Here is a 137,500-nt window from a genome sequence, read left to right as displayed (position 1 = left end):
TGTAAGGTTTCACGGTAAGACCATAAGAAGGATCTTATGTCTGTAGTGTAAACATCCTGACATAATGACATAATAGCAACATAGTTGATGTTCACATTACCAACATAAGGCCTAATTCACACTAGCGACATAACGACATATCGACATAACAACGACGTTACGTCATTATGTTTGCAGTGTGAACATCCTGACATGACGACATGAACATAAAGACACTGGGATTGATGCTTATCCTATATTGTATGACAAAAAAATGAAGGAATCTAAAGACCAAAAGAAAATGCTCCATTGTTCAGCTGGCCTTATGTCGTTATGTCGTTTTGTCGCTAGTGTGAACTAGGCTTAAGCGATTATGCCGTCACATTATTTTGTTTTAGAAAACAGTCCTAACAAAATACGTGCGCTGATTGGTTAAAAATCGTGTTTCTATTTAACAATTAGATTATGAGCTCGAGATTTCTATCGCGTGATAGTTGGTGAGGGCGCATAATATCGCATAGAGATCGAGAGCGAATAATCTAATTGTTTAAGTATAAATCTACTAGTCGTTCAAAACTTTATCTAAATCCTCTTCACAGACTCTTCGAAAACGCCAAGAGGCGGCCGTCATTTCGTTAACAAGCGCACACTGCAACGCTACTCACTATCTATCACAGAGTAGATGGTGAGTAGCGTAGCCAATCAGAGACCGCCATTCGTGATAGAACGCTAGTAGATTTATACTAAAACTCGATAGAAACACAGAACTACCACGAGCTGTCGACGTTATGACGGCGCGAGCAAAGAGAATTTACATTTTGATAATCGAAGTTATCAAGTTGTTTTCCTTTTTCTCGCCGCGGAAAGCGACGTGAAAGAACACGTGAAAGTTTGGGAGAACTCGAAAAAGTTGCGGAAACACTCGCCTGCGGCTTGTGTTCCCACAGCATTTCTCGTTCTCCCAAACTTCCACTCGTGTTTCTATAACTAGATAGAAACACATTACACGTTTTCTATTTCTTAAATATCGTTATGTCGTTAGGTCGTTATGTAACTAGTGTGAACTAGGCCTAACACTAACCCAACGGCTTGTGTGTCACGCTTTTGTTCTTACCGCATTTTGACACCATCTGTAAGCTACATTGCATAACAGACACACGGCAACATGGAATCCATTTGTTTCAAATTTCTTCAATGTAGTGTGGATGGGGGTTACAGAAGACGTCAAAACGTGGTTGTCTGTCTGTCTGTCTGTCTGTCTGCTGTCTGTCTGTCTCTGTCTTAGTTATATTGACAATTAATAAATTATTCAACTTATAAGTGTGATCTGATCTTACCATCTGCATCGCTTTCTCTTCGCACTCTAACTCTTCTCCTCGGACACACAGCAATAGTGTCAAACATGCACTTTCTATGGCATTGATAGCCACACTCTGAACACAGAACCCCTTGACGATGCAGTCCCCAAAGACACTTGCCGCACTTATCACACCAATGCAGAGAGGTAAAAGTCTGCTCTTTAAATAAATGACCTCCTTTGGAACCTGTTAGAACCAATCCAAAAATTACAATAAAAAATACTTAACATTACATTTATTTAACATTCTCCAAATGGATCCACACCTTATCAATTAAATTTACCCTGATTTTGAATCTCTGGAATCCTGATTTTTCGAACTTCCAAGGAAAACGAAAATTAGTTTGGAAAATTGGGTAGTTCAAGAAATCAAGTAAGATAACACTGTTAGATTGTGCAGAGGGAAACAACCTTTGTTTTGAGTTATCAACTGAAGAGGTTTCTTTTTTTCTTTTGTTTGTTTTTATCAATTTGTTGTTTCAGTCCAGGAGAGGAGGAAACTGAATAAACACTACAAAGTAATAAAATAACGACCGCTGTTTCTTCATCCTTACTTTAGGAGATTTATTTAACTAAATGGTCATTAAGCAGTGGCGGATCTAGGGGAAGAAGAAGGACGAGGAAGAAGAAATCACAGAAGGACGAAAAGCCGGCAGGGCAAGCAAAACAACAAATCTCCTTTTTGTCAGGTATAAAATGCCAAACGATTATTTTATACATGGCGTCCTCGCGCTGAAGGAATTGCATGGAAACTACGGCGGAGCTTTGTAAGTTTTGTAAACAGCCGCTGTTCATCCTTAGCAAAAGCAAAAGAAACAAAGAAAAAGGAATAAGATCCTTTGTACCGGCCAGATTTGAACAGTGACCTCAAGACGGTAGAGCAACACTGCACTCCTGTGTCCTACAAAGTGAGCTGCTGTTGAAGCGTCGCCGGAAGACTTGATGCAATTATTAACTGTTTAACAACTATGCGTGGAGACGCTTTACAAAATTGTCAGTTACTAACTAAAAATACTTTAATCCAAAAACAAAATGAACAGTTTTAAAGTCAATGATGCAGAGATGATGTCTGTCAAATTTCAGATCTATAGCTTTAATACTCAAGGTAGAAAAAATAATTTGTTAAATTACAGAGATTGTGTGGGAACGCTATTACAGAGAATGTATGGGCACGTTCACATTATTGCAAATTTCTCGGCTACAAAAAATTCAATCCAAAAATAAAATAGACGATGATGCAGAGATGATGTCTGTTAAATTTCAGACCTATAACTTTAATACTCAAGCTAGACAAAATGATTTGTTGAATTACAGAGCTTGTATGGGAACGCTATTACAGAGAATGTATGGGCACGTTCACATTATCGCAAACTTCTCGGCTATAAAAATTCAATCCAAAAATAAAATAGATAATGATGCAGAGATGATGTCTGTTAATTTCAGATCTATAGCTTTAATACCCAAACTAGAAAAAGTATTTGTTAAATTACAGAGCATGTATGGGAACGCCATTACAGAGAATGTATGGGCACGTTCACATAATTGCAAATTTCTCGGCTATAAATGATTCAATCCCCCAAAAAATGATACTTATAATAACAGTCATATAGGAATACTTTTCATCAAATATCTGAAGAAAAAGTCTAATATTGCAGCTATACAAATTATTTAATTAATTAATTTTATTTATTAATACAATGTATCTTGTTTGTGTAATAAAATTGTAGTCAAAATAAGTCATGCATCATTACCAATAACAGAAAAAAAAATTAATCCATTCATTTAATGGAAATTTGATTTCATTCTCCTTCTATCCTTGAAATGAACTGATACAATGTGACATTCAAAAAGCAATTCAGTTCAAAACTTGAATGTTGATTTTCAATGTTACTGTAAGTAGTTTATTTGGTTCACCTACAGATTGCAAAGATGTCACTGAGAATTGAAACAGGCAGAAATTTCAAGTTACTATTGGTGGGTATGGTCAAGGAAAAGGCTTCAAATTAAAATCTTTCCAATTTTCAACATTCACAAGCAGAAATTAATAAAAATGCATGCAAATGTTAGGTACCAGGCATCTGGCTTAAATGACCAGAATTTACATGGCTAATTAAATTATTACATGCATCACTGTGATAATAATAATGTTATTGCATTGGTAAATAAAGCAATCTGTCTATGGTGAAAGAACACAATAAAAAACATTCATAATCAAGGCTGCCCGGGCAACTGTTTCTACAGAGTAGGAACTAAAACTGAAAATCTTGAGCACACCATTAGATGAATTTCTTCATCAGAGTGAGTTTGGAACACACGAGGCAACAAACATGATTGTGTGCGATAGCAAAGTGGGGTACCATCCCCACAATCACTACTCTTCAAAGTTTTTCCAGAAAAACTGTACTTTTACAATCTATGAGTTAACTGTAATGCAACACATGAGTTACATACACTGTACATTCAAAAGAAACTGACCTCTTTTGGCTGCCTGAAGTCCACTAAATACTTCTGAATTTCTCTGTAAATAAAAGGGAAGGACAGTCACTGACATTTAAAAATATGATACATGGATAAATGTGCAAGTGAAAACTAGGAAATAACTACTTGACATAATACTGTGAGTCACAAAGTTGTAATATTGTAAAATACGACTAAATACTGGTAGTTTGTTAATATTAATAGCAATTTTTTTTGGTTGTTATTTTTCTACTTTCACACAACATCAGTTTCACTTGAATGTCAGAAAATGAGTTTTGAAGCTAAAAATTTCTTGACTGAGTAAAATAAATAACCATTATTTTTATTTATTCTAATAATTATAATAATTCTGAATAATAATTTGTTATCAGAAATGAGATTCTGTATTTGATAGTATTACAGACCTCCACTTGATTTAAGTAAAATAATAATATGTATCAAAAAATTACTCGATTCTGATTGGCTGAGGGCAGTACAGTTCAAGTGTAACACCAGTGCAAACAGTGTAACACCACTGCAAATTACACATCATAATTCTGGATTATGATTGGCTGAAAGACAATAGGAAATTTTTAAAGCCAATGATATCACTTAAAATGATGACAAAAACTTTGTGCACAAACTTTGAAAGTTTTCTTGAATGAGAAAATATGGCTTCAAGAAAGATCTTCCGGCACTTCCTCCACGCAATTTTTTTTTTTTTTCACATTTATGTCATTAATAAGTAATCATACGGTTTTTCTTGTTCAATTCGGAATTAATTTGCACTTGTGAGTTTTTCAAAAAGCTGAAGTTGCATTCGCCGAACCGGCTCGTGAAATTTCAGCTTTTTGAAAAACTCACAAGTGCAAATTAATTCCAAATTGATCTCAAAACCATATGATTACCTATACTTATTGTAGAGCTATTGTGAGTGATGTTGATTGGCTAGGTCTAGCTGTAATTCTACAGTATACTGTGCTCTGTGCATTATTTTGTAGCACAGAGTGGGTCAATCAGTATTTACCATTGGAGAATCTCCATGGAAAAGTTCTTTAACAGCAAACAAAAGGGACTGCTTGTGAAAAGCATCTGTAATATTCATCTCACTAAGTTTTGTGTCTGTCAGTTGACGTAACTCGGGTCCGGTAATCTCATTTTCTCTGAACATCTCAGCATATTGGTAGTTTCTGGTTGCAGCAAGCCACATCAAAACATCATTAACTTCCCACTCGTCAAGATTCTGAAAGCAAATTTTTGAACATGTATTAGAGATTGAAAAGAATCACATTGTTCTAGAAAGGATGAAGGGTGATTATTAGAGTTAATCCTCCATACAGACAAGTACAGTTGTAACACAGATAACTTGTTACATTCCATATAAGTGTCCCAAGGACTTTTGTCCACAATTGTAGTTGCTAAATTTATGCTATGCAAGGTAGACTTCCACTATGAATGTCATGCCCGACAAGATTCACAAACTTAAGTCACCTTTTCTAACCTCAGCCACAAACAGATTCCAGTGCCAGAGCACGCCACAGTGCGCCAGAGAGCGCCATTGTGGGAATCCTGCGTTACAATCAGAGATGGCCCCCAGAAAAATGAAAAAAGGGCCAATTTGGCCCTCTCCTTTTAACAGGACTGCAGGCTTACATTGTAACACAGGCATAACATTTTAAAAGCCATCCCAGGGCTCGAAATTGTGATCGATACGGTCGTCAATACAACTAACATTTTGTCCTTGGCGACCAAAAATTCTGGTTTAGTCGCCATAATACGGCATAATGGCAACTACATTTCTCTGTGTTGACGATCAATAACGGTTCTTTCGTCACACATTATGTCCTTCTAGAAAATCATATTGAAAGATCTTTGCTTCTAAAACATTCAACATAAGGAAAGAAGTCAATCTGTCCTTTTGCTTTGCTGTGTTGATTCTTTCATATCGGAAAACTTCCAAATGGCTGACCGTGTCTGAGATCGCCCTATAATGCATTGCAAACCCTTGATCATTGACTACGTCATGTATACCTAAGGATTGTTCTCTTGTAATGCACGGATCCTTCATACTAGTATCTGATTCAAAAGAAACTTTATTGAGTAGAAACACTTCAAAAAGCACTTAATGAATTTTATCATAGATCCTAATCAACTGCTTTATTTTCCTTGGTACCCTGATGCATTTTTTCCTTCTGTACAGGTAGCTTTCAATTTATTGGCCCCTAAAAGTGGTCTTCAGGGGACACTTTGGCCCTCAAGTAAAATTTCCTGGCTGAAACTGCTAAATTTATGCTATGCAGGGTAGATGTCCACTATGAATGTCGTACCTCACAAGATTCACAAACTTAAGTCACCTTTTCTAACCTCAGCAACATATAGATTCTACACTCTGTGTGTTTTTTGTGCTTCTTTAAATTTAATGTACGGTGCACTTACTGTGACAAGTTTTATATATTCATCTTCCTCCACATCCTGGTCTTTGCTTTTGTGAATCTTGCAAGGAAACTTCACTAATTCCACAACACACTGAGGATGCCATGCCAAATCACACACTGCATAAAAAGTGGTAACAACTAACTAAAAATTTATCACAATCATTATATATACATACATAGTAACACATGCCTATATTATATATACAGTTTACCACCTAGTCCTGAGATTTCCTGGACTTTCTGCTGACTTGACCGTGAACATTCAGAGAAAAAAAATTAATATGTCATACCCAGCATCTTTGTTCCCCTCAACAAGAGGTCAGGAAGCTAGCGACCCTGGAAAGATTTGATTTGAAGTCTGAAAGTATCAGACTTCTGGTTTAATTGCGCATATCTAGCTGACAAACACGTGGCTCAGTCAAGACGCTGGTGTTTTACTTCTGCTCATTTCCATCGTTTTTAAAACCAATTAAACTCTAGCCTGCAACGGAATTTTCGAGAGGTCACTCATTTTGTCAAGCCAGCATGAACAGTAAGGAAACAAGACTTGAGGTAAGAGATTGTGTAAAGAAACAATTTTTTAGTATATTACTCAAGGTTCCACAAAAAGGAAGTTTCTTGCTTGCCCTTTTGGGGTACAAATGTAGCTGTAAACTAAGGTCTACTAGCCCAGAAGTTACTCTCAGTAGCCCTAAAAAAATTCACCTCTTACAGTTCTGTTACTTGAATTTCCTCAAGAAACTCCCAGGACAGAATTCAGCAACCAAACTGGAAAATCAGCTAGCACTGGGCTATAGAACACACCTTTCTTTGACTGCTGTTACTGACCAATCGTAAATGCAGGGGAGGATCCAGGATTTTTCTTAGGAGGGGGTGCACCACTAAGGAATGGCATAACTGACTAATGAGGCAAACAAATTTAAAAGCGAATACAAAGAGAAGACTTCATCTCAGGGGGGAGGGTGCGCAGCCCCTGCACCCTTGCCCTAGATCCATGCCTGAAATGGCCGATTCACTTGAAGTAAAAAAGTACTCAGAACTCCAGGAGTTTCATTAAGGGCCATGCACTGAGCAGATTGACCAGCTGCGATTACAATTTTGCCTGTCTGGTTTGTCCATCTATTGGAAAGTTTTTCTTACCTAACAAAGTTCAGTTCAAATCGTTTTGCCCACCTGTGAGAACCAGTTGCTGAAATCATTTAATTTAATGAAACCCCTTGAACTCTACATAACTACAAGTATCAGTAAACTCTCTCTAAGATTGACACATTTGGACACAGCTCTAGCTGTCCATTTTAGAGAGCTGTCTGCCCAAAAGAATTTGTTTATATCAGAGAAAAATTAAAAGATAATGACACTTAGCCAGGACCAGTGAAACAGTCATGACTTTCAGATCATGGAGGTGTCTAGTATGCTCAGGGCTGTGACCTAGAAGCACCTGTGTACCACAGGCAACTTACTTTTGCCTTTGAGTGACTGGAAAAACCGACTTTTTTCATATCATTAAGCTTATTGTGCTGGGCACCCAGGATTTCATGGTAAGGAACCTAAGGACCCTGACAATGTTATTAGTAGTGGTGTGCATTTTGAGAGAGTTGACTGTGACTTCATTTTTACATAATTATAAAAGGGTTGCTCATAAGGTTTAATTAGCATAGTACAAAAACCTACTTGAACATCTGTAAGCTGGACTTCCAACTCCCCATATGAAATCTTCACCTGAAGATCAAAGCAAACCAAAGACTCAGTAAAACACTGCAGGATAATTTGCCTCTATATGTATGCATAGTAATTAAAGGCAGTTTGGCTGGGAAATCAGGGAAGGTGCTAAAATCTCTGTACTTTTCCTGAGAGACAGTGGCACCTCTAGATAAGACAAACTTAACAACAGAACAAGCTGTCACCATAGCCCTGACTTACCAGTGTTTAGAACACATGAGTAAACATGAAGTGAATGTCTTGAGTGAAAGAGAGAGGGGAGGGGGGGGGATAGAGAAGGAAGTAAGGAGGGAAGGGGAGAGTCAATAGAGAGGGAAATGAAGAAGACAAGGGACGGTGAGAGGGGAAAGAGTTTATGAAACTGGGAAAGTGAAAAAAGAAAGCAAAAACCAGACTACATTACATGTAGCTGCATTTAAATATTTATTTGAACTTACACTGGCAACACCAAACCGGTCTCATTGCCGTGGTCTCAGACAGGGAATGGCCTCCACTCTCATCTGTAAATTAAAGAAATACTGCAAAATTTTCAAACTGCAGAAAGCAGAGTTTAGGGAAAAGGTTAATAAAAGTATTTATTACGTTTCCTGGAAACGTCGGAACTTTGTATCATTAGCTTTTACTTGCAAAGTTATCAAGCAATTACTTTGGTTTTGGTTTCACTTAAGTTTGAGATTGGTTGAGTGTAAATAATTTATGTTTTGTTTTGGTTTTACAACATTCAGTTGAAAACCACTCAACAGTGTATGTATCATAACCTGATTGTAAATAACAGTATTACTATTTTCAATTTTTAAAGATAAACTTAAGACCTGTTTGTAGTTAGCACAGCTAATATTTAAATTTGTACTATTTTTCATTTGCATAGATTAACTTTGGACACACAGCTTCATTGTAAATTGTTAGATTTATGAATTCTGTGCCTAATAAAGTGTTTGATTTGATTTGAAGGCATACGAAAAAGAATCAAATGACAAGGAAACTTATTTGAATGCATTCTCGTGAGCAAATAATACTGTATTATTTAAGCAATCCTTTGAGATCACGGGGTATATATACATCTTTATACTTAAAAGTTGTAATTTCATAAGTCTGAGGATGATGCAGTGTAAGCGTATGGCAGCATATGTAAATGCTATTGTTAGTTTTGGTATTATGTTACCGACATTTCACATTGTATTCATTTGTGCACAACATACAAGGAAATAAACAAGGTTATTTCATACAAACAAACATTGTTGCAATATATATAGTATGCACATTAAATTAAAATTTCCACTGTTTGAATTGCTTATCTCATACTTTCCTTCAAAACCAAGCACTCAAACGCATCCACTCGACATCGAAAAACTGTGCGAAGCAGACGGCTACTGAATTGAGTGTAATCTTATTAAATTCATAAGGAAGCTATGGCCGAGTAATTCCACTGTACTCTTTCTGCAGATCTCGCCACAAAAAGTCGCGGATAGTGTAGAAAAAGCAGCTGAGATTTCTCTCTTAAGGGCCAACTACGAAGAAAAGATGTTATTTCAGCTAGTTCCGGTGAAAACAAAACACAATAAACACGGTTATAGAGACAACAACAAGAATCACACTGACCGTTTGACTCCTGCCTTGCTGGTGCGTTGCTTCCCCCGGTCAACCTTCTCCGTGGAGGTCTCGGAGGCGGAGTGGGAGGTTTCGCTGGTTCAGGAAGCTCTTCTACATCACCAATGTACTCCACATATGTACCAGGAAACTCTCCAACGTCTTTTGTACGAGTGTTTTCTCCAGTTAACCAGCCCGACATATCCATGACTGGTTTCGCCACAATCATAATATCACCTTCTTGAATAGCGATGTCCCGTTCATCCCGCGGTTCAAAGTTATAAAGAACGCGGAACTGAGCCCAGCCCGAATCCATGGTTAGCACAGGAGACAGAGGCCCCGATTAGAGAGAGCAGACTTTGGTTTTCACCCCATATTTCGAGCAGGAAACATGCCTGGAAGGCTCCGTAGACAACTACAAGAGAAGGAATAGCCACCACTCCGTGACGTCACCTACGTTGACAGCCCTAGCCGGCAATAAATTAGTCAGTGGACAGCTTGTAAAATGCATGCACGTAGCTCTCCGAGGAACGCCTGACAGTTTTCCTTCTTGGATTTATGACATAATAAATCGAGAAGTACTTTCTTGTCGACGTGATGCCGTTTGGTTCATTTAACGCGGAAAAAGCAGCTGAGGTTGCTGAAGAGTTTTCCCAGCAGATGGGTGAAATTTACAAACACGAGTGTTACGGTCAAAGGAAGAGGGAATGTATGCTTTTGAAAGTTAATATGAAACTTCTAGAAAAAAGTCGTAAGAAAATAAGCGCGCGGATTGGTTAAAAATGGTGTTTCTATTTAACAATTAGATTATGAGCTCGAGATTTCTATCGCGTGATAGCTGACGAGGGCGCATAATATCGCATAGAAATCGAGAGCGAATGATCCAATTGTTTTAGTATAAATCTACTATTCGTTCAATACTTTATCTAAATCCTCTTCATAGACACCTCGAAAACGCGAATAAGCGGCCGTCATTTTGTTAACAAGGGCGTACTGCTACACTACTCGCTATCTATCACAGAATAGATAGTAGCGTAGCCAATCAGAGGACAGCATTCATGATAGAACACTAGTAGATTTATACTACAACTCGATAGAAACACAGAACTAGCACAAGCTGTTGAAGTAATGATGGCGCGAGCAAAGAGAATTTACATTTTGATAATCAAAGTTAACAAGTTGTTTTCCTTTTTTCATCACGGTGTTTTCTAAAAGAAATAGAAAACATGTTCTCTGTGTTTCTATCGAGTTATAGAAATATTCATGCAAGTTTGGGAGAACTCAAAAAAGCTGTGGAAACACTTGCTTGTGGCTCGTGTTCCCACAGCATTTCTCATTCCCCCAAACTTCCACTTGTGTTTCTATAGATCGTTTTCATGTGATGTCATCAAATTCCAAAATCCAAAACTAAAGAGCCACGAAAATTGTTATCCTCATAAGGCATAAGGGGATCTAAATTTACATCGGTTTACAACTTTTCAGCTCAATAGCGTGCTTGGTTTGGAAACCAGCGCTGTTTGAAGTTCAGAGCTATGGCGGTGTGTGACATACCGCTTCGATCGCGTTCGTGCAAAAATACACACTTATCTACTGATTTTTAGCCTTTTTAGGAGTTAAAGTGTTAGGAAAAGTGCTTGTGTAAATGGTTGTTGTTTCAGTTCAGATAATCAGTCGCCTAGATTTCCAAAGTAAGTTCCAGATGTTTGCACTATTTTCCAGCCGCCATGTTGGTGGAGCACAGAGAGTAAAACCAACATGGCGGCTCCACACTGGGCTCTGTAAATTTGCGCAAAACATTTCAACGAATATTTGAAGTTTGGGAAAACGCAGAGACCCAGAACTTGGAGAAGTGTCTTCTTTACCTGTTTCCTACAATTATGAAAATTTCTTGACTTATCCTCTGAATAGTTTTCGATTTATTTTTTCGTTGCGTGAAAGTGAAAACCATCTATAACTTGACAGAAACATGGTACATGTTTTGTATTTCTTAAAGATGAGTGCTGATGGAGTTCCTGAAGCCCTGAAGTAGTTTGACAGTGGATGCACTGGTCAACGTTATTTGTTTATTCACATAAAATTTGGCTATCTATTCCTCTCACTAAACAATTTAATTGATCAGTTTTCTTCATAATGGCCTGGTTCTATTTTACATCCACTGCCCCAACCCCTATGACTTATGCCAAAATTATACCCCACCTCCAACAAAAAATAAAATCAAAATTTATGTACAGTATTACAGTCAGATTTCAAGATTATTTTGTGATCATGATTGTCCTTTTAACAATTACACTATGAGCCTGGCTGGCTACTAGTATCTTACTAATAGTTTGCATGCAGTGCCCATTTTCAATTGTTGATCCAAAAGAGGCAGTTGGTGCAGCAGGGGGGGAATGGGGTAAGAAAAGCCACGCTCTTGTCTCACCCTAGTCCTTTCTCCTTTTGTAACCATCACCTTACCTAATGAGTAATATTATTCTGTCTGTCGTAGCTTGCCACATCTTAGCAGAGTTTTACATGACAGTGGAGAATGACGTTGCCAAAGCAATGGAACTATATGAGAACAACTGTAAAGAGCTCAATGTTTATGACAGTTGCTTGGCATTGGGAAACATATTTCTCACCAGTAAAAGTAAGGAGCCAGTAAGGGTACCTTATTGTGTGGAGGTGTGGTGGCCTCATGGTAGTGTGCTCAACTACAGTACGAGCAATCCAGGTTTGAGTCCTGGCCGTGGGCATTGTGTTCTGTTCTTGGGCAACACACCTTATTCTCACAGTGTCTCTCTCCACCCCGGTGTATAAAATAACTACTCATAAATTTAATGCTGGGGGCAACCCTGTGATGGACTAGCATCCCATCTAGGGGGAAGTAGAAATATTCCTAGTTGCTGCGTGCCACAGAAACTGTGATAAGCTCCAGCCTCATACACAGACTTTACCAAAGGGTGCCTTATTCCGAGGGGCAGGGATCCACACAAGAAAAGGTCAGGAATGCTTGTCGTCACACTAAGTGGATGGGGTGCAAATCACAAATTTTGGTCTTGCTTAGGGTGTTCAGGGAGAAACTGTAGATGAAACACCACTCTTTTTAGCCATCAAGGTATCTTTTGAGGTGCATTCAAAGACATAATAAAAAAATGCTGTCATATCTCTTTTATGGGTCAAATAAAACGATTTATTAGTCATGCCTAAATTGTTCCCCTTTAAGGGTTTAATTCAACTTTTGCGACTAGCATCCCTTATTATTTTTTCTGGATCAAGATCAGTGATCACTTTGATCACAGTAGATGTGTCAAAGGAACCATTGAATCCACTCTGGGCAACAACTGATTGGTCCTTTGATGTGAAATGATGTGAATGATCTTGGATTGTTGATCTTGTTCAGTATCATCACAAAGAAATTCACACTAAGTGGAAAATAGGCACGAGTTTGTTTAGTGTTTGTGAATTAGTTACAAAGAACATGAGAGTGAGAAGATACAGATCATTTTTGAACCAGGATTAAGAAAATGGGTAATGATTGTACAAAAAAAATGCATGCCCTCTCAGAGGATAAGTGTTAAACTAGCTACTGTTCAAACACGGCCACAGCCAGAAAAAAAGTATGACTGAGGCAATATCCATGAAAGAATTATGACTTACATGTAGGCAATGTCCAGGTTTAAATTCTCTTGAAAATTTGACATGACATTTCTCATGTTGCAAATTACCGCTATCGCACGCCAAAACTGAACAAGAGTGGGGAAGGCAAAAATTAGATTTTCATTTCCATAATCATCATCGACATTGTCAAACCAATTTTCAAATCCATCAAATCTCCACCATGAAAGGTGTTTGGTAAGCTAGCATGTCAAGTATCTACTTGTTTTCCTAGTATTAAAATGCACATTATTTTTATTATTTGTTCTTTTTGAAGACATTGTTGATCATGGCAGTCATACACACAACTTAAGCAGTTGTGAAATTAAAGCTGAAAAAAATTCAAGCTTGAATGGGATTCAAACCCATGACCTCTGTGATACCAGTGCAGTGCTCTACCAACTGAGCTATCAAGCCAACTGGGAGCTGGTCACATTGTGAGTTCATAATATACTTGTAGATGGTGAAGAATACAAGTGAAAATACATGAAAGATCATATATTTGAACTGCAGAGAAAGAAATGAAGACAAAAATTAATTTTAATTATTGATTATCACAGTTATACCCACAACTTATGCAAATGTGAAAATAAAGCCTGAAAAGAAAATCAGGCTTGAACACGATTCCAACCGATGAATTTTTTTCAGGCTTTAATTCCACAACTGCTTAATAAGTTGATGTGTGTATAACTGCACTGATCAATAATGTCTGCACATCTTTCTTTGCAGTTCAAATATTTCTTCTTTCATACATTCACTTGTATTTGTTGTTGTTGTTGTTGTTTTTTCAGAACATAAAGATCCCGAGAAAGCAATGAGTTTGTTTCATGAAGCATGTGAGAAAAATCAAGCTGGAGCTTGCAACAATGCTGGACTTGTCTATCAAAATGGAGTAACTGGATCGACAATAGAAAAAGACATATCCAAGGCTGTTCAACTGTTTCAAAAAGCATGCGACTATGGACATAAAAATGGGTGCTTCAACCTAAGTGCAATATATCTCATGGGGAAAGATGGCATTCCAAAGGATATGAAAAGAGCATATGAACTGTCTTTGAAAAGCTGTGAAATGATGCACCCATGGGGTTGTGCTAATGTCAGTCGAATGTATGCTATAGGTGACGGTGTAGAGAAGAATACACAAGAAGCCGAGAAATATAAAAGACTTGCAAAAAAGTACTCTGGGCAGGTCGGTGACACAAGAATGTGAACAAGGAATTCTTTTCTCATAATGAGCAGTAAAAGAAAGAAGAGAATTTTATTAGTGTTTCATGTTACATGATGGTAATATAGATCATAAATCAGATATTGCTGCACCTCACCTGTTATTGTTTACAATAAAATCCTAGTGTGGTATTTTTGTTTACTTAGAGGTTGTCTTCTATTGCGATCAACCCTTTCTGGTTGAATTAATTGGGTTGGTTGGGTGTTTTTGTGCTCTATTAAGGGAAAACCGTTTTCGGTTGGTTTGGTTGATCAATGTGCGTGATTGTAGCTTGTGTAAGGACTATTCCCAGGAGTTACCACATTTCAACCGAAAATGGTTGGAAAAGTAGTGTTCTATTGAGAAACATCAACGGTATCAACCCAAACTGGTTGTGGTTGAAATCGTTAATCCCAGTGGAACATAAACGCAACCTTATAAATAGTTAGTAACTTTTATAACAGCTTGAGAGATAATAAGGCAAATTTTATTCTGAGCTTGATCTTCTGTTTACAATATGTGCTTACAAAAAATATCCAAACCTGTCCCAACGTAGATCACTGGAAATAAATAAAAAGCAATTCCCACAGTTGAGTGGGTGTGAGTAAAACCAAATTACACCATTCAGTGGGAGTGGTATGAATATTTTCTACAACAACTCAAATACCGTAGAACTTCCACTAACAGACCCCTCCTGTATTTGGACGTGGGTCAAGGCCCCAGCTACATACAAACACTACATTTTTAACCTCCAACAGGACGAGACCTCACCTAAACAGATTTTTTTTTTTTCTGGGGTCAAGGGTGTTCACCCATGGAGGTTTAACTGAATTATCTTGCAAAGCATTACACCTCATTTTATTTGCCATGAATGTCCTTTAAAACCTATCTACGGGTGCTAACTAACTTACAATTTTAATTTAATTCATTAAGTGGTCTATGCCCTAGGGAGGGACTCCTTTGCAAAAAGGACAGGGATGCTCATGAATCGGGAATTTTGAAAAGAACTCCTAAGAGGTACCAAGGCCCTGTTTTGTGGGTGTGACTTAAAATACTTTTCACTCCTAAGAGGTACCAATTCTACAGCAACCCATTAACTAATAAAACACTTTCCTAATTTTTCGTAGCAATAAAGCAATTGCTTGAAAGATCTTCTACTCATAAATACCCTTAAACGTACCACGAAAGTGATAGGCTGAACACCCTAGGAGGTACCTTAAATGCTTTTTGAACCTTTTAATTTAAAGGTACAAGGTGCCCCCCCCCCCCCCCCACCCCAGGGTCTATGCATCTACAGGAAGTAATATTAATATCAATCCATGTGTGAGTGGGCCTACTTTGTTGAGAAAGGTACCAATCTATTTACAAGAGAGGTAGTTATACACACCGGTTAGTACACCAGTCTAAATGTTTTAAAATTCAAAAATCCCAGCGGAGACTCCCAATCTATACTGAGGTACATGCTCAGCTCAACAAAATTTGGATAAAACCTCTGAAAAGTACCAATAAGTAAATCATTCTTGGGGAGGAAGTGGCTTAGTAGGGGAGGAGGGGCACGGCAAGGCTATCCTAAGAGGCATCGGAAATTACAGATTGAATTAGTTACTGCAAGTAAATTATATAATATTACAAAGTGGAAGTACAACACCTATTGGGAATTTCCTACTGAGCATCGGCTTAGAAAATAAACTGGGACAACATCACGCAAAGAAAAACTTCACTGGCCATGGTATGGTAGGGTGAAACCCGTGATCTCTAGATTACATCACTGTTGCCCTACTAACAGCGAAGAGAACAAATGGCAGAAAGTCAGAGGTTACACAACTAACAAAGAGAGCTACACTTTAACCGGTGTATGTGACAACTGTGAAAATGTGATAAAGAATGCAATATTTAGTGGTACCAAAGCACCATTTTCAATACATAAAAATGAATGTGACAACGAGTGTGCCCACATTCACAGTCTCCAAACAAGATGCCTGTGGCAATTGTTTGTGAAAATAATTATGCTATCTTGAATAAAACTTCTCTCAATCATCCAAGGTTCACCAATTTTATAAAAGTCAATGTTTAAAATTCATTTCTCTTTGCAGAGACATGCAATCTTGAGCTAAACTTCATCTATAAGAAAACATTTTAATGTCACTGGCAGTGGAAGCTCCTCTATGTCATTCCAATGGCAGGCAAACTGTTTTCTCAAGTGAACTTTACAAATCCGTGTTAGTGGCTGAGGCATTTCTAGAATAAGACAATAAAATATATTATTAACATACCGGTATTAATCAGCAGACACGTCAGCCCTGAGGAGCTTTGAAGGTAATAATAATAAGATAAAGGCTTGCAGAAAGCATTTCGATATGAAAATACCCAAAATAAAAACAACATACTTTCAACATCTTCCAGATGTCATTATCAGAAGTTTCAAATGCAAATGTCGGGGTTTGTGCTCAAACATTTAAGCACAAACTCTGACCTTTCCATTTTTTAACTTGACAACATTTGACATCTTTTAGATGTTGAAACTTTAATCTTTGGATGATGCTGTGGATCAGCCAAAGCTTAGACTTTGATTTAACAGTAGTTTCAGGCCTCATTTTATTTTGAACTTTTGCAATGTCAAAACATTGCCGCTATTACTTGAAATCACATATTTTCATGAAAATAAATTGACAGAGAACAACTTTTTCACATAACCACTGGTTGCTATTCAAAGCTACATGTAACTGCATGCTGCAGGCCCACCTTTATTTTTGTAGACCCCAAAAAGGTACAGCAAACAACATACCAGAACTGGTATTGTAAGTATTAATTGAAAATAATATAGTGATAGCTTTCCAGTATGCGATGGAGCCCTCAGGGCAAGGGGAAGAGGGGTCACCCGAGGAACTCCTGGAGAAGGGGTGAAGAGTCTGAAATAAGGAAGTGGGGCCACACCTGGAACACACTAGAAAGGCTTGCCCAGGACCGAAGCTGATGGAGAACTGAAGTGATCAATGGCCTATGCTCCAGCCAGAGCTAAGAGACAAATCATCGTCATCCAGTATTGTTTGTAATGTGGTTTGTATATTAACACAGCACACTGTAAACTGAATTCTAAGGATTCTAACAATGGACTCTGGTGGGAAGGTAAGTGAAAGTGATCAAAACAAAACAAAACAGCTGCTTACCCAGTGTGTACAAAATGTTCTGTCTGATAGACTGGGGCCTGGGGAAGATCTAGGGGGTTCAGGGAATTCAGTCGACCCCCCTAAATTAAATAAATGAGGCATGCATTACAACACACTAACTTGGGCCCCTCGGAATGCCGGAAATCCCATTTCTGAGCAGGGCTGTCAATAAGGGCCGTAACCCGTAACACTTGTCATGGCTGACTATGTTTGATGGACCCTTGATGTTACAGGTGAACTTGCCTGTAGTTGATACAATTCACCCATAAAGTAACAAGTTTGTTACAAGTGTGAAGATCAAAGCTACAGGTGAACTAAAACTTAATGACAACCCTGCTGAGGACCTCAATTTTAAAAATTTTCCACGAGAGTTCGGCTCCCAGACCACACCTTCCCCTATCCCAGAGTACCACCTTCCTTGCAACCTGCAACCATAAGGTCTCCTGATCTAACCCCAGGGCACAATAGTGTGTGAGAAAAACATTTTCCCCTTATTTCGTTCCACTCAGCCAATCCATGGCAAATTAGCCTTAGTTGTATTGACAAACCTGTTGGTCCTCAATCGCTAATTAAATCTAACTAGAATAAAAAGGCGCTATTTTTTGAGTAAAAAGAACTATTAAAACTAAACATGTGAAATGAAACTACAGTCGAACTCCTATTAAATGGCAACCTCAGGGAAATGGACTGTGGCCACTTAAAAGGGGTTGGCTGCTTAATAGAGGTAGAAACAATAGAAAAGCCATCATTGGGACTTTGATTGCTGGCCGCCTGATAGGGGTGGCTGCTCAGTAGGTGGCTGCTTAATAGGTGTTCAACTGTATCATTATTATTGTACTCATTGCCGCCATACTCTTCTTACCAAGAGCAATCTCCAGCAACTCTAAGCAGTAACTCTGGCCACTTCGTCTCGCTATGTCAAGCGGCATGTCATCATCACGTCCAAGGAGTGTTGGTGATGCCCCATACTGGAGCAGAATAGTCGTTAACTGGACTGCAATGTCATAGGCATGATCAGCTCTAAGGGTCATATGAAGAGGTGTATCCCGTAATAGATCTGTGCCATTGACTTTACTGCCAACATCCAGAAGCATAGCCACAGCCTTCACATTTCCTGAAGCAAGTGTTACAACAAACTCCATCAGTACAGTTGAACTTCGATTATCCGTACCTCAATTATCCGGATTTCTCAATTATCCAGACTTTTTCTCTAGTCCCATTTTTGTCATGAATATTTATTAGTCATGATCAAGATCCATACCAATATTCTTTTTGAAACTAATAGCATTGAAAAGTGCAGTCAAAAGTGAGTTTGTTTTGCTTTTAAAGAGCAAAAGCAGCGCTCGCACGCATCATAACTAATGAGGAACACTCGAATGAGTTCTGATTGGCTCAGAGTTGAGTGATTCAAGATGTGCAGGAGACCATATTGTTTTCCAAACGATTTGTAAAAGTGTTGTCTCACGATTAAATGTTGCTTCATTTAAACAGTTTTGTCCTTCATTAATATTCATATTTTCAATTATCTGGACTATTTTGTCTAGTCCCAATGAGTACGGATAATCAAGGTTCAACTGTAAGATCAATTTTTTCACTCACAGACATAGATGTAGGGATTTTAGCTCGTAAACATTTAGCAATCTTTCTTGGACAATTCTTACCAAGGCAGAAAACCGCTATGCAGTTAACCCTATGTGAAACACCAAACTGTGAGACAAGACCAGACCACCACACCAGGAACCGCAAGTCCTACTCTTTGCAACAAGTGTGTGGGTTCGTTAATGGAGACAGGGCATACAGTTAACAGTCCTTATCCAAGAAGGCTTGAACTTCCATCCATTTGCAGATGTAATAACAAAGGCAGTATATTCTTTTCTCAGTTATTTTCAGGCCCTGTTAGTGTTGATCCAATCTTGGGCTCAAACCATCAACCTCCCACACAGCAGTCTGGCACTCTACAATTACCAATTAAGCTAAACAGGCCGCAGTTCTCAATAATTACCAAATGCCAATTTCATAAAGGAAACGAGCAGCACTAAATGCTTGCATGATGCATAGTAACCCCAGTTAATGGATATTATAGCTTTCACTGTCAGTGTTGGTTAAGTGTAGATTCAAGTCTAGTGGCTGCTCTTAGACCAATGCACACCCTCACTGAGAACTTTCCAATCCACATAGAATAATCAAGTGGTCAGGAGAATTTCAATCTATTCCCCCTAGAAGGGATGTTAGTCCATCGCAGGGTTATTATCCCCAGCATAAACTTTGTCAGTATTGTTTGAGCAACTGGGTGGAGAGAGACACTGTGCTCCAGTGTCTTTCTCTTGACAGAACACAACATAATTTTATGTCAGACCCTGGTAAGGGCTTGAATTCAGAAGACTTGATTCAGAGTCCAGGGGGTTTTCAACAGCCAAAATTTTTAACTCTGTAGGAAAGCATTAATCATTTTAAGGAAGAGCTCTAATAAAAACTAAGGTTATGGTGGAGGTGATTGAAGACAGCATACAGTACCTTGAATACAAGCTTCATGTAGGGGTGTTCTCTTCTGATTACTGGTTGCATGCGGGTCTGCCCCGCGGAGAAGAAGTTCCAATATTATGTCGTCATATCCTCTGTAGGCAGCCTCGTGTAGAGGAGTGTGCTTGCCAGCATTGACACTGTTCACATTAGCCCCAGCCCTGATAAGTAATTTGACGCAATCCAGATGTCCCTGCCGAACAGCAATGTGAAGAGGTGACCAGGGAGCACCACCGGAATCTAATAAATACGTTAAGAAGTCCAGTTAATTGTTGCCTTTGTTTTCTTCCACTTCATTTCATCATTAAAAGTTCTAAAGGCACCTCAAATATTTTCTTGTTTACTTTTTTTTAAGTCACACAGGGCTTCTGAAACTTCGCACAGACCTGGAGCTGTAAAATCCCACCAAATTCACAAAAACACGCAATGCCACAAAATTTGCTAGAAATCTTACCAAAGACAGGTCTCTTGGCTGTTGGGGCTGTTTACTTGCTGTAAAATTGCAAATTCGATCAGTTTTGCACTGATTTGCTGAACGTCTTTAACTAATTAAAATAGATGTAATGGCAATTTTGCCAATTTTTGTCGGAAAATGATGCCTGTTAGCCTATGTAATAAAGCAGCATCAGAAACACTGACTACTTATAAGTGTCACCTCTGTAAAACCAGTGATTTTGCAGAAAAATTTGAGCAACTTGTTTGCACTATCGTAGGTGTTTGTATTTGTTTGACATGAGGTTCTTTTTAACAGAGGTCATCATCAATTTTGCTCTTTTAACAAATTAAAATTCGCTCAAGAAAATTATGTGCCAATGGCAAGGCTTTTAACATTGTGGCCACAGTGAGTGCCCAGTTTTTCGCAACATTAATCTAAGAACGCCTGGTAGTTTTGAGATGATATGTTGTTCCCTCATTGCAGTGACAAAGTTTCATGATAAATTTGCAAGTTTATGGCAAGTACAGTGTAAACAGCCCCAACAGCCAAGATACATGAAAGTTTCAAATATGTTGTACCGCATCCATGTATTTGGTACGATTTCTAGTGATTTTCGCAGTATTTTGCGTGTTTTTGTGAATTTCACAGGATTTCGCCAATTTCCATGAAATTTGTGGCTCCATGACCGTGCAACATACACTGTAGTTATAAGTTAATAAAGATGGTGAATTTTAAGCTCGGTAATGAAATGTGAAGGTGAATTAATCAACATGACACGAGCATGGGACAAAGAAAAATTCTGAGTCCCTGAGAGGAATCAAACCTGTCATATATGAACTCAGTTAAATGACCTTGCTCTCCATGAGTTCTCGTAGCTCAGTGGATAGAGCACCTGCCTGGTGTTCGGGAGGTCATGGGTTTGATTCCTGTCGGGGACTCAGAATTTTTCTTTGTCCCATGCTCGTGCCATGTTGATTAATTCATCTTCACATTTCATTACTGAGCTTAAAATTCACCATCTTTATTAACTTATCACTACTCACGATGACTTCAATAGTGTTGATCCTTGCAGTATGCAGGACACCTGTCATATATGAACTCAGTTAAATGACGTTGCTCTCCATGAGTTCTCGTAGCTCAGTGGATAGAGCACCCGCCCGGTGTTCGGGAGGTCATGGGTTCGATTCCTGTCAGGGACTCAGAATTTTTCTTTGGCCCATGATCGTGTCATGTTGATTAATTCACCGTTACATACACTGTAGTTGTTTTCTCCTATAAATTATGTCCGCAACACACTTTGTAAAATTCACTGCTCAAAGGTATTCAGAGCGATGCTTTTTCGGAAAAATATAGGGGCTCACTACTGACAGTGATTCACTGTACATAACTTTGAGTATCTCAGCTATGTGAAGGTTTGGCAAAAAAAATTTGCTTTTAAAATTATTTAAGTTCACAAAGTGGAATCACTGTACAGGATGTTTAATATGATCAATTTTAATGAAACAAGGGGCAGTTGAACCTATATCGTTGCGAGGTTTATTGTACTCTTGAGTATGTACATAGAGAGGCAGGCATTAAAGGTTGATTTCCATTCTTTTCTAAACAGATTAATCTAAGATCTCTCGGATCATGGTGCGTCAAAGGAACCGAAGAATCCAATCTGGGTGAGGATTCTTCAGTTCCTTTGATGCACCATGATCTGAGTGATCTTGGATTGATCTGTTTAGTAAAGAAAAGCAAAATCCGTTTTCAGATTGAAGAATCCAATCTTGGATTTTCTAAAAGAAACGCACCCTAGGTACGCTGCAATCACTATTACTAACAATGATTTCTGAAAATAATTTCAGCAATCATTGTAATCAATATATAAGGGGGCTGAATAGGTTTTCGGATCAACGGATTTGGCCTTAAAAAGTGCACGGATTGTGGATTTTTTGCGCTAAATCAAGCGGATTTGCAGATTTTCAAAACACAGTGGATCGTGGATCAGCTGTGAATTTTGGCGCCAATTCCGGATTGTACCTGTCTTGATGTTTGGGTCTTGAAATTTGGATCAAACATCTTTCTTCAGCCTTGGTTGGTGTGTTGTATACATTTATGAGTTCATCCAAATTATTTCTTTTTTCGAACGAAGCTCATTTAACTCAGGTGTGTGACTGTTATTGGAATTGTATTGTGTTATAGTCATCAAGCATGTTGTCTTCTTTACTATTTGTGAGAAAATAAAAATGGCATTCCTATTTACCAGTTTACCTTTGAATTTTTACACTTTTGTTTCTGTATGTGGTTGTGCTTTCAGATTTGAACAAAAATATTGGCGGATCGACAGATTTGGTGAAAAAAGGGCACGGATCTGCGGATTTTCAAACCCCAATTCACACCCCTCATATATAGAAACAACTCTGCAGCAATTGTAGTTCAATTGTAGCAAATGTTGCAAATTACAATTCATGATCAATCACTGAGATAGACTTCAGTCATAACGATCAAAGTGATCATTGTGGTCATATGAAAACCGCTCTCCAGAGATGAACCATTTGCCAGAATGCAGTGTGTTGTTTGATAGAGGCCCTCTCTCAACTGGTGTTTTTTAATTCTGATGAAATCATGGCAATCATATGGAATTATGGAAACTGGCAGTTGCAATAATTGCTCAACTTGTTTAGGAAAGATTGATCATTAGACAATGATCATTAACAATGGCATGTTTAGAACGCAAAAATAGCAAAATGGCAAATTGGTACAGACTACAGTTAGCCTGAATAGTGCTCAGGTTAGCTTAAATATCACAGACTTGACAGTGGTTAATTCTAGACAACTATACTTTACATTCAAGACTCTTATTAGTAGTGCCATTTCACCATTTTGCCATTTTGTGTTTAAATACACCCTCATAACAATGATCATAATAAATTATTATGGAAATCAGCCTTAAGAGAATAAATTATCCCACCCAAGAGCACAACATGACTAAATAATAATTATAATTATAATAATAATAATAATAATAATAATTAAAATTTATAGTAAGAGCACAATTTTCCATGACGTACATGATCAATAATGTATCTTGACCTACACGATACCAAATGCATACATGTAGGAGTACTCACACTGAACTGGATTATTTACTGGTGCCGCTGAATCTATTAACACTTGAACCAGCTCCGTATAACCTGCTTTACACGCTTCATGCAGAGCATGCCAATTTCCTTGTGAAGTCACAGATGCCCCTGCCTGGAGCAAAACCTTTACAACTTCAACATATCTTCCTTTAGTTGCCCACATTAGTGGTGATCGTCCAAATCTATCCACATCGTCTAAAGGGGAACCAGCTTCTATGAGAATTTTTACGACATCAGCATGGCCACTTGACGCAGCTACATGGATGGGGAGCTTTCTGCGTGGTTCTAAAATAATGCAACATAATATTAAATTAAGTTTACGTGACGATATTTAACTAAATTATGAGCTTGAGATTTGGGTGTTTTCACAATTTATAACATAACATAACATAACATAACACAACAAATAATGTTTTATTCAAGATATAATTATAACAAAAACAAAATTCATCTTGAAATGGTAGAAACAGAGGTTGGCCCTATGACATTTCACCTTAAAAAAAAGGATTAGAATTAAAAATATCTATTTATCTATTTATCTATATACAATAAAATATTCATTAAAATAGCTACAAGACTAAGTTAAAAAGACGCTGTAACTCAGTGACTAACAGAATTGTGACATCCCAATGCTATCATTCTAGTGGTCAGGGTAAATTAAATCCTTAATATCAAACATTTAATATTCTTATTGGGTGGAGGGTTGTTTGCCTCAAAGGTAGGGTGGCCATTGAGTTGAGCCAACTTAAAACCCAAATTAATAAAAACACTTTTGTTGGTTTGCTTTGCTTTGCCTCCATAAAGATGTAACGAACATGCCTGACACCAAGAGGGCCACAGTTTCGTTTTGTCAGTGTGATCAGCTTCTTCTATATGCTATCTACTCAGTAAGAGTGGGGTAGAAGGATTAACTCCCAATCACAACAATTTTTCCCTAGCTTTGACATCATGAGGACCACACAAACTGTAATCATATTAGCAAAGTTACCTTTTATGTTCACATCCGCTCCAGTCTCAATTAAAAACTTTACAAATTCCAGGTAGCCATTTCTTGCTGCAAGATGTAATCCTGTTTCTCCCCGAGTCCATGTGACATTAGGATCCAACTTCTTAACATTGAAAATGGTCCTTGCCTAGCAAGAGTGAAAATTCCAGGTTATGGTAAGTTTATGTTATGGAGGTGTGATGGCCTTAAGGTTAACTGTTGGACTCTGGGTCAAGTGGTCCATGTTCTAGCCCTGGCCGGGGTCATTGTGTTGTGTTCTTGGGCAAGACACTTTACTCTCACAGTGCCTCTCTCCACCCAGGTGTATAAATGGGACAAATTTGAAGCTGGAGAGTAACCCTGTGGTGGACTAGCATCTCATCCAGGGGGAAGCAGAAATACTCCTAGTCACTTAGCGCTACTGACAGAAATTAGGATAAGCCCCGGCTGTATGGGCCACTTGGCATGATGCACTGCAGTCTCTACCTTAAGTTTATGTCTCCTCTAATCCCGAATATCAGACTAGCTGGCTGGCTTCGTGATCCAGCAATTTATACTTGTTTTCATAGCATGAGTATAGCAAGAAGTAGACAAATGCTTCTCTTCCCCTAGATGGGATGCTAACCCATCCACTGATTTGTCACTTGAGACATTCACTCAGAAGGTCCTAACTGTTTAACCACTACCTGGCTGGAGACTGAGGCACTGCACTGAGAGAGTGAAATGTCTCCTTTTCCAAGACAACACCACTGAATGAATGTGGTAGCTCTGCACAAACCCATGCCATGCGTCTCATAGCTGGTTATCGTGAGTGAATAATCATGACCAAGAAAAAACAGTCAAAGCAAAGATCTGTGAGTTATACCATGTGCTGTACAGCATCTGTTAAATCTCTGTAAGTCTCTTACATGAGGAAAGAATCAAGCCCTCGCTACGCCTTTTGATAACAGACAATCCTTGAAGTTCAAAACCTAACAATTAAGCTTTTGGCTTCTATCAGTCATAATAATAATTTATTATTACAACAACAACCAATGAACCTGGTAAAAAAGAACAAAATGGATCGAAATCTACCAATCACATGTCAATGTGACCCTCTGAACCCCTTGAAGTTTCCTGAGAGATCTGAGGAGCAGACTGATTGCAGCAAAACATGAAACCTTTGATATTTGGGCAAACTTGACACCTGTTATTGAAAGGTGCAGTAAAGATTGCTTGCTTTGGCTAGTCTCGTGTAAAATTTAAAGCTAAAATTATTACTAGCAACTTTGTTTTCTTTTCTTCAAATGTCAATTAAACTTACAGTTACCTGAACAGATGCTGTTTTTAATGTTTTAACTCTGACTTTACCTTGAGCTCCAGTCAAATTTGTTAACAATTATATTTTTTATATATATATTGAAATCTTTCAATTATTATACGTCAATTTCTTTAGTTCCTTTAGGTTTAACGAGCTTAAGCCTTCAGCTAAATCTCAGCATTAATTAAGCTTATAAATCTTAAGCTCACTTCATCAAGATTTCCCTCTCTAATAGCTGCCAGAAATTCTACAACCCCAGTTTCTCTTGGGTTCGCCAGCACAACGTTGAGAGATCGTTGAGGCCTAGGTCGATCGAAAAATGGATCAAAACCATTTCCTTCCTCCTCCATGTATTCCAAAATAATGCTGAGTCAATTCAACAGCAAGAATAAGTGATAAACAGTACAAAACAACCTTGTGTGGCCACGAAAATGCAAGTTGACTTCAAGCTGTTACATGTAGTGAAGTGGGCTCAAGTCATCATACCCATATTAGGAAACAATTTTTCCGGCTTGAATTTGTTATTCCTTAGTCATTCTAATGTCTTGGCATTGTGTGTCATAAGTCCGTTCCTTTTATATGATCTAAAAATATACGGCTGACTTCACCTTCGCCACACCAAACGACAGAAACAGAGGAAGTTAGAGCAGTACTATACTTCTAATTTTAGCGACTTCTTATTCAACTCTTTCCCAGCCTCTCTGTTACCTTCCTCTTTTGGGGAAAAGGAGAGAGCCTGAGAACGAGGTTGTGCGATACAGTTCTACTCTTTTTGAAGTCTGACAAAATAGGTTCTTGTATCTTGGGGTAGTTAACTGTTGGAAATTTAGGCTAAGTAGGTTCTTATTAGGTTCTTAATATCTATGAAGGCGATGTAGTTGTTGATTACCAAAAAATAAATGAGCTTGGGTTTGAGGTGGTCCTTAAATGTCTTAAATACACAGTCTTTATTTACAACTGTATTATGATAAGCCTACCCCTGAACTGATAACAGAATGTATACGTGTAGTGTTGCCTCTGTAACAAGAGTTCATAATTTAACTGTAACCCATGCCAGATATAATTAAGAACCTGCCTGATCTTGCTTGGTTAAACAGGTTCTTACATTGTTGGATTCTAAAATGGCAAATTTCTGCCAGCAGGTTCTTACTGAGAAACGCTATTCATGATGCATTTTCTGCAAGAGAAAACTTCGTGAACAACATAATTCACAGATTGCTATGTTTTGTGAGAAAAGATTTGGAAGGACTCTTGCCATGTACATGTGATGAGCTCATCTCACATACAAACGCACACGCACGCAATCGTGGGGCCACACTAAAAGATGTCGAGCGTTTTCGGAACGGGTCGGTCCACGAATTCTATGGCATAATTGAAAGCTGGCCAAATTATCGGCTAAGTTCATACTATAGTTCTCACGAGATAACCGAATTGCATGAGATATATATGAGTTCAAACTACGAAAACACAACAAATTATGATGCCTAGCCGACGAACACTTTAGTCACTTCACATGTTCAAAAAGTCAAGAATCTTCAATTCGTGAACAGAACTTCGGAGGCGAGGCAAACAACAAGCAATCGGATAAATAGGATACTCAACGACGCAACTATAATAGTAAACATCTAAGCGTAACTCTTGTGTTAAATATTCCCGCTGATTCTTTTGTTTGTTTTTACTGTGTTCAATACTTGTCAAATACGATTTAATTTTGAGATACGAAGTCCAGGAGATCTCAGCCAGCAATAGAGACAATAAAAGTCATAAATTCGTGCCGCAGAAAACCTATTTTGCAGTTTAGGAGTAGGTGGTCATCCAGTTATAAGAACGTTTCCCGGAGAAAAGACTTTTAACGGAAGAGGTTCGTTTGAACCAAAGACGCCGTTAAGATCGGAGTGGATTCCCTCGTCCTTTCGGTCATCTTATCGTACAGACCGTACATTCACTACTAGCTGTCATCAACACAGACGAAAGGAAGTTATTAAAATTGTACAAATGGAGTAAAGCATGTATGTACAGTATATAATAAGAAAACAAGCATGTACCTAGCCTGTGTAATTGTGGCTTAAATTCGGAATGAAAACTGAAACACGAGGGAAAAATGAAACGTGCCTATTGTGAAGCAATGACAGATGCTATTATGCGCCAAAATAAGACTGTACCACAGGCTACAAAATAGGTGGTAGGCTTGGATAGGCTAAAAGGAATTACAAATTTCAGTATAGTTGCTGCGGGCTCCAAATGTTAAATAGATACTCGTTCAGTCTCGTTAATTTGATTGTTTTGTATGTAGATATAGAAAAAAGACTCCGTGGCCAGTCGAAATCGAAAGCGTATCCCATGGTTCGAAAGTCTGATAACTCGTGCGTCACTAATATTTTGATGGATCGGAGACGCTGTTTCAGCTGCTAGAGGCTGGGAATTTGAATTTCATTCTGATTTAAATTTCTCATCAAACGGTAAATACGTTAAGTTAACCTTAAGTTCGTTTTGAACTCAAGAACCGACGAAAACTGTTTTTTTTATTTAAGTTAACCTATATCATTACACGAACACAGAAATCAGTGACATTTGTGAATTGCAATACACCACTGAGACTGAAGTATAATATAAACTCGTCAAATTAACTGAATAAAAAACGTTGAGACGTTAGCATGGAAAAAGTTGCCATACATTGTATAAAACTAGAGAAAAATCATAGTAGGTACACTGGAAGAGAAAAATAACGGATTCATTAAATCGATTCTCGTGGATGGGCGTTAATTATATAAACGGAAAATTTGTCTTTGACTCTGAATTAATAAATAAAAAATGAGGTATTTTGACTTCGTTCCCATCAGAAAGCTATCCGTTTTATAGTTCAGTACCTTGCTGTTAGTTAAAGCATGGAATAGAATCTATGAGCGATGCTGTGATGATTCATCTGTTATTTTGCAGACAAAGTCCTTGTTGTGATCTAACGCGCTGTTATAGGCTTTTGTATTTTGTTTACTTCACTCTGCGAAAGAGAATTAGTGGTGAGTACACATTTGATTTGATTCACGCTTTCTCTAAACGTATTCGCCTTGTTTTGGGTAAATATCCTCACTTATTAATCTACTTTTATTTTTACATACAAACACACTTTATTGAACAACCCTAGAGGGGCTTTTAACAAGCAATGAACTTTTGAAAGAGACATAAACTTTTACAATAAATCAGTTACAAAACATTGAAAGGGATAAAAATATTTACAAGATTACATCGTAAATTTATGTTTAAAATGTATATTTCTTAAAAATTGTCACTAGTTTGCCAAGTTTTAAAGTCGTTTTAAAGTGTGAAGTGAGGATTTTAGACTGCGATTTTAACTTATAGCCGGGTGGTAGTCCGGCACGGGAAGGGGGGGGGGGGGGGGGAATTTCGTACCGTATAGGTATAAGTGCAGCCTGAAAGAGCTTGTAGTTTTGGTCTGAAATATGTATATGATATGGATGTTGCCCAGTTTGGTCTGATTTTCCTGTGTTGTCAACTCGGTCGCGTTTGACCACAAACAACTGTTGCGTCAAGATTGTGAAACAAAACCTCCGAGCCTAAAACTGAAAAATGGCTTGTTCAAACTTACTAACTATATGACTTTTTCTCCATTGTATAATTTATTAACCCTAAGTTATTCTCTTCAGTTCTTATTATTGTCATTTTGCATTGAGAAGCTTTGAACGCCACTGACCAGTACTTCTTTGTTCTACCACGGGAAGATTCATTTTGCTCATCCAGACTGAATTGAATTTTATTCTGATTTTGACTCGTCAAGTAACGGTAAGAACAGTAAACTTAAGCTAGATATAAGATGTCGTCTATTTGATGCTCTCGTTTACATGTCTATTTGTATTAGGAAAAATATTTTTACTGTTTTTTTGCAAATCAAGGACTAATGTATCATTGTCTTTTTAGGGAAAGAGCCTTGTTGATGACGTAGGTGAAGTTGGATTTCCTTCTGATCCGCACATCTCAAGTGACTGTTAGAAGAGTAAGTTTAAGCCATGTTTTTATTACTACACGTGTAAAGTTTAAATCAATTTGGATTGTAGAAGGATCGATGTACATTTATGAAGGAAAAGTTGCAATGCTCAGTGCGGAAAAATATGCTTTAGAAGGGATCGACCGGAATCCTTGAAGACTTTCAGTTTCTAACGCGCTTATTTTTGTCTGTGGTTTTTCTTTCTTGTGTTCATTTTGTTTGTGACTGTCAGGTTTTCACGTCTGTCTTAGCCTCTGACTGACTGACTGTGTTTATCTTCGTGTGAGGTTTACAGTTTTGTGGGTTTGGTTTGCGACTTTCAGATTTCCGTGTTATTTTTCTCTGTGAATTGTAAGTTTTGCGTCTAGACTTTCAGTTTTGCGTGTTTCTTTAGATCTGGGGTTTTCAGTTTTCTTGAGCTTATCTTGGTCGGTGAATTCCAGTTTTGCTTGTTTATGTTTCTTTGTGAATTTAAGGCTTGTTTGTCCATCTTGGTCTGCATGTAACTTTCATTTTTTAAGGGGTTGTTAGTATCTCTCAATTTTGTCGCTACTAAATTTCAAAATTGTGCTTCTATATCAGCGGAGTTTAATTTCAGACAAAACAGAGACTTTTTATACAACTACGTGTCTTGAATAAACTTGTGATAGTTTTTTTCTTCTGTTACCCTGCAGACAAACAAAGCCGTCCTCTTGTAAAAACCTTTGTATTCTCGAAACAAAGCGAAAGGGAAGTGGTAAGTTTACTATGCATGTTATTAATAGTTAAATATGTTATCGGTTGTTTTTCAAACAAAAATGACTTAATAGCAACGAAACATTATTGAAGTCGCTAATTATGTTTTACTGCTAACAATATCCGACAGCAAAAATATGACAGTCCTGTTTCACCTTATGCTGACAATTCGTCTTTTTGAAGGCAGCGGGAATTCGGTAACAGATTGTTGACCATTATTTTAATTATGCGCATGTCAAGATAGGCATATTATTGGAAACGTATTCATTCAATTTTTGGTCTTTTTCCACGTACGGTATTAAATTTATAATGTTATTGTGCATGCATTAAGAATACTCTATTCGAATCAGAGCAGTGTGAAACCCGAGAATAATTTGGATTTCAGGGTGAATTTCAGTTCCCGGAACTTAACATTAAATGTATCACGCTTTTAAACCAATACTTAAAATTTAAAATTTAAAATACTTCGTAAACATTTGTGGGACGAATTAATTTGAGCTCAAGTCTTCCTTGCTAACATACAAATAAGAAAACCTTTCTTAAGTTTATGCTAACTATTTTTTTCAGACCAGATTTTGAAAAGTAAAGGGCAGAATAGTTATTTTGTTATGAAAAGTCTTTCATTTTCAAAAATTTCTATTATAATCTCAGCAGATACATTAAGCCACGACTGCAAAGGCTGAGATCTTCATGAAAATAAATCAATTACTCCCTTCGTTACAATCTGTTAGTGGCGCTACGCTTTCCAAGGAGGCCATAGCATACTCATTTTTAGTTTCTGATCATGCATGATCAAGCTACCAAAAAATCAACTTCAAATATTGAGAGGGCAGACCACGATTTACTGTCCCAAGCAACTTTGTGCCCGGTGTATTGGATACTTTTTGTGAAACTCAACAAAACTGCAAAGGATACATGGTCTTGTTAGCGCTTTTGTCACCCAGAAATTTTCCACTTTTCAAAAGCCAATTTCTCCCTGAATATATTAAACAAGGAGCCATACATTTCACCAGTTAATAAGTTTCACAAGCCCTATAAGTGTTTGGAGTCAATTGGTATCTAGCATGATGTCTTCTTTGCGCAAAGTCAATCGTATGAAAAATGTAAACAATTACGTCAACAGCGGTCACTCTATAGTAATATATGTACATATTATAATTATAACAACAGCAGTTTAACAAAATGATAAACAGGGTTGGTCACAAACTTGTTTCCACTCTTATTCTCTTTTATAGTCTGACGGAAGTTTTTTGACATGAACAACCTAGACGAAGTAATACAAGTCATCTCAATTGGCCTCATTGTTGCTGCTTTCCTCCTCAACACCAATCGATTCCTAAAAGCCATTGAGTTATGCAAGGAATGCTTGTTCATTCTCAAAGACAGAGCAGGCATAAAAGACGAGAAAATAAGCAAATCATTCTATATGAGGATATATTTTATAATGTGGAAGGCTTATAGTGGTATCAGCGACAATACAAACGCCATGAAATATGCAGAGAAACTTCTCCAAATTTACCACGAAAGCGGTAAAAGACTTGAGGAATATAACTTAAGCGTAACACTTGGAGAGATCTATTTCGATCAACGTAAATACGAACAAACAAAACAAGTCACTGACAGAGCCCTCCTAATCAGTAAAGAAATTGGAGACAGAAACGGAGAAGCTTCCTGCTACCAAAACCTTGCAACCGTCTATACATCAGTTGACGAATACGAGAAGGCTAGAGAACATCTCGAGAAATCACTTGCGATCCACAAAGAAATTGGAGACAGAAATGGAGAAGCTACCTGTTACGAAAACCTCGGAACCGTCTATGGATCAGTTGGCGAATTTGAGAAGGCTAGAGAACATCTCGAGAAATCACTTCCGATCCACAAAGAAATTGGACACAGAAATGGAGAAGCTACCTGTTACGAAAACCTGGGAACCGTCTATGGATCAGTTGGCGAATTTGAGAAGGCTAGAGAACATCTCGAGAAATCACTTCCGATCCACAAAGAAATTGGAGACAGAAAAGGAGAAGCTACGTCTTACACAAACCTTGGAAGTGTGTATCAATCAGTTGGCAAATATGAGAAGGCTAGAGAACATCTCGAGAAATCACTTCCGATCCACAAAGAAATTGGAGACAGAAATGGAGAAGCTAAGTCTTACTTAAACCTTGGAAATGTGTATCTATCAGTTGGCAAATATGAGAGGGCTAAAGAACATCTCGAGATATCACTTGCGATCCACAAAGAAATTGGACACAGAAATGGAGAAGCTGCCTGTTACGGAAGCCTTGGAAACGTCTATGCATTAGTTGACAAATATGAGAAGGCTAGAGAACATCTCGAGAAATCACTTGCGATCCACAAAGAAATTGGACACAGAAATGGAGAAGCTGCCTGTTACGGAAACCTTGGAAACGTCTATAAATCAGTTGGCAAATATGAGAAAGCTAGAGAACATCTCGAGAAATCACTTGCGATCCACAAAGAAATTGGAGACAGAAATGGAGAAGCTGCCTGTTACGGAAGCCTTGGAAACGTCTATGCATTAGTTGACAAATATGAGAAGGCTAGAGAACATCTCGAGAAATCACTTGCGATCCACAAAGAAATTGGACACAGAAATGGAGAAGCTGCGTCTTACACAAACCTTGGAAATGTGTATCGATCAGTTGGCAAATATGAGAAAGCTAGAGAACATCTCGAGAAATCACTTGCGATCCACAAAGAAATTGGACACAGAAATGGAGAAGCTACGTCCTACACAAACCTTGGAAATGTGTATCTATCAGTTGGCAAATATGAGAAGGCTAGAGAACATCTCGAGAAATCACTTTCGATCAGCAAAGAAATTGGAGACAGAGAAGGAGAAGCTACGTCTTACACAAACCTTGGAAATGTGTATCTATCAGTTGGCAAATATGAGAGGGCTAAAGAACATCTCGAGAAATCACTTGCGATCCACAAAGAAATCGGACACAGAAATGGAGAAGCTTCGTGTTACACAAACCTTGGAAATGTGTATGTATTAGTTGGCGAACATGAGAAGGCTAGAGAACATTACGAGAAATCACTTGCGATCCACAAAGAAATTGGAGACAGAAATGGAGAAGCTGCCTGTTACGGAAGCCTTGGAAACGTATATTACTCAGTTGGCGAATATGAGAAGGCTAGAGAACATCTCGAGAAATCACTTGCGATCCACAAAGAAATTGGACGCAGAAATGGAGAAGCTACGTCTTACACAAACCTTGGAAATGTGTATCTATCAGTTGGCAAATATGAGAAGGCTAGAGAACATCTCGAGAAATCACTTACGATCAGCAAAGAAATTGGAGACAGAGAAGGAGAAGCTACGTCTTACACAAACCTTGGAAATGTGTATCTATCAGTTGGCAAATATGAGAGGGCTAAAGAACATCTCGAGAAATCACTTGCGATCCACAAAGAAATCGGACACAGAAATGGAGAAGCTTCGTGTTACACAAACCTTGGAAATGTGTATGTATTAGTTGGCGAACATGAGAAGGCTAGAGAACATTACGAGAAATCACTTGCGATCCACAAAGAAATTGGAGACAGAAATGGAGAAGCTGCCTGTTACGGAAGCCTTGGAAACGTATATTACTCAGTTGGCGAATATGAGAAGGCTAGAGAACATCTCGAGAAATCACTTGCGATCCACAAAGAGATTGGAGACAGAGAAGGAGAAGCTACCTCTTACAGAAACCTTGGAAATGTGTATGTATCAGTTGGCGAATATGAGAAGGCTTCACACTACAATGAAAAATCATTGACCATCAGCGAAAATATTGGTGACAGACAAAAGATTGCTCTATGTTACCTAACGATGGGAAGTAAACTTACCTCTCTTGGAAAGTACTACGGCGCTAATGACTATAATAAGAAAGCTCTTGTCATCTTAACAGACATTGGAGACAGACGAGGGGTCGCCAGCTGTTACCTGAACAAAGGAGATGTGGAGTTGGCTGTAGGTAACTTTAACAAGGCAAAAGAATATTTTGAAAACGCTCTTGCAATAGGCAAATAAACTGGAAACAGGGAAACAGAAATATCTGGTTACTCGTCGTTTGGACGTTTGTTTTTCGTGCAGTCTACATATGATACAGCGGAGGAATATATCAAGGAGGCCCTTGCATTAGCTAAGAAGACTGGAAATATCGCGATGCAGTCCCATTTGCTGGAAATAATGGCACACATTAGACTGAAAGAAGAAAAGATTCAGGAAGCGATCTCGTACTTCCTTTCTGGTATTGAAAAATGCGAGGAAATGCGCGGCTCTCTCCGCGACAACGATCAATTTAAGATTTCCTTCACTGACCGCAATATTCGTTCCTACAGAGATCTCAGTATGTTGCTCTGCAAAACCGGGAATCCTACTGAAGCTCTGTATGTTTCAGAGCTATCGAGGGCCAGGGCTTTGGCAGACTTAATGTCAGTTCAGTATAACTCTCAGTACTCTGCGGTGAATCTAATCTCAGCTGATCCTCGCACATGGTTTGGTCTTGAAAGCACCGTGGCCGAAAAATGTAACCGCACCTGTCTGTATGTCTCGTATCATTCTGACAGTATATATTTGTGGATTTTCAAAGCAGGCGGAGTCACACATTTTCAGGAGATAGAAGGAAATGATCTAATTGCTCGGGAAGGATTAAGTCAACAAGTGGAAGAGATTTTTGATTTCAGAAGTTTTGGCATTTTACCAGACGAGATTTGCGAAGACCGATCTTTACACGTTTTTCAGCCAGAGTCCAAAACATGCAAGGATGATAGCCATGAAGATTGGCGAATTGGAATGGAAAGTAAAGCTAGCCAAGGACCCAAAATGAACCTTCCTCTCTGTTACAAACTTATTATTGCTCCAGTGGTGGGCTTTCTTGAGGGCCCTGAAATCTTGATTGTTCCAGATCGCGCTTTATACCAAATTCCATTTGCCGCCTTAACTGATAAAAGCGGAAAGTTCTTATCCGAGACTTTCAGGATCCGTGTTGTTCCTTCTTTAACAACTCTCAGTATCATTGATGAAAGTCCAGCAGACTATCACTGTGAGACTGGTGCATTGATAGTTGGAAATCCTGATGTTGGTGAAGTGCACTTCAAAGAAAAACTCACAACCATTTCGCCACTGCAATGTGCAGAAAACGAAGCGAGGATGGTAGCAAAAAAGCTGGCTGTCGAGCCTTTGTTAGGACAGCAAGCAACTAAGCAGGCAGTACTTCAAGCAATGAATTCAGTGGCTTTGATTCATATCGCCGCACACGGTGATGCTGAAAGAGGAGCAATCGCCCTTGCACCATCTTTTCGTATTCCTAACGGGATACCTCAAGAAGGACTCTACTTATTGACAATGACTGACATTTCTAAGGTCCAGCTGCGGGCTAAACTGGTGGTCCTTAGCTGTTGCCACAGTGCTCGTGGACTGACAAAAGCCGAGGGGGCTGTTGGAATTGCCCGAGCATTCTTAGGATCTGGCGCACGCTCAGTGTTGGTAGCACTTTGGGCCCTGGATGACAAAGCAACAGAGCAGTTAATGAGTTATTTCTACGATCACCTTGCTGCTGGGCAAAGTGCTTGTGAATCTCTAGACGAGGCCATGAAGTTGATGAGAAGTGAGGGCTATGACGTGAACCAGTGGGCACCTTTTATACTGATTGGAGATGACGTGACATTTGACTTTGGAACAAAAGGTAAGATTTGTTGAAAACAGGCGTATTCTTAGCAGAGCGCGTCTGTTATTTACTCACAATTGTCCTTGGGTTTTATCGATCAAGCTTTCTGTATTTTTAAGGAGTGTTAGGTTTCTATATCTGATTAATTCTTCAATGTTTGTCATTTGATCTTTTGCGGCTAGTGTATTTTACAACTGCTGCTAGCTCTGTTGATCATAAGAGAGTAGACCATGAAGTTACCTTGGGAAAATGCAGCGCAATTTTTGAAAGATTAAAGCACGTTCGCATTGCGAGGGTCAGTAACCACTTGAAAACCGCGGAGATTTGAAAAATGCGAGTTTTTTTACAATTTGATTTATTTGACAAACAATGTCAATAGTTTGAAATAGCATTTTGACATCACGCATGATGATAATTTTGTGGGGTGGATTTGGTAATGGAATAATCGTCCGTTTAATAATTCTCCAGGCAATTTCGAATATTACTGTAAAAGACAAATGGACCAGGTTACTTTGTATGGTCTACCCTCCTTCACAAGCTTTAACAACACTGCGATGACGTCCACGGCGTCCAAAACTGTATCCTGAAACTCCTCGCGTTTCCAGCTGAAGTTTACATTTTAACAAACCACAGCCATGAATCCGGCTCGTCTGTTAAAATGAATCGATATTTTGTAATTAGGCAACTGATTTTTAGCAAACTGAATTTAAAGGAAGTGAAGTATTATCATCGCAGTAAATTTTCCAATTTAAGCAACTGGAAAGAAGAAGCCTGAAAAAAATCAGGGCTTCAACGGGATTCGAACCCGTGACCTCCGCGATACCGGTGCGATGCTCTACCAACTGAGCTATGAAGCCACACATTGGGAGCGAGGTCAATTAATTGAGTTCATATCTTCCCGTGAGTGAAATGATGTAAAGTATATATGAAATAATTCATATTTGAACTGCGGTAGTAGATGAAAGTGAAGTATGATCATCGCAGTAAATTTTCCAATTTAAGCAACTGGTATCGCGGAGGTCACGGGTTCGAATCCCGTTGAAGCCCTGATTTTTTTCAGGCTTCTTCTTTCCAGTTGCTTAAATTGGAAAATTTACTGCGATGATCATACTTCACTTTCATCTACTACCGCAGTTCAAATATGAATTATTTCATATATACTTTACAAACTGAATTTAGATGGTTACACATTTTCTGTGATTTGCTTATTTTCTTTGTCAGGTGTTGGCAAGAATGACCAGGACGGCAGCGAGTGATCGCATGAGAAGAAAAATATGCCATGATCTCAATTGACAGTTTTAATTTAGTGCTAGTGCTGAGTTGTATATAAAATAATTCGACTTAAACCTTTTCTGTCTTAGCCTGCATTAAGTGGGTATGTCCAACTAATTAGCATAAGAAATGAAAAGAGCATAATTAGCATTTTGAATTTTTGATGAACACTGCGCATGATATAAAGACAAAAGAAGGTCTAAAATTAATTTGCTGTTTCTCCATTCAGGTCTACAGTGAGCTTTGTAAACAGTGCGACTCAAAGAGCGCTGATCTGTTGGTTTTTTTCAAATAAGGTAATTAAGAGTTTTAAGCAGAGTGACAACAGAAACTGTTCGCATGACATTTTTCATATTTATCCTAAATATTGCGCTTTGCCAAACAAGAAGAACATTTTTTTTTCTCTACAGGCAAGTACTGCTTATTAAAAATTGAAGAGCCTATTGTCTTTTTTTAATTTTAAGTCTAGAGGAATAAATTAAAACTGCAAGAAGTATAAAAATCTCAGCTCGACTCCATTTCTGTTTAGAGTACTTCTCGGTCAGGCAGGCTGGTTATTAGCTCCGTTCTTTATGTGCTTGTTCATGGATATCGACGCATAAACGTGCACAAAAGAACTTAGCCAATATCCGTCGCCATTTTGACCTCATGCTTGGTCAATCACCTGGTCAGCACAACCCCGTTGCTTAATTATCGGCCATCATTTTCTTATCGAGGGCTGGATATTTTAATAATGAGACCCCCCCCCCCCCCCGTCCCTCCTCCCACATATGGATCTGTGCAGAAATCTTGCCAATTAACTGAAGGTTCAATGCTTGGCTTTTGCCCAAATCGTACTGAAGCAAAATTCACAGTTGGATACAATGTAAACACTCTTATCGAATGAAATTCAGATATATTTAGCTTCGTCAGTTACTAGCCTGATCGAAAATTCCGAATGACATTAGCGTCTCCACGTTTCTAATGCGAATCGAATTCTAAACTCACGAGCTGATAGGAAAAACACACTTCGGGTTTTCGCTCTTGTGTACCGTGCTGCGTGAATAACCCATATTTTGTTCGCTTAAAACCTTCAAAATTTCCGGATTATTTATTTCTACTCAACCACCTTAAATAAATGTGATCTCTTTTAAAGACTGCGAGTATTGGACAATTTTCGGACGCAAACTTCAGCTGCGAAATCAGGTTTTTAACGTCTGAACCAAGCAAACTGTTAGTTCTCGAAGGGTAAAAATTGCGGAGAATTGGTCAAAACTTGAACTGACAGCTGAGAACTAGCTTATAGCTTAACTTATACCTGACCTCTGATATCTGCTTAGTTTACTGAGAGCGGAGACGTGGGCTGAAATTTTAACTGGCATGGTAACCGAGAAATCGCCGAAAATTCACTAAGAACTGTGATTCAGCAAGAGGTCCAGCAGCCCTATGCGGACCTCATGTCATCGTAATTGGTCAAAACGGAGTATGGAAACTCTTACGAATAGGCCAAGACGCAAGCTCATTTGGGGGAATCCCCCGATCTTGTGTACTACCTAATCATCAAAAACGAAATGTAAATTGTTTATTAACGTAATGCGGGGGAACCTCTTGTGTCAGGTGAACGATAAAAAGCGACGCGTTGTTTTACACTCACTGTAATGACGCCGGCATGTTTGAACTTATAGCTGAGATCTGAAATCTACGAAGCTTAATTTACTTATAGCTAAGAAATCACTAAAAATGTAACAGAGAACCGACATTCCAGCGCACCTATCCAGATCACCCCTTCTCATTCTAATCGTTCAATACGAATAAGTGGTGCCGTAAGCTCTAATCTCGAAAAACGAAGAGCAACTTGCTTAATGAGCAACTTGCTCAATACGGGGAAACCTCCTCTGTAGACGGTATTTATAAGCACATGATCACTCACAGGATTAAACCGTATCGCTCATTCCAAATAAAAAGGAAAGATAAATGACAGACCAGCTGTTGTGGCAATGCAAACAACTTCTGAGAACAACGTGACACATCTGAGTTGACTTGTGCATATTTCACTTTTTATAGGAAGAAGGAATCAGATTATTATTAGCGAGCTTCAGTAAACAACTATAGCAACTTAGTGATGAAAAAAAACAAAACATAAATTTATAAAACGAAACGTGCAATTACTAATTCAGCGAGTTATGTAGAAAAAACATAATGAAAATGTTGCATGAATGAGGTCAGCATAGACTTTAAATCTTTCTTCACCGATGTAATTTGTCTTTTAAATGAAAAATGAAAGATTTAAGGAAAATTGCGCGACAACACATCGGGTCGTTAATGTGGTCATTTGCTGAATTGAACGACGCATGAAAACTGAAACAATGGAAAATGAAATCATGATTTACCTCAATGTACAGCCACGTGTTCAAAAGAATAAGTTTCGTAACTTATACACCCTCAGGTATCATGTTATTGCAGTTTCGTGTTTGTTTAGCTTGATTCTGAGTGACGCTTTTGTTCTAAATAGCTGTACCGTAAATTTTCCTGCCAACAACCCACTCAGCCTGAGTTTATTCAAGCTGTTGTCACAAGAATGGCAGGGAAGCTTATTAGGTATATTATAGTTGGCCGTTTTTTACTTGAAGAACCCTCAGTTTTACGAACCTCCAGATTATTGAAAGCACACTTTTGCTAACGCTCCCCTGGCAAAAAAAATAAGGAAATGTGGCCTCGATCTTTCGAACCACTCAATGTTTTGAACGAATTTCGGAGCCGATTTTCAACCCAACGTTACACGAGACGATTCTTAACGCAACGATACAAATTCCGGCAACAATGTTGCAGGTTTTTAAATCGTTTTCAAAAGCCTACAACATCGCGCCGTAACGAAATGTTACTTTAAAAATCGCCCTGTGCGGCATTTCGCACGATTTCGATTTTGAACGCAACAATGTCGCGTTAAAAGTAGGCGATTAAAATCGACTTGTGCAGGATCACTTTAAATGGTTCATGGTATCAAAAAGCTGCCCAATCATGTGTGAAATTCTGTACACGGGTTTCAGAGCCACCTTAAACATTCGAATACTTAAGGTAGCTCTGAAGCCCATGTACAGAATTAAAAAAAAGTGGCCAAAAGTTGCATCTTATCCTCTTTATGAAAATTCGATAATAAAAAAATGGATTTCACCGTGCCGTTTTTGAAATATAAGTACTTAAAGCTAAAATTAAGGGTGTGTTTTAGCGGGAAATACTGTTCATATGGTAACCTATTGTGTGGTGAAAATGTTAACACCGTGTTCACCAGGCATGAACCCCAGGCTCACTGGTGAAATGTGCCTAAATAAAGTGCTTACGTACTACAGTGATTGGGCAATTTTTTGATTCCATAATTGTAGCATCAACTGGTAAAGATTGGTTACTGAATGACCTCTCAAAATCTAAGTCTTGAAAAGTGCTGGAAACTGCTTTGAGCCACTTTAAACCATGGGTTTCAATGGGGTTAACTGTCAACTGTCAAATGGCCAAAAGATTAACAGTCAACCGTCAAAAAGGCTTATTTTTAACCGTCAAAGGGATCCACCCCATACAGACCCTCTTAAGCAAACCCGTCATATTTTCAACACCGCGGACATCTTTTCTGTGACGTCATGATCGCTCCAGGTCTTCCTGCTGGTGGTCGCTGGTGTCGTACGTCAAAGTTATTTCCGGCTTGAGAAGGTTCGGCTTTGTGTTGAAACGTGTAAATGTTTTCGTTAATTTTGGCATCCTTCTAAAAGATGAATAGATTCCCTTGCTTGAGCAGAAGATGAGTGGAAAGTCAGGTTGGCGTGTAACGTATTGAAAATGCTGTCATTCTCAGGGAAGGAAAATACAAGCTTTCGCGGTGTGTGGAGTTTCGACTGAACATTCTCCTTGGTGTAACGTAAACGGTGTTATCGTGTAATCGAAAGATGGAAGTTATGGATTCAGGAATCGAAACAAACGACAGTACAAGCGATTGTGATAAAGTTTCAAAGGTAAGGTGATTTCCCTATTAAATAGTAAGTTTCTTTATACTTTGCTATGAAGTGACGAGCCTCTTATTTATAGTTTATAAGTAAGGACGTTCATGTACCCGGTGCATTTGGTGTATATGTAGTTTTAAAACTCGACACACGAATTAAATGGTAACACATACATAAACATTTTTAAAAATTTGATCGAAGCTATATTTTCTAATGATGTTTACCAGTCTGAAGAGTAGAGATTAACTAGAAGTCCCGGGGGGGTACTCCCTTATATGGGCTTTTTAGGTATGTACGGCCCCCAAGGGTAGGGTTTTCAGCCGTTTTGGTCATAAATAGGGTATCGATTTGGCCCATTTTGGTTTTAAATAAGGTGTGGTTTTAGCACTCTAGTCTTGAATTGGGTATATTTCTTGGAAGAAGCTACTTTTTCATCATTATCAATAAGACCGTCAACAAAAGCCCTTCATAGCTTATGTTTAGGGCAACTGTGCCAGCCGCAACGGTCGTAAATAGGGTATCGAATTTTTGGCCGGGTCATAAATAGCTAGGGCAGCAAAAATCGCAGATTTTGGTCATAAATAGGGTAAGGGTTTTGGGAAGTGGGCGGCACACTCCCACCCAACTTTTCTGGGAGTACCCCCCCCGTCCTCGGGCTGGAAGTGCAGGCAACACAGTAATTGACATAGCTTAAACATTAATTAAATACCACCTTCAGTTTCCGTCCGTCCTGTCAAATATTATTTGTAACCTTATAGAAAATTAAGCCTTGCTTTAGTATTTACGGCAAATTCATTTGAAAATTAAAAAGTATGTATCGAAAAACTTTATCAAAATAATATTACTAGTATGTACTGCGATCCAGACTGCACTGAAAAACCTACTACCATAAGACTGAAAGCATTGTACTTACAACTGTTTCACTTTTGGTCTGTAACTATGCTTTCTGTTTCTCCGGGCGAAATTCAAGGGAGCCTTTCTGGCACGAATACAGCAGAGGTGTCGTCAATTAACCTGCGTTTATTGTTTAGCGACAAATAAAGTCTGGAATTCCCTTCGCTGGGCCGATCGAGTTGTTTAGTTCTTTTTTGGAAGCTGCTTGAAATATTAGAATCCCATAAGACCGGAAGCAGATGAAGGTTCTTGTGAGACGGAAATTGTAGCCTCTTCCAGGCGTTTAGTTAGTTGGGGCGCAGCGCGGAAAACAGCACGCAAAACAGCGCGCGAAAAAAATAAAAAAAAGCGCGGCGAGAGGAAGCGAACCGCACTTTTTTTTTCTTTCGCGCGCTGATTTTCGCGCTGCGCCGCAACTAACTGAACGCCTGGAAGAGGCTACGAGCTGGGTAGCTAAAGTATTATTTAAAGCAAATGATTCGAAATAACTGAGATCAAGATTGCGGGATCACTGCACTGACTTGTATGTACAATATTTTGAGTACGATGAACCAAGCCTCAGTTTAATTATAGGGTAGAGGGTGAGCAATAAGGATACGATGTAGCGCTGGTCTATACTAGCGGAGGAAGAGTGAATAGAGACGCTACAAATCGCAATCTGAAACTGTCGCTCTCATTTGGTCGGAAATTGTCCAGTGCGTTCTCGGGGCCTCTCGCCGGCTATCGTAGGCGCTCGCAGACTCTCGTCAGCTCTCGTTGACTCTCCAGTGTTCTCGGCGACTCTTGCTGACTGTCTTGCGCTTGTATTGGAATCTGAACGTGTTCTAACTTTTCTTCAAAATCGTCAACGATTTTGTTTCATTTTAGGCCCACACTTCCTGGATATGACAAATAAAAGAAAAAAGTGTTGCTGTGAAACAGAGGTCGAGGCGAAGCGAAAGCGCGATTCATTTGCCTGCCAAAGGAAAGAGTTCGCAAACTTTACTCTATTAACCAATATCGAGAGGAATATAAGGAGACTTAACAACAGAACTATTATCGAAGAGTAACGAGATTCAATTGACGCTGGTGTTTAAAAAACGATACTTGTATAACGACGTATACAGTAGTTGTATAGAATTCGACGTTCAGTTACTGCGTAGCGGGAACTGTTAGTCGAGAGAATAGCTCGACTTTTCCTGAAGCGATCGTGGCGACCAAAGTGATCATGTAGCTCGAGGAGCATGGATGGCGCAGTGGTGAGAGCACTCGCCTCCCACCAATGTGGCTCGGCTTCGATTGCGGCCTGGTGCCATATGTGGGTTCAGTTTGTTGTTGGTTCTCGCCTTGCCCTGAGGGTTTTTCTCCGGGTTCTCCGGTTTTCCTCCCTCAACAAAAACTAACATATCTAAAAATTCCAATTCTACCAGGATAGAAGACCTGCATGAAAACTAGCCTAAGGCTGATGTGGCTTCTTGTCAAAATATATGGAAACCAGACTGTAGATGAATTCCTCGATTCCACGAATACTCACACGGCTGTTTGTGTAAAATCGTTGCAAATGAAACGTGGAGTGTATTCATTGTATTCAATGTAATTTCTGGACAAGACGGCTCTAGCCGACAACAAATTAAAATTTCACACCGTTCTTTACGTTTCGCCAATTGCTTCTGAGATCAAGTTTAAACTGCCTGCTTTCTTTAAGTGCTTTCTTTTGCCAACTAGTTTACCTTACATTTTATTTCGACCACAATTTTTCTTAACGCATGCTGAATACTTGGTGACATTTAGAAAATAACTGACGATTGGGCCAATGATCTGCATTCTCTTCTCCGTTGTCGCGAAAAATAGGGGTGTTGATTTTGGCGAGACGACGTAAAAGCAAAGATTAAAAAAAGGGCGAGAAAATTAGTGTAATCGCAGGTTGTTTACGGAAGAGAAGTAAATAGGTCTCATGGAAAAAAGCGCCAGGGTTTAACTTAATAGACAGGCTGATGGCAATTGATCGCGTAACTGCTGAATTTGACTGTGGGTGTATCTGACCAGCGTCGTGCGCGAGCAAATTTCAAACACGCAAAACATGCGTGTTCGCATCACACAATGACGGTTGGACGTGGAATGTCGACGAGCCAATCAGAGCGAAGCATCAGCAGGTACCTTAGCAGATCGTTGAGAAAACATGCTTTGAAAAAAATAGCTTTACTCTCTAGAGAACATACAACTGAAAAGCGTTCCTACAGAGAAGATATCAAGAAGTTCAAAATGTCGACCTTAACGACAAATTTTGTTCCACAGCCGGCGGTTTACAGAGCGTCAGTAGATCGATCGTTGAAGAAGTCAAGACTAGCGAAAGATGTTCCTTTACCGGAAGTTCCAAAAGTAATCGACAACGGAAACGGGAGACGTTACTTTCGTGGTCGATTACTCGGCAAGGTAAGTTTTCTTTCAACGATGTGGCTTGTTTGAATAATTCCATAAGATCTGAAATAGAAATATTGATGGAGCCTTCGCTTTATTGACTAATGGCTGAACGTATTACATTTGTGAATGTAGCGCAGCTTTCTAGTTAAATATTAGAATCGCTTGATTATTGACGCTAAAATATGACCGATTTGTAAACAATATCCCACAACGACTGTATCTATTCACTTGGTTTTGAAAAATTTCTCAGAAATCGATAAGTTTTTAAACCGACTTAACGTAAATTTGTCAGTTTTGTTTGTTCAGAGCTCGCAAGGTGCAAGTGAAAACTCTCCGCCCATTTTGCGATAGGATGTTTTTGTTAGTTTATTCTTTTCTGAGCCATAATTAACCCTAACATTTCATGAATATACGCTTTCAGCGCAAAAACGTTAATTGTTTTACCTTTATCATAATACGCTGCCCGTTCCGAAAATTTGGAGATCCAACGAGGACACAGTCGTGCTTGACGATACTCGTATTTTCTCATCACCTGTCGCCTTGACATTGTATAGTTATTGTTACAAGAAATTCGATTTTAATCCCCTTGGGAACTGCAATTAATCAACTAAAATTTTAGACCGTACAGTGTAGAAGCCCAGATATTTGAACTCTTCACCAACTTTTAACGCTTAAAATTTTACTCTAATAAGGGCGATAAGCCGCCAATCAGTTGTCTGAGAGCACAGACAGAAGCTTAATTACTTCCTTTTTATCTTGAAGTTCAAACAACAAATTGTTTTCTCAGAATGAGACAAATTTAAAACTGATTTTCCAATTTGTGCATGCTGATAGAAAACTGTCACTGGCGTTACTTTAGTACTGTACGATTATTTTTTTCGGTGCGCTAAAATTAGTGTTGATTTTAAATGACTAGCTGGTGTTGAGTTTGTTTTCCTTTTTTACACCACAAAAACACATTTTATAGCTACTTTATAATTAATTAAGTGCAATCATCAAGAGACCATTTATATGGCGGAAATCTCTCTTTGTTTTTTTAAGGTTAAATTGCGCGTGTTGTGGTACCAGTCTCAATTCGCTCCCAGTACTCTGATTGCGGCTGATAAAAGCTGGCAACTCGACAAGACTTGAAAAGCGTTCTATCATTTATTTCAAGGTACACCGATTTTAGAGCCAAAAATCTGTATGTTTATGTGACGGTTTGAAGGTGTGAAAACTTAATAAGTAGATTTGCACGGTAAAAAAAGTCGCTGGCTTTGCCATCTGGCGTACAAATCCGTTTTAACGTTCAAACAGCCTTCAAATTAATCTCGCGCTCAAATGTCAATGAACTTAAAACTGGCGAGCTATCTTACTAACTTCGTCAAGGTTTTTCCATTTCTGACATCTGTTCTTTTCTACGAACATTTTTTGTGTGATTGATGGATATCTACAAGACCTCGCCGAGAGCTAATACGCGTGTTTCTTGCATCGTGTGAAACATAACTTGATATCGCATCATTGTTCTTTTTTCTCTTCTCCCAGGGTGGATTCGCTCGTGTTTACGAAGTAACCGATATGTCCACCAATAAAGTTTACGCTCTGAAAGCTGTACCAAAGGCTAAACTCACAAAGTCTGCAGACAGGTATAACAAGGTGAGCAACAGTACTGTTTATAAGAGGGACGATTTCCGCTGCTCTAAAGTAAGTTATTGTTATCTTGATTTCTTGCATGTCAACCCAAATTGATATTTTGGCTGGACGTGGTTAGAATTTGTAAAAACTAAGGAGGGAGAGGGGGTAGAAGGGCATAAAGGATGGACTTGGTTACAGTTTGTGAGATCGAGGAGATGTTGGGGTGCCGCATTTGCATAAAGTTTTATAGATAGACGTAATGGATTCAAACCCCATTCAAGTCTAAATGTTTCTCAGGATTTCTCTTCACGACTGCTTGAAGTTTCGTGTATAACTTAAGTGATCTTTTACGTATTAACTATAGGAACTACAAATGAACTGTTTATCTTGCAGATTGAAACGGAAATTGAACTTCATAAGAGTCTTCGGCAACGTCACGTGGTCGGTTTTCATGGCCATTTTGAAGACGATCAACACGTGTACATATTACTAGAGCTCTGCAGCCGGAAGGTAACTTATTATAGGAAATTAACGCTCGTGTTAATTCACGTATTTGAAATTAACGCGACTTAAGTTAACGCGAATTGAGGGTAAATCTGCTTCCTAATAAAGGAAACTAACGCGAGAGAGGGGGTAAAATTTCAAAATGAGGGAATTTAACGCGGCTGCTACCCCCCTCCCCACCAAAAGAAAAAAATAAAAGAATTTGTTGAGAGCAGGAACAAATTTATTTTAACATTGTAAAGATGACAGCGAACACGAAAAATATTCGTTTGAAGTACAGTAAACGATTTACTAATATGAAAGATTGATGTGAAATGTAAAGTGCGCGAATAAAATTTATTGTTTGGCTGTGTCAAGAATGTCTGGAGTGTGTCATAGACTTGGGGGGAAATAACGGTAATTAACGTCGCGGAAATTAACGCGCAACTTAATTAACAGCGCGGAAATTAACATCAACATTAATTAGCGCGACTTAAACTAAAACGCATTTTTGAAATTTGCGTTAATTTCATGAAGCGTTAATTTTCTGTAAATTTATACTGACAAATGCCTATTGCTAGCAACGTCTCTTATTAATTAGAGCAGTATTCCTAATTGGTTAAAAAAAATCTTTTCAGTGCTCAAAACATTCAGAACAATGCTACTGGTTTTTAACCAATCAGTAGTAAAATTCACCAAAACACGTGCCGCAGTTAAGTGCGTTTTCCCGCGCTTCACATAGGTTGTACGATATCCCGCGCTTTGCACCCCAGTGCATATTCCCCGCGCTTTAAACCCTGCTGTCTATTTCCCGCGCTTGACACAGGATGCTCGCTTTTTCTTTGAATTTGATTGGCTCATCACGTTTCTTATGTTCACTGTGATTGACCAGATGCTATAACTGGGAGATCTATTTAATCGCTATTCTTTTGTAATACCTTATGTGTTTTCTCGTAGTCCTTAGTGCAGACGCTCAAAAACCGTGGAAAGCTAACGGAACCCGAAGTGCGATACTTAATGTATCAAGCCGTACAGGCCTGCTCGTATCTGCACGCCCAACGTGTGATACATCGTGACATCAAAGTCGGTAACTTTTTTCTCAATGCTGACATGGAATTGAGGCTTGGTGACTTTGGCTTAGCAGTGAGGCTGAAGGAAGGCGAAAAGAAGATCAAGTAATTAAAAATACCACGTCACATTTAAAATTAAGTATGCCGGCAATTTTCAGTTATTACATCCCTCGACTTACTAATTTAGCATAAAGTGAAATTCTCTTTTCGTCCTGTTTAAAATTCCAAAGAAAGGGTGGAGGACCATTTCAGAATCTATTGAAAATTGTTTGCCATCACATGGAAAGAAAACTCTAAACAGTAGTTTAGTAACGTGGAAAAATCCCTAAAGAAACAATAATAAACCAAAACCTGGTTAAGATTGGGAAAGATTGAGAGTCTTAAAGGAGTTAACTTGGACATATTGCAACCAAATTAGACCATTTTCATAGTCTACACTGATCTACCAACAAGAGTTCTCGACAAAAGTCTAAAACCAATGCGCGCGCAGATTTGCTAGTTACATCTTGAACAGAATAAACCCGCCAAAGATAAGCTAATCTTATTTTCGAGGAAAGCTCTAATACACGAGTGGTGTTCGCCAAGATTTATTTTATAACAAGCTCTATATATTCTTAAGTGACTATTTTCTTCTTTCCAGGACAATGTGTGGTACACCAAACTACATTGCTCCAGAGGTTCTGACTAAAGAAGGGCATAGTTACGAAGTGGATACGTGGGCTTTAGGCTGTGTCATGTAAGTCTACTTGAAAAGTCATCCTGAAAAATGGGAGTACCCCAAACTAATCCTTTGAGAGTTAAACTCTGTTTTCTTGTAAGAACTTTCTTTTGTTCCAATACATTTTTTATGGCTCCTGGCTATGTGAGTGAGAGCACTTTACAGGGATATCTAACGACTTCACCAAGGTCATTTTTCTTAGCAAGTGCGATAGAAAATTCACCCGATAGAGGAACGAACTCTGAAACTGAAAAGTAAAATTCAGTTACCAAGTTGAAAGGATAACAGCGTAAGAGACCTGCTTTCCTATAAATGGTGCATTTAAAGGTTACAATACTTAAGATATCCAAACACTACACCTTGAAGTAAATTATCGGTCAATATTCAAGATATTCCTCCCATATACTTTCTACAGTTTGCAAAGTCTCAAAATCTCCACAATTTTTATCGAGTTTCTGTCATTACCAGAATAAGTGCACAATGCAATTTCATACCCATTAAACCCCATACTGAGATTTGCAAGGCAAACATGTCAGCTGCGGAAAAGTATTTATTTTCATAGCCTGGATAAAAAGATATCTTATTTGGCTCGTCGATCTCTTCTCTCGTTGAAGAAAGGTCTGACATTTCCCCCCCCCCAAAAAAAATATTCCATTCTGATGACGCAGCTTATCAGAGATCCGTGTAGCTTCTCTGATTGGTTAATACTCGATACGCGTAAGGATCAACCAATCAGATCTTTGTCTGAGACATACTTCATAAGAACGTTTCTCGCGCCAAGGAAAAAGTGAGCGCACGAAATATTATTAAGTCTACTGTAGCTGGTGATTATGTTTTTATGTGATAACAACGCATTTTCTGTTGTTTTTCAGGTACACACTGTTAATTGGACATCCCCCTTTTGAAACGAAGTCTTTAAGAGAGACCTACAATCGAATAAGAAACAATGAATACACGATTCCCTCTCGTATTTCGGACAGCGCGGCGAAGCTCATTCAAAAAATGCTACACGCAAATCCCGCCAAGAGGCCGTCGCTTAGTGAGATTCTCGCCGACGAATTTTTCAAGAAAGGATTCTTCCCAAACCGACTTCCAGCCTCAGTGGTGACAACATCGCCCAAGTGGTCTGAATACGAGAAGAACGGAGATTCCGAGAAGAAAATATCTAAAGAAGCGATTAAAAAAATATCAATGGCTTTGTCGCGACAAATGACACTTGGTACGGACGAGAACGAAGATCCACTGGGAAAAGATTGTTACACCGAAGCAGTGATTAACGAGGACATTGGGAAACCGGTTTCTTCAAGTGAAAAAGACAGTGGATTAAGTGAAATTAATGAAAGCTCGTGTAATCGGGATACAGGACAAGAAGGTAAAATATTGCAATAAAATTACCTTTTTCTTGGATGTTAGCAGGGTAAATGCTTTTTTTTAAAGGCATATAATTTTTTTTTCGTACTTTGTTGCCGGTTGCTAATAATTACATCACAAAATCATTGCTTGACATCAAAATTCTAATCTCTTGTTTTCATCTGTGTGCAGTACGGAACATTAGCGAACGTCAAATACCGAACTCAGTTGATAAATTCTAAACAGTATGCAGCTGCTCAAAAAAAGTGCGAAACGTAAATGGGCGACATCTTGAAGTGGACGTAGAAAGAAAATCGGGAGCTTCGGTCAAAGGAATGTGTGCAAAAACTTATCAGTCTCGGAAACGATTTAAACCGTACTTTTTGACACATGCGACAGGCTTACGACAATTGTGCGAAGTCAATTCAACAATTTCGTAAGCAACGTTAGGGCGCAGGCAACTTTTCCTTCGTCATCTACGGGTACCACAAACTCACAAACCCGGCCACCAACAGGGGTGGGGAAACTGCCATATGAAAAGTCGGAGATGCTCTTCATCTCGCGTAGGGGTGTAAATCAAGGATTCTGGTCTTATTTAGGGTGTTCATTACGATGCACCGCTATTTTTAGCTGTATCTTTTAGAGGTGCACTCGATCCAAGAAATAATGATAATAAAAAACGCTCTTATTTCCGCTTTTAAGCTCGATTTCCGTCAGCTCAGTCTCCTGGGTCCGGTCCACCAGCGTGGGCTCCTTTCCCGCACAGCTGCTGGTAACGTGATCGAGCCAGGTCGAGATTGGTCTCCTTTACGTACGGGTTCAGATCAAATTGTCCAACAAGAATCCCCGGACTTCTTACATGAAAGTCTCCCCCGGTGCCGCAGAGGGGTTTGAATTGGGAATGCTTCTCGAGGACTTCACAACAACTCTTGCGCATCATGTTTGCCATTGGCTATACATTTGTTCACGATAGTTTTGACTTTCCTTGTTCTAAGTAAGCCATTTTTTCTTATTCTTTAGGTCAGAAAAGGCTAAAATACTTTCCGCCGGATAACTTGATGTCCAAACTTTCCAACTGCTTGGAATGCCTTGAAGAACGCCAACAGACAACTCCCTGCAAATCTTCAGAACCAGGAGCGAAAAGGCCCCCCTGTCACTCATCGGGAAATATTAAGAAATCCGGGGGGACGCTACTGCGCGATGCACCCAAGTCTTTATTGGTTACGAAGTGGGTTGATTACAGCAATAAATATGGATTTGGAGCCCAGTTGTCGGATGGGAGTGTCACTGTCAGGTTTAATGACTGCACTAAGATAGCACTCTCGCCTGGTAAAAGGTTAGTACAATTCCTCTAGCAAACACCTCTCGCGTCTCCCTCCCTCCTATCAATCCTCCATATTCCTCTCCCCACCTCCCACGTAATGCCTCATATGGTGTTTGGGAGGGGAAGGAGAGGTAATGTGGTGCGATGAATGAAGCTGGGAGTGAATGATTCTTCTCATGACTTGGGACAATTTGCAACAATTAAACGCGATAAATGTAACTAGGTTCCACAACTCGCCTTGCAAACTTAGCTTCAAGGGCGTATTTTATTTTTTGACGAATTCATGTCAAAAAATACAGAAATTACAGAATTTTCATCTTCGCGTTAATTTAATCATTGACACAGTTGAAGTGCATTTCTGCGCACTTCAATACTTTTAAAAATGGTGGTATGGGTATTCAGCTTTTTGGAGATGAATCCATCGTGACTCCGCAGGCCTTCAAACTTGCAACTTCAATCTTCTTGTTTCTCTAAACAAAACCTTTAGAGCCAGGTCCTCGCAGCTTAAAAGAGTCGCGTCACGGTTTACGCATTTTGAAAGGTTTAGCCTCAATTTATCAAGTTCGACGTTTGTAATCCGTGTTAATCTTCTCCATCCTTAACCATCCTTGTTCTTTTATGGTTGAATATTATCTCTTTGGTTTTTTTCTATCTTAGTAAACTACTGTTTCCAGGTTAATTGTTTCCTTCAATTTAAAGGTAATTTTGTACCCGGCTTAAAGAACTCAAAATGTCGCGACTGAGTTCCTTTGATCATCCCGGCATCCTTTCAATCGTTGACCACTCTAGGGTGAATTAACTCGTAATCAAACTTCATGTTCCAGTGTTGAGGTGGTCGTCGTTGCTGTCATTTAGCTAACTCTTTGGTATGTTCTCAACAGTACTGTGCATTATTGCGATCAAGTGAACAACGCATGTCAGTTTAGGGCGTCCGCTGTACCGACGAACTTACAGGCGAAGTTTATGCTGCTCAGTTACTTTGCGAATTACATGGACAAGCATTTGTTGAAGGTACGCTTTCTTATTAAGATCAAATAAGGTTCACAAATTCGAGGGAGGTCAACGTGGCTGGCTCGTGGTCAGTAGGATGAACTGCGAGAGGTCTGGGTTCGAGCCCAGTTGGGTTGATCCTGTCACGGTATACTGTGACAAGACTCTTATTTCTCACAATGGTAAATGCCTCACTTTAACAAGGAGTACAGGTATAAATGGGTATGAATTAGTTTCTTTTGAAATTACAAGTCTCGACGAGGCTGATGTAGATTTTGAAAAAAATTCTCGCCTAAAAATTTGGAAAGCGCGAGCTGAAGATTTTGCTACAATATGTTGCGATCGTTTCCATTCATTCCTGCCTTTACCTTCCTCGCTTCCAAACTGATTTTTAACAAGAATCCTGTTTTCCTCAGTATAATGTTTTTTTTTCAAAATAAAATTAATGTTATTTGCTGGTTCAGCCTGGGACCCAGTCCTTCGCTCTCTCGTACTCTATTTTGGCGCGAAATGTCATGACATCATTCTCGTCTCCAAGGCTACTCGTCTTAAAACACGTGACCAAAAGAAACGGAGGCTCTGGGGATGAGAATTTCGTGACATCATTAAATGAAATTCAAGACAAAGAGGAGGACTAAGGGCTTGTTTAAAAGGAGAGAGTTACCCTCGCAAGCGGGTTACCTTAGCGCTCACACATTTCCTCTTTTTTCCTTTCGTCGTGTTTACAAAGCAGCTAAGGTTACTCGGGTGGGCAGGTTAACTTTTTCCCTTGTAAACATTCCAGGTAGGGTTAACCCGCCTACCCGGGTTAACTTTCTAATTATATACATTTCGCCGATAAAAGTAGAATATAAAACTTTAAGGTAAAAAGCTGTTAAAATTATGAGTCTAAACGTTTTCGATCTGTTTGATCATCATCAGAGTGATGATGATCTGATGATGATATTTCTGATGATGATCAAACAGATCGAAAACCTTTAGACTTTACAGCTTTTTACCTTAAATTTTTATAACTTTCTAATTGTTTCCAGACACTTTGAGTGTAAACGCGCATTAAGTTGTCTCGGGTTGTAGGGTTACCCTACCTGTGAAATTTTGCTCTTAAACCCGGGCTATGTTTTGCCCTCTAGCTTGCTTGAGTAACCCTCCCTCCTTGTAAACAGGCCCTAAGTGCTAGCTGCTTATGATCGTGTATAAAAACGGTATTTGCGCTCTCCTCAGATAGTCATTCGATTCCTTAACGCCATGGCCAGTATTATTTCCTAGTTCCGTAATCAGAAAGGTTATTATTTTCTACAGGGCGGTGATTCAAAAGGCGTGACTTCCACTGACCAGAAGAACTTTCCCTTTGTAGACATCTGGTTTCGAACGGATATTACCATGGTGATGTATCTTAGCAACGGGACCATACAGGTACACTTAGCAGTGTAATTATTCAGGTTTTAGAGAACTGAATAAGAATAAAAAGAATCCGAAAGTTATAACGGGGTTGTAACGTGGTTGTGATTTTGTCTTTCTTTATTTTAATTTTGGTTATTATTATTATATTGGCTCTGATTGGCTACTTCTAAGGCATTATTCTGCCGCAATGCCCACGGGCCGATTACAGGCCTGCAAACACAACGCAAAAAGCCATATAATAGACAACACACTAACAAAAAAAAATATTAACTTATTAAAAACTTATTAAAACAACTCATTAACTTCGCTATGGCAAGGCCTCGGTCTGAGGTTTTTCCATAAAAGACCTCACTCTCGGTTAATAAGTAGGTAAGACTAAATGCGACAATTTATTTATTTCCCCACAGGTAAATTTCTTCAACGACCACACTAAGATTGTTCTTGTTCCAGGAGCCGGAGATGTTTTAGTTATCTACATCGACAAACAGCGCGAGGGAACAAGTTACCTTATGTCTGATATAAGCTCGCAGGACTGCGCGTCGGAAATGGTTGAAAGACTTCGCTATTGCAAAAGAGTCTTGAAAAAGGTCTGGGACCTAGTGGAAGAAGAAAACAATTCTTGAATTGTTGCTGACATGTAGGGCGCAATTTCATCTGTTTTAACTTAAATACGTGGACAAAATAGCAAATCAAATACAACGCAATAACTATGCAATTCAACTGATATGAAGCGTGTACGAGTTATGTTCATTTGAAGAGATTTGTTTATTTATTTGTTTATTCAATGCTAAAAGGCTAATTTATAACGCTGTGTTAAATTAAATATAAAATATAACAAAGGAATTAATTATATCAACAAAGAAATTGAATTATATATTTATATGAACGGTTCGGTGAGAAAGAGAGCGTTTATGAAGATAGATGACTCGTTCAGTATTTAGGCATATCAAAAAACTTGAACGGCCTTCAAAAGTTAAATAACTAATAGAAGGGTCGACATATGGAGCATAACCAGTTATATCAAGACTGAAGGATTTTACGATGAGAGGAAATAAAGAGGGACATATTTAATTGTTTTCTTGCGAGTCTCTTGTACAGGACAGTCAAACGTACTGTGCAAGTGCAGATCCCGCCGTTATTCCCGCCAAAACTCATTCTCATCTCCAGCGCTACTCGTCTTAAAAACGGAGGCTGACGAGAATCTCGTCTCCAGATTCCGCGCTCCTCTTGGTCAACACTCCGCGTTTCTTGGTGCTGACCAACCCACGTAAAATCGCCTAAATATCTTTGCGGAAATTCTCAAAAAAAATTCCAAATACCACAAAAAAACTTTTCAAAATTTAAACCCTCTAAGTAGATGTTTTTTTGTTTAAATGTAGATTTTGAATCAATTCGACCAAAATTTTCAAACTTTTGTTGCAGTAGTACGTAGGGGTTGAGAAGAAGATTCAGGCACGTCGATGTTACCAGTATCCGCCATTTTGAAAAACTGCTGCTTTAGCACTTAGTGATATGGAATACGTTTTTGAAGTGGGTAGTTGATCGGGTATAGAACTGCGTATTGTTTTGAGAACACTAATAGCGAGGAGCACACAGGGCTACGCCAAAAAAGCTATGACTATTTTTAAACCGTTTCTCTAAATTTTCTAAATATCTTAATATTTCCTAAATATTTCGGAAATTTCTAAATATCCCCCAAAATATGTCCGGATATTTGTGGAAAGGCCGACTACAATTTCAAGCCGAATTTTAATAGTCGTATACAGCGTAATTAATGTTGAATATAGTGACCCCTTGTACCATGTCGTATGGCAGCAGGGACACGTGCAATAAATCGTTTTCATATGACGTTACGGCGGCCATATTAACAAATTTTCCCATATGTGGCTGCCATGACAACATTACATTATAATTAAATTTCGCGAAAACCTTGTTAAATGGTGAAACAAATATTTCGCGGATAACATTTTCGCAAGGTGGATCAATAAATTTGAGAGCTTACGCTCTATTGCTGTTTTTACCATACAAAGTGATTCAAATTTTAACTTTGCCCGGAAGTGAAATCTATCTCCAGCGGCTTCATTAACGTTTTCAGCAGGAGAGCAACTGGATTTTCCAGACGGGCAAAATCGTCCTTAAAGCAGGTCAATTTGCCCAGTGACCGGTCCCTTAAAGAAACCCTCGTATCTCACTGTATTTTCAGACCTGCGTTACGCGAAATAGAACTAATGGGATGAGACTGACAGCGGAGTGCCTAACACAACCTAACACAATAAACCTCAGCACGAGGCTCTGGGGAATAAGCCCCACAAACTCTGTGGTTATTCCCCAGAAGCTTCGTCCTGAGGTCTATTGTTTAAGGCTGAATTTTAATATATCGAAATTGGTCTGTTGCAAACTAAGTTTAAGACTGAAATATGGACATGCAATGAAAGCCTTACGATGACAAAGGAATCCGTGGTTTCTTGGTTTATAGCGTACATCTTTGATATTGGACACCCATGTCGCATCATGGTCAATTGACACCTGTCAAAACAAGGTGTCTGCTGACCAGTGTTACGTGACCATAACACAGGCTCAGGTTTAGAGCTCATTGATGGTTTCTTCTTAATGTAAATCAGTCTCGATGTTACGGATTTCCTCCTGAGACACCAGCTATCACACATGCTAGTACCCTTCCCATTATTTTAACGTGAACCAATCAAATTATCCAGAGATTTGTAAAGTGGCACGGTTTGTGGGTTAATAAACATTACTAAACCCCGAATCTTAAAAACTGATTTAATAATCCAAGCAATTAGGGGGCTGCTATTAGTTCTTAGCAAGCCACAGCTGGAAGTAGATATAATGTCAACTACTCAACTGCAAACAGTTTACCTACTGTACTGGAAAATCCTGAAATGGGACACGACACTTTTTTTCTTTCACTACCATAATACTTGGCAAAACTGCTGCATAGTAAAAACTCATCACTCATTTTTCGACGTACCAACAATTAGCAACTTAACTTCCATTGCAGCTGCAGTGATATAGGAAATAGGGGTATGGGCACTAGTGCCCATACCCCCATACCTTACATCACTACCCACTATTTTAGTCAAAACGCACATTAAACGCTTCAAGAGGACAAAGACAAAAGCAATGAAGGTTAACCATTCTTGAATACAACACATCCTTGCATGCAAATAAGACCAGAAGATAATATAATAAATGTCACTTTTGTTGATCATGGAAGCATTCTCCATCAACAGGTCACTAGTTCACATTTTTCATGTTTCCATACGTAGAATTTTCTTTAAGACCACAATTTATTAAATTGCTTTGAAGCTTTTAAGCCCTGAAGCTCTGATAGTTCCTTTGACTGGCTCTATAACAACACTGATAAAACGATGACATTAACTGGAAAAGGACCTCATTAAAACTAAACCATAGTCATTAGTGATGATAATTATATTATAATTTCATTACAATAATTACATGGAATGTTATTACCATAACTATGACCAATATAATTAATTACCACAATTAATAATTAGCATAATTAAAGCAGCCATAATTATAATTATGAAGGTTAGCATCAGAAAGTAGCATAATAAGGTCTAGAAGGTCCTTCTGGGACAACCAATTTAGCAGTGACGGAAAGAAATTGCCAGAAAAGAATGGAAACCATCATTGTTCGTCATCCATGCTAAATAGAAAGTTAGCAGCCAAATTCTCGTTCTTGTCACAAGCAAAATAAGCCTGAGCAGCTTGAGTCTCTGAAAATCCAAGTTCTTTCAGCTGTTGAGAAACAAGAGAGAATCGTAACGCAATAAACATAAAATTGGGAATGTAGGGTTGGTTTTATGGGCTACTGTGGGGAGCGTCATGCCTAAACCACTTGTTCTGGAGTGGCCATTGTGACTCAGTGTGTAGTGTTATTGGGCAAAGAACTTTACTCTCAAAATGTCTTCTTCATCCAGGAGTATATAAATGGGTAAGTATGGTGATTTAGTACTCAACTGGGGGAAGACCCTCTGATGGACTAGCATCCCATCCAGGGAGGGAAAAGAAATATTCCTGCTTACCTTGTGCTATGGAAACCAGAACTAAGAGCCAGCCTTATGGATCACCAGATTTGAAGGCAGACCTGGCCTCTTTCTACTTATTAAATCAGGTTTCTGGAATATATCGCCTCTCAGTGATGCTAATAAGCAGAGATACACACCCTGTCAATAGCTTCTTTTTCCTGTTCTGTGACATTGATGTAGCTAACACCTTGCTGGGCACCAGGTCCCTGCCCAGCTGGTGGTCTTGCTTGTTCACCTCCTGAGCCAGGCTGGACTTCCTGTGACCCTTCACTTGGCACAGCACCGCCAGCAGCGGAGTCGGGGCTATTTAACATACTTATAAACTCCTCTTGATGTTGACTTATAATCTAGAGTGGAATCGAATCAGAACACACAAAACATTTAAAATAAAAAGTAGCTGAAACCACAAGACTTGACATTGTTAAAAAGAAATGATGATGACTCTGTTGTTGATTGAAAGACGGTTAGGCCAACTCTTACACAACACGATTTGACATTAGGTTTTCCTATAAGAAAATGCACAGTGTATGGGCATTTTGCCATGACAAAATAGTGGCCATAATAACAAGGTGACTGCATTATGAGGTGATCACAAGGCAAAGTTCCATTGTAGATGCTTTTTGGCATCGAATACTAAATTTATTATGAATGTTCACCAATCAATACTTCAACCAAAAGCCAAGCTTACAACTTTGCCAGCCTGGATTGTTTAGTGACATTACTAAGTTACTGTACCCCAAGTAGCTCTGGATTTTCCTGGCCTAGTTGCTGCAGTAACACAGGTAAGGATTGTGGGTTTTGTTGAACCATTCGCCGCATACTGATGAACTGGGGTAGTCGACGCAAGAATTCCAGACCACTTTCTGTGAAAAAAGAAAGCTAGGGATGTAAGAAAACACGAAGAAAAAAAGAAAAAAAAAAAAAAAGCAAAGGGCAACTTCATTCATAAAAGTCCACAGGCTTAAGATGTACTCTTATGGAATATTTGTTATTTAGAAAATAACCTGCAAGAAAGTGAACACCATACTTCTATACCTTGATAAAACACTTAACTACATGTACATAGTACAAGCTGTTTACCTAATGATGGCACCCACAAAGAAAATTTATATTTTGGTAATCAACTGAAATTAAGGTTAATGTGTAACCTCAAGGGTGTCTCCAATCCAAGAGACTATAAGCCCTGTGTCAAATTAAATCTTTTCTTTGTCATTTTTTTTTTTTTTTTTTGATCTTATAGATCAGGCTACTCAAAAATTTTACTAGGTTATTCCGGAAAATGAACTTTTGAATTTTACCCGAAGTCTATAAGTTCCAACTCAACACTATTATCTTAATACTCATGAAAGTTGCAAGAATGCGAAAAAGCTGAGGAAACACTAGCCTGCGGATTGTGTTCCTATACCATTACTATACCCTAAAGCTTCCACTGTGTTTCTACATGTACACGTACCTCACAATAATTAGATTATGAGCACGAGATTTCTATCGTGTGATATTTGACGAGAACGCAACCAATACCATCTTGCATAGAAATCGAGAGCTCAAAATTTAATTGCTTTAGTATAAATCTACTAAGTCGTTCAAAACCTTTTCTAAATTCTCCTCAAAGACACCTCGAAAATTCAAATGTGTGGACATTATTTTGTTAACAAGCACACACTGCTATGCTACTCACTATCTACAACAGTGTAGATAGTAAGCAGCCTAGCCAATCAGAGTAGCATTTATGATAGAATGCTAGCAGATTTATCCTGAATCTCGATAAAATGAAAAAATGCTTTCCATTTTAATGATAGAGTAAGATGATGAAGTTACACTGTTTGTAAGCAGACTTCCTGATGCTGGGGCTTCATCTCCAACCTCACCTTGTGGTTGTTCTCCGTGTTCCTGGGGTTCTGCAGGTTGATCAGGTTGATCAGGTATACCCTGAATGAAATGATCAAATCAAACACAGTTTGAAATCAAAGAAATGGTAACAGTAAAATAATATGTACAAGGTTAAAGGGAAAGTCTGCATACCAACCAAGTTGCCCATCAGGCAGGTGTTTATCTCGCGTCTTATCTTTTTTTATCTCGCGTTTTATCTTGTTTTATCTTGTTTTATCTTGCGTTTTAGTAACATTAACCAATAAAGAGTGTATCTACTCTCCTGCCCCCAGCAGTAGATTCCTAAGTTATATGTCTGGGTGGAGAGAGGCACTGTGAGAGCAAAGTGTCTCACCTAAGAACACAACACAGTGTCCCTGGAAAGGGCTCAAACCTGGACCACTCAATCAGGAGGTAAATACACTAACCATATTAGGCCACCACACCTACATATATAGAAATATTAATATGTGCATACAATAAAATAACTTAATGCATGAAACATCAACGAGTGTTGTTCACTCTTAGAATGAACAAGTCCTACATGTACTACATGTACACTGTACATGTCGAAATGGACGTTGATTTTGCGTCAGTACATTGTCCCTTTAGAGAATGCTGGTTACATTTCTGTTTTACAGTTTTTGTATATTTGGACATATTATTAATGTAATCAATACATGTAGTACACTTCTTTGTAATTAAGAAATGGTAAGCGTGCAGCGTGCAACTATTGAGTTATGGATGCACGCAGGAGGTTGCTAAGCATGAAAGAAGCGTAAGAGTTGCACGAGGCAAGTTGCATGACTTACATGAAGTCAAAAGCACGATAAACTGCGCAAAAATGTTCATTCAAAAATCTGAAAAAGCGACACATCAAAACTTGGATCAAGGCAAGATAATAGTTTCTCAGGCAAAAAAACAATTTCAAACTGCTCAGTTAACCAAAATATCAAGCTGACAACAAATGAAAAATTGCGGTCGGTAAAAGCCTTTCTTAACAGTTGGTTAAGCTTAAATTTGGATCAGTTTTCCAAAGAATTGCAAACAAACTGCACATGGTTGAAGTGTTTGGCGACTGAGCTCTCTGTCCTTCATGGCCTCTTTGGCAAAAGGAAAGAACAATGTGGAACTGGAGATTTCTTAAAGGCAAGAGAAGAAAGCGAACAAACACCACTGGCTTTGAACTGTTTGAGATGCTCTTATTCAATTGCAGGTTTGTGGGTTATGTTTTCTTCCACTTCGTTTTAAATTTGATGAGTTGTGCATCTAAGGCTGAACTTGAACACACAAATGGCTTTTAAAAATGATCTCTGTCACTTTAGTTACTTGGTAAAATAAGCTTAACGTAATTCCTCTGAAATAAAAGTGACAATAGATTTTTGTTCAAACTTTGTCCACTGAATATTTGTCACATGATAACTTCAATTTTGAAATAAAAAAGGGGGGTGCCCATGCCCATTAGGGAGCAGTGAGGCTTGAAAATGCCCCATTTTGGCATTATTTAATGCTTATTATAAAAACGCATTCCCAGTAATTGTAACATCTTTGTGAGCCCACACTCATAAGAACACGCATTGAACTACAGTCAGTACATTCTGTCGGACACAAATAAACATTTTAAGTTTGATTCAGACAGAAAGCTAAATCCTTGATTAAAAATTTGAACCAAATTTCTTGACGTGGTTACCGACTGCAAAGTAGAAAAGACCACAGTGTATCTGCTATTTTTCTTATTTATTCAATTTTCAGCAATAGAAATTAGATCAGTCTTTTCTCACGCAAAGCTTATGATTAGTTGATCACTATGACTGGAAAAAAAATTGGGGTGCCCGTGCTTGTTGGTGAGCTAGAGCCATTTTTCAACTGACAGAGCTCAATATCAAGGCAAATCCGTCATGTTTTCAATGTGCGCGTGCACAAACGCGCGCTAATGATGCCATAAATTATGCGCAGTAAGGATGCGCAATGCAAATGTGAGGAATGACCTTAAATGAATGGAAGACAGAGGTCTAAAGAAAAATGTCAGAAATGTAAGCTTATATTTGTGCACAATGCGGTCTTTCCTTCGAGCGGCTGTTTCTTCAAGAGTTCAATTCACAATCGAGCGATGAGCATTTGAGCAAAACTAATACCCGGGAACTGAAATAATTCATCAGAGGCTACCAATATTTAATAAATCTCCCTTTACTAAAGCTCAGAAAAACTATAACCTTTAATGTTTTTGGAACAGAAGGATTTCGTATGTAAGACTTCACCAACAGAGATTTGTTGAAGCTTTCAGGTTTTGTTCGCCGAAAGCATTTAAATGGCTCTGGATGCCAGAAAAGTTTTATAGTGAAAAGTTTTATAGTGAAAGCTTGTGCTGAATTTCATTGTTGTCAAATCGCTAGAAAATTCTCTTTAAAATTCCTGCTATACACTGTAACCTCGAAAGGTTGATACAGACCAGTTTGTTGTTTTGGTTGTCTCCGAGTGCCAAGTGCCTTTGTTCAACCAGCTGATTCAACTCTTGCTCGCTTAACCTCACAAATTTCTTAGTGGAGGCCCAGCAAGAAACTTAAGCTTGAAGTCTGGTAGCTAACAGGAATGATATTCCTCAACTCCGGAAGAATTATTAGATTTTTCCATATTTTAGGAGAAGAAAAATAGGAATTATAGCTTACAAAGTGTCAACATCGATGAAAAAAATTGCCGAGAAAAAGTGCAAATAAACAAACTGATGTCAGCGTGCAACCCATGGGCAAATGGATCTAGCGTATTGGCCAATCAGAAAGTGCGCTTCGCTGAGGCTATGTTATACTGTAGTTTAGATAGTCTTTTAAATAGGATTGTTAATTTAAAGACACAACCACATCAGCATTGCTGTAATACTGTTACTGTGTATTTAAGATGATTTCTACAGAACATTCAAGCAATAATGGCAAAAATAAAGTTACCAAAAAAATCTCATGGGAAGAATGCTTGAAAATTTAATCGAAGGGTCACTTAGAGAAATTAATTAAAGTGAGTATTCAAATAGTTACCGTGCTGTGAGTAGAGTTTTAGTAAATAATTTTTGCACTTATTGCTCGAACTCTGAGTGGAATCCATCTTAAATATTTTACCTTACCTTACAACATATTTAATGACTGGGGTCAGTTGTTCAAAGAGGGAAAGTAATGCTATCCCAGTGTTTCAGCCAGAAAATTTTACTTGAGGGCCAAACTGGCCCCTGAAGATCTTTTTTTAGGGGCCAATTTTTTAGGAAAGGGGCCAATAAACTGAAAGCTACAGAAGGAAACAATGCATCAGGGTACCAAGGAAAATAAAGATGTTTGTTAGGATCTATGATAAAATTTAATAGTAAGTGCTTTTTGAAGGTTTTCTACTCAATAAAGTTTCTTTTGAATCAGATACTAGTATGAAGGATCCGTGCATTACAAGAGAACAATCCTTAGGCCTACATGACGTAGTCAATGATCAAGGGTTTGCAATGCATTATAGGGCAATTTCAAACTCGGTCAGCCATTTGGAAGTTTTCTGATATGAGAGAATCAATACAACAAAGCAAAAGGACGGATTGACTTCTTTTCTTATGTTGAATGTTTTAGAAACAAAGATCTTTCAATATGATTTTCTAGAAGGACATAATGTGTGACAAAATAACCGTTATTGATCGTCAACACAGAAAAATGTAGTTGCCATTATGCCGTACTATGGTGACTAAACCAGAATTTTTGGTCACCAAGGATGAAATGCTTGTTACATTGACGACCGTATCGATTACAATTTCCAGCCCTGGGATGGCTTTTAAAGTATTATGCCTGTGTTAACCCTGCAGTCTTGTAAAAGGAAAGGGCCAAATTGGCCCTTTTTTTGTTTTTCTGGGGGCCATCTCTGACTGTAACGCGGGATTCCCGCAATGGTGCGCTCTGGCGGAAACACTGCTATCCATTGTATAATTTGGTATCCAATAAACAGACCTTGCTATACATGTAACTTAGATAACAATATTAACACCGTGGATACAGCTATTCATCCTTTCAACAACTTGACCATGGAGGACAACATTTCAAAGTGGCAGCCATTCAAATATGCTAATTAATCAATCTACAGTAGCTCTATTTAAGATGAAAAAGTATTTCAATGCAGTTCCATTCTAAAAAGGCCCTAAAATATAATGGACACTCACAGTCATCAAGTATTCCACAGCTCGGTCGGGATTGTTGAAACTTGCTCGTAGGGCCCGTCCAACCTGTTAGTAAGCAGCCACAATGAATGCGTGGTTACCACAGGCGCTGGTTTTAAAAAATTATTGACTTTCCCACACCACATAAAAGCAGAATGACTTTTTGGTTTCCTGTTAACAATTCAGTTAACAACAATGATCATTACATGGCTAGCACTAAGAGAGTGGGTAACACAAACCAAATTGCACACTGTGACTGGCCACCTAAGTGGACAGGATAGAGTTACAGTAATCTTTTGTTAGATACTTTTTGGCCCTTTATAGAGATACCAAAACCACAAAACCCTGTTGGCTGTATAGACACTTTAAAATTTGATCATAGTAGCACTTTGATATGATCATTGAGTTTTGGTCCATAAACATGCAAAAACAGAACCAGTCCAATATTTAGCTCTTATTAACCAAGCAGGAGGTTTGTATGGGAGAATCTTGACCGAGGTCGGGAGTACAGACCGAACACAGTGAGGTCTGTACACACGACCGAGGTCAAGATTCTCACATACAGACTGACTAAGCTTGGTTAATAAGATTTTTATTATATGGCAAAGAAGAAAAAATTAATTCGTTTAATGTAAATGGTTTGTACTAGCTGACATTTTGCTTGCGAACAGCAATGAGCTGAAGGTAATTCTACCAAAGTTTGCTTGTCCTCTTTACTTTTTTCCTCATCAGGCTTGGGACTTCCATAATATGAATATTTTCTGGCACTAATATTTTGGAAGAATATAGTCAATATTTTTGTATTTAGTTTGCAACTTTTTCACAGCAAAATGTAATCAGTCGAGATGCAAGTCTAGATGGGAAAATCTAAACTGCGGTCAATATTGATTTCAACCAATCAAATTCGTGAATTTGGTAGTTCCCAGTCCTTGTGAGACACAGCCATATAATAACTAGCCATATGTACTGGACTTGTATGATTTACCTGCTCTCTCTCAAATCCCATTAAGCAAATCTGATCTACCATGCTTTCATATTCTGATCCAGTAACTGCCAAGAAACAAAACACTTAACTTGGCCTACACAATGTACACTACATTGTATACACCTGGTAAGTAATAATGATTAGACAGAGAGAACTCAGAGAGTAACTGGGAAAGTGACTGGAAAAACTCTGAACTTGACAGCCATCTGAATTTAATGGTGGTCCGTATACACTCCAGCAGTTGTTAGCTTACCAAGAGTCGACTCTGCAGTAGACAGAACTTGTTCTGCAGTTGACGATGGGGCAGAGGTAGAAACTGTTGAAGTTGTCGCTGATTCAGTTTCTTCTGTGACAGCTGGCTTTGCAGCATCGGTACTAGAAGTATTAAGAGGAGAAGAATGAACGAGGAGAGAAAGACCACAAGGAGTAGTTTTAAATCTGACTGCTGTGATTTCTTCAGTATTTACAAATAACATATAATTAAAAACACACTGCATTCATGGAAAGTAGGCACTTTTCTTTTAAATTGTATTACCAACCAGACTGGAAAATCCACTACCCTGAGGTATCAAAAAGGACTTTCCTTACACTCTGCTAGAAGGTGGTCAGTCAAATCAAAAAGAAGAGGAGGAAAAACAAACTTAAGCTTTCAAAATCCAAATTGAAATCTTTCCAAGCCAAAAATTTAAAGAAGGCCATTTCTGAGTTGACTTTTGCCTCTGTGTCAAAACAAGTCTTTGTGCAAAATAATGTTTTTGAAAATGTGTTCTGCCGCACCTACAGGTTCATTTTCGTGTAAATCAAACTCATAATATGAAAGGTTTTGCACAAGGACTCGATTTAAAACAGAGACACAAGGTAACTCGGAAATGTCCTATTATAGGCCAAATACTGCCCAAGCGAGCTTAAAGCCAGGTGTCCGTCTAACCGTCATGTGGACAGCCATCTTTCAGGAGAAAATAAATAAGTATATAGCAGATTTTCGGCTTCGTATCAATGGGTGGACAGCCACTTTTCTAATCCTGGCTAAAAGCCTGTGACCAAGTACATGTAATGACCAGTGGTGCCAAATGGAGACAACGGATGCTAAATGTACATGTATAATTTAAAATGTAATTACTTATATTTGCAGCATAATTTATAATTACTGGATTACTCCCTCACCTTTCGGGTTTAGAGGCATCAGCAGATCTGGCAGTGCTTTCTGTGGCTGTAGCAGCTGTTGGCTACATGGAACAAAAATTACAAAAGAGTTTGCACTCTGTATATAGCTTGTTAGGCCACACAGTGATGCAAACATTTTGCATCAAAATTTCATGCCTGATTTGGATTTTTCTGATTGGTTAAGGCTCCACATGTCAATGTGAAACAGACTTTCAGGGCTGCAAATAATTTTTCCTCTTGAAAGGACATAATTATGTCCTACTAAGACACCATCTTGGTCGAACAAAACAAATTGTGCTCAGACATCACCAAAAAAGTAAGATTTACTCGATGAAGATTTTTAGTCATCCCGTACAATGATTTACAATAAAAAATAGTCTGGGCATCATGTCCCACCACAGTTGGGTATTTCATCGGACACACGTAAAGTTTGGTCGGCCAATGTCTGATGATTGACCGTTATTTGCAGCCCTGCTGACTTTCAGTTCCCCAATTTCTTGAACATTGTAGCAATACAACATTGACAACTACTGTTACTGTAAAATGCTAGGGTTTGTTAAGGTATCACTGTGAGAGCAATTACGTATCTTGTACCTGAGGTGTTGTTACAGGTTGACTAGGTGCAGCCACTGTTTGAGGTTTGGGCTGAAAGAAAAAAGCTTCACTTTAAAAACTCCCCAGGCTACATTTAGCTAATGTCGAAAACTGTTGTGTATTTACATGCAATGGGGGTGTTGTTTACAAGAGGAAACCAGGGTTTTCTCTAACATTTTCAGAGGGAGGGCAACTGGTCTTCACAGGCGGGCAAAACTATTTGAACAGAACTTCTTTATAAGAAGAACTTTCCACTAGATGGTAACTCCAGGTGGGCAAATTTGTCCTCACAGCCAGTCAATTTACCTGATGCACAGCCCTTAATGAGACCCCTGGACAACATGTCACTTATATGTAACTACTACCAAGAGAAACCATGAGCTGCCTGGACCTCAGAAGACAGTTCAAATAATAGGGATACATGTATGTGAGGAACTTTGCACAAACTTTTGGTCTTGTGGGGTGGGTAAGGTACAATTTTGTTCTACATTGTACACTGCATAAGTTAGATGGAAAATACAGAGGCATGTGAATGTTTTGGACCCTCCAAGAGAAAACAAAATTGGTTTGAAAAATCAGCTACAGTAAAAACCCACATGTAAGAACCTAGTGGTTTAAGAACCTGCTAGCAGAAACTTGCCACTTTAAAATGAAATAATATAAGAACCTGTTTAGCCAAGCAAGATCAAGCAGGTTCTTACATGTGGGTTACAGTTAAATTATGAACTCTTGTTGTAGAGGCACCACTACATAATAATCATTTTGTAATCAGTGGTGTTTGGCTTATCATAATACAATTGTAAATAAATATTGTACAGTGTATATTTCAGGACCATAACCAAGTTTATTTGTATTTTCAATAACCATCAACTATACATGTATCTCCTTCTTAGAAATTAAGAACCTAATAAGAACCTACTTAGCCTAAATTGCCAGTAACTACCCCAAAAATTAAGATCCTATTTTGCCAGACTTCAAAAATGTAGGTTCTTACATGCAGGTTTATTCTGTAGTCCGAGAAATCAGGGGTAAAATAACAGAGTATGGTCAAGGGGAAGGGACAAGACTTTTGGTTCAAATAATGCTAGGTTTGCATAATAATTAGAGGCTTTGAGAAATTGGGCTTCCCCTTCAGAAACATAAATTAATTAAAGATAATTACCTTTGTCACCATGACGACAACAAATCCCTTTTCATCTATTTTATACTCTGACAATGGCTGGTCATCATTTAATATTTTGCCTAAAAACAAACAACTTTTAGTTTGAAATTATACTACCCCATGTCAGTCCAAATGCAAGAATGAGATAAACACATAGTAACATGTACATGTAAGGAAGTCAATATTTTATTTGGCAGCCACACTAGTCTTGCATTCAAAGCTCAGACTGGTTTCATGTACATCAAACATTCCAATTCAACACTTGTTAGATGGACTGGCTAACAAAATAAAACAATTTCACCCTGTATTTTGTGGACGAGGAATGTTTTTTTTTGATTTGTTTAGGTGAAAGTTCACTAAATGTGACATTGGAAAAGTGTTTAGCCTGGGGTCAAAGACATTTTGTGACAAAATTACATTATACATGACAACATTCCTTAACAATGCTAGTACAAGTACAGGTATGCAGGGTTGTCACTACGCGCTGGCTGCCAGCAAAATTCACTGGCTTAGAAAGAGAAAAACGCAGGCTGGATTTTGGCGTTCACTTGGTTAAGGACAACAAACCATTTTTAGATTAAACATGTACGATCATTTGAGATCTGAACCAAACTGAACTGTCTAAAAGAAAAGTTTGGAATAAATTCTTGACTACATTGAGTATTAGTGCTACTATAATGAGTTTAAAGTAGTTGAAATAAAATATTGTTTTGAGCACTAGCTTAGCTTGTTCTCTTTCCGTGTACTGCGTTCGCCATCTTGTAAATGTGCAGTTTGGTAGCCCTGCATTCAAGGCATTGTGAACAATTGGGGACAAAAATTTTGTTCCAGGTCTCTTGTGAAAAATGGCGAACCTACCATTTGGTTGATCAAACTGGCTCAATGAAAATCAAGGCTGGCAGACTATTTTTTAGTTACAACCCTGGGTGTGTGTACATGTACATAATGGCCAACAAGTATAACTCTCCGGAGATGTACACATACAGTAATACGAGAACAGAACTACTATTCACATTAAAACATGCTACTACAATGGGACACTTTGCACCTGTGCTAAACAACCAAGAAATGCTGACCACCGGAAGAATGGGAGCTTCTCTTTGTTGTCAACTCAGTTAAATGCATAATTGAATAATTTATGTACCTACCAGCATATATAAGTCTGACGTTTGACTTAGGATAAGCATCTTTTCCTTTCTCTGTTTCTAATTTATTTTTCAGATCTGCTACCTGAAATAGGACCCGAGATGTATATTGAATGTATTTAATATAAGTAAAATTCTTACTTTACAACTTCGGAAATAGAAAACACATTTTCTAAGTTTCTTTCAAGATATACGAGCAGGAAAGATTTGTGTAACAAAGGTCGGCTTGGGAACAAAAGCTGGAGAGCACAATGTGGAAATTCCTTGGCCAAGCAATACAACGTACCTTTTCGTTGCACTTGATTTTTACTATTTGGCTAGCTAAAAAGTGCAGTTACCCATTTTAATGCTGTTTGCAAATTGCAGCAATGCTTTGCACTAAGTAGAACCGAGTCTTGGTCAACTTGAAAATGGACTAACTGATATCCAGCTCAACATCCTTGGTTTTAGGACAGTGTCTTCAGATAGATATTAGTAATCCAAAAGGATCGTTTAAAAGTTGTCAATAGTAATAATTCAGTGCCAAAATAAACTCAATTATAATAATATACATGTGGCACACGTTTTGGGCCTAGCCATCCCTCAGTGCTAAGTTAAGTTTTGAATGCAACAGGTCACTGAAGAAATAAACAGTTACACATGCCACTCTAACAGATAGTGCGCTTTTACCTATCTGATAGAGTTGTGCATACGTGTATAACTGTTTTAATTATTTCTTCAATCACGTTTCCCATTCAAACTAAACTTAGCACACAGGAAGGTCTAGAGTTCTCCCAAACTTACAAGAGTGTTTCTATTAAATGATTAGATTATGAGCTCAAGATTTCTATTACGTGATAGTTAACAAGCCTGAGTCAACTATCATGCATAGAAATTGAGAGCGAGTAATCTAACAACTGTTTTAGTATAAATCTACTAGTCATTCAAAACTTTATCTAAATCCTCTTCACAGACACTTTGAAAACACCAAGAAGCAGCCGTCATTTTGTTAACGAAGACACAATGTTACACTACTCACTATCTATCACAGAAGAGATATAGTGAGTAGCGTAGCTAATCAGGGAATGGCATTCGTGACAGAACACTAGAAGATGTAATCTAAAACTCAACGAAAACACACAGAACATGTTATCTATTTCTTTCAGAAAATACAGAGAAAAAAAGAAAACAACTTGTTTACTTTGATCATCAAAGTGTAAATTCTCTTTGCTTGTGCCATCAATACATCAACAGCTCCTGCTAGTTGCATGTTTCTATCGAGTTACAGTCAGAAACACAGTTTTTAACTAATCGGTGCACATGCTGTCTTTGGGATATTTTCTTAAGTGACATAAAAAGAAATGTGTTAGCTTTCATGAGGATTTTACATGTAACAGTCTATTTCCTGGCCTGCTACAACTGAAATCAAAGCCTGGACATCATTTAATATTTTTGCGCGATTTTTAACGCTACAGAAAAGCATATACAACAAGTTTAATTCAGTAACATGGATATCTTGATATTAACTCAGAAAGAACACTGCGAAAGTGAAATATTGTCAAGGGAAATAACCACATAACATGGGTGAAAATAGAAGTGAACAATGAAACTTGCAGAAATAACCTCATTTCGACTAATATTTGGTCATTCAGTCATTCAGTTAACAGAAGGAAATCCGAATTCTTTCAATGGGACAAAAACACGCAGGTTTCCGAAAGGCCCCTACAAATATAATTGCTGGAAACACTTAAAATCTATCAGATCTTTTCGAGAAAGTAAGCCAACTTGTCGCAAATGTACCATTGAACCGGATGTAGCGAAAGATGAAATTTGGAGAACTCGTCCTAACAACGCAATCAAGAAAAGAATCCGATGAAGCAAAGATACTGAAAGCCAGTGCATAGATCAATTGTACCATACAGCCCAGCTTGCGAAACAAATAACGTTTTCCTAGATGGTAAAATGGTGTAAAGATCGAAAGATGACTAAATGAGATTGTCAAACCCACCGTGGCAGATTCCTCAATTTCTATCTTGAAAGACTGTTGCTGAAGAGTTTTAAACGTTACAATCATGTTGTGGTTTTACTCTGCACGCCCGTGTAGGTCCAGGATAGTGAAAGACCACTGTGAACAGTAAGAAAATCCGATTCCACTTTGAAACGACTGCACTACTACAAGCGTGCAATCCTTGAAAGAACCAGCCACCTGACGTCATGCAAGTACAGTTCCCGCATGCGCCAACAACGCGCGAGGACTTCTGGGGTCAATCCAATCTCGTTCCCAGAGTCTTCGTTCCCATTGACCAGCGGTCGGAAAACGAGAGCTCTGGGAGCAACACAGCGGTCAAACGTCTGCGCATGTGCGAGCAATGGAGCGACCAAAAGGCGGTCAAAATATTTTCATGACATTGTTCTTTTCGTGGGTCATCGGCATCCTATAAATGACATTTTCCTCGTTATTTATATATTTGCTTATGTTTTAGCCTGTACAACGAGAGCTAACAGAAATAAGAGTTAAAAATTGTGCTACCTTCTGCTTGTTGCAGTTCTTTTTTTTCCCGCGGTATGGATTTTCCGTGCTCCTTGAATTTTTTGTCCGCCTACACTTTGCATTTAGTGCACCAGTTTTTTTCCAGGTTTGTAGCTTAGAAAAGATTTTCCCACTTGGTCAAAGACCTGGTACAGGCGGTTTGGGATCGGTATTTTGGCCAGCTATGCCCCCATGACGATGGACATGAACATCGTTTGTCGTTTCGATTCATCTCGTTCCTGTGCTTCAGACAAATCCTGGATCCAGATGGAATCCCCACAGTCCTTGCCAAAATTTTTCCAGCTCGTCTGAGCGAGGCCGAATCACTGCAATTGTCTTTTTCTTCTTCCATTTTTCCTTCTTTTACACACCGTTTGTCGTCCGTTTCCGGCGTCATGCATCGTATGATTAATAAAAAGAAATAAAAATATACTACGCCGTCGGTTCGTAGCATGACACGGGTTTTCAAGACATAAACTTTTTTCGTAAAGCTCAAAACAAAATGGTAAATCAGCAGAATACCGGTAACTCAATAAACTTTGTGTCTGAAAAGTTTTAAGTTTTCCTTTTAGCTACCTTCTTTTCCTTTTACAGATTTCTATGAACTTTTCATTTTTTTTTTGTAAATTTTGCGTGACACCGGTTGTTTCCCATGTTTTCCTTTAGATTTTTGCGCGGGAAATTGGAGCGCGGCTGCCAAAAAATGTACCCATTTGCGCATGCCCGGCGTTTGACCGCTGTGTTTCTGGGAGCAACCATTTCAGGCATGCGCCATAGATGCAGACCGCGCAGTGAAACCGGATGGGCAGAATCACCAGAATTCGGTTATTTCAAAATGGTTGCTCCCAGAGCTCTCGTTTTCCGACCGCTAATGCTTACCGTAAGTGATATTTTGCTAGGTTTGGAGACCGTCAATATCATGGACTCACTAGCTGCTAGCGATCTGTCCTTTCTTATCTAGCGGCCATTTTGAATTTGAAATTCGCGGTTAGTCGGTACGAAGTCGGAAAACGAGATATCTTCGAAAACTGGCTTCGGTAACCGGTGCCCTGAAGAACTTCTGAATCGTCTCCGGACCGCCCCACTGGCCTCTCATGACCCAATTTTTATTTTCTGCTGTTTTGGCTCCTACAGAAATTAGTGAGAACACATGATCCCGAGTTGCCAAGCAACATAAGTAACGCTATACTTGCGTGACACTCGCGAGGCACTTGTGCCTTGTTTTTAGTTTTATAATCCGTTCGGATTTCTTCGGAATGGTTCAACGGAAATTTGCCCTCAGGGGTGCACTTTTTTCCAAGTTGAACCCGAGCGAGCGCTGTCACTTTTAGACGCCATCGGAAATTAAAATGAGAGATCGATTAAATGAGCAATGCTTTCAGAAAATAAATACTTTATTACTGGGGTTTGAATCAAACCGGCGCAAACGAGTTTTGTTCATTTGGGGTATACTGATACCTAAAAATGAGAAAGGCCATGAAGGAAATTTCGTTACTGTTAGCGTATCGTGACAAAACTCAGGGTTAGGATTCATATTCTGAATTTAAAACTGATTTAGTTTGCATGAAAGCACTGCAACTTTGAGTTAATCTTCTCAAAAGCTCACTAAGCTTCGTTTTTATCACCGTGTTACACTGAAAAAGGTGTCTGCCAACCAGGTATTGTCTGAAATTTCGCTAGCCTCCTTAACATGAGATCACCAATAAAGATGCAAATTTTCTAAAGTAAATATTATTTTAATTGCATCTCCCGCAGTAGGAAATGCTGCTTCTCTTGATGGCAAAAGGAAACCGTAGAGAACGGGTGACTAATGCTATATTTATCTAAAGTATATCCGCACTTAAATAAAGCTTGTAAAAGAATTAAAGAATAAAATTTCACGCGTGGTTATAAATTGTGATTACTGTTGTTAATCTGTGAAATATTGGTAACAGATCAGCAAAACACAGCATGTATCTTGGGCTTTTCCAGCAATACAATAAAAGCCAGTTTCTATGGAGACACTCTTGTAAAAACATCTGCCATTACTTTGATTCGCTCAAAAGAATATTTTTCCGTTCCCCTGTTGTGGTTTGGTGTAAAAACAATAATGAACTCTCCATTTCGCCATTTTAAGAACCTTTGGACTCTTTAGGTTCAATAGCCAGCGCCCGAACCTCGCAGGAAGGAATTAATTCAATGCCCCGTAAGAAACATAAATATTTTAGGATACAAAGCATATATTATTGCCGTCTGTGCAGTGTTCAATCCAAACTGAAATCTCTCTTTCGCATACAGCAATATTCGTCGTAGGAACTGGTTGAAAATGTACGGAAACATGAAGGGAAAATTTCGAGATTCCTACAGTGGGATTTTTGAGAAAAGCTTGCGAAGCGACCCTACAAAAAACGCAGGAACGCAACAGAAAGCACAGTGGATGCAAGAACAAGGAAAACGCGAGAAAAACGGGGATCTTTTTGGACAGCAAAGTGTGATGGACTCAACCGGAGAGCAACAGAAACATCATGTATTTTACGCGCACAAGATCAAGAAAATAATGGACGAAATACTTGAAGAGAAACTCTCAACTCAGTCCTACGATCCAACCATTTGTCGTGTGTTGTGTATCAGTTTGTCAGAGGACATTAAAAGCCGCGTCAAAAATTTAGGAATGGAAAGATTTCGTTTGATCTGCAGTGTGAGCATTGGATCAATTAGTGGACAAGGTATCTTGATGGCCAGCCGCTTTCTTTGGAATGAATGCAAAGATAATTTCTCCACGTCTTCGTATCAAAACTCTTCGTTGTTCGCAGTTGCTATCGTTTTCGGGGTTTTGAAAGAGTGAATTACAGATTAACTGATTTTAACAAATTCTAGGGGAAAACTGAAAATATATTAGTAATACAACTGAGTATGCCACACTCAGTAACTCTGTTTATAGATCAATGTCTTTTTAGGTATAACAATACAAATGAAGATGTAGCTCGATCTAACCTTAGTAGAACAGCCATACTGTGTATTATGGATCTTATCCACCGGCGTGAATGTTAACCCGCCGTGCCGCGGTCAATATAAAGAATAACATTTGAGCCGAAGATTAAATGTCAGATCGTGTATATGGTAAATCAAGTCTCCGCCGGAGGCAGCCGTTAATTTTAATGAATAAAAAGACTTTTTTCTTGTTTTCTTGAAAATAAAAAGTCAACCATATTATTTTTCCGAAAGGAAGATTATTTTCCAGTCTGTATTTAATATTTGCTGTTTTGACATTTTGGTAATTTTCTTACCCTCCTCTGTCATAAATTGAAATATATTAAATAATATGTATGATATGGACTGACAAGCTTGATCTTTTCACACTTTCATTTAAGTATGTGATTGGCAATTAAAATAATATAAACATTACAGCTGATTTCATAAGGTAGAGTGCTCTGTATTGAATTAAACATGATTTTAAAGTTATTTTTCACGCGTTCAGATAGGTTTAGTTTTTCGACGTTTCGTATGCTACAATAAACACCTTCAGAAGTGTCCGTTGAGATAATTTAGCTTTTATAAACGATGTATGTTGTTATGGTACGAAACGTTAATTTTTTTTAATCACAGTTTTCACGAAATGCTTTGATTTGTTCTGTTTGTCACCGCAGTGTGCCTTTTCATTTATTTCTAGAAAAAATGGCCGAAGAATAAGACTGAAGGAATGACTAATTGTTTTATCGATTTGCCTCTCTGACAGCTCAGTAACTGATCTGCCATTTTTCACAAGATAGCGCGGTTACAATGACGTATGAACAGAACATTATTTGCAGCAAAACACATTTAAAGGGGGTCCTTCTTAGCTACCAATTCGTCATGGATTTGGTGCTATGGAAGGTTCTTCATATTTTCAAAACCAGACCTCCCAATGATAAGCTTTTTGCACAGGTTTGTTCCATTGAAGAGTCCAGAAAAAGTCGCAAATCACGGCCATATTTGACTAGTCATGTGACCAGAATAGAAAAAACCCTAAAACTTTAAAGCCATGTAAATCCAAAAATTTAAATTAGTGTCAATAGATTAAGAACGTCCAGGCGCTTAATGCTACGCATGGGTTTTATGTGCATTATTATAAAAGGTATGAGGTAATAAACGCCCGTATTAACAGACTTTCTACTGTAGCTTTCCTCTTTTACGTGCAAACAGTAATTCCATACGTACGGTTTTAAAGAAGGCTAAGTTATTTCTGATTCACAAGAAAAATCGCAACTCTTCCTCTTTTCTTCCAAGTTTTAGGGCTTAAAAATTCTAGCACGCGGTTTGGGACTGGCCTTAGCTACGCACGCGAAATCATATGTTTTTCAAAGCAAACGTTCCTTCGTATAAATTTAACATTTAGCACTGCAAAACGCTCCAAAATAGCTTTTCTGTAAATGTCACCTTCAGCAATCCCTTAGCAACTGCTCTAACGCTGTAGTTAAGAACGCCTCCCCTTAAACGGTATAACACATGGGCAGACCGTTATTTATAGGAAGTAGTTTAAGGCTTATTTTATTGAAAATCTGATCAGATTTGGCAAAATCCTCCTCATCTCGATGCTTCTCTCGACGTTACGCATGCTGTCCAACACGTTTACAATTAGGGCCTTTTTAATACTATGCAGCGATTTATATTATCAGGTATAATATGAATTTATTATATATTATATTTTAGCAGTAGCTACTAGCGTTCTATCACTAATGCCGTTCTGTGGTTGGCTACGCTACTCACTTTCTATTCTGTGATAGATAGTAAGTAGCGCAGCAATGTGCGCTTGTTAACAAAAGGACGACCGCTTCTTGGCATTTTCGAAGTGTCTGTGAAGAGGATTTAGCTAAAGTTTTGAACGACTAGTAGATATATACTAAAACAATAAGATTATTCGCTCTCGATTTCTATTCGTGATAGTTGACGAGGGCGCATGGAAATCTCGAGTTCATAATCTAATTGCTTAATATATTATATGCAAATAGAGCTTGTTGCTGTTGTTGTTCTCCTCGTTGCTATTGCTTCATTTTAATTTCCAGCACGGCGGTTTGTTGTCTCCAAGCCTCTTCCAGAATAACCTGCGATTATACCCTCCCTCCCTGATGGCAGGTTACTTCCAGGGGTCCAGTTATTTGGGGCGCAGCGAGAGAAAACGTACGGCACCGCGAAAAAAAGACGGGGCGTAGAAAGCGAGAGAGAGGCCAACCTTGTTCCTAGGGTTGCTATCTTTTAAATTGGAAAAGCCCTGGGAGCGAGGCTGGAGAGAGGTTTCGTGCGAGGAGCGAACTTCCCGCGCCGCTAATCTCCCCTATTTTTCTTGCGCCAGTTTTTTGCGCTGCACCCCAACTAACTGAACGCCCGGAAGAAGCCAGTTGTTTCCAATATGCATACGGTTTATAGCAAGGCGTTCAGATTTCCCAGGCCAATTTTCCCGCTCTATTCCTTTACAAACTTTGCGATAGTGGATCGCCGTGCGTACCTTCCACATTTTAATATCTTACATACAGGATTACCGTGTAGCACTAAATTTTTGCGGGGGTTTATTTTAATTTGCGAATCGACGACTTTTTGCATTTTGCGGGAACTAATTTTTGCGATTGTAAAAGGCTGTTTTTTTCTTGCTGGGTATTAATCTTTTTGCGGGACGTTGCATTTAGTTGAAATTAAAACATTTTCGCGTTTTTTATTTACTCTGTTGCATGCAATTGACAAGTGAAACAACATCTAGCGATGTAAAACACAGTAATCCAGCAACCAGTGTCACTCTATCACAATTACATCGTGTTTTCGTGTGGCTGATGGCAGGTACAAGATTCTGTTTGTGATGTTTGTATGTGTAATTTTGCCAGCGGACTAAACTTTTGCGGAGGAAAGTTTTTGCGGGAATTGTTTTTTGTGGCGGGGACTTTTTTTTTGCGGATCTAGGAAAAAACCGCAAAAATCGCAAAAATCGCAAAAATCGCCCCAAAAAATAGTGCCACACGGTAGGAACATGCGTAATAGATAAAGAAGATTCTAGTTTACGTCATCGACTAATTATATTGCATGCGAGGGGTGTCTTAATGTCAATCAAACCATCAACGCTCGGTAATTTTATAAAGCACGCAGACTGAGTTAATATATAACCATTTTAATGATAACACCAAAAGTAAACATTGGGAGCTTATCGAGATACCGACACCGCTATTTGAAGCCCGAAAATCGTGCAGGTTTTCGCTTTGTCACTAATAGCCTGTTTTAATTGGTGCAAAAGCGTGCGTGAAATAAGATAATGAACGGTAAACCAGGGTCAAGAAGCCCCGCGTCACGGCTGCGAGGGCTCGCCTTTAGCAGATCCCTCGGAGGTGGACGAGTTTATAGACCAAAACTGCGGAAAGCGCTTTCGGTAAATAGCGAAAGTGAACTCTTCAAGGCGGTAGATGGCGGTTCACGAGAAGCGCTGGACGATTTGGTTATGAGCAAAGCCCCACCTTTGAAAAGCGAGACTTGCAGCAGTCCAGTGAAGGTGCTGTCCTTCAAGTTACGGGCCAGTTCTTGGAAGGAACGAGATAGCAGAGGAAGCCCTTCAAGCATCGAAGCGGAAACCGTAAATAAACACGATGGTGTTAATTTTGAGGCTCAGAAAGGCTGCGAGTTGGACTGTAAGGAGTTCAGCTCCAAAATCCGAGATCTTATCCAGCAGGTTCTATCTTCACACCTCGACAATATGGAATACAATCACGAGATATGCGGAGCTAAGTGTAAAACGATTAGTCAGATGATCGAAAATGGTGTCAAATCCTTGTTCAGCGCACGATACAAGATTATCGCACTGGTTTACATCGGGGCGATACGTGACCGAGGCATTGAAATGGCCAGTCAGTGTCTCTGGAATCCTAGCACAGATAGTTTCGTTATGGCAACATTTGATAACAATTCCTTGTTTGCCACCGCGACTGTGTTCGCTACTTTATTCAACGACGAATGAACTTTTGCATTTCCGCCACGGCGTTGAGACACACGAAGCAGTTGAGTTGGGGTGAACAGCAAAAAAATGTGGTAATGATATTTTTAAAAATCGAAACAGCAGGAGGCAAATGGAAAGTGTTATCGCTATTCAAGGTAATAGGAAAATAATTAACTTTTCAATTAAAGTAGAGGCTTAAGTATTAATTAATCTTTCGATTTGCTTGAAAATATTACGACTGCTTGACGCTGTGATATTCTTCAATATCCTTCAATATCTTCAAAGGACGAAAAGCGATCGTTCAAAGAATTATAATTTTGACGAAGTTTAAAAATAACTGGCAGAATTTGGAATGACCTCAACTTAATCTTCTTATAAACAGCGGGCGCGCGCAGAGCGCAGAGCGCCTCTTGAATTATCTTCTGTCAGGAAAAAAAATAAAGAATTTACTGCCTGATGTGCGAAGCGAGAGCTTATTAACGCCAGTCTGTCAAATTGCACTGTTTTGTTAGTAAGGATTATGCCATTAATACCCCGCTGAGGAAAGGCCACAACGACCTTTTAAGAAATCTTTTCCCAGCTTGTCTCGCGAAGGGAAAACAGAAGAACAAAGAGTTACAAAACAATAAATCATCCGTGTGGTAACGTATTATAACTTTGCTAAAAATGCAAAAATGCAAATTTTGAAGGTTCACCTTGGCATACATTAATCTCCGGTATTTATAACTAAACGGTTGTCCAATTGTTCACCTAGGTCAAAGATAATGTGATTAATTTATAAGGTTTGTCGGAGAAAGACGAGTAGAAGAGCGACTTTTGAAAAGATACAAGCCTGTTAGAGTTTGTTTATTCAGGTGTAAAAGCTACACGAACAATAGATCGAGGAATGTTGATTTGATATAGTGGTTGATAACGAAGGTTTAATTTAGCTTAGGAATAAAGCATCGCTTGAAAAAAGGCTATTCCGAAAATAACGCGTCTAGTTAAAACTTAACATTATTTTATCCTTCCTCTTGTCTTCACCTTTGATTCTATAAAACCAACACTAAAACATTAGTGTTTGCTTTCACACTTGGCTCAAGGGTTACAACTGAAGTACCTGATCGAAGGCCCTTGATTTAGATCAAAATTCCTCTTACAGTGTTCCAGTCATTTCCTGTTATCTATCTCGGAAGAATTTGGCAGATCATCAGGCTCTTCACTGTTGATAAACCTCGGCAGGTTTTAAAAACTTATGTATGTTAGAACGAGTTGTAAGTAGCCCAGCGTTTAAACTTGGAGGACTTTACAAACTATTATTAACATTGATTAGGAAACTTGAAAATCAACATGATTATATATGTTGAACTTGCAGAGTAAGAGAAAAAAAAAAAAATCTTTACATGCGTTCGTTTTATCTTTTCTTTGCTATATGATACTCTTATCTGAGACTATAAAAAAATCCTAGGACGCCTTCAAAGACTTTTTTTTAACATTATTTATCCAAGTGATGAAATATGTTGTACATCACTTTGAGTTGGTCCGGAAAACGTGTACCACAATAGCCCAATCTACCGACGGTTCCATTCTTTCCGTTGACTTTTTGCCAACAAAAAAACACTATTTTAGGGTTTCGGTCTGCAAGGTAAAACACAGTCCTTGGTTACAAAGGAATGCTTTGACGCTGACTTTTAATGACTGATCCTTAAATCAGAATTCTCGAGGTCGTAACCTTTCGTGTTTTCAGTGTTAATCATAAAAATTACAATTTCCTCGATTGTGATTGGTTTAAAAATTCCTGTTTTCCACTAATTCACTTGCCAAGTTGTTATCGGACAGTTTGTTATTGAACAGTTTGTTATTGGAAAGTTTGTTACCGGACAGTTTGTTATTGGACAGTTTGTTATCGGACAGTTTGTTATCGGACAGTTTGTTATCGGACAGTTCAATAAGCCAATCACATTCAAAGTTGTAGTGTAAGGTCATTCCACTGAAATAGAACCTGCACTGAGATTTTTGTCAAACTTTGCCTATTGACTGTTTATTGTAGGAACTTAAATTTGGAAATAAAAATGAGGGGTCCCCATGCTCGTTTAGGAGCAACAGCACCTTGTTTATACCATATAAATCCTTACAATAGCACCACGATTATAGTCACGATTGCTTGCTAAATTCACGTTTCCGACCATTCAATGTTTCTTGCTCAACACTGAGAATTGGCCCATATTTATTTTACATCGAGAAATTTATTACTCAATTCAACACAACAGAAAAAAAATGATAGGTCACCGTACTCGTTTTCGAGAAAATGACGATTTACCTCTATGGCGAGGTCCAGCCGCAAAGAAAAGGCCGCCATTTTTTAATGCGCGCGCGCTAATCACGCGTGAAATTATACGCAGTAGGGATGCGCGATGCAATACTGGGAAATGACCTTAAATCAACCAATCACATTCAAAGTTGTAGTTACGTGCGTGCGTGAGCGCGTGCGCTTTTGTGTTTTTGGCGCCTGATCGCCGGTGGAGGCGCGGTGGCCTTAGAATGTTTACATCTCCTTTGTAGGTATTTTAATGCGAATTAATTTTCCCTTTCTTTCATAACTTGGCTATTTTTTTCTTGGAAATTGCAATTTTTATGATTAATTGGTAATAAGACTTCCAGTCCAATTCTTGGGTTTCATGTGACGTCACAAGCTTTGCTCAAATCAGTGTCCGCCATGTTGGTGTTCCTCGGGTGTCAAATTTATGCTAATAATAGTCCATTTCTAAAGTGAAGCTTCTCTATTATCGCTCTATTATTTCGCCAACTACATGAATATTCAGAAAGAAAAAAAACGATAAAAGTGCCGGGCATTCATCTAAAGGTATCCCAGTGATCTCTGAGTATGCCAAAAGCTTAAATAGTCGAGTAAAGGAAAGATATTCGCAAATGATCTCGGTCATCGGGGTTGACCCTGCAAGCATAACATCAAGCAGTTCAGTCCAGAATGTTTGCCTCCTGTGCAAGTCTCGGACTTGCTGAGTTACTTCGTTCTTGAGACCAGCTTGTACACCAACAAGCAGTTCAAGGCGTTCAAGAGTCTGGAGGCGTTTAATCAAATGGTGTCGGGATTTGTACAGTTTGTAGCCTCAGTTGTAGGCAAAGTAATCGCTAGCCTGCGAACAGGCTCCCGGCGAGGACGGAAAAAAAATTCGGCAAGCACGAAACAGAAGAATTCGGAGAGCAAAGCGATCGGGACGGGGACATGCTTGGATGCAAAGCTGGACTGGCTGAGTCATGCTCACCTGTCGCGAGTGTTTTATTTTATTTAGAGGCAACTACACGAATTCATGGCAAGCTCGCTTGCACACAGGTAAAATGCTCATGGATTTTGCCGACATATGTCAATAAAGTGCCGGATGCGAGGGCTAAGGACATCAATTTTTGATCGGCTAACAAGCTCAAAGAAACGCTCAACCAGAAAATTGAGGAGCAACAACAGCCGCAAGCCTCGAACCATGCAGCGGCTTCTAGTTCTGGGACTGTATCAGCCGGTGCCTCAGCGCATGCAGCGCCGCGCATCGGCGCCTTCGAAAGAGGAAATGGATCAGCTTTATGCCAAACTCAACTACTGCAAAATTAAAGCACTGGCTTTAACTTTAATTGATCTTTAGCTGACCAATTTATCGACCAAAGCCGCTCTGTTCCGGTGGTTTCAGAGCGAAGTGTTTGCTACAAACTCGTTCACTCTCTAGCACTCTCTTGTTTATAGCGTCGCCGTGATTCACCGCAGAAATCCACTCGTTTCTCCTCCTAGTAGTGAGTTCCTCCTGTTCTTCCCCTTGATTTGTAATAATCTTAGATATACGAAAAAACCCTAAGCCCTTATGATGTCCACTTTTGCTCGAACAGCCAACAACAACGCATAAAACCATCCCTTCTTTCTCACACGAACTCTTCTTTGGATACGGTTTGTTTACACTTGAGGGACACCAAGATGGCGGATAGTAACCGTTGCTAAGCTATTAGTCACGTGGGTGAAAGCCAAGAATTCGGTCTGTAATCATACTCGTGATAAACAAATCGGACTCCCGCTGCGCGGTCGTCCGGTTCTGTTATCACTCTTATGATAACAGACCGAATTGGACTCCACTCAGTCCTATTACCATTACCAACTATCATGGTGGTCGTAATTTCCGATTCGTCGTGTGGCGCTCGGCTGGTCGTATGACTTTCGGATGGTCTTCGTCAAGAGAGAATGAAGGGTGAGAGAGTTATTTAATCCACCATATGCGCCTTTTTCTCAAGATGTTCCCTCTCAAGTTATTTTTAGATGTGGCATCCGGCCTTCAGATATTTTCGTAAAGGATCCTTAGGCTGTCCAAGTGAACGAAATCTGCGTCACAGGACTGGCTACTGATTTCTAGTCTCTTCTGGGGTTTCCTAAACCGAGAGTTATCTAACTTGAAATAACTTGCGTTGAGGGGGATAACCTCGTCCTATATGGGCCATTAATTCTCTTACCCCTCATCTCAGCTCTTGTCGTAGGTTATCAACTGATAAAATGTCCGACCACCTTACGTGCGAATTATGTTCAATCAGTGTACAGTGATTCTAGTATTATCGAGATAACTCCTGCTTCGCTAAAATAATTCATGGTACACTGCAGTTTATCGCTTTAAGAAAAATAAGTTAGTGTAAAGTATTTTGCCGACAAATGACTTTCATGTCTATTGTCATACCAAATTCTTAATCATAACTCACACTAAAGCTAAGAGAAACGTGAGGGGATCAGTTAGGACAATTTAACAGATGTTATGCTTAGAGCTCGAGATGGTAACGGTTCGCTTTCGAAATCGACTTTACTCTGTAAAGACTGTAAAAAGCCTTGTAATCATTCTGAAAATGGGAAGCAAGAATCATGCAGAATTCTTTGTTTGTTTTATCCATCGTTTTTAATAATTTACGACAAGTTGTCTAACATCAACATAATTGTATTCTACGAAAATATTTCTTTGAAGTTAATTTCGGGTTTCACCTGCTTTTCACAATTGGTTGCCATGGTTTCAGTTCTCGAAAACTTGTTGTAGTTGATTTTCTTGTTTTGTTTGATGCAAACTGCTCCAAGGAACACGAGTTAAAAATTTAGTGACAAATAATAACTTTGATTTGTTAGCTAGTTGATTCGCAAAAGAGCGAAACTAAGCCGGTTAAAACAGACAGAACAAGTCGGGGAAATTTTCGCTGGCAAGGATTGTTGTGATAACAAATGAACTTTCGAAATTTCCGGTAAAGTATACTCAAAAGGAGGTGTTAAATACAGTTTGGAACATCTACAATCAATTTACATCTACGACAACCATCCAAAGCTGAGAAATTTCTGAAAATATGGCAGCTTTGGTGAAAGCTATCGAACAAAAGCGGTTTAAACAATCAGAATTACTCTTGCAACTTGGTGACAATGTGAACCAACAGGAGAAACTCTCTGGAAAAACTCCTCTTCTGGCAGTGTGTTTCTTGGAAGACGAAAACTTGGCTTGCTGTATCACGAAAAAGCTCTTACATCGAGGGGCCGACGTCTGCTTGGAAGATGTTCAAGGAATGAACCCTTTAATGCAAGCTTGCAAACTGGGAAAGGAGAAACTCGTCCAGGTGCTGATTGAGAGCGGAGAATGCGACTTCGGTGCTGCGGATAATAAAGGAAATACCGCTCTTATTTACTCAGTTGAGGCTGGGAAGTCTCGTATTACGAAAGCTCTCACTGAAGCAATGAATATCTACGATGTCCGTGTTGCTGATAAAGCAAATAGCAATGGAGAAACGCCTCTGATTAGAGCCATGAAACTCAAGCACAATGCCTGTAGCGAAGTGTTGGTAAACGACGGCAAAGCATCACCGCAAGCTCGAGATTTTTATTTAAAACTCAATGCTAGAGAATGGGAGTTGTACTTGAAAGAGAAAGAAGAGAAAGAAAATGAAGATAAAGCAAAGATTGGAAATATGATGGAAAGAATTAAAAACGACCATTCGAGGGAAGGCCTAAGTCGAAAGCAAATTAAAGATTACCATGGAAGGTCAAGAACTATATCAATAATTAATAGTAGACAGGACTTCACAAACCGAGGAAGAACCTTCACGCGTTTTACTCCTGATTTCGAGAAAATTATGCCTCAGGAGAAGTTTCTTGGAAGAAGGACAAAATCTGCCCCATTGTTAAAATGCGAGAACACTAAACAACTGTTCAGGTCTGTATCGTTCAATTTTGAGTCAAACAACGCAGAAAAAGGCTTTCCTGAAAAGAAAACTGTTGGTTTAGTAAACGAGGCAGAGAATGCTGATAAGGGCACTAAACAAAATAGCAGCATCATAGCAACGACAGTAGGGTGTCATAATAATCGAGAAGCGTCAGTCAAATTGGACGGAGTTGGTTGGCAAGGTGCAAAAAATACATTTCCTAAAACGGATACACAGCAAAAGATGATTCTCCAAAGGGCCATTGACAACAACGGCAAGAGAGCTTCCTGTAGTCAAAGCCAGTTACCTAAGCTTTTCACTTTGATGACTCAAGAAGCAACCCATTCCTTTCGCTCATCAGCAAAGAAAAGAACCCCAGGGAAGCCATGTGACAAAGGAAGGTCACGTGGGGCAAAGGAATCGTCCAGGGGATGGAATTCTAGAAGGAACTCGATAGCAATGCAAAGGCAATATTTGGCAAGTGATGGACGCAGAAGATGGTCCACGGCCGAGACATCTCTTATTGCTCTAGGACGTTTTTCGTCGCTGTATTCCCGGTCGGATTTCAAAGCGTTGAATCCAGATAACCCGGTAATGCTTGTCAAAACAAGACGAGATTCAATGCAGTCAACCCCTGAAGAGTTAGTCACAAGTTCTAAGACTACAAAGAGATCAGAAACAAAGACAGCAGCTATATCTCCCAATCTGATGAAGCGAAACCCAGATCTCTCTGCTTCCTTTCCAGGCAGATATCCTGCCATGTATTGTGGTAATAAAGAACAGATCACCTCGAGCCGAGTGAAATCTGCAAGACCTCGTCGCTACAGGAGACACAATAGCGATTCTTCTCCCTCAAGTGGAAATAAGGTGACTGGGCTGCAAAGGGCATTGAATACAACGCCAGTGATCGCAGAAGAAGCAGAAGAATGACAGTGAATTAACATTAAGTTAAGGCGGTATAATTGCGATATGCGATGCGAATCAGTCAAAGCCTCAAGTCTCGCAATAAGGCCGAAAGTGTGCATGGGTGGAAGCGGAGAGATGCAGAAAACGTGAAAAACGCAATTTCTACCTTTTTGTCTTCAGACACATGGAAACAAGGTGATTTCTGTTCAAGTCTATCTGGAAGAATTTTCCAAACACAGAGCCATGTAATAGTGATTGACTGAAAGGTACAGCAAAACATCTTACGAGGGGAAAAGACGCACACGTACGTCTCGTATAAACCTGCCATTTGCAGATTTCCTTTACACGGATATGCTAAATGCTAAATAATAGTTGAATCCCAGACCACCACTCCGGCTTGTCGACAAGGTTGATTGAATTCAGCTCAGTTTATGGAACACGAAAGATAGTGTTTCATGACGTTTCTTAACACTGACAAGAGAGTTTTTATCTGATACATCAATGGATTCAACTAATAAATTAATTAGAATAATTCTCCAGTGAACTGCCTTTTAAATTAAACCGAAGTAAATGATTCCAACAATGGCGAAAAAGTGTAATATACCAGATGAATTTCAAGGTAAATAATCTGAAAAACGGCATACGAGGGAAGTGTCCGTGAACTGATTACTATGGAGGTAAAATGAGCAGCAGTATAAATCAATCTTGCAAAAACTAGAGAAGAAAAATACAATACAAATGCTACCTAGAGTTATGAAAGTCACGTGAATCAATCACTATGGGGGCAAAGCCGGTAAATAGACCAATCAGGTCTAGAAGCCAATTAAGTAATTTAACTTTCTTGACAAAAGTGAGAACATTTGCACTGCCGGTCAAAATTGGTGTAGGATGCTCAAGACTGGCTGTCACTAGTGCATAAAGACTAAGCCACATACACAAACGCTGTAAGTTGTTCACAACTGGCGTCTTTCGTTAAAGGAGGAGGTCACTCCAAAAAGCTTACTTTTTTGCCTTCGCCTATAGCAAGTGAACATTCAGCTTTTTCACTCACCGAAGTTTTAGCCTCTGAAATGCCTGCTATCCTGATGAAATTCGTCTCGAAAGAAACGATCCAGAGGCAGCCATTTTGAACTGTACTTGGCAGCCAGGACGTGTTTAAGTGACGTCATTCCGTCCGACTCGAAATTGGCGGCAAAGAGAAAAACACGCAAACAACAAACGACTTCCATGCTTCACAAGGCCAGCAAAACGTATTTTTTCCAAGCGATTATCCACTTCACTATCTTCACTGTTGTCATTTTCGGAGTTTGGAGCATGTCTGGCTCAAAATAATACGGCTCAAGAGCATCCATAACGCAGAGTGATAGTTAAAAGATTTGTCGGAAGCCATTTGGACAAAATCTCTCGGACGAAATAACATCACGTAAACGTGGCCTGGCTGCTGAGTACTGTTCAAAATGGCGGCAACGATGTCGAAATTTGGGCTTCTTTGGAGACGAATTTCATAAGGAAAACCTGCTTTTTAGAGGCTGAAACTTCGGTGAGTGGCTAAACTTAGTGCGAGGTTGTTATTAACGTTGACAAAAAATGTACGTTTCTTGGAGCGACCTTCTCCTTTAAGAAGGTACATATTCAAACAAAATGCACTAGTTATTTTAACCTGAAGCCATCTTTTATTTTGTTGCTCATTGTTATAGTACGAATGTAAGTGGCATCAGTAATCGTATTATATTGTAAGTCAGTAAGTATTAGTATCGTAAGTTAAATAAGTAGTCGTATTGTTTTGTAGAGTAAGTTACGTAAATTGTACTATTGTAACCTGTAATTGCATCGTAATGTAAGTAGTGTACATGTAAGTGGTGTACGTAGTGCGTAAGTAATTGAATTGTAGAACAAGTTTTTTTGTTAGTAATGTGAGGGGCTTTAGTAGTTGTAGTACTGTTGTAAATTGTGTAGACGTACCAATGTTGTAAGTAGTGTGAATCACAATTAAAGTTATTAAAAAAAAAACTACTAGTTAACAACAACTTACTGCATCTGCTTGGGCTTATGAACTAGTATAAGACAGCTTTGTAAAACAGATAAAGGGGCTAAAATTAAGCTCTACATTGTAGAGCTCACTAAAAGTAAAAAAATCTTTTGAATAATTCAACGTACGACCTTGGTCACAAGGGTTGAAACTGACGTCACTATACGCATTTTGCCCCTCCCATCCTTGTGTAATGTTGACAAAACACTTTCATTTAACAAAAGTTTGCATCCTACCATTTTCCCTTTTAAGGTTACCGTAAACCTTCGCGGGTGTGCTTAGCGAAAAAAAATATTACCGCGCTGTCTTAAAGACAACCACTAAAAATTATATATCAATGCAAAGGTTATAGAATGCTCTATTCGATAAAAATTGTTTTGCCTCAATTTTTTTTAATCATAAGGCGAGCGCGACCTAAAAGCGCGAAACGACCGACGTTCCATTGAGCGAATTTATCGGGTATCAAACTCGACAGCATCAACAAAGCTACTGCATTATATCATTCACGAGGCATCAATCATCAAAACCGTGTGGGGGATTTGCGTTTTTCAAAATTGATCTCCTGCAATGGCCTTCGTCGTAAAACGTGTCGCTGTATTTTTGGACATCAAACTTGACAGAAATTTTCCAAAACAACCAATAGGAATATCGACAAACCCTCACACGGTTTTGATGATTGATGCCTCGTGAATGATATAATGCAGTAGCTTTGTTGATGCTGTCGAGTTTGATACCCGATAAATTCGCTCAATGGAACGTCGGTCGTTTCGCGCTTTTAGGTCGCGCTCGCCTTATGATTAAAAATAATTGAGGCAAAACAATTTTCACCGAATAGAGCATTCTATAACCTTTGCATTGATATATAATTTGTAGTGGTTGTCTTTAAGACAGCGCGGTAATATTTTTTTTTCGCTAAGGACACCCGCGAAGGTTTACGGTAACCTTAAAAGGGAAAATGGGCTAACACTTATTCTGTAGGTGTTACGGTCACGTTATGATTTTATTCATGTTTTTGCACATCTAACGCAGTTTGTCCATAGTTGTTTCAAATAAATAATGTGTTTACTTTTTGTAATCAGGAGTCACATTGTTTCTGCTGTAAAATAAACTATGACTGAATTGAAGTGACCTTGCTTAAAACTAATTGCGCGCATTTATTTAATTTAAACCTATCTGATGAATTCATTCACAGTCTTCTTGTACTTGATCATATATTCATGGCAGTTAATCACTCTGGCGTTTTCAAGTGTTGTTCACGACATCTTTGAAAGTTGATGATCAATTAATGATGATAATTTAGATACAATCATGATGGAAAATACGGTTACGTTGTAATGCTTTTCAAAGATTTACGGACAATCTTTATTAGATGTAATCAAGTACACTTACATATATTCAGTTCTATTTTCTCTTCACTGTACCACTTACCGACTAAAACAGGACGTCTGCGACAGTCAAAATGCTAATTATGGCTATATGCTAAGAAAGAGAAAGTACTGATGACAATGCAAACTCTCCCAAGGACGATTATATGAACGTGCGGGAAAAACATAGAGGAATTAAGTGGCTGACCAAGAGTTTCTTAAGCAGAGTCTCTTAAGAAACTACATTACGGATGACTCAGGAAGAAGCTTGGCTGAAAATTTTAAAGTTTGCCATTTATTACTTTGGCTATCTTATCTTAATCTTCGAATTTGTCTCCAGTCTCAGCCATCCATATTCCCGTATGGCAGACTGGAACCCATTGGCGCTTGTGTTTATTTTATATCTTCTCTGTGTTCTCAAAGGAAATATTTTTGAAGCAATGGTTAAAAATAAATAATGCAATTACAAATACCTACACACATATATAACATTGGAAAGAAACTTTCCGCTGCATCACAAAGTCCGCGGCAGCATCGAAATACTTCTATATCATCCAGACCCGACATTAGGCCCATAAAATTACTGTTTCAGTCGTGGTTATTCCACGTATAAAGCGTAAACCGTTGCTTGAACAAAGAGGGTCGAATTCGTGAAGGAGACAGTAACAAAATCGTCAAAGTTCTCATTCCATGCACACCTGCTCGTAATTTGCACTCCTTGGCCTTTCTTTTCGCCTACAAGAACAACGACAACCAGTTTAAACCGCGGACTAATCAGCGCCTTGACTTTTTCTTTGATGAACTCACAAATGCCCTGGCAGTTCTTCTTGCACTTGGAACTTTCGTATGCTTCGTTCATGAATTGCTCTCTCAAAACATTTTCAACCGCCGCTTCCACCGTCTTCGTTGGCATCTTCTTGTCAGGTTGAAGTTTGTATGTGTTCTCGTAAAACAACTTTCCAGTTGAAAAATCACTGTCAACAATGGAAGCCTCGTCGAGCTGGTCATGAACATCACTGCGGTTTGTAGCCGACTTCAGTTGGAACACCTCTTTCGTTTCTAGTTTAGAAGCTATTCCTACCTTAAACTTGTGTGGATTTCTACCAGAAAGACTCACAGTTCCCCTTTTTGCACCTGAAGCAGACATCTCTCAAACAATTACAAGTGTTCTTTCGTGCAGTTTCAGTAAGTTCAACCACCTTCTGTTTATTGAAATCGGTAACGTGATCATTATTGTTTGCCATTTCTTGCGTCAAACACGTTTCGGCACTAAACCTTCAACTATTCAATTCGATAACAAAGCGAAGAAAAAAGCTTTCAAACAAAGAGGCATATATAATTAATCCACAGGGATAGCTATGGAAGCTAATTGTGCACTCGCCTTTGTGTTCTAAAGCATTTTTTACAATTGGTTTATAAGAAAATGAATGCTTGTCTGGAATTTTGCATAGCCGGTTTCCGTCACATGTGTGGACTCCTGGCTTGTTTACGTCGTCACCATGGCAACTTAAGGAGGAACCCACCACAAGTTCGAGTAACAAGTGGACAAAAACTTTTATCCGAGATTGTATTGGAAACTTCTGTGCGTGCGACTGTTTTAAATATATTCTCAAAAGAAATCATTTCTAACAACACCTAATGTCGAAAGCAAATTTTGAATTTCCTTAGAAACAAATTAAGTACCGCTGAAATGAAACTGATGATGAAATTTTACCCGTGTTCGCAAAATTCTCTGAACTTTTAAATTTATTTCCTCAAGTTCCCATGGGAAATTGTTTTTTTTGTTATTTTAGGCAACTATTTATATCTTTAGCTTTTAAAAATTCCAGAAAAGGACTGTAATATACTAAACGTTATTCTGGTACATGGTTTTTGCCCAATAAAAACTGAACTTACTCGATTTCCGATCGGATTTCGTTGTAAACTGAACATGAAAATATGAGCGAAAAAACAGCTTTTTAGACGCAAAAAAACAGGCATTCGCGATCGGTCTCAATTACTGTTGAACAGCAGTCACAATTTTAATGTTATAGATTTGTACATTGTCTTAGGATATTTTTCTCACAACCATTTTTTTCTTTCCATAATCACATTACCAGATCTACCAAACAAACTTTCCTTTTACTTTTCTATCAGAAGATAAAAAGCACTCAGAAACTTGAGGCTAAGTTCTATAACTTAATTTGCTGTAAATGAAGCTAATATTTTTTATTGGAACAAAAAGAAAAGAAAACTACTTTTAGAAACTTTCTGCGCAGTACCTTTTTGTGACTTGGGCCCCGCCCACACCACGCCGGAGGAATTTGAAAACGGAGGTTTTACTCTGAAAACGCATCAACTATTTTCCGTCCACAGTACGCCGGACGAATTTAAAAAGCTTAGCAATCACCAGTCATTTTGGCAAACTCGGCCAGGGAAATCACGTGATTCTGGTGACGTCATCGTTTTCAAAACTGAACGTTTTCAAAATGTTTTCCCTCCACACCAAAACGCAAAGCCGGCGTTTTCAAATTCCGCTGGTTTGAAGAGCGCTTATGAAAAGTTCCGTTATCGTGACGGATTAGTGTGGACGGTAGGCCTGACCGTAGAAATAAACCTCCGTTTTCAGATTCCTCTGGCGTGTGGACAGAGCCTTAATTCGTCGTAGGTGGCCATATTAATCAAGGAAGACGAACTAACTACGTCGAAGATATATAATAGATATAAAACACGTTTTATACATTTTACGATCTTCCACTTTTCTGAGAGACGACTATAAGATATCGCCTCGAGTACATGCAGTTTATACATCGAGCATTTTCGACAACAAAACTGACAGAAAATTCAAATATGATGTAAAGGAAACACCGTAAAAAACACAGAAGAAGTCTAGAAACTGTTTGAAGACTGAGTGTCTGAACAAACAATCGAAATGGAAGGACTGCTAGTGCCAGCGCCAAAAATTTCAATCCTTCTCGCGCTAACGCGGAGTATTGGATGTTTGCGCGGGGAAGCTAGTCGTCTCGTTTAGGGGTGTAAATGAAGGCCCCTATGGATAGCAGCCTTCAAGCAGAATGGGCCACCCTGTAGAAATGAAGATTTACTTTACTTTACTTGACCTTGGCTTTCATATTCACCAGCGTGGATAGCGCAATGGTGAGAGCTTTCGCCGGCCTCCCACTATCGTGGCCCTAGCCTGTTCCAGGCTCTCGGTCAGTGGGGACGATCGGAAAAGCCGTCGGGCGACGAGCGGGTTCTGTGAGAGAAAAGAAGAGGTCCCGGCGCTCGTAGCTGATTCCGCTCGTCGCCCGCCCGCTTTTTCGATCGCCCCACTGACCGAGAGCCAAGTTCTATTCCGACCCGGTGTTCAGTTTGTCGTTGGTTACGTTCACGCCTTGCTCTAAAGGTTTTTCTCCGGGTTCTCCGGTTTTCCTTCCTCCACTAAAACAAACATCTCCAAATTCCAATTCTACCAGGATAGAGAAACCGCATGAAAACCAGGTGAGACTGATGTGGCTTACGTTCTAAATATTACGATTTCTTCTTTGGCGATATATGTATCCCTGTAATTTCCCATGAGATAGTAACAGCCTTAAAACTTTACTCCATTCTTGAATCAAATTTTATCTTTACGGAAACATAACTTAACTCGTGACAAGTGTTTCTTCTGGGCGACAAAAATAATGGAACGGGTCTACTGTCGACCCTTGGAGGCTTAGTATGAAGAGGCATCCGCAACTCTTGATCGCAGAGGGTTTGAAATTAAGGTGGCTGAACACGGTTTTTAATACCTGTGTTTCATTCACCTTTTTCTCTAAAACCCTTGATCCCTCGGTCGCCAAAAATGGCAGCAAGCTAGTTAACAACACAAACTTCGGTTTTTTGATGGTTAAGCTGACGTATGTGCCGTTGCTATGGCAACATGAATAAATAGAAACAGGCCTTTAAAATCGGTTTTGTTTATTTGTAGAAAATCTAGTCATTAGATTTGCTTTATAATTTGCATGCAACAAGCTTGTAACGATTCTCACAAGTTGACACCATTTTGCTAATAATTTAACAGAGATCTTTAATTATCTCTTCTTGAAGGTTGACTGGAATATCTAGAATTTCCTTTATTAAAGTTCAATTATTTTCAATAGTCCAGTTACTTATTTCCTAAAGTATTTTCGTGCCAAATTTCGTGAAATAGGCGTATTTCCGAAAGTGTAATTTTTCATTCAATCGCAATTTTTTGACCTACTACGCATGCGCTTCATTTAACTGGGTTCTTTCGGTAACAAAGAAAAAGCTGAGAATTGCTGGGTTCCTTGCATCGTTACCTTTTCTAACATATCTTGGTAATAAAAGACTAAAGCCATCAATACACTACGTTCAGTTATAGAGAAAAATAGCACAGATAGTGCGGGTGTTGAGCAAATAAAATGATCGCTCTATTGACAGCATGTTTGTTTTTTTCAATCCTTGCGCGCGCGCTGAATTGCATCAGCAAAAGCGCGCGCGAAAACTGTGTTCGGCCGCCTTAAGGTCATTCCCCAGTATTGCATTGCGTATCCCTACTGCGCATAATAACACGCGTGATTAGCGCGCGCATTAAAAAATGGCGGCTTTTTCTTTACAGCTGGACCTCACCATAGAGGTAAATCGTCATTTTCTCGCAAACGAGTATAGTGACCTATCATTTTTTTTCTGTTGTTTTGAATCGAGTAATAAACTTCTCTGCGTGAAATAAATATGGACCAATTCTCAGTGTAGAACAAAAAGCAATCGTCGGAAACGTGAATTTAGCAAGCAATCGCAACTACAATCATGGTGCTATTATAAGGATTTATACGGGTATAAACAAGGTGCTTTGCTCCTCAACGAACATGGGGAACCCTCATTTTTATTTCAAAATTTAAGTTTCTATAATATAAACAATCGATAGGCAAAGTTTCACAAAAATCTCAGTGTAGGTTCTATTTCAGCGGAATGACCTTAAGCAAATCAAACGAGTATCTTCTATCTTATATAAGGCTTGGAGGTCCCGAATTTAACTCCTCCACGTTTTGAAAAAGGGCAACTGGTCAGCTCCAACCACTTGGAATTTTTAACAACTTCAGTTCTATTGACATTATTTGTCTCTTAATTTATAGTGTCCCAATTACCATTTTATTTTTCTTTTATAAGGTGGCTGTTTTAACGACTGAAAAAATAATAGAAGTGATGATCTGGTCTCGGCCCGTCTTTCTTTAAGAAGTAGTCTCCGCATTTGAGTATCTGAGATCTAGATTGGAAGAAAAAAAGCTAGACTATAGGACAGGAAAAAAATGGCAAACAGTGTTATAAGTATCTAGGAGATTTAAGAGCGCTGCTCCTATTTTACGAGCTTCATTCAGAAAAAAATGAACCCGATGGGAAAAAAAGAAAAAAAAAAAAAAAGAAGAAAGGATTGAAAGGAAAGAAAATAATTTGCAACGTGAAAGTCGAATACGTACACCATTCGCTGAATTGCTAGACTCCATGCATGCGAAATGTTTAGGAATGTCGACCCAAAATGCCAGCTTTTCTTGCAATCTGGGCAATTGATTTTCTCCCCACTGTATATAGCTTGTGTCAATTAATCATTGCATTTCCTTTGTAACGGCGCGAAACAGGAAAAAAGAAAAACGATTCGGCATTTAGTAATAAGCGTTAGAGTGTCCATGAAACATCTACTGATGACACTTGAATCGACTTTGATCAGTGGTATGAAGGAAACTTCATCCGATATTTGCTTCCTTTTGCTCTTTGTTTAAAGAGCGCTGCACTAACTGAATGGCTGAAAACCTCAAAAGAGGAAAACGATGTTTAGAATTAAGGGATTCCCCGTGTAATTAGAAGTTGTAAATTGTTAATTGAGAGAACGCATAAAGCTGACAAAAAAGCTTTGACTGGAGTATGATTAGAGTAAAAAACTTGCAGCTGAAATTTTAGCGCAACAAAATCTGTCAGTTTGGAAACTTTAAATTGCAGTTGGATGAGAATAGAACCATCTGCAGATCACAGGTCTTTGTTTTGAGGGACTGCAACGAGTTCATAATTAGCAAACAATAATAGCAAAAATTTCTTTGATAAATTAATTGTCGTGCCTACTTCAAAGCCTTTTTGTCTTTTTTCGATATTGGCTTTGACAGAATCAAAAGAAAAACGGTTCGCAATTTCCATTAAATTAAGGTATTCACAAAAGTCTTTCAAGCGACGCCCATTGTTTTGTCGTTGTAGTGGTTATTCATGACGCTTTTGTTCATCTGGCCTGCCTTCACCCACGCTAAACAAACAGTGTTCAAACTGCTTTGAATTATTTTATTCTACACACATGGAAAATCGTAGTTAATCGATAAAAATACCCAACCCAACTGATAACAAGAGAGAACATTCTGGCAATTAGCACTACCATCATTTAATGAGGTTAGTTTTCTTGTTTCTGTAGTGAATTTAGCGCCTTTTAGAGAGAATGTTACGTAGGCTGAAAGCTGTATTACATCTGCATATTTTGTATGTGTGTACTGAATGCACAATATTCGCTCGATCATTTGACCAAGTTAAGTAAACATTCATTTATTTTAAAAATGAAGCGTTGACTTTTCATTTAGTATTGCCTGGCAACCGTGGAGTTTAAATGAAGATAAGCAGATTATCTAACCGATGTTTTACAACCTGATCAAAGATCAGCGCTGTAAAAAGAAGTTACTCCCAGACGGATTCTTGTCAGAGATAAGCTTTTACAAAGCAAGGAAGTTTCTAAGTTTCCGAGCGAGCGAAAACTGTCGTATTATCACCAAATACTGCAAACAAAGTGGCTTGAATTTTATGAATTCGAGGAGATGTCATTTGCAATTTGATTACACGCACGGTGAAAGCAAACGTTTCGCCCATTATTTCTATTTTTAACTTTGGTATTGTCGTCTAAACAACCATGGAGTCACACAGCCATCGCGTTAGTACCGCAGAACATCGTCCACCTTCTCTGTCAGTGTCTTCTGCTCAGGGTGATACTCATGAGGGAAGACAAAGATCATCTACGAATACCTCACAAAACTCTGCCGCGTCAAATGCTTTTTCTCCTGACAGGAGCGAGCGAAGAAAACCATCCAGTACCGTCTCCCCGTTCCTGTACTCTTCAAGTCGGAAGGTTTCAAGCAACATCTCGCCAAGATTCGACCACACTGACACATCAGCTTCCAGAAACAAGCCAACCGAAGTCCTGCCGACCTACCGAATGGCACCACAGGCCGACAGAAAGTTCCGGCCGCAAATCGTCAAGAAAATTATGGACGAAGCTTTCGAGGAGAGCTTAGACAGCCTTGACAACTACGACTCCGTCAAATGCCGCGCGCTCACGACCAAAGTTTGCGAAGATATCAAACAACGGGTCAAATGGTTGAACTTTGAGCGCTGCAAGTTGATATGTCTTGTGCATATCGGTTCTATAAGCGGACAGGGCATGCGAGTGGCAAGCCAATGTTTGTGGGATCACACTGTGGACAACTTCGCGTCGACCACTTACAGTAAAGGGGACATTTTTGCGGTTGCATTGCTCTTTGGAGTATACAAGGAATAGTAACCATGGCTTTGATACTTTACTATGTTAAGAGGCCTTTGTCACTGAGACGTAGAACTCTGTGATATGAAAGTATAAAAACCATCTTTGATTAATTGACTACTGAATAAGATAGCCTTGAAACTTGACCGTCATAAGATGGCGAATTGTAGGGCTTAGAGTTAAAAGTTGCTCCTATAGTCATTGACACTTTTTCGAACTTCATTGTAACAAACGACAAATAAGTTATGCAAATTCTTCTTGTACCCTATCTGATATTATGACTCGAATGACTCGCTGAAGGGTCCAATACAGAATTTTATCTCATTCTGATCTCTTGACTTGATTCAGAATTCTATTAATACTGGATCTAAGTTGACGTGTAGTATCTTAGATGCGACTGAGCCCTTTGATTAAAGATAAATAGCTAGGAGGGAATTAGTAATATAGCTTTTGACTGCTCAACGAAACCAAATCGAATGAAAACATCTGCCCCGTATCAAAGCAAATGGAAATTTTCTCTAAACCAATCAAAATTGGAAGGAAGGCAGGTGTTTGCAATAGCGCCAAACGCGGGGAACGATGTCCCTACCGTTTTGGGACATTTTTTTTTTTTTTTAGCTCGGTATTGATTGTATAGATTTAACATTTATTTGACTCCAGTGTTTAGGCTCATCCATACTACGCCGGGGGAATTTAAAAACGTAACAATCACCGGGTCATTTTGGATTTGTGTTTGAGGAAAACTCGGTTAGAGAAATCACATGACTATCGTGAATACACTCCGTTTGCAAAATGTTTCAGTCGTCCACAAGAAAACTCCTCCCGTTTAAAGAGCGTTTTCGAAAAGGCTCAGTTATCGTGACGGGTTAGTGTGGACGGTAGGCCTAACCGGAGAAATAAGCTGCTTTTCAAATTTATTCCGAACTCGGTATCACAGAAGGGAGTATGTATTTTTCCTAACTAAAATATCCTTCTAAAAATTTCATCGATTTTGTGTTTAGCTATAAACCTAATTAAACTTGTGAAGAATTTTGCTACTGAAGGCTGCACTAGTGTCCTTAAACAGCTTTTGAAATGAAAGTTTCTGTGGAACAAAATGTGTGTTTTAGACGATATTATAGGGACGAATCTTGGTAAAATGTATGTTGTTGGAAAGAGTTATGGTTAAATGCTGCCGCCGGGAAAGGATGTCTGAGCGATCTGTAACGGGTTCAGAAAAAAATGGATTGCATCGAAGTTTTTGGGAAAATATATCCGGAACAGATCTTCTGGTAAAACATTGTTGAAACAGATAGTTGGGAAAATGTTTTCCGGGAACGGATTTTGATAAAAGAGAAATAAAATGGCAAGAATTGGAATTCATTGGAAAATATATTTAGAATGGATCTGTACAGAATATTTTTTGGGTAACAGTGAGATGTAATACGGTGTCATCAGCACATCCACTTAAACAAAGAAGCTAAAACTTTAACCAGGCTTTATGTGTTAACAGTTCTGGGATAACTTTCTCTCTCCATGGCTCTCTCTTTTCTGTCGGATCGACGGATGTCTTTAAAGGAGCTCAGTCACGTTATTTTGAGTGATTTTGTTCTCGCACAAAATTATACCTCCAAATTTAAGGAAACCTGAAAACAGTAATTACTAAGATAGAAAAGCACCAAGAAACAATTATAAACCATGGAGGAACAAGGATGGTTTGGGATGAAGACGATTAGCACGGATTACAGATGACGAACTTGAAAAATTTAGGCTTAACTTTTCAAGATGTGCAAACCGTCACGTGGCTTAGATGGACCATCATCCTCTCTTTGAATTATCTGATAGCTTTTTGGCTTCCAGTTTGCTGAGCTTGATAGTTTACATTGCCAACTGGTACAAGTAAATTTGATCTTCAATTATAACCGCCGTGCTATTGGTAAATAAAGTGCCAAAAATGCTAATTCACGACTTGTTCCTTAACGAGGGCAATGACATCTTCAGCAAATTAGTTCGACCCCACGTGGAGTTCTAGAACTCCCTTCAGCACAATGTGTCAGCATAATGTATGTTTGTAATGGATTTTCGCGACGTTTTTGGCTAAACAAACGGCTTTGAAGAAAAGGTCTTTAGCAGAACTAAGAGAGTTTTAGAATTGGTCTTTGTCAAAAAGTTTCTCCAACTGTAATTAATTTTGTAATGTAGGCTGTGAATAGAGTCAGGAAAAATAGCTTTAAGCGGAAGAAGTTCGAAAGAAAATATTTAATTTCGTGTACTAAGATTTTTTGAAGATATTTCTTGGAACAGATCAAAGATTTTGGAGGAAAAAGTTTTGGAGGAAAATTTCTCGGTTGAAAAAGATATTTTGCAAATGGCCTTTAGGAACTGTCATTAAACGGAAAAAAACTGACAGAAAATAGTTTACAGAAGAACATTTTTTGAAGGAAAATGCTTTTGGGAAAATGATTATTTTGCTCAGAGAAATGACTGATGATCTTTGCGACATAACAGTGGTTCGCGGGCTCATGACATGTATCTTCTCAGATCAGGGCGTCATGTCTACTGTCACGAGGCGGATTCCCAACATCAGAGCCAACAACTTTACAATAAAAAGAATTAAAAGATATATCAAGGGCTGTGTGCAAATTAAACTTGCATCTTGCAACTGATGCAAATGAAGATACAAATCAATTTTGAAATTTCCAATGCCGGCTAAGCCGCAAATTGTCGCAATAAAATATATAAAAACGTTTCTACGGACTAACTTTTTCCTCCGGGTAAACGCGAAAGCTCGGCTAGGAACAGCCGGATTCGTGTAAGAAATTTAAGTGGTCTAGACAAAATAAGAAACCTTTCTCATGTTGATTCATTTTTTATCTGATGTTCATGTTTTCATGTTGATTCTATGCGTGAAACTGTTTGAAATGGAAAAAAGTAAAAATTAAAAATAAAATGACGGTCTTGGGCTAGTTTTAATTTTGCGATCGATCAGAAAACAGTAAGAAACATACATGATCTTAACGTATTATGTGCAAACGACGAAACATACAGCTTAGCGTTTTAAAACACAATAATCATATGATATGTCTTTTTTTCACAAAAAAAGAATGCCTCACCGGAAAAAAACACAATCGTCGGATTTTTGGAAAATAAAAATCCGTGTGTCCCACTAAAGGGATTATACCAGCAAATATCATCCAAAAATATCCGTAGAGACTAGAAGGCAAATTAGTTGAAGTCTCGGATACCAGCCGCTGTTTTGGGAAATGAGACGATTTCGGGGAGGAACGCGGCCGGACCCGAGAAAGCAGCGGAAACGGAGCCTGGCAAATTCCCAAAGCGTCGAATTTATGCAGTGATCAGTCTGCAAATTGTTTTTTTCCTCCATTTGGAAATCTATGAAAATTGCAGTCGGTAAGTTTGTTTACATCATTAACTCATCTTAGAAATGTCCTTTGAATGATATTGCGACCTCTTGGCGAGATAATGGATGGGAAAATTGTTTTAACCCATAAACGCACTCTGTGCTAAAGGAAAACGGCAGGACCAAATAAACATTTGTAAGCTTTTTAATGTTTGTCGTTTTTATTTGCAAGGCTCTAAGAAAGCTTTAATTGATAGCTTTTTTTTTTTAATTTTCATCCAGATATTTGACAAAAGACTGTAAGATTATACCATGTCTTGGTGGAAATTTATTGATATAAACATTTCCAAATTCACAACACCTGCATGCTTTTGTGATATTTCATTAGATTGTTTCAGTTTTGCAATCATCTGAAATTCATATTAGCCTTCTTTAAAGCTACCTCAGGGGGCATGTACATCATTTTTAACCAAAATACAACAAAAAGACCCAAAAAGTTGAAATTAAAAGAAAGTTTGAACATTATTTGAAGTCTAATTTTAATCCGTTAACATGTTGCCTCCAATCTCTATTTCAAGTCTTTGTTTCGTTTTCCTAATAGAAACTACAGAAGCGATTTTTTTGTCCTCCGGCGAAAGAACATTTGTTTCCTGCTAGGCCTATGACAGTCGCCACAGCATTTCCTTCTCAATTCTTTATTTGTTTCTCTTGTTTCCCGAAAAAAAAAAATGAATAAACAATATTTCGGGTCGCGAAAACTGTCAGATATTATCGATATTTGTTTGCCTTAACTTCGCAAATGCAAGTAGAGATAATTCTGCATGCGCGCAACGTACGCTATCAGTTGTACATTTCGTAAAAAAGCGATCGAAAGACAACGCTATTGAACAAGGAAATGACGGTAAATATGTATATTCTATGCCGCAAGATTTGTATCTGTAACATTGATTTACTTTTGTCGGTACGATAACAGATTGGTGGGCAGTTTTCTCCTGCTAGAACAAACGTCTTTACGAGGAAATTAAAATGCGATATATTTTCTTGAAGGCCTCACTATATAGCTTAAACCTGACAGCTAACTAAATTTTAAGTGACAGACAAAAAGTCCACACTTTTAACGGACAATTTGTACTTTATGACATCGAGCGAGCTGACAACTGACCGAGGGTGCAAATATTGTAATTTTCAATGTGAAGAATAAAATTTGAGGTGAAGTTGAGCAAACTTAATTATACCAAGTCTGACCCAGTGAAAGTTGCGAAATGTTCCAATAACTAACTATATAAAACAGCGCGCTGGACTCGAACATTCCGCGATCAAGTAAATTTTCATTCTGAAACCGATCCTAGGAAAACTGCTGTTGTTTTACTTTTTGTGCGTGAGATCAATAAATTAAATCTTCAATTTACGATAGGCGATTTTCTGTCCCTTCCTTCCTATGTTTTGGAGCCTACCGTGTTGTCAAAATCGCAATTATAAACAATAAAGTTGCCAGCCGCGCGCACAAACAGCTTATTGGTTTTTGCCGACCGTAAGTGCCTTCACCGCTGGTTTCCTTAAAACCTCTGGACCAATATCACTACATGCATTTAGTTCGATTTGTTTTAGAGCAAATGACCATGTTTACTTGAATCAGTATCCAAGACATACATATGCAAATATAATGGCCAAATTTCACAAAAGCAAATTCCACCCGATCAAATTCAGTTATAAGGCTTTTGAAATGAAATGCATTATTTCAGAGCAAAACTTTCACAAATTTTGTTTAATCATTCAAACCTTTCGAAAAGTACAGTAAAAGTAAAATTTTAATAATGTGATAGTTTTTTATTTCCATTTCAACCGCGCTGCAATGTTTAGCACTAAAATCTGTCTGAAGTTCTTCTGTCTCAAGGACAGGGCGTCTCTCAAAATTCATTCAATTTTCCGTTTGATTATATATTCATGGTTTCCTTGGCCGAAATCTAACCAAACCTGTCGCTCATCATGAAAGGAATGTCTTCTCTTCCCTGAGCAAGTTTTGGCGCTCTCTTCCAGGCTAAAAGTAATGGATGTTGCCCGTTTTCTTTACTCACAGTACATTTTCGTGTCTTATAACGTCAAGCTGTGTTCATTTATTGTTAATAACGAAACGGTTCCTTACTGTCTACCAAGGTATATAACCATCTATAATGACTGCATTAGGATCACACGCTAGGCAAAGATCTTCAGCTTTTGAAACCCCAAACAGAGCTCCCTCAAAGAACTACGGTTCTTGCTTTTTATCTTCAACATTCGAGAACGTGCTTGACTATACCACACAACACAAAAGCTTTGAAAGCCTCAGTTTCCCCTTTCGTGACCACTTCTGTTGTGTCAGCGCCAACTCGTGGCTTTTTGTTTCGATTTCTAAAGTGACAGCTTACACGCATTTATGGGAGATCACGAGGCTCAACTTATTTTATAACCATTTCGCGCGCGTATATATGGATAAATACAACGTGTGAAGGGAAGCCTTAATACCCATCCATATCATTTAACCTTGAATTTAATGCGAACCCCTTTTTAATGAACTCAATATTCATTGTCACCTTTCGTCCATTTCACTGTCTCACTTCTGCCAATTTTTATGTAAGGTCGATCATTTGAAACCCCCATAGTCTTAAATGTTAGTACACAATTACATGAAATAATATCATTTATTTGAACTGTGTGCGGTTTCGAAACTGTACTGAGACAAGAGAGTCATTTGATTTCGTGAAACGAATCACTTCGCTGGTTCGACTTTCATGCTAAAAGCCATCTAGTTTGTATACTGTAGCGTGATAATCTCTTAAGAAATAACATAAACAATAAACCAACAGCAGTTTCGTTTTAATTTATGGCGGTTTCAAAAGAGCGGGTTGCTTCTATGGAAAAAAAAAGAGTTTTACATTCTAGAGAGATTAAAGTAGAATTTAAGTGAAGTTGAGTTGTTTCAGTCAACAACAAGGCCATTCGAAAACAATTCAATTTTATTGCATGAATAATGTCGACTACCACTGGTATAATGACATTAGAAAGCTTCGTTAATTCACCGTTCTCATTTCGCTATCAAATTCACAATTTCACTGTACCTGGATTGTAAAAGAAAAACTCACTCTATACCGAACAATGCCTTCAAACTTTGAGAGCTCGCTTGGAACCTCGTTGGACAAACCGTATTTGACAGAGGGCATATGATAATTCGCTTATTTACGGATTACAACTTCAATACGCTATTTTATAGCACAACCCCCGCAATTATAAAGCCTTGAAAGATGTCAAGCTTTGAAATAAAACGAAAAGAAACCTTAGACTAGGATTCGCTTCCCAGTTAGAAATCATGTAATTTTTCCGGGTGGAAAGTGTTGGCTTGTTATCAATAAAATGTATCCGCAATATTAACTAATTCGTCGCACCAAAGTTTAAGTATTATTTTTTCTTTTCCCTGTACACATATTAATTTTATATGAGTTTAAATTTTGACATGCCGAATATACTGGCAAATTTTGGTATACAATAATGAGTCGTATTTCAAATTCTTGTTAAATTTGGTCATATCTTAAACGGGGGACATATTTACCCCCACAATTGCTGAGAAAATCAGCCAACGTTTTCGAATTCGTTATGCACAACGCTGGTAATTCTCCCGGAAAGTTATTTTCTCATTTTGGTAACAATTTATCAAAGATTCTGAAATGTTACAAAACTTCTAGAAAATCTACATTGTTAGAATAGACTTATCGGGAGCAAAAACCTTACAATGGACTTCTCCTTAGAAAAACGTTAAAGATCTACAATATTTAAAATCTTCCTGTATTATTTATATATCTAGATTAGTTTACCATGTTCAGAAGCTCAATATTTTAGGGACTAGTCTTTTCTTGTTAGACGGTGGTGATTTATACAATGGCGCCGATTTTTGTTTCAGTTTAATTTAGCCAGGCGTTGTTGTTCCAAGCTGCTTTGAAAGTGAATTAAGTCTGGGTGTAATCATATCCTCTGCAGATTTCTGCATACAGAATGACAGTTCTCACTTTAAACCGTTTGGCTTGGCTGTTGTTGCTGTTTTGTAGCGTTTTTGTTCTTCGGGCAGTACTTGATGGTGTGAGATTGGTCCCCAGACGCCTTGCACAGAGGACATGTGTACGCTCGGAGTATCGGGCATGTTGTGTTCCCTTCGGCATCTTTAAGAACGTGACTTGAATACACCTTTTTGCTCTCGCCGTTATTCCGGCAAAAAACGCAAACGTTTGCGTTTCTATTTTTCTTGCTCTCCCGATTTTTACGGTTGCGATTCGCGACCTCACTGTTGTTTTCCACGTTACGCTTCGAGACGTTTCGCGTTGGCGCGCCAGGCGCGAGCGAGGTCCCCGGTGCTTTGGAGGTTTCGATGCAAAGTTCGATATCTGCATTATTTCCTCCCGAGCTCGAACTCGTTAGGGAATGATCCGAGCCCACGCTGTCCACACGAGATCTTTTGGTGTACGTGAAATCCTGATACAAACTGTCAAACCTACTTGGCCCTGTGCCGTCCAATTCAGCGTTCTGTACAAGTCTTATCAGACCGAAATAGTCTCTGAAAAGGCGAAATTCACTCTTGTCGTCGAATGACGCCTTCAGGCTTGCTACTTCTCGAGCAGTTATCTTCCCATGGCCGGAAAAAATATCTCCACTGTAAAATACACTCAGCATCTCATCGCCCATTGTTCAATCTACGGCTCGTGGATCAATTCTCTGAAATGTCGCGTGCAGGTTTAAGACAGTTTTAACGAATTTACTTCTAACTATCCCCTGTGAGCGCGGCTCCAGGAGCGAGAAATTTTCAACTGTTCCGATCCAAGGTGATTAACTTTGTGAATGAAGTGTACGGGTTTTGACTCTAACAATACCTCGCCGGCACCTGAGCGATAGATGTTCAAACTTAATACGCGCACGGACCTGCAATTATAGTCGCGACCCAATCGAGAGCAGCTGGCCGCGAGCCTTTGAAATGCTGTTTTGTCACTTTATCATCGCCACCGTGAATGAGTTTGAAAGGCATATTGAAAACTTGCTCTAAGGACAACCATGAAACATGTGGCTCAATTGTCTCTATTGAAAACGATCATTAAATTCGGCCAATCACGTAATAGCTCACAACGCGGTCTGAGAGTGTCTCGGCGTGCATTTCATAAGTCAGCATCTTAAAAAGACGACAGGCTCGTTTTACGTCGACGTGATTGGCTGTCGAATAAGCGCTGTCATACAGCCGTACGATTTCATCTGTAATTGTTTTTAAGGATGATCTAAAGTGTCATTATGAATGCATTTCGAGAGACAAAACAAAAATCACACGTGGAGGTGTACAGGAAACATGCCTGTTAAAAATAGTCTTTGAAATTATCGCGGGCTGTGTTCATTAGTGTAAAAGTTTACCCAAAGAGATGTAAAGGACCCATCAATTTATACTGAAAACTTCATGCACTGCCTTATAAAGCAATATCAAGGTTTTAATTTCGTTGTTAATTTGTCTATGTCGCGTTTGTCGAGCATTTGTGTACGCTGTGGTTTAGACAAATTTAGGTTACACACCGACACCAAAAAAGCTCACAAGCGCTAATGAAAGTGGCGATGTTTTTTGTAAACATTGAAGCATGCTGTCCTTTTGGATTTGGGTTTCAAATTTCAGATATTAGCTTTGCGTTCATTTCGGTTTCGAAAGCTGAATGGCGAAGATTCAAGAAGGAAAAAAATAAAGAAAGTACTGATTGAAGTGAATTTTTGTTGCATTGCATCGCTCTTTGATCAGCGAAATTAGGCGAAATTTTTATTGAACGATTTTGCTTCGTTGTCGCTGCGATCTGGCCAGGCGATTGCTAGAAAGAGCATGCAAAGATATCGAGCTTAAACGTTTAGCGTGGATGAGAAATAAACATTCAATTGACAGGTGTTCCGTATGCTAATTAATGACACACAAAAAGCTGCTTTCGAATAAATTTTACTCTTTTGAACTCAATGCGGCATTGTTTAAACTCTTCCCAAACGCTTTGTTTCCCGTCGAAGTAACCACAAATGTGAAATAAATAATGGGAAAATCGCGATAAGAGAACTGAGAGCCGTTCTCCTTTTCGCTCTTCATCTCTAGTCAAGACCATTAATGAAACAGTCAAATGAACTGCAATCGAATGTGCAAGGCTCCTTGGACTTCAGTTCCATTTTCGAATGTGCTTTCTGTTGTCAACAGAGTTTGTGATTTATTATTGGTAAAAGCCCTGTCTCATTAAGTCTTCATACATCTTAATGGGGGCCCCTCTCGTAATGCATTTGTTTTTGTTTGAAAATTCAATGCAAGTGCAGGACATGAAACCAAGAACGCTTTCAGCCTTTTTAATTCGAAATCTTTCAGTCTTAGTATTTTATCAAGTGCTATGAGAGCGTTCTACAAAAGTCGTTTTCGTCAAATTTAATTAACCCGCAAGGAAAACGGAGAATTACAAAAAAAACCCTTCCAATTGAATTTACCCGCTGAAAGAACTAAAGAAAATCTGCAGCCTGAGGCTAAGTGAGAAAATTGTTTGCTCAAAGATGACAATTGCCTTAAATTTGCATTCGAACCGTCACCATACCAGATGATCTTCTGAATGGATCGTTTTCTTTCAAGCAGCTTTCCGGAGTAATGAATATGTGAGACTAGAAACAACTCTCTGCTGGCTGAAATGGTCGGTAGGAACATTTGGGCGGAAAAAATGTGCAAGTGGATGTTTTAACGGTGCCTTTTTATGTCGTTTTTATCTTGGGCGGTTCATTAAACACCAGCGTTTTCCATATCTGCGATTATGACTCTTTGATAACCACGGTATCGAATCTTTAATATTTAAGAGCATCTTACATAAAGCGCCTGATAATATTGGCTAAAGGCCGCCTACGAGCATGATTCCAAACTTATCTACCTGCAGCTTAGGGAATATACAAAAGAGCGATAAACGGACACTGCCGGGTGGCACAACCGGAAACACAGGAAAATCTTTGCCTTCTCACGAGATGATGCAAGGTTTTGAGTTCGTTCAGGTAAAACTTGAGGAGCCAAATATTTCCCAAAATGCCCAACCAGTCAGTAAGGAATATTATCATACGGCTGTTTTCTTGACCTTGCTGAAGGTGGAATTCAGGAATACAAGTATAAAAAGAAAGATTTTAGTTAGTACAGAGGTCGCGCCCGTGAAACAAATGAGTCGCGCGCGAGAAATGAATCAGTTCACGTGTCCGGACAATGTGCAGTCTCATTTCATCGATTTCCGGTAAAAAGGCGGGCATTTTTTTATGTTCACTGGACCGTGGGAGTTGCACGTCGATAAATATAATGTTGTTATTTATCTCCTTCGGCAAATTTCTGTTAGATACTCTGTTCTGAATAAAGCCTGCGTGCTTCTAAGCAGGTTAAAAAGGCATCATAAAAAAAAAAAACAATTGACAATTTGTTTCAAAAGATTGACATTCGCGACTGGTTCAGTAAACGTAAACCTCATTGCAGCATTGTTTTATGAAAGACCAGCTCTATGCACGGAACTTTTGAAAAAGGTACAAACATGGCAACAGAGATAGTGCTTAATGATTTTCTTTTTTAAAATTCTATAATTAAGTAATCTTTCACAGTTAAGAAATCTATTCCTTAGAGATGCCTGCCGAAAGACTGTACTTAAATGATCAATATTAATTCGAAGAAGGTAAGCTGACTAAAATTGCGATTTGCATTTTGTGGGAAACAGCAATATACATGGAAAACGGTTACAGGATTCTTGTACACATAATAATATACTTATATACCGCCAATTCAGAGTCAGTTGTAAAATTATAATGAACCAAGTACATCTATAAATCTTATTAGAGCCCTGAATTTAATGTGTTCGTTGTTTCGCTGTACATTGAACGAGTCTTAGAGTCCCCTAAAGCGAGTCAAAATACAATCAATTGACTGGTTACAATGTACAGAACTTTATGATAATAACTCTGTAAAAACTGAACTTTTGAACAAAACACTTATTATCAAACGCTTCTTTGTCTAAAACCATATATAGTTTTCGAATCCCAGCCGTGGGTTGCGCAATTGCGCGGCCTAAAGTTGCAGTCATTTCTAAACAAACTCTGGCTCGGCCAGTCTACGTGGGCCGATAATATTCAGTATGGGACCTGTTCTTGTGAACCAAATAGTGCTATATGCCCACGTGTTAATTAATGCCGTTTTATTGTGTGATATTATGAAAACTTTGTGAAGCTCTGTTGGGGATATGTTAAAGTCATGCAAAAATTGCACTTTTGTATGAGAAATAATTCATTTAAACGTGTATACTTTGAGCTGTGAGGACTGTGCCAGATTAATGGCCAATTGCGTTTTTTCTGTCACGTGCTGAAAAAAATTTGAGCAATAAACTAACCTGAACGCATCGTTGCTTAATTGTTCATAATGTGTAGAAAATCTCAGTTGGTATCATATAAATGCTGGCATTATACCCTCGCTTAGTTTGTGGATTTCTTTCTTATCGTTGTGTTATGAGCTTTAGAATTCCTTTTTCTGGAAGCTAACAGAGAGCATTAAGTTTTTAACGCGGCCGTTCTACGGCACGGTTTTTTGTTAATTGGCGGTGAAAGTGTGCATATATAGTATTCAAAAAGCCTAGTTGTGTTTAGAGCCTTCTTTAAATCAATTTATACTTTAATTAAGTTCCCTGATAATTTATCGTTATTCTGAAGATTTTTTTAAATTTGTTCAAGTAAACTTCTCCGGAGCTATGTCTTAGCCGACTGATTTAGAGCTCAAATATCTGTGACTTTGTTTTGTTGCTCGGTTAGATCTCGTATCATCGATATGGCAAAACCAAAACTAGTAATGCCTCGTGTTTGAGGTGTTGTAGAAATAATAATTAGTGACTGAGGGAGAGGGACCGAGGTTTACTGATAACTCCAGTAATCGTCTTTTAATTTAAGAAGGACAGCAAGTTTTTGCCAGGGAAGGAATCTAGCGAGGTGAAGTTTATTTCTGAATACTGCGAGGCTCTAACAAAGCATTGGTAAACTGGAAATAATGATAAGCAACTTGCAAAAAAGAGGGGAGGACATAAATGCTCATTTACATATCGAATGGGCGCTGAGATGTTTCGACTTGACTATTAAATACTTCTCAAACAGGGAATATCAAAGTTGTCAGCTCCCGCCTGGCCCTGTCGCAGTGAAATAGTTAATTTCATAATTCACAGTATGTTTAATTTATGTAGCGAGGTAGCTAATTATGTCTGTGTTTTGCAGGGGCGAAAAAAATAGTCATTTTAATCATTAAGGTTGCTTTTTGGCAGAGTTCTGCAATACTTAACGCCGGTGTCAGCAGGCACAAGGCGATTTGTTTTCCACAACTTGTGAAGAATTAAAAAAAAAATAATAACGAGATTTGAATTATGTTTTGTTAGACAGGTAACGTTAAGTGGTCAATTGACCATGAATTCAATATATGCAGAATTTACATAAATGTTTTGTTCGGACTGCATGTATCGAAACTTTCAACCCGCTCTTCGATTCGCATAATATGACACTACATTGTAAGCACGACTCTATAATTGCCATAACGTTATTGCATTCAGTGAGACATGAAATTACAAATGCTTTTTGAAAGAGCTTAGCCACGGTATTTTGAGTTATTTTGGCCACGTACAAAATTAACTTTAAATTGAAGGAAACCTGAAAATAATAGCTTACTTAGATAGAAAAACACTGGAGAGATAATACTGAATCATAAAGGAACAAGGATGGTTAAGAATGGCGAAGATTAACACGGGTTACAAACGACGAACTTGAAAAATTTAGGCCAAACAAGATGCGCAAAACGGGTCTAAGTTCCTTTGAAAGATTCAAATGAAGGTAATTGCAGTTAAAACTAGCGCTATGCTGTGAGTTACTGTTTTCAAATCCTATATCATGAACTACACATGTTACTAGGATTCTAAGTGCGAGAGAGATACCAAAAGTGCGAATAAATAATTTCACAGCGCAAAATTAATGAACCTAGCCTAAGAAAAAAAAAAACCTTTCTCTTTTCATTCGCGCGCTTACGGTGGCATACGACACTGAATTGGACGCGCGAGCCTGGTGCAAAAAGGGAAGTATGTTTTCGATTCAGACTTGATCAGTTCTGATTCAGATCAGTGACTTTGAAACAAATACTGGGGAACAGAAAAATAAATCAAGAAACTATTAGAATCAAATACTCAGGTTATTTATTATCTTGTCTAGGAATTCCAATCTGTGCTGAAAGCCAAATTTGTTCCATTTTAAAATTCCCCGAAGAACGCGCCAGTTATTTGGGGGCGCGAAATTTATCACGGCTCTAAAAGCCGAAAAGCTTGGAACTGGTAAATATGATGCAAAACGGTAAATACAACATGGATTTCTGGTTAACCGTCTATTTTCTCTGCGTTTTCTTGCGACTGATCAGAAAGAGGCTAGTTTCTGTAGTAAGTGGGTGTCCGTTTCAAGTGGGTTTAGGTAATAAGTGGGTATCCGTATTAAGTGGGTATCCGTATTGAGTGAGTGTCCGTATTGACGGGGTGTCCATATCAAGTGGGTGTTCGTATCAAGTGGGTGTCCGTGTCAAGTGGATGACCGTATTAAGTTGGTGTCCGTTAAGCGGGATTCCTCTCTATTTACTCTACGAAACACAAAAGATAGCTTTACAACAAATTTCCGAACTCTCGTTAGAATTTCACAAAATTTTGCAGCAAAGTATTTTAGAAACAAGCACGCGAATAATTGGCAAAAAATCTGAAATTCAATTAAGAAAATCCTTCCTTTATCCAGTTATCCTTCGACAAAGGACAATTCGAAGTATTTGTTACAAAATTTTTACTAACGTTCAGATATGAACAAGTTTGCTGCATGCAAATGATGGAGAAAATCTAAACACTAAATTTTCTGCAAATAAACAAAACCCTATTTTAAAGGCATGTATAAATCCAGCTGTCATGTTGCCATGGCAATGGCACATACGTCAACTAAACTATTTAAATATGGAAGCTTGTTCTGTTTACTTACACCTTGCCACTTTTGGCGACAAAAAGATCAACGTTTTGGGCAAAAAAAAAAAAAGGTAAATGAGGCACAAGTGTAAACAACTGAACGATTTTCAGGTGAAAGTAAAGTCTGCATCAGGCCAAGTGGTCCATATACCGACGAAGCCTTTCCCGGTTTCCGTAGCATTAATTAAGCGACTAATAGTATTTCTACTGCTCGGCATATAAAGGTCTGGCCCCTTCTCCAGGGTAAGTTCCAACTCTTCAGGGGCTTTTCTGTATGCTGCACTCATCGTTTGCTCCTAAATCTACGACCGAGCCAGAAGATTGCGCATGTTCATTCATGATCGGGAACAGGTTTGTTATTAGTACGTAATTTTAAAATTATATACTAGATGAATTTGTAATGATAAGATTAGTTTTCGTATAGATATAAATGTATTCATTGTAGTTGTAAATCTTGAATTGTCACCGTGCATATAAAGATTAAAGATTAAAGATTCATGTTGTACCCTCTCCCTGTGGTAATTGGCCTCCCAGGAACTAGTTCGCGAAGGTTGCCACTGTTGCCTTTTTTTCACTTTACTCCTGTGCTACTACTTTTACCATCCCGTGTGACTCATTATCCTCATCATCACTGCTTTTCGCCTTAAAATGGTGCATAAAGTCCTAGGCTGTTCAGTTGGAGCGTCTGAATGCTAACTCCATTTTGTCTTCTCTTCTGGTCCCCAGGCCACATAGATGACTGGGTTAAGAGCGCTTGGTAGAAAACGTAAGACCAAGATCAGAGCCGTCTTTTGTATTTTGGTGGTCATGATCAACTGGTTCGTGTGGTGTTATTTTTCATTTATATGAGAACAAAGAAAGACGGAACTCGTCAAAACTCAAACTTGTTTTGGAACATGCTGAAGGAGATTTATACTTTGCAGAGTTTCTGTCAGAATATTGTTCACTTTGGCATGCGCAGTGACTCATGAAGCGCTTCCTTAATTTGTAAAGTGATGAGAGAGCTGAGGAAATCGAGAGAATTACAGAATGAAATAGATAGATAATTTTTAAAAGCATTGGCGCTCTGTGTATAAGAAATTGTAGGCTTAAACTCTAAAACAAACGAACAATTTAACGATCCAACCATGTAATCCGAAACTTAAAATAAACGGAAAATTACAAAGGCTAAAATGGCGAAGAGGCTAAACTCAAAACGACAAGGCTGGCCTAAAATCCTCAACACGGCAAGAAATATTGTAACAAACATGAAAATATGGAATATTATGACAAGTTCAAACGAACGCGCGAGACCGTTCTGGACAACGATTGGCTGAAAACTAAAATCCCATGAAATCAGACAACGGATGTTTTCCATGAAAAACAAGAGCTATTCCCCAGTGGCGTCGTCGCTGGCTGGGGATTCCTATCTGCCACCGACCCAGGGAACTTCAGATCATTATCTAGTACTAACTCTTTAGCGCAACCCCTCAAGGTAAGCGGCACAGAGGAAGGCCAAAGACTACCCAGTGGAAAATTGTGACGGCAGACCTCAAAGAAATTGGCTTGGTCTGGCGGAGGCTGAATATATCGCCGGAGACGGCGAGACGGGTAGAGGTAATTTCGTGAAGGCCTTATGCCCCAGCCAGGAAGATAAGAATGAGTGAGCGTAATTGCCATCTAGCTACTCATGGAATTTCATATCATTTTCTTGTACTCCCTCTCTCTTCCGCAACTGGTCCGCCTAATGACAGCAACTTGTTAGTCAGGGCTGACGATGTCTTCTTCAGTTTTCTCATAAGTTACGCTATTTGCCTCATCATCGTCATCATCAGCGCCATAATCATCGGCCGCCGTCGCAGTGGAAGCAGCAGCAGCACCCTCGCCTCAGCGCGAACATCAGCATCAGTATAGGCCTCAATCTCGGCATCAGTCTTAAATTCAGCATCATCATCTGGGCTACCAAGTAACGGCATCTTGTTCGCCCAGGTTGTCGCGATTATCGTCCTTTCCTCTCGTGGTACTTTTACCACGTTTAACTCATGATTGTCATCATAAGCAGCGGCGGTAGCAGCATTAGCATCAAAATCAACATCAGCGTCAGGGTAACTATCATAATTCTTTGTCGTGCCACCGTTAAGCCCACATGGCCAAACTCTGCTCGACCGGCCATTCTGAATGTAAGATGCGTTTGATCATCTTGTCTCTCTCCCAGGGTTTACATCAGGCCTGAAGGATGTTCCAGTGTCTGTACAATCCTTAACTTCTTCTCTTTCAAACTGCAGATTCTCTTTTCGTTGCTGGGTATTTCTGATAGGCTGTTCTTGATATTCGCTTACCCCGCAAGGATCTTTAAAAAATTGTCTCAAGGCGGACCTGCTTCTTCTGTTTCGTGATACATAGATGATTGGGTTAAGGGTGCTGGAGAGGAAAACGAAAAAGGAAGTCATGAAAGGGAACCAGACGCTAGAGATTCTGTCCTCCTTGTTACGGCGCCAAATGGAGAATAGGATTACTGGAACGTAACAGATGTAGTACGTTGCTATGGCAATAACCACAGTTTCAGCGGCTTTTATATAGAGGAGGCAAATTCAGCAGCATTCTCTAAGAAGGAAGAAAGCAAACACCTGCTTCAACATGGAATCACGTGCTTCTTTCAGTTTAAGTGGCATGCCTGTGAACTAGCTAGGTGAAGCTAAGCGCATTGACCACTATAAATAACATAATCCATCAAATATTTTTACTCGCGCGCCATTGGCCTAAACGCGTCAAGTGACCGAATATACCCCAGCTAAAACTGGGGAATATCCGAAGATATTTCTTAATTTTCAAAACCGCGCGTGTTGCGAAAAATGTTTGAAGGATAATAAACACAGTAGTCTCCATTTGGCACGAAAATATGCTCGGAGATTTGTCGTTGGACATTATCTGTTCCTCGAAACTCACAGTTTTCCTCGAGCAACGCTCTCGGAAAACTATTCGCTTCTCGGAACAGATAAAGTCCCCGGAAAAATATCCGAGCATATCGTCGCGCCAAATGGAGACTATTATTTATATAATTGAAGACTTTTTTTTTGTAATATAAAGCTTAGATGGATAACCCTGGATTGACTAACATATCAGGCAGCCAGGGAGTCGATCTGTTCTTTTACCCTGCAATCTAAGTAAAAGCGACGTGTTGAAAAAGGAAAAGATCTTTTTATAAGAACCGCGGAGTAATAAATTTTGAAAGCGATAAAATTTTACCGACTAATTATATACATAAGAAAAGCTTGTCTTAGCTTCCATGCGTAAAGGTAGAAGTTGGAGGAAAAAGCTAAGCCTCACTTTTCTCGATTTTGGCAAGAAGTCGCCAAAATCTTTAAATCTGCCAGTATCAGTTAGGACCCTGTATGATTAGCAATTTGCATAATCTTCGCCATAATTAATCGCCAAATCCGCCAATTTGATAGGACCGTATCTGGTGGGATATAGTTCTGACTAGCAAAAGTTTTCAAAATCAATGTCGATTTGACAAATTTGACTAAAATTCGTCAAAATCATGGAATCGATATTCACGAACGAACACTCAGTTTGACAAAATTTCGTTAAATCAGCCGATTTCGTTACTGTGTGCATTTCTGGACATAAGCGCTCATTACATGACAGCCGCTTCTGACTATTGGGCATCAGTACAGCTTCAGCGTGACACACCACATTGTTATAGTGCAATAATCCCTAAGAAGAAATTGTATTTACACAGAAGAAACATACGATTTAATGACAATCTTTTACCTCTTTTTTCTTCTGGTTAATGGCGAAAACTGACAAAAATCCAAGCACGGTTGACGCGATCGTGAAAAAAGCTGTAAGTGGTGCGGAAACTAGTATTCTTTCCTCCAATATCATTCCTCGGGCTTCATTTAATGGCACTCCTTCAAGCTGATCCATGTCTAACAAGGGCACGGCGGACAATGTCACTGTCGTGGTACAAAGCAGCCAGATCAGGAATACGGCTATTTTAGCTTTTTTGGTTGTCTTCCATGTAAAGTACCTCAACTCGAGTTGCAGCGCCAGGAACCTGTCCAACATAAGGGCAGACATAGAGACAATGTTAAGAAAAGCGAATTCTACGTGCAGCGAAGCAGAGATTATCGCCCATGTTTTTCCTTTCAGTGAGCTGGGTTCCAAGATGAAGGATACTGCAAAGAGCGGCAGGTTGACAAGAGTTTTGAGCAAATCGACCAAAGCCAGATTGGCGAAAAGAATGTTCGAAAAGCTGCGTCGAAACACCTTGAAGCGAGCGAAGATGGCGAGAAATAAGCCATTTCCTATCAGTGACACGAGCATTATTTTCACCGTGAGGAAAGCCATCACAGCTTGGGCAGCAAAAGATTTTTGTCGAATGATCATTTTGCATGCTTTAACTGACGAAGAACAAATTGCAGCAACGTTGTGATGGGATGCCCCAATATGCAAATTTTGAATTATTTTCCAAAATGGCACAAATATTAAATTTATGTTCTAACCAGACTCATTTCTTGACACATTGGAAGAAAGAAAAGAAAGATGAACAGAAGAACCATATTTGACAATTAACATTGCAAGCCGTGTTGGGTAGAGGATCAACCACCTTTTATGAGAAAGATCTCCTTCTTTACTGACTAACACATTCAATACTCGAGCGAATGCAAAAGGAAATGAATATCACCTAGAGGCACAAGAGTTTTTTTCTTGTTATTATATACATTGTAGTCACCATCTGTCACACTTACCTCGACCTTGATTATTCCGGATATCACAAAAACCTCATCCAATAATTGTTTATAATTTGTCATATGCAAATGCAGAAACTCTTCAATCGAAGGAACACCCGTTGTAGAATATTAAATTGTGTTTTCGATTTCTAGCTTAAAACACTGCATGGTTATATAGCACAGGATGATTTTATTCCCAAATTTACATGCCAGAGCCGGATTGTTCAAAGCCCGATTAAGCTAACCTAGGATTAGCGAGAATGTTAATTCCAGTTTTGTAGTTTTTCGGTTAGGTTTCCTGTTTATATTATTTGCCCTTCAGTTTTAAATTTGAGTAATCTCAAACTATTCAAAAACAAAAAAAGTGAAAAACATTTTCATACAAGAAAAGTTATTACTTCAGGGTTAACTATTTATCCCAGGTTAGTGTTAACCGGCCGGCCCTGTTGAATTGCTGGTGTTTGGAATTTGTTAACTCAGACACATCGACTTAATAATACTAAGTCTTTATAAATCCCTCCAAACGTCATACGTATACCATAAAGAAATAACCTTTTCATCGGCCGGGGGCTGATGAAGCTTGGTGGAGGCGAACGAAATATTTCACTGATAACCCTTTTTTGCCCTCGATCTGATTCATACTATAGTTATGTAACACGACTTTTCAGGCGAGTGTGTATACCAAGAAAATACAAGGGCCAAGTGGGATATTCCACGATATACTACGAGAGAGCATTGCCTAACTAATTTATACCATGCCACAGAAAAAATACAGTGGCCAGCCTGCAGTCAATGCGACATACGCGCGGTGCATGATGGAAGCGGGGGTATAACACCATCGAATACACAACGGCTTTCCTGTTTTGAGATTGGCTGTACATTCTATGGTATGACGTAAAGAAAATTATTTTATATTTTAAGTAGTTTTTAGGTAAAAAGCTGTTAAAACTATGTAAATTGTACGTTTTCGATCGTTGAGATCGTCTCTGATCAGAGTGCCAATTCTGCAAAAAACTGGGTGTTGTTTGAAAGCAGATTATACCACCACATCTGCTTAACCAACAATTTCTTTTGACGTTATAGCTGACAACTCGGCCAATGTGTATAAGTTAGATAATTCTTCTCTCGCTATCGATCTATTTGTACGGTGACTTTCATTACGTAACCTTTACAGTACTTCTGACAGAGTGCTCCGCCAGTATTGAAAATCTTTCCACAATACCGATACTGGTATATCAAACTTGCAGGTGACAAGAATTAACAAAACCACACATCTCCTAAAGGGTATTTTTCCTTGGTGCATGACGCAGCGAATTCTCAGAACAACAGTAAAAGAAATGTGCGGTAATTATTATGGAGAAGTAATATTTTGAGCCTCCAGGTTTCCATGGTCACTGATAAACTAATTCAGATAAACAAAGAGCCTTACTTTTTTTCAGAAGCAATGCTTTGAAAAGGCTAAATGAAAGGACTAAGAGCATCATATGGGAATTGGAGGCCAAATGGAGCATAAAGCTTTCTATTATTTAAAATTGTTAAGTGGAAACTCACAAGACTAGTAAGTCACTTCAAAGAAGTTTTCGTTGTCAGTGTTGCATGTAAGCGTTTCTTGACTTCAAGTCAGTGCAGTTTTTGGTCCGTCTTCTACCACCCCGGAATTACGCATCATTAATTTACTGAGATATAAATTTTACTAAGCTTAGAAGAAGATTACGAGAGCTTATAAATCTTAAGAAGGTAACTAAGGTTTTGAGGCCATAAAGCTAAAAGGCGCATATTTGCTCCCCGAACCATCTTTCAGTATTCTAGATTAAAATTGTTAAACACTCTGTCCCGTTATATCTTTTCAGCAAAACAAGTTGAGTTCTCCGAGAGATTTGGTTTGAGTGAAACAAGGTTACAGTGCAAAGGCTCACAGAAACAACAGCGGAGAGGAACCTGTTTCAACTTCTTGTACGCACATGGAGCAGCCTCACTTAAACCCAGCAACGTTGACGCCATTGCCCACTGCGTTAAATGAAGAGGCTCGTATATCCATCAAAGGTATCCCCAGCGCAAAACTCTGGGCGCGTAGACGCCGAAGATCCCTATTTGTTCCTCAGCGCTGTCAAGAAGATTTCGGTAGCGCCTTTTTGTCACATGCAGACTTTCCCAAAGCTAGGGCGAAGTCGTTGTTGTCGTTAAATCGCGAGAGAAAGGAAGAATTTAGTGGGCAAGCCGCGCATAAAATGATGGAGCAAGTTTTAAACATGGAGTTATCGTTCAAGTCGTACGATGCGAAGGAATGCGCTAACGCATCGAGCAACATTACCAAGAAACTGAAAGAGAAGCTTTTCAACACTTTTGATTTGTCGGGCTGTAAAGTCATTTGCTTGTGTTATATCACAAAGCGGGCGAAACCTTCATTGGCGATCGACAGTGGCTCTGCCTGGGATGAAAAGAAAAGCACCGTAGATAAAGACGCATTTGTAGATTACGTCTACAAAAATCATGACATTGTCGCCGTCGCATCTGTGTTTGTGGTCTGCTGCAAAAAGCTTGGCTACCCGAAAAGTGCCGCATTACCGGATTCGTTACCAGCTCCAAGTGTCCCGTTGCAGAAAGCTAGAAGCGCTACTTTCTCTGAACCAGCTCGCAGAGGGCAAGAAGTTTATGGAGACGTTTTCATATCGAACCTTTCACCACGGAAGAAAAATGAATGGATGAGCTAAAGGAATTGAACCGACTCAATTTTCTTCGCCCTCAAATAATAACCATCAATTCATCCTATTGATATAATGAAATGCGAGGTATGTATGATGTACAACTAATGTCAAAGTTAATGAGACATTCAGTATTTGTTAAAAATAGAAATGTACTGAAATGTACGAAGTAAATTGAACTGAAATAGGACAACTCTTTCGTAATACATCAGGCCATGTATATGCAAAAGAATTTGCTCAAATATGAGTCAAATCAAGAATTAAGAACACCTGTACTTCTTGAAGTAAATATTTGCTTTATAAAATAGATTGAAATCGTAAAAATAGGTGTGTTTTCAGCCCCAAGAAAGCAAATCGCACACAACTTGACTGAAACTAACATTGTTTACCTCGCGTAAAAGCCGCGTACGTGCTTTGCTTATCATTAAAGGTGTTTTATTCTCTGGACAATAAAAAGAGGTTTTGTTTTCGAGTGCCACTTGAGACGCAATTAACTACCCCAATGGGACAAAGTCAAACAATTTCTTTCAAAGGTGCTCCCATCGAATAATTTAATCTATTTAAAGTTACAAGCAGCATTAATTTTTATTCACCTAAAGTGAGTTCTTAAAAAGTTCTTCGTTGGCCTCAGTTTGGCACTTAACCGTTGTTATTTTTGACTGTCAATGATTGCTGCTTTTTTTCCCTACAAAAACAAATACATTAGTTGTATCATGGATAACTTTTTCGTCTTTTTTGTGTCTGCCTTAAGCAAGCAGAGAATTCTGTAAATATGGTTTAGAATCCGTCATGTATATAAGCTGTTGCAAAATATCACTTTTATATCATACCATAGAAAATACAGCCAATCAGAATACAGGAAAACCGTTGGTATATTTGGCGGCATTACATCCCACCTTCCCATCATGCGCCGCGCGTGTGTCGCATTTATTGTGTTGACCATTGTATTTTCTGTAACATGGTACAAAATAGTTATGCAATGCTCTCTCGTGGCATACCGTGGAAATATCCAACTTGTCAAATGTATTTTCTCGGTACTTACACACTCGCCTTAAAGCTTGTCAGTGTACATCGAGAAAATGCAGACTCGCTGGATATCCCACGGTATACCACTCTAAAGCGTTGGACGGCTAATATGAAGAGAATAACTATAACCATTATCTTGGTTCTTTATTACAGTTGATATTTCTGCTTTCAGTTGTATTGTCATCTCAAAATTCCATACAATGTAAGCGTGCGCGCAAGTAATTGAAAACTTTGCTAAGTTACCAAATTACTGTATTTCTAATTTGGATAGTGCTTATAAAATGACCAGTAATTTGTTGGAATTTGGTTATAATTCAATTCGTAGAAATTCCTCTGGACTCAGCCTCAGGTTTCGCAGTCCTCAGGATTTTTTTCATCCAGTTATTTCTAAACTTGACAGCATGCTGTCCAATTACATCACATACTATAGTTTAGCACTTTTGTCTCAGTTTTAAACATAAAGTGTTTCATTAGATAAGTGTTTTGGCCTGTGCTATTTTAACTGTAAATTCTACGCCTGTATATAAGCTCAAAGCAAGTGTCTAAGTTTTGTGTATCACGGCAATTTGTAGACATCAGCGCCCAATTCAAAGACTGATTCATTTTAGGCATGTATATAAGCTTAAAAGGTTTGTGCATCAAGCGAATTTGCAGACATCAGCACGCGATACAAAGATTGCATTGTAAACGGGAGTAAAGCAGAGATTCACACTTTTTGTGAAAACGTTTGTTAAACTCAAGGGTTAAAACAAACTTATACAGATAGATTGTAAACCTCTGAGCTTAACTGTCGAGGAAAATAGTAACTACATTAGAGTAAAATATAAGTTACTGTCACTGGTTAATTGTAATAATATTTTAATAACAATAGATTATAATATTTTAAGTTATCACACCCGAATTTTAAAAGCTTACACGTCTAAATTAACAAAATGTTTTGATTTGCTAACTGACGGATATTAACTCGGATGTGAAAGTTGTATAAGATCCCTTTGTACTTATAGCGAGATTGTAAATCTGGATAAAAGCATTAATAAATGTTCTTACAAGTCGAAAACGAAGTGTTATATTTTATCGCGATCAGCGGATGCTTTTCTTCAGAGGTTTTCAGTTGCTTTTATGCAAAGAAAACTTATTGTCCAGTCCTAAATGGGAATCAAACGTAACCCAAAATTTAGGATCTTTGACGAAAGCTGAGCAGCACTGCACTGTATTTGTTCATATCGATAGTATTGTTTTACGGCTTTCCAGCTTCCAATAAGATCATTTATATCACGCCATAGAAAATACAGACAGTCAGAATACAGAAAAAACATTATATACTCGAAGGCCTTCAAATCGTGCGCTGCGAACTATTTCCCGCCGAATTTAGAAAGTCTTTCAAGTATTGTGTTAGTCATGGCAAAACCGAATTTTCCTTTCGGCGTTAATTTTGAGGTCCAAAACGTAGCAGAAAATGACGATTCAGAACAATAAAACACCGCAAACAACTGATCTAGAACATGGCAGACAACAGAGCATTTCCACTCACGTGGCTAGCAGCCATGCAAATTTATTTCTATAATAAGTCAATTTATTCGCGCGTTCTGATTGGCTCGCGCTTATGATCTATTGGAGCCGAGGATAGACGTAAAGATGATGTCATAAACATCTTTTTTGGTTCTTGATTATATAAAACAAATAGATTCCATGTTGCCGTGCGTGCGTCTGTTCAGTAATAGATCACAGAAGAAGTAAACATGTAGTAAAAATGTAGTGACAAGCTCGGCTATCGCCTCGTGCACCACTTTTTTTGTTCTTACCACATTTTGACGTCATTATTATTATTACTGAACAGACGCACGGCAACATAGAATCTCTTTGTTATTGAAACAAAAGAAAGTGTTTCCATAAGAAAAGAGTTCAACTTCCACAAGATTGGTTTGGTACACCAACATGGCCGCCGTTTATTTCATCCTTTTGGGACACCAATATAGCTGCCGTGTCATGTAAAAACAATGCAGAGCCTTAACGGGGTGATGGGTTCTACGGCTAACGATTGATCTATTCTCCTTATCGTTACTAGAAATCCCTAGTAGGGAAAATGGCCCACGTTATATCACCAACTTATTCAAGCCCCGGGTCACGCCATACAATCTTAGAAGCAGCGGGCTAAACGTAGAACAACGCCCTTACAATAGTAGATTCTTCCACGGCTCGTATTCTTATATCATCTCTAGAATTTGGAATCAGTTACCGCCGGCAGCAAAAAATGCAGCAAACGTTCCAGCTTTTATCAATCATCTTAATACAACAAACCTTGGTGGCTGCCAATGCAGTTCTTGTCTTAAATGATTCCTTTATAGACATGTTGTATTTTTATCGTTTTTTAATATTGTATTTTTAACGCATATTTTTTAAGATATTAATAGTATGATAATTTTGTATTTTTTAATATATAGTGTTTAAATCTTTCTTTTTAACATGTATGTCAAACACTTTTATCATGAGCCCCTGGCTCGGGAGACTTGGGCAACCACTCCCCGTGTTCTTGACGTAAAATAAATTACCTTACCTTTACCTTACCTATTAACTACCATTGTTTTAAAAAGTTTAATATCAATTCTAATAAGAGAAGATTTCGCCGATAAACATTTTAGAATGACTTTTGAACTTGACAATAGGGAGCTTAAGCAAACCACGACGACGACGACGGCGGGGGGAACGCCACCAAACAAAGGGTTTAATGAGCAAAACAATAGCTGTGCTCGTGCGTTATAAAGCTTTGTACATTTCTTTCCTCTGTAAAACAACAACGTGAAATGACCAAGTTCTTCGTAGTCTGGGCAACGTGAACGACGACGGCTAATTTTTCATATCTCCGTTTGGAATTGAAAACTGTCATTGCATATTTGACTCGGCGTCGTCCTCGGCGGCGGCGTCGTCGTTGCTTAATGCTGTGTTTAGACTTGAACGGTTTACCGAGGTATCAGAGTTTACTAACCTAGGTAAACATTTTCCGTGTGTAAACGCCAACTGATACTTTGGTAAATGCCGCAAAAGACAAAAGAAATTTAACCGAAGTAAAAGTTGTAATTACCCTGTGATCAGGCATGGTTACAGTTGGTAACCAAGGTCAAGATGACAGATATATCCGCTTGTGGCGGCGTAATATTTCATTTCACGCGGTGAGCGGATTGTGCGACAAACGTTTCTTTTCCAGTTTTAACAATCTTGGCAGATAACATGGAAAGATTGGCTCGATCTTCTTACGGCGAACAATCCGTCGCGTAAAAGAAAGCATTGTATTTTTCATTCTCAGTATTACTTACAACTTTCTCTCGACAGACTTCGATTCTTTGTTGTGTAATTATTGTCGATATATTTTGCCACCAGGGAGGATGCTGCATACACAACGTATCCACGTTTCTACGCATATAACAATGCTTTCTCTGGGTATGATCAAGCAACTGAATTTTCGCTACAATATTATGGAATACGGTCCTCGCCTATGAAAATGATGGCACCTCAATTTGCTCCTGTTCCACTGCGGTGGGATCCTCGTGCAAGTTCGATTTAATGACGTTGTTAATGCAGCGCGCGCGAATGTTGAAAGATCAACTTGAGTTATTTGAGCCGGTATAAACACTGGAAAAATTTACCAAGGTTAAGTAACTTGACCTTAGTAACTGTTTACCTTGGTAAAAGCTCAAATGTAAACACAGCATAAGCTCCCTCCGCTGTCGTGAGGACGGCCAAACGTCCGTTATTAATTTCGCTAGTTTTCATTCTAAAGATCAATTGTCGTTGTTTAAAAAAGTTGAAAATTTGTTTTGCTTGCTGTAAAACATATTTAAGGTCTTAGGACCATCCAGGGATGGAACAAGATATCATTTATATGAATTGTAGACTAATACAGCTTACTGCTATAGTGAGTTAAAATACCAAGCCCAAATGTCAAGATACAAAAGGTATTGACGAGACAACTTGAGACTACCACTTCTGGGTCTAATTTTTTTTTTTTTTAACGATTAGTGTTTTTCATGGCTAATTTTTGCCATTTTCCCGGCAAAAAGAGTAACCGGCTGCATTTTTGCTCCGTTTTACGGCCAACGATTAACCCCACTGAGACTCTCCTATGGGAATGTATGGGCTATCGCTTAGTGAGACACTTAGTATTGTTCTTATCACATTATGACGTCTTCTGTCACGGTGATCAGTTACAGGACAGACGCACGGCAACATGGAATCTATTAGTTTTATAATATAATGAAGAAACGATTATGACGTAATCTTTCGCCTGTCATGTAATTGATCGAAACTAGATCCAATCAAAATGCGGAAATAATTTAATCAGAATTTAAAAAAACCTCTGGACCAGCCGTGCAACCTTCGTAAAATCTCGCAAGGAGCTGACACAAATACTTTATGTGCAATGCAGATTGAAGAATTGAAGAATAACAGGGAATAACACTGATTCCTTTACAATTGGCCGCATCCGTTAAACATTGTGCATTGAAGCAAGTCACAATTTAGAATATTAATTTAGATGAAAATAAGTAAGCACCAAGTGGGACGAAGGTTTAATACCAGCAGATGAGAAGTTCAAATTAGAATTTTAGGTCTTGAGAAAAGATTCAACTTGCCTTTTTTTAAAAACAAAAAAACAAAAACAAAAAAACAAAAAACAATTACATTACGAGCTCGAGATATCGCGTGATAGTTGACAAGGGTGCAGCTCTCGTCTATGATCACGCTGAGAACTCGAGAGTGAATAATCTAATTTTTTAGTACAAATCTACTGGTCGTTCAAAATTTTATCATCTAAATGCTCTTCAAAGACGCAGTCGAAAGTGCAAAGAAACAGCTGCCATTTTGTTAACAATCGCACATTGCGTGCTAGTCTCACCACTATCTTGAAAAGATAGTGAGTAGCTAATAAGAGATCGGTATTCAAGATATAGCGCTTACTGAAACAATTTTGAAGTATTTCGTGACCCGCGATCACGTCAGTGCCATCTCTCGTAACACGGTCATGCAACGTTGTTTTCTTTCTTTCTTTTCCTTTCTTTAACTATGTATTCCTTTCCGGCGGACACGCACGAAAGCCAATCTTTCAGAAGGGTCATGCAATGCTCTTGATTACTATTGTTTTCTTTTTCTTTTTCTTTCTTTATGTCGTGAATTGCCTTCCTGCGGACGCGAAACCCATGTTAAAACAATTGCGTCCACCAATTTCTGATTTAGGGGTAATGAGATCACCACGAAAAGAAAGTGGGAAGATGGAAAGATAATTTCTTGTTCATGTCTGTTGAGTAATAACTCGAAATTAAAACGGGCTTTACCGGTTGTAGAAAGGATGCCATTACCCAAACATTTCTTTTTAATTACTGTATCCGACCGACCGCAATAAGTGAAGTGCTCTAATTAGAAGCGCTTTTAATACTCTGTGAAACCGCGGTGGTTCTTTAGTTATTTTGAGCCTGTTTTGACGAAAAAGGGACAATCTAGCGAATAAACCGTTTACATTTTCTTACAAAAACAAGCCAAGACAGGATTCTACCGCGCGATTATTTTTTCAGTGACCTGGGGCCAAACATTTAAGTAGACACAGTTTATCTTGTTTGGAATTTTGTTTACATTTGAAAGGTCATAAACAAGGCGCGCATTGTGATTAAAAGTTCTTAACATTGTAGCTGCTGATGCAAGTCAAACGTGAATTTGCGTGTCCAACCACACGAACTATCACTATCGTGTTTTGTGCAACGTAGTCGCTTACGTGAGCAAGTTTTTCAATAGCGCGGATTAAGGAACACGAACGGAAACAAGGGCTTATCCTGAGAAACTATAAAAAACTTCGATTCGGCGGAGAGACCCACAAAGAAGGTGTGAAGGAGGTGTGTCTCTCGTTACTGCGAGCAACTCTTTTGATAACTGTTTCGATATGGAGTCTGAGATTTCTGCCAAGAAGTTAATTCATGACCTGGAGGGAATAACTCTAGCAAAGAACACTGCTGTGAGGAAAAGAAAGACTTCTTTGTTCGACGCACAAGAGCGACCCACGGTACGGGACGATGATCGTGGAATTGCCGTCGTGACACACGCTGATTATCCCTTGAGAAGTCGATCACGCTCTCTTCCGGTCGACCCTGAAAAAGTGAAGATTCCGAGTGGATTTGTCAAAGAAAACGTAAGCAAAGTCATTCGAGACGTATTGGAGAGCAAACTCAGCGGGAAGAGGTATGTGGCTGGCGAATGCGCGGCGACTACGCGCGAACTCGTCAAGATACTTCGCGACAGAGTCGTCGCACTCGACATGAAGAAGTATAAGTTTATATGTACGTGCTACATTACACAGAAGCTGAAGCCAGCCCCTGCCATACAAAGCGGCTGTGCTTGGGATGAGGGAGTGATTGGCATTGACAAAGACGGTTTTGCTGAGTATATTTACAAGAACGACGATCTCATTGCGGTTGCCACGGTGTATGGTGTTTACGCCCAGAAGAGGTCGGAGAGAGAGAAATGCATCAAGAGCATCAAAAATGCGATTCACTCTCCTATCCCTGAGTAAAACCTAGCTCCCGAGGAATTTATGCTTGCGGGCATAAAAGCTGATGCAAACGAGGAGAAATGATAATGGGATGGCAAACTTACGCATCGCAAAACGTAAACAAGGAGTTTGTAACTTCAACAATGCTTGCCAAACAAAACAGAAAGGTGAATTTGTAACTAAAGAAGTCAAAATAACTTACATAAATAAGAAACATGACAAATGGATCGTCTTACAGCCGAAAGAGGTAGATACTTAAAAGTCACTTTTGCGCCAATATCTTTGACGAGCGCAGGCTACAACAGGTTGGGCGAGCAGATACCTTAATGGTCATATCATAAAGTTCATATTCGTAAATATCTCAGTATAAACTTATGTATGCAAAAGTTTGAAGAATGGTTCATAGTTAAAATGATACTTGGTTAAAGAACGTTGCATTTGAGATGGAGAATACGAGGACAATGTTTAGCCACGATTCTTTGGTCAGTGGAAGGGTTATATAATTAACTGCATACTTTCTAGTTCACATAAACTGATAATGATATCAAGAGATAATTACTTGTTCGAATGGCGACGAATTTCAATTACTCCTAAGAATGCCGTGACAAGTCGGCACGTAAAATGTCACGCATGAGCAGTCAAGGGTCGCGCGCTGCACGCCTTGCCAATTAACACTGACTGGCACGAAAACACGCTTTATTCGACATGAAACAGGCGATGATTCGTCAACAAGTATCCAAGTAGCTAATATCTCGTAAACAAGCTTTCAAATTCCACTTCTGTGACTGGTTGACTGACTGACTGACTGACTGACTGACTGACTGACTGACTGGCTGAGTGACGGGCTGACTAACACTGACTGAAGGACAGAATGGTCGACCGACTGACTGACTGACTGACCGACCGACTGACTGACTGATTGACCGACTGACTGATTGACTGACTGACTGACTGACTGACTGACTGATTGACTGACTGGCTAACTAACTGATTGACTTACTAACCCCATTGCAATTCCACGCCTTTTGACTGCTTCAAAAAATGTGTACTTTATTTGTACTTCTTAGTTGTAAAGGGAACAGTACAGCAAAGCATTCTGTAAATGATGTCAGAAACGCTGTATGAGATATATATTCGTTGTTCCTAGTTTCAGAAGACTATGCACGAGTATTAAACTGACAGGTGATGAAGAGCGGATAACTAGAAAAATACCCAATATTTAATTAGCCGATCATTTTAAACAGTGAAACGGTATCAATTTGAATTTTATAATTTAGAGTAATTTTAAATTTAAAAAATTGTTGTAAAAAAGGTTATTGGTATTTCCTACATAATCGTGTATAATCAATATATATATTTATGGTACATTGGTCATAATAAAAATTACCAAGCTATTATAATATTTCTTGTCTCTACTCTACAAGGCCAGTGTACGTACATGTTCGTACTTCCTGCGTGACAGCTATTGTTTGCTAAAAAAAAAAAAAAACCTGTGAAAATTGTTGGAAAAATCACCACTGGTTACCAGTCTCATTAAGCTGAGTCCAAGTCTAAATGTGCTGCTTCCTTAAATGGCAAGCGCACGTCAGTCCAGCCGTGAATGGGGAGTTGCACGAAACCATAGCACTTGGCTGGCTCACTAAGCTTGTTATAAAACTTGAACCGGTAATCGGCTGGAAATCCACAGATTAAAACTGCGTTGACAGGTATATCCCCTATAAAATGGTGTTGTAAATTTTCATTAAATCCAGGGGAGAAAATAAACCTCAGATTTTAGAGCTGCAGACATTTTTTTAAAGTTTTTCCATTACCACTCTGATTGAGAGCTAACCCTAATCAAGCAGACGGGAACGTGCTAAGCAGGGTCGTCTGCAAGCCTGCAAATCTTATGGTCTAGGTTACTGAAATGGCCGCTTGGCCAGGGATAGACCTTAATACTTCTGGACTGCCCGATGTTTTACACACACTGAGGGTTCTGGGACACCGCTTATTTTCCCGTTATTTTCTCCCCTCTAGGAGCCAAGATTCGGGAAAATAAGGCCGGAGTGTGTGTCATTCTTCTCATTGATCCGCTAAACGCTCGCTTGGAGGGGATTGGGAACGAGTTTAAGGCCTCGGAGAAAGGCTTGCCCCAGTTTTCCTCATTTTTTCCTCGTTCAGTGACCCAAACACACCAGAGTAAATCAGGCAAATAGATAATCCTCACTTCTTTTAAAGAGCGCTAAAATACAAACGGCACAAAACCAACTGTGGAAGAAGTCGTAAGAACTAGGCTAGACTTGATCTCCAAAAACTCTATTGGCATCCCTGTGGTAACAGGGAAAACCGGTTTGCTTTTCTTGACTTTTAATAATAACTGCAATTGACCGGATTATAGATTAGAGATAAATGAACCCCCCAAGGCGAGATTAAATGAGAAAACAGCAATATTTTCGTTTTGATTCGCGGCGCCGAGCTCATTCAAATTCGTTTACGCGGATTAAGACGCAAGAGCATAAGCAGAACTGGCCGAAGAAAATTAAACCATGTACAACTGAGTAAAGTGGTGAAAGTTGCGATGGAGTAAACGACACTCTCCCATTGCGTGACGGTTAACTGTATAACACGTTATCTTTATTATTATTTCACAGACACGGGTTAAGCACGGGAACTTTTGTTTGTAGTCAGTGAGTCCGGAGTGAACCAAGTTAAATCTAATCACGCGCTGATTACACGCAAGCATTATGATAATTTGTTATCGAAACTGCGAAGCAGATTTGAAATATTGCCTGTATTCGTTGTCTCTATTGCTGGTTTTCAGTGTCACGCCATTCAAAGTAGATCAAAATAAAAATCAAAACCGTTCAATAGATAAAGTCCAGAAGCTGAGAAAAGATAGAAAGTAAATGTTCAAAGACTCTCGACAAGATTCAGGTCACAGCAATTTTTCTTATGCAAGATATGCGGAGAAACTTTTTACCCAAATTTGTAGAGATTTGTATGGAGACGCCATGCTGGTGCCCATCCGGATGGGCACCAACATGGCGGCCGGAAACCAACAGAAACATCTGTCGTTGAGTTTTGCTACAAAAGGGTGAATTTATCTCTCGAGGAACTCAAAAACATTAAAATAATACTTTTTCTAATACAAGAACTGTTCAGATAGCCAAATTACCCGAATTAAGTCACATTTTTAACTAACATGACAGCTCTCTCGGCCGTCACGTAAATGCCGCGTCACGCAAAAACCTAGAAATTCAAGCGCAGTCTATCACAAAACCAAGAACCCCTTCGGGGCAAAAATTTGTATGAAAATTAGTTTTCAGCTGCTCTTATACATCATGGAGGTTTTGTAGCTTGAATTTTAGTGACGTCATGTGAAAACGGCAATATAACACCCTGTAGTACCGAATCTTACAAGGGGACTGAAGAACGTTTGGGCTCTTAATTCAAGAGCCATCGATTAGTTTTGTTTGCAGGCCATATTGGCATAACACCAGTATTTTATAAATAACTGTTGAATTTCTTTTCCGCTTATTGACTAACTTCAATCATCAGTGAGATTAGAGAGAGATATAACGGACTTCACATTAAGCCCTCCTCTCATACGAGGAGGTCATTGGTTAGTCTGCTGCAAGAAGACAGTTCAGGTAAAGGCACGCTGACTTCAGTTAATTTGGTGCACTAAACGACAGGTTTTATAAAGTACCCAAATTAACCGTTGTCACTGCAATAACATTTTCACTTCATAGAGACAACATTGCTATATTACAAAACATATTTTAATTTGCACACTTATATTTGACCCACTCAATTACTGACATATGCATTGCACGGTAGTTTTTCAGTCTACACATAAACTAAGCTGATCAACTTCAGACAGATTAGAAAACTCTTACGAAAGGCAAAACAACCCTACTACGTCTAGACTGTCCAGCAGTCTACCATTTAAAATTCTGGGTCGTTAAAAATCTGTTATACTACAGCAAGGAACTTCGATTAAGAACACCCCTCAACACCATGTATAAAGTGATGGGAAAACCACAAATTTCACATAACTACGAAATGTATACAGTCACTAGATACGGTATACCTGTTCTGTTTTAAGAGGTCCAAGTCAGAACCAGCCAAAATTTGTGATCTGTTCTTTAAATAATACTTTGAAAGGAGCTCAGTCTGGTTTTTTCAATTGTTTTGGCCATGTACAAAATTACCTCTAAATTGAAGGAAACCTGAAAATAGTAGTTTACTAAGATAGAAAAACACCAAAGAGATAATAATAAACCATAAAGGAACAAGGATGGTTAAGGATGGAGTGATTAACACGGATTACAAACGACGAACTTGAGAGATTTAGCCCAAACGTTTCAAGATGCGGCAAACCATGAAGTAGCTCCCTTAATACATGACTACTTTTTTTCCTTTCTAGCGGTATTAATTTAATATAAGAAAGCATTGAAAAAATAAATAAACCCATGAAATAACTTAGACAGTGATCACAGTGAAGACTACTTTTCCGGTCAATTAACCCGTGCAATGCATTTGCCAACATCTCGACTGTTCTACATTGCGCTGAACACAGCGAACTATTCAGAAAACACATGTTTCACGCGTGCGATCCTTAATGAGTCGTGTAAAGTCCAGTTGGTTTCCATGGAGACTCTACGTTTATGGCGTGATCAGTTTCCCTCGAGGGGTTTTTTCTTCGCAAAACCAATATAATATCCAATTAACATCCCACCACGATATCGAGCAAACAAATATCATAAAGACTTAAAACTAAGAAATCTAGGGTACAAGATGAAAGATACCGCTAAGAGCACTACAAACACAGGAGGCTAGACAAACACAATGAGAATACATAGAGCTCTATCTAGTCAGACCTTCAAGTCTTTCAAACTTCAAGTCAGTTAATAACTCTAAATGAAGTCTGCTGTAAATGAAAGCCTAGTGTACGTGGTGTTGTTGTTTGGTTTTCGCAGTTCGGAAAATAAAACTTGGCTTAGAAGAAGCACTTTAAATAGTTTCAAATTTCGGGTGAAAGTGTTAGAAAAGCCTTGAGAAAATCGAACATGGTGAATATTCGCTCGTGCCAAAACTCACGCCGCTCACACATATATAAAATAAACTGATGTAGTCTCAAAAAGCGGAAGTGCATCAGTGTAACACAAGCAAAATAATTTGAGAGTTTATGAACGTGATAATACTACCTTGAATATCGAAGCATCGACAAAATAGACAGAGACAGATACGAAAATAAATTTGTAGCTTCAAGTTTAGAGGCAAATCGTGGCCGTCTATATCACTAGACATACTTTTTACTTTTCAAGCTTTTTACTAAGCCTCCAGCGAGATAGGAGAATTTTCCCTTTTGTATCCGGGTCGTCGTTTTCATAACAAAAAAATGTGAAAGCAAAGCAACGCTTACTCTAGAATTGATTAAGGTCAGCATTGCCCAAGCACAACACACCACCCAATACTTGTGTGGAAATCACTCAGGTACGCACACTTGATGACTGACCGGCGCTATTCTCGATATATTCCAAACACGGCTGCTGTAGCGAAGAGATCATTGCCACAGTACGAAGACGTTGCCATGCGATCATTTTCGGTGTCCCAAAGACACCTACTCGCCACTCGTATGCCTTGATTGTTCAACTGCCCGATGGTAACGATACATACCAGTTTGAATCTCTCGAAGCCCAGCACCTTGACCTTGTCCTTGATTTCGTCTGCTATGCTCGGCAGCATACTCTTACATTTTTCAGGATCGTAAGGCAGTCCTTTGAGCTGGCTTTCCAAAACACTGTCGATGGCGTCCTTCACATCCTTACAGCAAAAACGTTTGTCCTTGTCAGGTCCCAATCTGTAGGTATTGGCGATGTTTGGCGGCAATGGATTTGGAATTTCACTCTGGCCTGTTTGGTGCGATCTTGGATACATAGTTACGGATTTTCTTCTGGTTGCTTTTGAAGAAGCGGAATGCGTGCGCACTTGTCTGGCGCCGGGTTCAAGTATATTCACAGATGGCTTTCCTTGTGCCTCCGCAGTCACCGAACTGCGTCTGCTAGATGCCTCACTCGCAGGCATTTCAGAGGTCACTTCCCGCTATGAAGGGTCGTTGTAAGCTTTTACCGGCTAAACTTTCAACGGTGTTTCTTTCACGTTCTGCTCACGTCTCCGTTAAAGTGGCCAGTGAGGTGAAACCATTTTCTTTGTTCAACTTGATCTACGTATTAAATAAAGCTATAAAAGGCACCATTTCCGGCCGGTGTGAAACCCTTTGTCTGAGACAATGGAAAGTGTTTCCTTACTTCCACTTATATCGCAATTACTTGTCACCAACACCAATGGATTTCGTTGGATAAATGAGATGTTAATTTGGTATAGAGGTGTAAACAAAGCGTCACTTTAAACGTGCAGTTAAAACAATTGAGATGCTAATTTAACTGACAGGTGTTTGATAAAGACTTAATCAAGCTGACACGTCTGAGCAATATGTTGCGATGGTTATGCTCATAATCTGGTTTTGTGGCTAATGGCAATCTATCTGGTGATGACCTTATCGCAATCTCAATTCTAAGAACCTCATAGAGTTACCGAACTAATCATCTTACACCCAAGAGTGCGTACTGTTCAAAACACGCGCCAACTGAATACATGCAAACGACGCATTGGGTGTCACTGTATTGAGATTCAAATGCCTCGATTGCATGCTCCTTTTTCGCGGGAAATGTTGGCCACGTTACTTGGTCGATATAGGTCGAGGTTCTCGATGGCATTCTAAGATACAGCTTAAACAAATGGTCAGCGAAAATGTTCAGTTATTTTTGTTTGTTTGCTGTTTATTTGTTTCTTGGTTTAATACTTGATGGTAGGAATGAGAAAAAGGCTTTTCTCTCCTACAATTTTCTCTCTGATCTTTAATTTGGGCTCCTGTCTTTGGAAATAGCCCATATTCACGATAGCCGCCATGATGGTTTTCGTATTGTAATGCAAATCAGCCACGTTGTCCGCCAGGTGGCAAACATTGAAATGGTTTCCACTTTTCAAAAAATCGGCTCGCCTAAATGGTTAAGTATCTGTACCAAAATCATATTTAGGAGCCAAGTTATGAAATAATGATTTTATTATCAATTTAAGTTTGAAAAAGTTTCTTCATAACTTGACTTATTAACTACGCGAGCTGTTTTCTTTTTATAAAAGCGCCGAAATTCTGTAAAACTTGGAATATTTTCACCCCAATACTGAAACCAATGCATGGATATGAAAAACATTATCAGACATGAGAAGAAACCAGCTGAAATTTACCGATTTTAACTTGTTTGCCCCCTCAGAAATCACGTGCTTGATTTGCATTATAATGTAAAAACAAAAATGGCGGTTATCGGGAATAAGGCCTATGTGTCGTTCAGTAGCATTTTCAATTTTCTCTCTGTTTGCTCGATTCCCTTTTGTCAGTTTCCTTCGATTGTTAACGTTTGTTTACTGGTTTGTTTATTGGTTTGGTTGTTTGTTTATTTGTTTAGGAGATATAGTTTGTCTTGCTCCGTTAGAAATGATCTTGGAATTTAGGGCGGGAAACCTCAAAATAGTAATAAACAAAGACAAAGAAAACACTGCCACAGAGCTAAGAACAAAGAAAAAAGAAGATGAATTAAGGATAAGATACATTAACCGGAATCACAGATGAAACTGAAAAGTTCAAGTCAAGTCCACTTATTCACACTCATTTCAATTACATTGAATGTTTTTCGGTTGATGGCAGCCGAAAAAAACAAAACAAAAACAAACAAACAAACAAAAAAACTTAGTCAATAGCGGCCGAAAAGAAAAAAAAAACAAAAAACAACCCAACAACCCCCCAAAAAGACAGGAAAACAAAACATGGCTGACCAATACCACAGGCCACCACCGACCAGTGGGGGATCTAGACCTTGAGCTAAGAGGGGAAGGGGGGGCCGTTGCTTGCCCTGCCGGCTTTTCCTTCTGCGATTTTTTTTTTTGACCCAAAATAAGGGGAGGGGGGGGGGTGGGGTCTGACTGAATACAGTTTTTTGTTTATCAAAGTGTGGAGCCCGGCTAAACGTGAGTCCAGTCCAGCAAGTCCAGAAATTATACCAAAAAAACCACTTGTATTGACGTGGGGTCACGATTTAACTGGAGAGTTTTACTCGCCAAGTTTAATTACTAAACCAGCTTTACTTGAGCGTTTCGTGGTTGGATAAAAACGTGAAACATTTTACTTTTTACATATCATTTCTTGGATGTTTTTGTTCAAAAGGGGATGACATGTAGTCATTGCTCAGTTTTTAACTTAGACCCTTCACATTGAATTCAATAGTATCCACAGATGGTTTTCCTTCGTTGTTCTTCTAGATTTCTCTTTCTAATGGATTTTTGTTTTCATAGGATGATTTTTGCTTGTTAGGCTCGTTTTACTGCGATTGCTGTGAGATAATCGGAAGATTGCGTGAAGATTCCTGAAGGTCTGGTGCTATTTTTTTTTGTTTTTTGGCAAGCAAAAAGGTATTTGCTCCGTGTCAGCATTTATAGAATTAGAACATAAAAATAAAACACACGTCTTCAGTTGGTTATAGCACTATTAGGTGGGCACAAACTCACATATAATGAAAACTTTTTCAAGTATTATATAACATTGTGTTTGAGTTTTCCTAAGTAACATACTTTTAACAGAATCGAAAATCTTGTCATGAACAGGTCGAAAATAACTTATAATTACATTTCATCAGGGTCATGATGAAATATTTGTTCCCAAATTCCTTCATGAGTCGATAAACTTGATATAGGATGTAATGTGTATATATTTTCCCATGGTTTACTTGAATCGCGGTGAATGGAACAATTTTGCCACGGAGTGATATTTTAACCCAGAAAAGGAGTGGGGACATCTGAATGAAAGAGGAGAGGATTTAAGATCTTTTACTTTAGCCCAAGACACCTGGTTCTCTTTAATAAGTTTTAATGAGATCAGTGTTTCTGAGGGCTTGGGGTTTTCAACCGGCTTTTAATTAAAAGTCGCTTCTAATGAAATTTTCCTCGGCGGTGATGCGACCTTTAACCGACTATCGTAGTCATGAGGAGAGTTCTTCACGTTCGGCGATTCAAAGATTACATTGGAACTCAACCAGTCCAGCACATCACCCTTTGCGTTCTGTAAAGAAGACTTGGCTCGACAGTTTCTCGCAACAACTGCATGTGAAGCTAAAGAACTGTAAGTATCTACCATCTGGATTTAATTCTGCCGGAATAACTCAAATGCCCTAAATCTATGACTTCAAAATACTTTTAAAAATCCACTGATAGGGGAAACTAGACGACGTAACCGAAATATCTGTGTTGAAAATTTTCTTACGAGAGCGTGACAGATCTGTCCCTTTACAACCTGAACCATGAATATTTTAGCCATATCAAGAGGGATTATTGTAATCCTCTTATATCAGCAATACCGGGAACTTTTCATTTCTATTCAGAAAAGCTGTAAAAATACCTCGGTCGTTGACGTCTTTGTACCTGATAGCGGGGTCATTAAAAGGCATGTTCTCACCAAACCGATTTATTGTATATCATCTGGATGACACCGCGCTCGAGGCGCCAAACAAAGACAGTGTTAACTAAACAAGCATATATCCGTAGGCTTGCAAGAGCCGGGCGCGAACATTGATTTTGAATTTGTTCTTTGTTACACAGTTGATATATACTTTTGACGCCGGGCACGAATCATGAGCGCCTCCACAGCAGTTAGGAAAAGATCTGTGACGCTCAATTCCGTGGAGCCATTCTTAAGGAAGCAGAAGCGGGAACGTCTTCGTACAACGAGCATCAATTCCATCGCATCTGGAATTGCAAGCTGTGTCGAACGACAGCGGTCGTCAACGTGGCACGGCGCGGAAGACGAATCGAGTGGGCTTAGCTTCAGCTGCTCACCGAAGTTCACCCTTCCGCTGAACACAGCTCACGACATCGCAGATTTAAAAGATTTCCAGGACGATCTGGAATCACAAGAAGTCATCAAACACATTATAACAGAAGAGCTGGACAGTTCTCTGATGGACTGTGACTATGACAGTCAAAGATGCGTCGCGCAATGTGCGGCTATTAGCCAAGCGGTGGAGTCGCGCGTCAAGGAAATAACTCCACCGGAGACTAAGGTGGTATCTGTCGTCTACATCGGCGAAATACGCGATCAAGGCCTGGAGATTACAAGCCAGTGTTTATGGGATCCCGAATCGGACAACTTTGTAACTGCGAGTTTCAGGAGCAAGGCATTGTTTGCAGTTTGCACTGTTTTTACAGTTCGGTACTGAGTACAAAACGACTTGTTTCGCTTCTTAGTTAAGCTCTCGATATGGGACAGCTTTGATTCTTTCAGTTTAAACTGTTTCTAGAGTTAATTTTCTCCACGAAGGTCAACAAGTCAATCTTTCGTCTGGTCAATAATAGATCTCTTTTTCAATCAGTCTTCGAGGGTTTTGCAAGTATTGACTGTGACCTCCTTGAATGGGAGAGCAGCTAGGTTATATATTATTTGTTAGCTTTTCGGAGAATGAATTTGGTTACCTTAGCTTTCGCTGCTTGCATAATCATAACTTGACGAGCGTTTTAAACTGAAAAGTAATGGCTAGTTTAAGTATTTATAGCCAGATATTATAGTCTTTATGGTCAGTATTCCGGCTATCACTGTCAAAATGCTTATCGCCTGCCTTGGCGTGTAATACAGTCAGTTTGTACAGATATTCATTTCCACTTGAAGTTGTTTTGTTTAGCGTGATTTTGAAACTGAGATTAAGTTGCGAAATATATAAACTACCATTATTAAAGGCAAATGTGTCTGCCTTGAGACCGGCCTGCCTCCGTCAGTTCATAGACTGTTAGTTGTGATTGCATCCTCTCTGAAAAGCTAAACAGAAACAGATCTTAAACACCAATTTTGTTACTGTTATAGATGAGCACCATAAAAACCAATTAAACTCAATCAAGCCGCGACACAGAGAGAAGAAATTAGACAAATGTAAACAAACTCTACACAGGCCAAATATGGTGGATTGATCTACATGAATCTCCATTCGTTGGAGCGCAATAGTGTGGGTGCATTTCTTTGTGAAGTCCAATGAAAGTTTCATTTGTTTGCACGAAAAAATCCATGAAGCTTAGTCTAAAAGCCCACGGAATTATTTCAGGGGATTAGCTTCTTTCCTGTTATAACTGTTTATTAGTCCTGCCCTGGCAAACTGAATATCATAATTCATTTACGCTGGTAGACCCTCATTTTAAAGGAATTTGCGCATCTTGAAAAGTTTAGCCTACATTTTTCAATTCTTCGTTTGTAATCTGAGTTAATTTTCTCCATCCTTAACCATCCTTTTTCCTTTATGGTTTATTGTTACCTCTTTGGTGGTTTTCTATCTTAATAAACTATTACTTTCAGGTTTCCTTCAATTTAAAGGTAACTTTGTACTTGGCCAAAATAACTCATAATGCCGTGATTGAACTGCTCTACGTTTTTTGCCCAGCATTATTTAATCTCTATTATATACTGCGCTTCAACACCCGAGCTATAATGACCATAATGAACTTAGATACCTCAGTTCAATTCATTTACTATGCTTGCAAGCAGTTCTCACTTGCTGAAAGGAAACAAATGTACTCAGCTGAAATGATATATCTCGTTGATTGTTGACGTATGGTCGTTACAGTGTATGTTA

At 38.8% G+C, this 137,500-nt stretch overlaps 17 protein-coding genes across 22 annotated transcripts in view; 10 read left to right on the top strand and 7 right to left on the bottom strand.

The window, feature by feature from the left end:
• The window catches only part of LOC110064487 (phosphatidylinositol 3-kinase regulatory subunit alpha-like), a 29,240-nt gene extending 19,247 nt beyond the window's left edge, over window positions 1-9,993 (bottom strand). For 3 of the 4 annotated variants that reach the window (XM_020771541.2, XM_089286857.1, XM_089286858.1), the window contains exons 1-7: window positions 9,547-9,993; window positions 8,385-8,447; window positions 7,900-7,947; window positions 6,230-6,345; window positions 4,821-5,036; window positions 3,812-3,854; window positions 1,317-1,523 (exon numbers count right to left, since the gene is read on the bottom strand). In XM_020771541.2, coding sequence (XP_020627200.2) covers window positions 1,317-1,523; window positions 3,812-3,854; window positions 4,821-5,036; window positions 6,230-6,345; window positions 7,900-7,947; window positions 8,385-8,447; window positions 9,547-9,850 — 997 coding nt within the window. In that variant the 5' untranslated portion in view covers window positions 9,851-9,993. The remainder of the gene's footprint in view (window positions 1-1,316; window positions 1,524-3,811; window positions 3,855-4,820; window positions 5,037-6,229; window positions 6,346-7,899; window positions 7,948-8,384; window positions 8,448-9,546) is intronic. The other variant, XM_020771542.2, reaches the window with a different exon arrangement.
• A 55-nt stretch (window positions 9,994-10,048) lies between these two features.
• On the top strand, window positions 10,049-14,536 carry LOC110064492 (cytochrome c oxidase assembly factor 7B-like). The gene is made up of 3 exons (XM_020771545.2): window positions 10,049-10,243; window positions 12,023-12,163; window positions 13,962-14,536. Exons 1-3 carry the CDS (start codon window positions 10,132-10,134, stop codon window positions 14,378-14,380), a joined length of 672 nt encoding a protein of 223 aa, XP_020627204.2. The 5' UTR covers window positions 10,049-10,131; the 3' UTR covers window positions 14,381-14,536.
• A 303-nt stretch (window positions 14,537-14,839) lies between these two features.
• Window positions 14,840-26,593, bottom strand: LOC110064545 (uncharacterized). Its single transcript, XM_020771607.2, has 6 exons — window positions 26,117-26,593; window positions 24,611-24,755; window positions 23,611-23,907; window positions 20,056-20,301; window positions 18,404-18,655; window positions 14,840-16,612 (listed from the first exon to the last, which is right to left on the bottom strand). Exons 1-6 carry the CDS (start codon window positions 26,255-26,257, stop codon window positions 16,485-16,487), a joined length of 1,209 nt encoding a protein of 402 aa, XP_020627266.2. The 5' UTR covers window positions 26,258-26,593; the 3' UTR covers window positions 14,840-16,484.
• A 4,672-nt stretch (window positions 26,594-31,265) lies between these two features.
• Window positions 31,266-38,100, top strand: LOC149114386 (uncharacterized). Its single transcript, XM_089286881.1, has 3 exons — window positions 31,266-34,481; window positions 34,848-36,344; window positions 37,548-38,100. The coding sequence occupies exons 1-3, from the start codon at window positions 31,898-31,900 to the stop codon at window positions 37,580-37,582; spliced, it is 4,116 nt and encodes a 1,371-aa protein (XP_089143007.1). The 5' UTR covers window positions 31,266-31,897; the 3' UTR covers window positions 37,583-38,100.
• Window positions 38,101-41,254: 3,154 nt separating this feature from the next.
• Window positions 41,255-54,886, top strand: LOC110064506 (serine/threonine-protein kinase PLK1-like). Of its 2 annotated transcripts, XM_089286893.1 has the most exons (11): window positions 41,255-41,578; window positions 44,735-44,872; window positions 46,385-46,495; window positions 46,868-46,984; window positions 47,915-48,132; window positions 48,668-48,763; window positions 49,618-50,117; window positions 51,116-51,431; window positions 52,301-52,430; window positions 53,709-53,822; window positions 54,218-54,886. In XM_089286893.1, the coding sequence occupies exons 1-11, from the start codon at window positions 41,513-41,515 to the stop codon at window positions 54,431-54,433; spliced, it is 2,022 nt and encodes a 673-aa protein (XP_089143019.1). In that variant the 5' UTR covers window positions 41,255-41,512; the 3' UTR covers window positions 54,434-54,886. The 2 variants fall into 2 exon arrangements, with proteins under 2 accessions (XP_089143019.1, XP_089143018.1); XM_089286892.1 differs by lacking the exon at window positions 41,255-41,578 and having other exon boundaries at window positions 43,970-44,872.
• A 1,691-nt stretch (window positions 54,887-56,577) lies between these two features.
• On the bottom strand, window positions 56,578-71,205 carry LOC110064507 (lysine-specific demethylase RAD23A-like). The gene is made up of 12 exons (XM_020771566.2): window positions 70,958-71,205; window positions 68,974-69,055; window positions 67,826-67,905; window positions 66,664-66,714; window positions 66,070-66,131; window positions 65,159-65,280; window positions 64,906-64,970; window positions 63,924-63,986; window positions 59,749-59,809; window positions 58,616-58,743; window positions 58,018-58,227; window positions 56,578-57,590 (listed from the first exon to the last, which is right to left on the bottom strand). Exons 1-12 carry the CDS (start codon window positions 71,021-71,023, stop codon window positions 57,480-57,482), a joined length of 1,101 nt encoding a protein of 366 aa, XP_020627225.1. The 5' UTR covers window positions 71,024-71,205; the 3' UTR covers window positions 56,578-57,479.
• Window positions 71,206-73,391: 2,186 nt separating this feature from the next.
• Window positions 73,392-74,794, top strand: LOC110064475 (dynein light chain 2A-like). Its single transcript, XM_020771527.2, has one exon. The coding sequence runs from the start codon at window positions 73,785-73,787 to the stop codon at window positions 74,301-74,303; it is 519 nt and encodes a 172-aa protein (XP_020627186.1). The 5' UTR covers window positions 73,392-73,784; the 3' UTR covers window positions 74,304-74,794.
• A 2,787-nt stretch (window positions 74,795-77,581) lies between these two features.
• On the top strand, window positions 77,582-80,410 carry LOC110064474 (uncharacterized). Its single transcript, XM_020771526.2, has one exon. It carries the CDS (start codon window positions 77,733-77,735, stop codon window positions 78,426-78,428), a length of 696 nt encoding a protein of 231 aa, XP_020627185.2. The 5' UTR covers window positions 77,582-77,732; the 3' UTR covers window positions 78,429-80,410.
• A 3,034-nt stretch (window positions 80,411-83,444) lies between these two features.
• On the top strand, window positions 83,445-86,219 carry LOC110064553 (uncharacterized). Its single transcript, XM_020771614.2, has one exon. The coding sequence runs from the start codon at window positions 83,754-83,756 to the stop codon at window positions 85,527-85,529; it is 1,776 nt and encodes a 591-aa protein (XP_020627273.2). The 5' UTR covers window positions 83,445-83,753; the 3' UTR covers window positions 85,530-86,219.
• Window positions 86,220-88,515: 2,296 nt separating this feature from the next.
• LOC110064482 (dynein light chain Tctex-type 5-like) lies at window positions 88,516-90,160 on the bottom strand. The gene has a single exon (XM_020771536.2). It carries the CDS (start codon window positions 90,043-90,045, stop codon window positions 89,497-89,499), a length of 549 nt encoding a protein of 182 aa, XP_020627195.1. The 5' UTR covers window positions 90,046-90,160; the 3' UTR covers window positions 88,516-89,496.
• Window positions 90,161-95,479: 5,319 nt separating this feature from the next.
• On the top strand, window positions 95,480-97,799 carry LOC110064472 (dynein light chain Tctex-type protein 2B-like). The gene has a single exon (XM_020771525.2). The coding sequence runs from the start codon at window positions 95,815-95,817 to the stop codon at window positions 96,457-96,459; it is 645 nt and encodes a 214-aa protein (XP_020627184.2). The 5' UTR covers window positions 95,480-95,814; the 3' UTR covers window positions 96,460-97,799.
• Window positions 97,800-102,756: 4,957 nt separating this feature from the next.
• Window positions 102,757-104,920, bottom strand: LOC110064546 (uncharacterized). Its single transcript, XM_020771608.2, has one exon. The coding sequence runs from the start codon at window positions 104,486-104,488 to the stop codon at window positions 103,820-103,822; it is 669 nt and encodes a 222-aa protein (XP_020627267.1). The 5' UTR covers window positions 104,489-104,920; the 3' UTR covers window positions 102,757-103,819.
• Window positions 104,921-104,986: 66 nt separating this feature from the next.
• LOC110064483 (uncharacterized) lies at window positions 104,987-120,323 on the top strand. 2 transcript variants are annotated; one of them, XM_089286907.1, is made up of 2 exons: window positions 104,987-107,341; window positions 117,389-120,323. In XM_089286907.1, the coding sequence occupies exon 2, from the start codon at window positions 117,500-117,502 to the stop codon at window positions 118,247-118,249; it is 750 nt and encodes a 249-aa protein (XP_089143033.1). In that variant the 5' UTR covers window positions 104,987-107,341; window positions 117,389-117,499; the 3' UTR covers window positions 118,250-120,323. The 2 variants fall into 2 exon arrangements, with proteins under 2 accessions (XP_089143033.1, XP_089143032.1); XM_089286906.1 differs by lacking the exon at window positions 104,987-107,341 and adding an exon at window positions 116,972-117,275.
• LOC110064476 (uncharacterized) lies at window positions 114,559-115,488 on the bottom strand. The gene has a single exon (XM_020771528.2). It carries the CDS (start codon window positions 115,192-115,194, stop codon window positions 114,559-114,561), a length of 636 nt encoding a protein of 211 aa, XP_020627187.1. The 5' UTR covers window positions 115,195-115,488.
• Window positions 120,324-124,899: 4,576 nt separating the features above from the next.
• On the top strand, window positions 124,900-127,195 carry LOC110064551 (dynein light chain Tctex-type-like). Its single transcript, XM_020771612.2, has one exon. It carries the CDS (start codon window positions 125,190-125,192, stop codon window positions 125,814-125,816), a length of 627 nt encoding a protein of 208 aa, XP_020627271.1. The 5' UTR covers window positions 124,900-125,189; the 3' UTR covers window positions 125,817-127,195.
• A 2,343-nt stretch (window positions 127,196-129,538) lies between these two features.
• LOC110064549 (dynein light chain Tctex-type protein 2B-like) lies at window positions 129,539-132,140 on the bottom strand. The gene has a single exon (XM_020771611.2). It carries the CDS (start codon window positions 131,862-131,864, stop codon window positions 131,301-131,303), a length of 564 nt encoding a protein of 187 aa, XP_020627270.1. The 5' UTR covers window positions 131,865-132,140; the 3' UTR covers window positions 129,539-131,300.
• Window positions 132,141-133,810: 1,670 nt separating this feature from the next.
• On the top strand, window positions 133,811-136,635 carry LOC110064479 (dynein light chain Tctex-type 5-B-like). The gene is made up of 2 exons (XM_020771533.2): window positions 133,811-135,009; window positions 135,486-136,635. The coding sequence occupies exon 2, from the start codon at window positions 135,518-135,520 to the stop codon at window positions 136,100-136,102; it is 585 nt and encodes a 194-aa protein (XP_020627192.1). The 5' UTR covers window positions 133,811-135,009; window positions 135,486-135,517; the 3' UTR covers window positions 136,103-136,635.
• Window positions 136,636-137,500: the final 865 nt, after the last annotated feature.

This window comes from Orbicella faveolata, unplaced genomic scaffold, assembly GCF_042242905.1.
Source record: "Orbicella faveolata isolate gen_17 unplaced genomic scaffold, um_ofav_v1 contig_14, whole genome shotgun sequence".
In the NCBI taxonomy this organism is placed as follows: Eukaryota; Metazoa; Cnidaria; class Anthozoa; order Scleractinia; family Merulinidae; genus Orbicella; species Orbicella faveolata.
This window is presented reverse-complemented; position numbering and strand designations above follow the sequence as displayed.

Bases quoted from the DNA above. Each gene is read 5' to 3' on its own strand.
- LOC110064476 (XM_020771528.2), bottom strand. From the start codon at position 115,194: ATGATCATTCGACAAAAATCTTTTGCTGCCCAAGCTGTGATGGCTTTC.
- LOC110064474 (XM_020771526.2), top strand. From the start codon at position 77,733: ATGAACGGTAAACCAGGGTCAAGAAGCCCCGCGTCACGGCTGCGAGGG.
- LOC110064507 (XM_020771566.2), bottom strand. From the start codon at position 71,023: ATGATTGTAACGTTTAAAACTCTTCAGCAACAGTCTTTCAAGATAGAA. The intron at 66,715-67,825 runs GTAATTATCTTT...TTTTTCTTTCAG, and splicing joins TTGTCGTCATGGTGACAAAG to CCCAAACCTCAAACAGTGGC. The intron at 57,591-58,017 runs GTGTGTATCTCT...GTTTCTCAACAG, and splicing joins AAAAAGAAGCTATTGACAGG to CTGAAAGAACTTGGATTTTC.
- LOC110064483 (XM_089286907.1), top strand. From the start codon at position 117,500: ATGGAGCAGCCTCACTTAAACCCAGCAACGTTGACGCCATTGCCCACT.
- LOC110064553 (XM_020771614.2), top strand. From the start codon at position 83,754: ATGGCAGCTTTGGTGAAAGCTATCGAACAAAAGCGGTTTAAACAATCA.
- LOC110064479 (XM_020771533.2), top strand. From the start codon at position 135,518: ATGAGCGCCTCCACAGCAGTTAGGAAAAGATCTGTGACGCTCAATTCC.
- LOC110064475 (XM_020771527.2), top strand. From the start codon at position 73,785: ATGTACGGAAACATGAAGGGAAAATTTCGAGATTCCTACAGTGGGATT.
- LOC110064472 (XM_020771525.2), top strand. From the start codon at position 95,815: ATGGAGTCACACAGCCATCGCGTTAGTACCGCAGAACATCGTCCACCT.
- LOC110064546 (XM_020771608.2), bottom strand. From the start codon at position 104,488: ATGGGCGATGAGATGCTGAGTGTATTTTACAGTGGAGATATTTTTTCC.
- LOC110064549 (XM_020771611.2), bottom strand. From the start codon at position 131,864: ATGCCTGCGAGTGAGGCATCTAGCAGACGCAGTTCGGTGACTGCGGAG.
- LOC110064545 (XM_020771607.2), bottom strand. From the start codon at position 26,257: ATGGAGGAGGAAGGAAATGGTTTTGATCCATTTTTCGATCGACCTAGG. The intron at 23,908-24,610 runs GTAACTTTGCTA...GCATTATTTTAG, and splicing joins AGCGGATGTGAACATAAAAG to AACCACGCAGAAAGCTCCCC. The intron at 16,613-18,403 runs GTAAGAAGAGTA...GTCTTATTCTAG, and splicing joins GTTGCTGGAGATTGCTCTTG to AAATGCCTCAGCCACTAACA.
- LOC149114386 (XM_089286881.1), top strand. From the start codon at position 31,898: ATGAACAACCTAGACGAAGTAATACAAGTCATCTCAATTGGCCTCATT. The intron at 34,482-34,847 runs TAACGATGGGAA...TGCTGGAAATAA, and splicing joins AAAGATTGCTCTATGTTACC to TGGCACACATTAGACTGAAA. The intron at 36,345-37,547 runs GTAAGATTTGTT...TTTCTTTGTCAG, and splicing joins ATTTGACTTTGGAACAAAAG to GTGTTGGCAAGAATGACCAG.
- LOC110064506 (XM_089286892.1), top strand. From the start codon at position 44,540: ATGACGGTTGGACGTGGAATGTCGACGAGCCAATCAGAGCGAAGCATC. The intron at 46,496-46,867 runs GTGAGCAACAGT...TTTATCTTGCAG, and splicing joins CTGCAGACAGGTATAACAAG to ATTGAAACGGAAATTGAACT. The intron at 48,133-48,667 runs GTAATTAAAAAT...TCTTCTTTCCAG, and splicing joins GAAGGCGAAAAGAAGATCAA to GACAATGTGTGGTACACCAA.
- LOC110064551 (XM_020771612.2), top strand. From the start codon at position 125,190: ATGGAGTCTGAGATTTCTGCCAAGAAGTTAATTCATGACCTGGAGGGA.
- LOC110064482 (XM_020771536.2), bottom strand. From the start codon at position 90,045: ATGTCTGCTTCAGGTGCAAAAAGGGGAACTGTGAGTCTTTCTGGTAGA.
- LOC110064492 (XM_020771545.2), top strand. From the start codon at position 10,132: ATGCCGTTTGGTTCATTTAACGCGGAAAAAGCAGCTGAGGTTGCTGAA. The intron at 10,244-12,022 runs GTATGCTTTTGA...TGTCTGTCGTAG, and splicing joins CGGTCAAAGGAAGAGGGAAT to CTTGCCACATCTTAGCAGAG. The intron at 12,164-13,961 runs GTAAGGAGCCAG...TTGTTTTTTCAG, and splicing joins CATATTTCTCACCAGTAAAA to AACATAAAGATCCCGAGAAA.